Below are 144,179 nucleotides of genomic sequence, written 5' to 3'. Positions count from 1 at the left end.
CTGGTTTTGTGGGCAGAGAGAGTGACAGATTCTCTTGAGATTTCTTATTTCAAATATAATTACACTGTTGCAGTGACATGATGTAACCCAGGGACAGGGACCCTAGAAACAGTACAACAGTAAATCATTTCATTTTTCTTTTTAATGAAAATTATTAACCTATGCCCATAAATGTGAAAGAGAGATCTATATGTGCATGCAGCTAAATTTGTGCAGGTCCACCACGACAAACAGTCACGTGTTAGAGAGCACAGCTCATGCAGTGAGAACCTTGTGCGCTGTCCATGGTGCTGAAATTGTAACAGTTTAATAAATTTAATATTTCACTATTTCTGGACGTGTGCAATAAGATGTGTGTGCAAGATTTGATATTAATCTGATACCAAGTAAAATACAAGGCCTGTATCGCTGATACTGATACCAATACCAATACTTTTTAAGTATTAACTACATCATCAGATTGCTAATTCTGAATGAAGGAGTTTTCATGACCATTAAGTTTTTTTTTTTTGTCCTTTGGATTATTAATTAGTTAAAACCTGGGACCGAAATAAAAAACAATAATCTAGCACATCTAATAGTATTTTAACTACAGTAATCATACAGTATCTTTTTCACATTTAGCACAACAGAGTAATTATATTGAATTAAATCTGAGTCATACTATGTTTGTTATATTTGTTTAAATTCCTGTAATTGTTTTCATTTAAATGTTTCAGTCAGATAAATGTATTATATCAATGTTTTAGCATAAATGACACTTTATGAGTAAGAATCAGTCAGTTCCACTTTGAAAATTAAAGTAATATAACTGAAATATTACCATTACCACAGTTATCTACATAGATATTCTCTGCTTACTGCGTTGCTGGATGGTCCTGGTTAGCTGAGCACACTTGGTTACTTGTTTGCCTGGCACTGCTGAGTCAGTGACAGTAAAACATAAAACACAAGAGAGGAGAAGCAAACTGTGGCTGCTCTGTGACACCTGAAAGCAGCAGCATTTACACAGACAGCCAGGTTGCCTCTTTGATGAAACTTCAGCGGTGCATACAGGAGAACAGAAACTGAAGGATCCAGCTCATTACACTCGTATTGATCAACATTGATACAAATGCTGGTATCAAAATGATCAATATTTGGATCAATCCGCCCATGATTACTATTTATTTGAGTCCAATAAAACTTTATTAATGAAACTGTATTTTTAAAGTTTGTTAATGTAAATGCTTTGATCACTATGACATCCATCCAGGGCCTGATTATTTTCATGATAGGGTCCAAAGTCAATATCATTCCTCTGTTCTGTCTGTTCTTCGGTCATATCAACTCTTCTCACTCCTTACAATAAATTATAAATGGATTAATGTCTCCCTCTATTGGCCACCAGCTGTAAGCACAGTCCAGTGATTGGACTTGGAAGCTGTGTTCAGAGTTTGACATGGGAAATATGGGACAAGGAGCTATAACTTTATATCCACACTGACACTTAAAGCCCGTCACAGGACCAACCTTGAACATTGATGTCTCTCTGATGTGGAGAATAGATGACTTCAAATGTTCTGTTCGCAAGATTTCGGGGAGCAATGAAGTGAAAACAGAATAACTAAATGAACATATCATAAATAATGATAAGAACAGCTGTTAGGAAGCTGGAGTTCATGGAGGAAACCCACACAGATGCAAACTAAAATGAATGTGCATCTAAAAAGTAAAATATGAGAACTTACATTAAACAACGACTTGATGGTTCTTTGATAATAAATAAATAGCTTCAAATGTTCGAGTAACACATGTAGCAATAAAGTGAACACAGAAGCACTAAATGAACAGATCAAACAGCTGCTCATGAAACTCCCGCTGTGCTCTTTGTCTGAACTCCTTGTTTCCTCTCTGCTGTGTGAAGTTTGATGAGAACATGAATCAATCATAAATCTGCTAAAAGGAAGACTTGTGGCTCAAACCACAGGCTGTGTTTCCTCTTCTCTATGTGGCTCAGTCAGAAATCAGGAGCTCCTTTAATTTCAGTGCATAAAAAAGTCATGAAGCAGAAGAGAAAGTTAGAAACTATATTTTAAGTAGTTTAAAAGCGATTTGATTTATGTGTCACACACAGAGTTATCATGGTCTTGCTGAACATGTGATTGACACTGTCAAAATGAATCTGTATTACATGAAAGTGCAGGCCGGAGCACCTCGAGAAAACTGGAAAAACTGCTACACAGTAAAAAGGCTGCTGAGCATCATCAGAGCAGTTGTTACTTCCCATCATGTTGATAGCTTTCGTTCATTTTGGAGGGTTTGAAGCTGTTTTAAATGACAATGAGTGCTTTTAAATAAATGAAAGCTCTCTTTCAGTGGATTCATGCACAACACTGAACAGCTGTAACATGTACTCTCAGTCTGACACACAACAACAACACACTTTATTTATATCACACTTTTATTAACAAAGTTGCAAAGTGCTTCACAGAAAGACATTTATAATATATTACAAATAAAATAAATAATTAAAAAGATAAAAAAAAAAGATCTACAGTACATTAAAGTAAATAAAAATTATTATCTAAGGGGAGAGAAACAAGCAAAACACACTAAACGATTCTTTCTGAAGGAAATATAAACTCAGGCATCAGGATCATTGCTTTGAATTCAAAACCTTCTCCTTTTCACTCAAAGTGACTTCAAGTATTTAAGAGACTTTAAAGAGAAAAAACAGCTAAAGAGCTGCTGTTAAGACTTTAGAGCTGTGGCTGAATTTGGATTTTGTCACAATCTGTGGCTGCAGACTCTGTGGCTCTTTGTAAGGATCCAAATGCAGACAACGAGAGACAAAATCAAAATTTTAACAAAGAAACGTTTTTCATGGCCAACAAACATGAACCAAATCAGGTTAACCAAAAATAAATAAAGAAAAAAAAAAACTAAGCTGGGAAAGCTAAAACTTAAACTAACAGAAAATGTGGAACACTGGAAATACCTTGAAACACCTTGGAAGGATTGAGAGATGATCAGTGAAGTGGAAACACATTGGGAAAACAGCTCTGATGAATTGAATATAACGAGACAGGGAAGCCAAACCAAACACACTGAACACGGGATGAAATGCTGTCAAACTAAAACAGGAAGTGTCATGGTCCTGAGTCTGAGGACTCAGTGGTTTGTGTTTCCTTATGCTTTTGTTCATTCCGAGTATGTATTCTGTTGTGATTTTGCCATTTGTTGGGTTTCTGTTCTTTGCCTGCCTGCTCCCACTTCTCTGTGTTCCCTCTGTCTGTCCATGGTGTTATTGTGTCTACTTATGAGTCCGCCTGTCAAGTTCAGTGTCCTGTCTGGTTCTCTGTCTGTTAGTTTCCTGTTTTATTGTGAAGGTCTCTGTCTGATGTGAGTGTGTTCAGTTTACGTTTCCCCTGTCCCATCAGCTCTGATTCCTCCCAGCCGTGTTGCCCTCCTGTCTCTCATCCCCTGATTACTGGTGTGTGTATTTAAGCCCTGTGTGTTCTCCTGCCTGTTGCTGGTTCGTTTGTGTTACGCCGTGTCAGTCTGCGGTACCCTGTGGTCCACGGTGTCCTGTTCCTCGTCTGTGGCGCATCCCGTTGTCGTATGCTCCCAGGTCTGTTATTTTTTAGTTCTCCCTGTTTAGGTGTCTTCCGTTATTTGTCATGCCCCACTGCTTGTTTGCCACTACAACTTTGTAAATAAACCTCACTAGCATTTCATCCACTGCCTGCATCTTGGGTCCTTCTTCCAAATCCACACTGCTTGACTCGGCAGCCGTGACAGTAAGGACACGAACGCACGAGCTTGAAGCAGAAACGGGGATAAACAAACAGAGAGACAAAAGACGAAACACAAGGAGAAGACAAAACACACTGACACTACTAAGACACACGGAGGGCGAGTGAGCAGAGACATGGATGACACGACAGACTCTCACAAGCGACACAGGGATGAGACAAACACACAAGTGGAACCTCACAGACAACAAACCATAAACTGGAAATACAAGAAAACTCAGAAACATAGAAAGAACTAAACTTCTGCTTAAACTGTATAAACTTAAACTTAGACCATCTTCACACTTTCACAGAGAGACTCACAAAAGCAAAATAACCTCAGAATCTTTGGTCAACGACCCAGCACCCTGACAGATTGACATTATTGTAGTCAGAGCTCTCCTCTGCGTCACCACGTTGCCCTGTTGAGGTGATCAAATGAAAGCATTTCAAAACAAACACCCTCTGTTCTCTGCTTAAATACATTTATCAGTGAGAATAATTACCAATGTATATTTTGCATTTAAAATCTCACATTTTGTGCACTCACTTGTCTTGTTAATGACTTTGAGCTGAATCACAGATGCGACATTGGCAGCAATGAAATAATAATCTTACTGATGTTAATGTTCCCTTCCGTGAATCTCTAAATTATGTTGGAGGGGTTTGTGTGTCCCATGGATCCCAGGGGCTGTGTTGTTGTTGGAGGGGGGGCCTCCTGGTAGGGTCTCCCATGGCAAATTTTATCCGGTCCCTCACCCAGGACCAGACAAAGAATAATAAAAAAAACCCTGAATGAAAGGAACAGTTCACTCTGCCCTTGAAAGGGTTAATGGGGTCCCATGAAGCAAGGCCTGGGGAGGGTGCCTAAGAGCAAGCACCTGGTGGCCAGGCATTGGTCCATGGGGCCCGGCTGGGCATAGCCCAAAAAAAGGACATGGGTCCACCCTCCTATAGGCCCACCACTCGCAGGAGGAGAGGGGAGTAGATTGGTGCTACGTCCACTGTACCGGTACGTCAAGATGAAGAGAGAACTGACCGTAAAAGTGAAGCTCTCAGTTTACGTCTCTACCCTCACTTATGGTCACAAGCTCTGGGTTAGTGACCCCAAAGAACGAGATCGTGGATATAAGCAGTGGAAATCAATTTACTTCAAAGTTTGGCTTGCTTCTCCTTTAGAGATAGCGTTAGCTGTTTGCCCATGTGGGAGGGGCTCAGAGTAGAACCACATTTGAGGTGGTTCAGGCATCTGACAAGGATGCCTCATGTGTGATTTTTTCAGGCATGTCCCACTGTGAGGAGACCCTGGGGCAAAACAAGGAAATGCTGAAGAGATTATATCTCTCGGCTGGTGTGGGAAGCCTTGGTGTTCCCCCAGACAAGCTGGAGGATGTGGCCTCTCTGTTTAGGATGGTGCCCCCACAACCTGGTCCCAAGTGTAAGAAAATAGTTGGACGCATGGACTTCAATGTTAAACACAGTTATTATATAATCATCCAGCGTCCACAAGCTCAATATTAATGAAAGTTTATACTTTACCATTTTCAGAGTTTTCAGACCTTCTGATTATCTCATAGCCACAACGATCACCTGCAGGTCAGAGAAAATCAGTCACCTCATGTCTGTGATGTTATTTTAAAAAACAAATATTATTGAAAATAACATTTATATTAAAAGCTGCAGCAGATTTAATAAGTACAGTCTTGTTGCAAACAGCAGGATAATATTATAACTAGATGAAAAACTAACCAGCAAGAAGAGAGGAGTACACTTGTTGCTGATGGTGTTGATTGAAGGTCTGCTCATTAACAGCACCTTTATTAACCTTGTGATGTCCTCCCGATTTGCATACAATGTGAGCCATCAGGGGTCAAAAGTGTCCCCACTTCATTTGACTGTTTTTTAAAGTAAAAAGTATAAATTGTCAATCAATTCAGTGTTACACCTTAGTTTTACTTAAGACCAACACATTAAAACAAAATTTACTCAACATTTTACATTTTAGGGCCACCAGACCTTCTTTACAAAAAAATAAACCCTGTTTTTTAGCGAAAATAAAAAAAGAAAATTAAATATTTAATTGTTTAGATAATTTTGACTATCTGAATAACTAGAGAGTGCTGTATGTTGAACTTTAGTGAGAATTTTTTTTTTGAACCATTTAAATTTTTTTAATGGCAGCAAATAATCACACTGGTGGTCCTCAGGGGTCAAAAATGTCCCCACTTCATTTGACTGTTTTTTAAAGTAAAAAGTATAAATTGTCAATCAATTCAGTGTTACACCTTAGTTTTACTTAAGACCAACACATTAACACAAAATTTACTCAACATTTTACATTTTAGGGCCACCAGACCTTCTTTACAAAAAATAAACCCTGTTTTTTAGCGAAAACAAATTGAGAAAATTAAATATTTAATTGTTTAGATAATTTTGACTATCTGAATAACTAGAGAGTGCTGTATGTTGAACTTTAGTGAGAAAGTTTTTTTTCAAGCGTTTGAAAATTTTTAATGGCAGCAAATAATCACACTGGTGGTCCTCAGGGGTCAAAAATGTCCCCACTTCATTTGACTGTTTTTTTAAAGTATAAAGTATAAATTGTCAATCAATTCAGTGTTACACCTTAGTTTTACTTAAGACCAACACATTAACACATAATTTACCCAACATTTTACATTTTAGGGCCACCAGACCTTGTTTACAAAAAATACACCCTGTTTTTTAGCGAAAATAAAACAAGAAAATTAAATATTTAATAAAATTAAATATTTAAAAAAAAAATTTTTTTTAAAAAATTCTCACTAAAGTTCAACATACAGAGTGCTGTATGTTGAACTTTAGTGAGAATTCTTTTTTTGAACCATTTATAAATTTTAAATGGCAGCACATAATCACACCTGTGGTCCTCAGGGCTCAAAAATGACCCCGTTTGCTTTGAAGCAACAAGTATAAAATATCATCCATCTCTGTGTTTCAAGATTTTATTCAACTTTATTCCAACTCATTGCCTGACAGTTTTCTATATTTTGGCATGGTAGGAGGGCATGAGTCTGAGTGAAGGCAAACTTTCATGAGGACAAAGGCGTGTCCATATTTGACCCAAGTGCAGGAGGAAGCTCAGGTTTATTCCTCTGCACTGGTCCCATCATGGACAGCATTCTTTCTGCAGTTGCAGGCCAAGGGGCATATACAGTAAACAAGCTGTTACAGGTGATTGTTTTCTTTTGGAAACCTGCAATGTTAGGGACAACTCGTGTCCTGACTGCAGGACAGACGGTTTGCCATCGCACACGAGCATGTTCCATGTACAGCTGGACCTGCATCACATGCTGCCCATGTTTTTGTCTCAAAGTTCCCTGGTTTACTTGGATGTTCTGTTGGAGGGGACAGAGTCCTCTGAAGGGGACTTGGTGCTCATACAGTCACATCAGTACCAGGATCTTACATCACAGCAGGAGGAACACCCACTTGTGTTTCAAGTCAAGTCAACACCAACACACATCATACACCTCAAATGGGAGCACGTTTGTGTCATGAACGACGATCATCTATTGTGTCTTTATCAAGAAATTATGTCCTTTTTGTGCTTCTATGATTAATCTTGTGTCAGCATGAAAACTTCTCTACCAGACTCAGGATGTCATAAACTGGCCGTAGCGACTCTACTGGATGCACGGCAGTAAGAATCAACACACCCACATATGCCTACAGCTGCATTCGGTCCATTTTTCTTCCTCTCTTGTTGTCCCTCCTTGTTCATCATTGAGTTGGCTGTAGAGCAGGTCATCTGCTAATTGGATGGTTGTTGGTTCAATCTCTGTGTGCTCTAGTCTGGAGTTCTTACCAAGGTGTCCTTGGGCAAGTTACTGAACCCCAACTTGGTCTCTGATGCATCCATTGGCATGTGAACGTTAAAAAGCAGAATACAAGCAGAATACACTGTGTATAATGCTTTCAGTACTCGAGTAGAAAAGCCACTGAAGGAGTATGAGACCTGGCACATGTGCTTGGACTGTGGTAGATCATCTTTCTCTGAGGCACATGAGAGAGTCAGGCATCGTCTGTCACTGGGAAGGTTAGAAGACCAGATCAGTGTTTCCTCACGTTACTGCAAATATTCCTCTGTCTCAGCTGATTCCTCTTTCCTGCTTGATTCTTTGTCTTCATCATAATTGAAATGGATGATGTGTAGTCCTCTGACACATCTTCTATTTCAGTTTCACATTCTGAAAATTCAAGAAACTTCAAGAAGCCCAGTCACTTTCTCTCCAAGCTCCTCAGACTACCATGTCCTGGATGCCTGAGAACCTACTTGAACATAGTTCAGATTCTTCATCACTTTTCTTCACTTCATAGCCTTCTTCCACTTCTGCAGGTGGATGATGTGCTTTTTCAGAGAAAGGGTAGCATGTGCTCTAAATATTGACAATATTTTCTATATCTTCTAACCCTGGATCTTCCTGAACATTGATTCTCCCTCCTCATTATACTAGAGGACAATATGTGCTTTGTCCTACTGGTCATTGCTTTGCACAACATGGTAAAAAAAAGTATGCTCATCAAAGTATGCAAATCTCCAGTGCAATGGAGGCTTTTGAGGATACTTTCTGTGTATGTATTATTGTAGAGTCTACCTTACAATACGAAACACTTTGATGCGGCTGTTGTTGTGATTTGGCGCTGTATAGATAAAATTTCATTGAATATAGAGCACCTGCCTCCTCATTGTGCTGCCTGTTGTGGTTGTTATGACCAGTGCTTGACCCCACACATCAGTGATCCAAGATCAAAGATGTTTGAAAACAGTATGGTGTGAAAATACGGCTCTTTGCAACACTTTGTACTTTGGGGTCATTTTTGTCCACGAGGGCCAACAACGTTATAAAATTCAATAAAAACCACATAAATAAATCAAATTACTTGAAACTTATTCCAATCATTCATAGTATAGTAATGAATAACTTCTGTTATTTTCAGCCCATTTGATGAATAACAAATACATTTTTGATAGCAAAAGATTTCTTTAGAGGACAAAAATGACCCATGGACAACACAAGGGTTAAAAATGTAGAATAAGACTTTTGCTTTTAAATGAACCTCATGATGCATTTGTGTCTTTGACGGATAAAGAGTTTGTGTTAAGTAAAGGAAAAGGTCTCACTGTTGGTTGTTGTGCAGCGATACAACAAGAGCAGGAGAATAATAATGAGAGAGACTCCACAAACCAGTCGAACAATCAACCACACAGGGGATGAAGAGCTGTCAGCTCCTGACACAGTTACTGTGACAACAAACAATAAAGTTTAATTATACTTTATAATTCATAAAATCATTTTAGGAAAGTTCTCAGAAAATAAAGCGAGGTGACTTCAAGCCTTAAAACAAAACTCATTTATAAAAATCCATCACATGTTTTGATCCTGCTCACCTTTAACTGACATCCAGCTCTGTGCTGACTCTCTTCCTGAGTACTGACACTTGTAGAAACCTTCATCAGACTCTGACACTGCAGAGATCTTCAGCTCCCCTCGGGGATCATTTTGAATAAGTTTGTCATTGTGATAGAAAAACACATTGGAAAGTATTTTTTGTGTTCTCAAACTGCAGCTCAGACTAACAGAAGCTCCCTCAGTCACAGGATGAACAGGACTCACCAGGATAGGACCATTACCATCATCTGTGACACAATCACACACAATTGTTTCAGTCACATCAGCTGGTGCACACTTTGAGAAAAAGCTGACAAACAATAATAAGAACAGATTGTACAAATGTTCATCGTGAAGATCTGATCTTCCATGTTTAAAAACTGCTGTATGTGTTTTATTTTTCCCACATGAAATGACTTCACATACAGCAAAGCTGGGACAAATGTTCATGTGATGTTTAAATCATCCAAATCCAAGTAGTAAATGTATAATAACATACTCTGTACAGTGATGTTGACTGCACTGCTGAACTCTCCTGATCCAGACTCACACCAGTACACTGCAGTATCTGACTTTGATGTGTTGATGTCACATGTGGATCCAGTCATTCTCCTACAGACAGAGAGTCGGCCGTCCTCAGAGAACTTCCTCACTCTCCACTCAGTGAAGTTTCCCTCACAGGTCAGTGAGACAGAGTCAGAGGTGAAGTGTTGCACTCTGTCAGGACTCACTGTGAGAGACGCTGCTGAATGAACATCTGGAAACAACATGCAGTGAAGAGACAAAGCTCACAGATGTTAGCATTCAAAATATCACTGTGAACATCTACGTTTGACTTCTGTGTGGTTCACAGGAGTCCTGATAGTCATGCAGCCAGATTTACAGACTTTCAAATCATCAACATGAAGATTAAAAATCCTCAAACTGACCTGCAGACCAGACAAACTTTGGTTGACTGTGATCAGTGTGATACTCTGGGTCTCCTCTTCCAGCTCTGCACACATATCCTGCTGTGTGTGTCTGTCCATGAATGATGTAGGAGTCCTGTGCAGTCCCACTGCCATCAGGTAGCAGCTCATAACTGGAGGATTTCTCTGATAGATCAGGAACAGCTTTATACCAGTAGAAGCTCCATCCTGCAGACGGATGTTCAACCTCACAGTTCAGAGTTACTGAGGCTCCAGGACTCAGCCATGATGGAGACACAGTGAGGACAGGACGGGGTTCATCTGTTCAACAACGATTTTCTCTCAATGTTTCGTCTCTTAACTCTGAATTCAATGTCACTAAAATGTTGACTCACAAATATTTATGATGAACTTTAAGAGTGAGACTATCTAAACATGTCAAATATCTCAACATGTACTAATAAAAACACATTTTTACAAACTGTTTCTATTTCCAGGTTAAATGAACTATGACTCTACTTACTGTCAGAAACTGTCAGTGTGACTGAATCACTCCACTCTGTTGTTTCATGCTGTGAACGTTTCATTCTGCCCTTACAGCGATAGTTTCCACTGTTGGATGATGAAGCAGATCTAATCCTGTATTCATTTTGATTTGGAGCTTTTATCATGCTGTTTGTTTCCCACTCATAATCCCACTCAGTGTCTCCTCCATGGATCTCACATCTGACAGTGATCGTCTCTCCTCTGTATATCTCAGACCAGTTTGGATACAGAGTCACAACAGGCCTGTTTGAGGCTGTTACTGTTCAAGAAAGTACAATAAAAACACATGAATGTCAAAAATGTTAATGCCTTTTGTTCTTCATCTTCCTCCTTAATCAGGAATTTATCTGACTTCATGTTAAACTGACCAGTTTTCCCAATCCTGACTGACTGGCTGTCCTCTGTGTAGTAAACTGGGTTTCCTCTTCCTCCTCTGCACCTGTAGAGTCCTTCCTTTGAGACACTGATTTGTCCATTTGATTGGAAAACTGCATCTTGTGTGGTCAGGGCTTCAGAGGATTTCTCATCTCTGTACCAGTAGTATTTCCATCCAGATGATGATGATGGGTTCACAGAGCAGGTCAGGGTCACACTGCCCCCTACTGGAACAGCTGTGTTATCAGCTCTCAGTTTGGCCTTTGGTTTATCTGCAGTTCAGTTTAGAAAAAGAACAAAAGTCAACGACTGAATCAAACCAGTTGAAATAACTTGGTGGAAATATGTCAGTAATAAATATCACATAACTTTAATGGTGAAGCTGCAACAAACTGTACAACTATCACACAAACACGACACTAATCTTTCATATTTAACTGGCTGCATTTCTAAGTTAAAAACACACATGAGGAACAATCAGTGGATTTAATGTTTCTTAGTGGATGTGGTGGAGCAGCTGAGACAGATCCAGCATTTGTTCTGCATTTCATCTTTCATGTATTAGAGCTGCACAGCAGAGAAGTTACTCTCATATGTTTTGTTCTCTTCACTGTGAATAAAAAGCTGCTGTTCAGGTTTTTGTTGTTGGAATAAAAACTAAACATTTTACTGACCAACATGAAAGACAGTTATAAAGCTGTAAGAAAGAAGAAGTGCTTTTTCCTTATTTAGATACTCTGGATGAAAGATCTTACATGATACAGTCAGTGTGATGATATCACTCCACTCTGAGAAGAAATAGTCCCTCTTGCCCCGGCAGCTGTATCCTCCACTGTCAGACTCAGTAGCTCTGATGATTCTGTATTCATTGGATGTTGGAGGTGTGTTTAACTTGGCTGCTCTCCATTCATACGTCCACTGAGCTCCTTCACCTCCCTGAATCTCACATCTGACAGTGACTGTCTCACCGCTGTATATCTGAGTCCAGAATGGCTGCAGGGTCACAGTGGGCTTACTGGGAACTGTTCACAGGAAAATATCCAGTTAGAGACAAATAGAAACATAAAAATTCTGATGTTTAAAACATGAGAGTAACGTGAGTGAAAAAAATAAACCTCCAACAGGCTACAGGGTTAAACCACACCTCGGGCCAGTCTGACCACTGATAACTGTTTTTGATCACGGCCACATCCCACTTAGTAAAATAGCTACAATCAGCACAAAGACAGTCAAAACCAGGCCAGAGGCAGGATTGTTTCATCAGGATGCACTGAGATATTTTCAAACACCCTGACCTGTAGCTGGTTTTTGATAGCATACTGTGCTACATGAAGAACTGTATAGCACAGCTGCACAGTAGCACAGAGGAAATAGCTCCACAGGGTTATACAGGTCACCCAGAGGATAGTCGGCCATCCTTTGCCCTCACTTGAAGACCTGCACAGCTCCCGCAGTCTCAGGAACACAAAGAAAATCCTTCAGGATCCATCTCACCCAGGTCATGCAATGTGTGAACGTCTACCTTCAGGCAGACATTTCAGAGCCAGAAAGACAAAAACTAACAAACTAAGGAACAGCTTTGATCCCTCAGCCATCATCATGCTGAACACTGAACAATCAGATCCAACACAACTCTCATATACAGTGTTTACATTGTTACAGCACAGTCTCATGTTTACACCTGCAGGTATGGCTGGTGTTTACATCAACACTGTAACACAGAAACATTTGTTTTGTTGTTTGTTATTAAAACAAAATCTGAAACTTTTCACTGCAAGGTCTCATTTTTCTCCTCAATTTGAAGTTTTGTAGCTAAAACACATTTTTTAAAGGTCTGAATTGTTTTGTTGATGTTTTTTGGAGAGCACATTCTCTGTGAGGGTGAGTCCTTAATCTCACAATTTTGGACTTAAATCAAAAACAAAGTTGAATAAATGTTTCTATTTTCCCACCTCTCCAAGTAATCTTAATGAGCAGAAAACTTATCTGAGGGTTAATAAACTCACAGCTATTAGATAAAGTTGTTAGCACACATTACATAATGACCTCTTAGTGTTGTAGAAATAAAATAATTAAACTCACGAGTTTCTCTAACTGTGACGTCACTGCTGTCCTCTGTGTAGTAAACTGGATCTCCTCTCCCTCCTCTGCAGTGGTACAGACCTCCTTGTGGGACACTAATAACTCTGTTTGCTTCATTTCCTCTCATGAGCTGAGCTTTAGAAGAGACTGAATCACGTCCGAACCAGTCAAACTTCCAGCCAGCAGAGCCCTCCACAGAGCAGCTCAGTGTCACACTGCCCCCTGCTGGTATGACTGAACTTTGTGCTATCAGTGTGGCTCTGGGTTTACTTGCTGTTGAAGAAACAAAATAAGTAAAACATTAAAACACCCTCAAGAATAAACTTGTTACAGCACTGACCAAACTTTAAACATTCACTGATTAATTTATCTACAAACAGAAACAAAGTAGTTTTTGTTGGAGCTCTTTAAAGCACCTGCAAGGACAGCATGCTAATGCTAAGCTAGCCAAAAACCAAGAGTGATGAACTTCATCGTAACAAACTGATGAGCAGTCAGGCTGCAGCTCCATTTCTACCTGTTCATGTTTCTACTGTAGAATCACCATGACAACCGATGTAAGGTCTCTTTGTGCTGATTTTGTGTAAGAACTTTTTTGCTTTACTTTTTTCTAGTAATGATCCCAACAAAGAGGGGAAATACCTCCAACATGCACAAACATTTGACCTCACAGCCTCTAATCTGCATGAATGTCTTTGATATTCTGCTTAGAGATGGTGGCGACTCTCAAAGTGGAGCCAATGAGAATCAATCAATTCTTATCCATTCCCATCCCTACCTGCATGTGACACATTAGACTGTTTAACAAACTAAAAATTTCTCTGATTTATCATTCTCTTATCAAACTGTCATCTCTGTACATTCCTCTTTAAACTGCTGATATTTAAGAGCCTCCATGGTGTCTCTCCTTTCTGTTTGCACAGTGAGAAAAACTGTTGTCCTGAGCTGCCTGCAGACAGCTGGATCATTGTTGGAGTTTTCCTGTTAAGACAGATGTAAACATGAAAACATTAAATGTCAGCATGAATCATGGTCCAACTCACATGAAACTGTCAGTCTGAAGGCATCACTCCATCCTGTTAAGAGATAGTCACTGCTACCCCGACATCTGTAGTCTCCACTGTGGGACACTGAAACTCTGCTGATCCTGTATTCACTGGATGTTGGAGGGCTGTTTGTGTTGGGTGCTGTCCATTCATATTTCCACACCTTTCCTTCACCTCCCTGAATCTCACATCTGAGAGTGATTGTCTCACCAGTGAATATCTGAGACCAGCTGTGCTGCAGTTTCACAGCAGCCAAAACTGTTCAACAAACAAATAAACAGAAACAAATCATGTGGGAGCAAAAATACATTTAAATATATTGAGTCTTACTTTAATTTAAACATGAATTTGTTGCATTTCAGAAAAAAACTATAAACATTCACCTTGTTTCTGAATTGTAACTGCAGCACTGTCCTCTGTGGAGAAAACTGGATCTCCTCTCCCTCCTCTGCAGTAATAGATGCCTCCTTCTGAAATACTGATCGTGTGCTCTGATGTTCCAGCTCCTATTTTCTGAGCTCCAGAAAACTGTGAATCACGTCTGAACCAGTCAAACTTCCAGCCAGCAGAGCCCTCCACAGAGCAGCTCAGTGTCACACTGCCCCCTGCTGGTATGACTGAACTGTGTGCTGTCAGTGTGGCTCTGGGTTTACTTGCTGTTGAGGTTACAGGAAAGACAAACATCAGATTGTCAGTTGCTTCAGGAAAAACTTTGTTACAATAAATAAAGATTTTAAAGAGAAAGTAAAAAAATTCAAGAATCATTTTAGAAATATGCAATTTGTTGTTTTTTTCAGTAAGTGCTTAATAGTAATGATCAAACTTTACACATTCACTCAGTCATTTAGCTTCTAGCACCAAACAGAAAACATTTACCTGCATGTGACACATTAGACGGTCTTCATGCACAACTACACTACAGATTCCCTCTGACTTATTCTTCATCTATTCAAAGACAAATCTTAGAAATACAAAGTACTTCATCCATGTTTAATCCCTGGTCAGTGTGTTGTCTTCGTAGAGCTTTGAAAAATAACACAGCATCCACTTGTCTTTTGTGAGCTACTGCTCCAAACATTTTATTCACCATTCACAAACCAGTCTTCTTTTATGGAGGCAATGCCCCTGGAGGCATTCATGAGCCCTCTCACATACAGCGCTCCCTGCTGGCAAACCCTATCACCACATGAACACCCATACATCACCACAGTCAGTTTGTTTGTGTCCTCTCTACATTTCCCTTTAATAATAGTCTAAAATCACACTACACTGAATGGTGTCTGTTATTGTTCGAGCACCGTGACCATCACTGACATGGTTCCAACATCAAGTTCATGTAGTTTTCTATGATCTTAAATGTAATTTTGAATAATGTAAACACCTTATTTACAGAGAAAAACTGAACAATCAGAGAGGCTGACAGACTCCAATGAAGCCTCCAATAAAATAAAACCACACAGGAGTCCTTTGAGTTTAATTCAGCTAAAGATGGAGTTTGTGTTCCTCGTGAGACCAAACTTGCCAAAATGTGATCAACCTGTGGAGGGTCTTGTTTAACGCTGCCACTGCAGCTCGTCTAACATCTGATTGGTTACCATGTAGAGTAAGTCAGCACAGATCAATACTAGACAATCGACTGCGATGAAGTGGTGGTACTGTGGACGTGAGGCAGCCAGGTATCCCAGAATGCATTTCAATTCACAAGCAGCAACTATAGTGCTATCGAGTATAAGTAAAGTTGTAAAATACCCTGTTTGTCTGTCACTAAGTGTACTTTTTTAATCCATACTCAGTTTGTTGCTGACGGATTGTTCTGAGCTCTCGATGCCACAAAGCACGACTCCAGTCACACAGTTTTAACACCCACACTGAGTGAACACTGGACATAATTCACTGAGGTTGTATCTGTGGGGTGATGTTTATTTCATTGATTTATTTAATGCTGATTAAATCAGTTTGACTCAGATTAAAGTTTCATAACTGCACAGTGTTACTGAAGTTTAATGTCTGACTGGAGCGCTTGTTGAACTGAAACATTCACTTGCTTTTTCTTTGATGTTTATATGTGTTACATGTTAATTTTGAATTAAAACTAACATTAAAAATATTTTTATACAAGAAGAAAAGAAATAATTTCTACCCTGAGAAGAAACGTCTGAACCAGCATGTTGATGCTGTTCATGGACACTGAAGACTGCAGCCTGTCCACAAATGGTTAAATGATCAGTTTTGTAATATAAACACAAACTGTCTGTTATCATGTTTGAAAGTTACTAGAATAAAAAATAAATTAATTAACATCTGATTTGTGATTTTATTTAATAGGCAGATGACTCATTTTCCCAATTAAAGGTTAGATTAACACAATAAGTAATTTGAAATAATCTGGATGAAAGATCTTACATGATACAGTCAGTGTGATGATATCACTCCACTCTGAGAAGAAATAGTCCCTCCTGCCCCGGCAGCTGTATCCTCCACTGTCAGACTCAGTAGCTCTGATGATTCTGTATTCATTGGATGTTGGAGGTGTGTTTAACTTGGCTGCTCTCCATTCATACGTCCACTGAGCTCCTTCACCTCCCTGAATCTCACATCTGACAGTGACTGTCTCACCGCTGTATATCTGAGTCCAGGATGGCTGCAGGGTCACAGTGGGCTTACTGGGAACTGTTCACAGAAAAATATCCAGTTAGACACAAATAGAAACATGAAGTCATTTTGAAGCCTGATTTTCTTTTTGCTGTTGTTCAGAGGAGAAAGATTTACTGCATCCTGGTGACACTTTGACTTTAAATGAAGCTGGATTTGAAAATCAGTGTTTACATTTATTTACCGTGTGGTACACGTGTGTGGTGGCCCACTGGTGTATCTGACTCACACAGCCTGTTCTCCACACACTCCACATTTATAAAGTGATCTACAAATCCTAACATTACAGCAAACAGCTGCATTTTCCCTTTGAAGAACCACTTACTGCTACAGAGACAGGGAGTGAAGGTGGACAGTATATCCTTGTTTTTATGGCAACAAATTTACCTTGAAAGTGGTACAACTGTGTATAATATGATTCACAAGCAGAAAGTAAGATTTACAGATGTGTGCAGTGATTTGTGTGCAACTTTTCAGGTCTCCAGTTCACACAAACTATTGTACAAATGTGTCGACACAAACCTGAGTAACTGCTGATCATTGAGGCACAAATTTTAACGTCCGGATTGTTTTTCAGATTTCTTTCTTTAAAATTCATCGTCCATAATTCAGAGATGATAATAAATATACTTAATACAATACAAGATGTCTTAATAAGAAGAAGAGCTTTTTTACCTTTTAAGAACTTTTTAAAGAGGAGAAAAACAGCACAGGCCTGTGCAGGCCTACTTTAAATAAAGCATCATTCTGCAGGTCTGTTTGACTTCAGAATAAGTAAATAAAATGTAGCTGTGGTCCAATAATTGTAAAATAAGAAGAATAATCATGAAAACTATTTGTATATAATTATGTCTTCAGTCCATTTCAATGAGCGATCATCTTCTGTTGTTTTCATGCAGCCACGGGCAGCCCTGAGTATAAAATACATCAGCTCAGGGTCGAAAACATAAAGATATTTATTGCACAATAACAGCATATCTGGTGATAATACACAGCTCACAACAGCTTAAATACATGTGGACGAATCACCTGACACCACAGATCACGTCTCGTGCCCACGTGGGGTTTTGAGTCTAATTTAACTGCCAGCTTCACACAGATCCACAAATGTGAGCTGCTTTCAAGTCACAAATCATTGCTTGTTGATCATGTCGTGTGTGTTTGTAACACTTTCAACACAAATTTGTCTCCTTATGGAAAGCAGACTTTGTCGTGTTGACATGAGTGTCAGAACGGCAGGTTTATCTCCAGATCCACGGCTCTGACCCACGGAGACCTCTGGCTGATGCTCAGTGTTCTGAGTTTGGCTCGTAGCTGCTAACTAGCTTTCTGCTCTGGGTCAACTTATGGCAAAGTGCAGAGATGGAGAGAGGCGTGGGAAGGTCACAGCAGCACACTTTCTTCCTCTGGAGGCGGTGAACACAGTGAACAGCTGGATACTAACATGTGGCTCACAGCTGGGCCTGTCAGACTCTCTCTGGCTGCAGTAGCTGCTGCTATAAACACACTTTTCTTTTTCTCACTCTGTAAACTTCCTCCTGCAGATGTTGGGGATGTTGTGTGGGACTTTTATTTTTCATTTTTTCACCCAAAGCTTGCGGGAGCCACAGCTGAGGGGCGGAAGAGCCGCGGGTTACCGACCCTGATCTGACCTGATGCTAGCTGAGCTGTTAGCTTGGTGATGACCTCCGATAACAACATGTTCAGGATTAACCTTTATTTTTGTTTGTTTGTTTGTTTGTTTGTTTGTTTGTTTGTTTGTTTGTTTGTTTGTTTGTTTGTTTGTTTGTTTGTTTGTTTGTTTGTTTGTTTGTTTGTTTGTTTTTATGGCTCTGTGGCTTAATACATGTAGTCTTTCATGTCCACTTAAAGTCAGTTTAGGATAAAGAAGCATTTAGAAAGAGAGGCCAAAAATATTTAATAAAACACAATTTAAAGACTAACAGCAGCTAATGAGCGATAAATATGCAGGTTTTCTTTGGAGTTGATGCCACAATGTTTATTTCTACATTTGTATGAAACACATGAGAAACTTAAATAACAGAAAGTTTAAAACTCACAAGTCTCCACAACTGTGACGTCACTGCTGTCCTCTGTGTAGTAAACTGGATCTCCTCTCCCTCCTCTGCAGTGGTACAGACCTCCTTGTGAGACACTAATAACTCCGTTTGCTTCACTTCCTCTCATGAGCTGAGCTTTAGAAGAGACTGAATCACGTCTGAACCAGTCAAACTTCCAGCCAGCAGAGCCCTCCACAGAGCAGCTCAGTGTCACACTGCCCCCTGCTGGTATGACTGAACTGTGTGCTGTCAGTGTGGCTCTGGGTTTACTTGCTGTTGATGTTACAGGAAAGACAAACATCAGACTGTCAGTTGCTTCAGGAAAAACTTTGTTATATAACCAATAAAGATTTCAACATAAAAACTCAATAGTAATTTTAAAAAAATCCAATTTATTTTTATTAATTTACAATTTATGTATTTTTTTAATTCAGTAATTGCTTAATAGGTCACGACCCTGGATGATGGGTTAAGAATATGGATGGAGTTCAATAATAGATCTCAGGTTTCTCAGGTAGGTCGGTCCCTGATCTCAGTGTGATCATCACACTTGATGCAAACAGGCACAAACAGCACAAGAAAAAAAAGTGACTTCAAAGCAAATTTGATGAGAATCAACAACTGGCAGCAGCACACATGAGGACAGCACAGGTATCTCAGCTAACTGTTAGCCAGCTAGAGAGCCAGGAGCTAACGCTGGATGTATATAACATGATGAAAACTTTATCAGAGTGAATCAAGAATCAGGTGAGACTGTTTTTATGCTCTGTCACCAAACTGTACTCCTAAATGCAGAGACAGGCGAACTATACACTGTTAGCTGATCTGAGGCCAGTTGATTGTGGTCGCTCTTATTTTCAGATTTTTTAATCTGTTTTTTATTTAAATGTTTGTTTTAAGGATCATGATCACATAAATATATATGCATAAAGATGCATAACCAGTGCACAATCAGCAGCATTTATCAGTCATAATTTACACAGATGTTTTTCATACTGTATGCTATCCCCGACCCCAACCAGGGCTGTGATGTGATAACAGAACTCTTCTCTGTTGATGATCAGCCTTTTCTTTTTTCAGCATCTGTATTTTCCATCGTCAGACAGCAGCTCTGCTCATTCTGTATTTATTGATCATGTTTGTTCAACAACTTCAAATAAATTATAAAAACAAAATAATTGTGTCATAATTCTGAGCTGCAGTGGTGGAAACTACACATGTGCAGGTACTGAAGAAACTGAGATCATCACATCTGTGTTTAATGTTTGTCACGATTTTCTCTGATTTTGTTACTAAACTAAAACAAAGAACAATATGACTCAATGAAATGTGTCCAACTTACATGATACAGTCAGTGTGATGATGTCACTGCAGGCTGAAAGAGTCATGGTGCAGCATCTGTATCCTCCACTGTCAGACTCAGTAGCTCTGCTGATTCTGTATTCAGATGTTCGAGGTCTGATTAATGTGCCATCTCTCCATACAAACAGCGACTGACTTCCTTCACATCTGACAGCGACTGTCTCACTGCTGTATATCTGAGGCCAGGATGGTTCGAGGATCACGGTGGGCTTATTGGGAACTGTTCACATAAACACATCAAGTTAGAGATTGATGGAAGCATAAAGTCATTTTGAAGCTGAACTGATTTTTATTGCTGCTGTTAAGAGTCAAAAGATTTACTGCATCCTGGTGACATTTGGACTTGAAAACAATAAGATGTGTTTTTATGAAACAAATTAAAGCAGTTAATTAATATTCTGAGTAAAACCACAGAGTGACTGCACAGACCTGCAGGATTTAACTCACTCACTGTTTATAAACCCATTTAGTATCTTAACTAAAACGATGCACAAACAGAGAAACAGGGTGTGATTTAAAATGGTGCATGAAATACAAAATATCAGATTAAAATTATGCATATTATATGAATGTGAAGAAAACAAAGAAACATTTCTCACCTTCAGCATTAATGTAGAAGAGAGAACCGAGCACTAAAGTAAAGATTAAACATCATCAGGATCAAACTGACAGAAAATCAAACTCAAAATGAACAAAATTGTTTTTTAAAGATAAGTTTTCACATGACACAGTTACTGCTCATCAAAATATTTCTGTGCATAAAACACTATTAATATATGAACTTGTACACAACAATGAGTCAAGTGCAACAAGCAGCGATGTATCCAACACGATACTCAGACTAAACTGAACCAAGGAACCAGCCAACATTTGTCTGTAACTTTCATAAACATCACAAATATGCTTTGTTCAAACTCTCACATAAACACTTCAAACCAGTGATACACTCTAATTCTCACACATGAGAAACACTTTCATTAATCAGTGCCATTCAAACAATGTCACAAATGTACTTACACAATAACCCCGTCATGAAGAGCAAAGAGTGCCCCATCCTCACATCCAGCCCTGCTGCACTCTGATCCTCAGCTGATCTCAAACACTTTGACTTTACATCAATAATAAAACGAGACGCTGCATTTAATACAGATAAGACCAGAGTGTTTCTTCTGACTGTGGCCTCTCTGTGCTTCCTTTCCTTTTATACAAACCTCAAACAGCTCCTGTAGCTTTGACCACAGCAGTCGTGTGACGTGTTCACATTTCCTGTCCACTGCAAACATGCAGGCTTGCTTCTTGTGTTTGCTTCTTACCTTCTGTTGTTTCAGGTCAGGTGACATATTTTACCAGCTCATAATTATGTTTTATTCTCAGAGACTTTTATGTGATGTGTGCAGTGTGCTGTGGATCATCATAATGTTGGAATATTTTTTCTCGAGTCATCTTATCAGCCAGTGTTTCTGAACATCCACAGACATTTATTGTGCGATACATGAATGCTGTCTTCCCAAAATGTGTTGTTTTCAGTTTCTGGCCACCACACTCACTCACTCTCCAGGATTATGCACAGACAATGATCTTAAAATATTTAATTTGGTTTCATCTGCTTTCAATATCATATGAAATATCGCTCATTTGAAGGTGCCAGTGTTCACATTTTGAACAGACAAGAATAGTTTGAAAGAGGAGTGAAAGAGGCCGTCTATGCCCACTGTGAATGACGATCATTGACCAGAAGTGGTGGATTATGGCATCAGCTGTCAGTCACCTACTGTTGAAAGATTTTGAGTTTTGTGTTATGTTTATTTGTAGCTTCATTTAAAGGAAGAAGAGCTTGTGAGTTGGACAATTGAAGAAAGGGAGTGAGACACTGTGTGCAGAAAATATGTGCTATGTCAGCTAAACAGTTACCTCCTGTTTCAACAGATAAGCTCCTGTTTCAACAGATAAGTTAACGGTCTCTCCTTTTAGGGAGTTGTTGTTGAGTTCTGTACATGCCACACCTATTGCTGTGAAAGCTGTTTGAGTATAAATAAAGGCTGTACTGAGAGCCCCGCGCGATTCCTCTGTGACACACAAACAGTGCACACGTTGGTGCAGTGTCGGGGCATCGTCCATGCGCATGTAAAAAGATATCGGAGTCTGAGTTCCTTTGCCTTCTACAATTTCTCCTCACACCTACCTTCTTTCCTCAGGTGACCATAATATGTCACATGATAGGGTGAGGCAAGCTCTCACCCTGATCTCACCCAAAATCTCCAGTGGTAATCTCTGAATAAGTCAAAAAAATTTAAATTCTGAGTTCCCAGATGTCAGATGCTTTTTCAGTGAATGCCCCCTCAGCTCGGATTTTCCACTCGGAAAGTCTGAGCAGACAAACATACAGTGAGTTAGTCCAAAAACGTTTAGGTCCATAATGACGCACATCTTTTTTTCACACCTTGGCTCATGGGATGACACACATGATTAAAAATGGGTGTATAACCCTCTTAAGGGACAATCTCCCACTAAGATTAAACACTCTGGACTCTCCACCATTTGCTTTTAGAAGTGAAGAAGCCTCTTAGATGAGAGGTGAGACTAGGGTTGCCAACTCCCTGAAAAATAAATAAGGGACACCTCGTGGCCAGGGCCGGGCGACCCAGTTGTCTTCACCCTTCCCAGTGTGGTGAATTTTCTAGCTCTTTTTTTGTGTGTCAAATTATTTTTTTAACCATTTGACTTGAAGTTGATTTAAGCAGATGCATATTCTATTCTTTGTGATATGAACACATGTGAAACAAATGATCATTTAGCCATTTATTTTTAGCTCAAAATGACAACATTAACACAGTAAAACAGGTCTCCTTCTTAAACAGAAGCCTGTCATGCTTAACTTTTGAGAATATAAGTAAATCTTTCTTTAAAAGAACTCTGTCCTGCTTAACTTAAAATAATAGAAAACAATAGAAAGAAAAATATTCTTGTAACAGTGCACATTTAGTGCATTTAGTACAATTGGCTTCAGTTGAGGTATTATTTCAGCTTTTCTAATGGTAATCAGCTGATCCTGTTTGTAAACCCACTTGTTCCCATGATTACGCATCATTACTCATCTATGTATTACTTTTATGTATTAGTCATCAATTTGTTGTAATCATCTATCCTTGCAGTTATTTATTACACAAAATAAATTATATTATCACACTTCTGGCCACATAGCGCTGATATTCACTGCACATGCCCATATTAACGTTTTCCAGCCAGGTGTTTTCCTTTTCCCATTCTTCCCTTTCTCTGAGGGGAACAAACATTGCTGCTCTAATGCTGGGCTTACACTGTGTGGTTTTAGGCCCATTTTGAGACGATTTTTGAGTGATCGGACCGATTTTGGCCTTCATCGTGCGTCGTGTAGTATACGTGGGGTAACGAGAAGTGATTAACACCTCACGACCAGCTCCCGATCATCAATCGCTCGTGAGGGTGTCACCACAGGCGCTCACACTGCTCACGCGCAAACGTAAACGTCGGTGAAAAAGACGGAGCAGCACGGCTGTGCAGCGTGTGATCTGGACACAAGCGATGGAGGCACTACTTGTAGAACTTTGGAAAGCTCATCCGAGCCTTTTCGATGTGGCATCACAAAATGATCACGACCACAACAACCGTGAAAATAGTTGGATTTACATTGCTGCTCAATCACAGCTGCCTGATCATGTTTTTCATTAGCAATTTAGCAAAGTTGATGGTGGTGGTGTGTCTGTGTGAGTGAAAGACAGAGAGAGCGAGCGACAGATTTTCTGTTATAACCTTCATGTTATGGAGGCACAGTGTGAGCACTCAGGTCGCATCAGAGCATCGGGCGGTATAGTGTGAGACCTGCATCGTGACATACGAACTTCTAACCCCTGCGAGTCAATCGTGCAGTTTGAGCAGGAGCTGAATAACGTGACTGAAAAAAATCGCACAGTGTTTGCCCAGCTTTAGGTGTACTGTCGTCCGAGACTTGCACCGCAGAGTCGGCGTTTGTTCCCCTGTTGGCCATGCTTCTTGTTGTGGTCATCTGTTGTCTTCCGGTATTTTCTCCGCAAGCGACCTTTCCTCGACCAATGAGATGAGCGGTAATCTGAATTGCCATACTCGAATTGTCATAAGTGTGCTGTCAGCTCATTGGTCACAAAGCAGGAGAGGGGCTGGGAATTATGTTTTCAAACAAAGTGTTAATTCCATAAACATTTATAGACTACTTTTGATTCTCACTGTATTACGGGACAAAGTGCGTCCCTTATTAGCTCAATACGGGACGTGTACTTTTGTTTCGAAATACGGGACGATTCCGTATTTTAAGGGACGGTTGGCAACCCTAGGTGAGACGTCTTCAAGAAACTTAAGGAAGTTTAGTGACTTTCTTTCCAAACTCCTTAGACAACCATGACCTGGATGACTGAGAACCTACACAGATATTAAACAATAAGACAAATGGGTGGCACAGAGGTACAGTGGTTCATACTGTTACCTCACAGGAAGAAGTTTGTCGGTTTGAATCCACCAGCTGGGTGTTAGATTTGTATTGTTGATTGTCATTTATGCTTAGAAATATTTACTCATATATGCTTAGAAGTATATATAATCATTGGTGGATTGAAAGGATGTTTCATCCTAAAGTAACAGCTCTGTGTAGCATGAAGGGGGAGTGCGTTCACTCCCTCTACAGAGTGTTCCGGCATAGATTACACACCTCCTAGGAAAGGCCGTATCTTCTCTTGCTGATATATGGTATAGCAAACACACGTATATCTGTTTAAGTATAAGAGCCTTTTGTTCAGATGGACCGCTAGACTCCTGGCACCAGCTTTGGGGAGTCTTCACAGGGTCACATCTGGACCTCACACACACACACACACACACACACACACACACACACACACACACACACACACACACACACACACACACACACAGTATTCTTTGTTCACATGTATACCTATGTAAGATGTCATATGTTAATGACCCTATGCATATTCATGTAACCACAATAAAAGGAGTGCTATGGGGAGCCTGGCTGAGAGTCTGATGGAGGCTAGGTGGTGGGACGACACTTGACTCCAGCCAGATTTCCCTCATGCATGAGTAAACCAGCCTGCTTGTGTCTTGCTTTGCAGTGTAATTATATTGTCTTCAACGTTCCAGCGGATAGGTACAAGCTACAAACCTATCACTGGGCTTTTTGTGTGGAGATTGCATGTTCTCCCTCCACCTGTCTGGGTTCTCTCCAGCTACTCTGGCTACTCTGTTAGTCTCCTCTATATGAGCCTACAGTGTATCTCAGCTTTCACTCGATCAAAACACATGGCAATGGCCATTGTCAATATACAGTCTGTAGTATCAATCACAGGTAGAGCACACAAACACAGCCTCCATCCTTCATTCTCAAAAAGTTGATTCTGATCATCTGGATGTAGTTTTCAGTGAGAAATACTTTTCTTCACTCATCCAAGTGACTCCTTCAGTCTCAGCTGACTGCAGGTTTCCCAACATTATAAACAGTGCTGTTTATAATGCTTCACATAAAAGTACTGACCCTTGTATGTGAAGTAGGTGGAATGAAGACACGGTACCAAGAGCAAACACACTTGGTCGGTGCTGAGAGTGGTCCTGTTGCTGAGGTTGGGGTTATCCAGTAATCTCTTACAAACTACCTCCACTGCTCCAGTGACTGGAACACAAGTCCATTGTGTTATCTACCTTCATAATAACACCTCGTACCCTCTCAACAAAATCCAAGGTGTTCTGGATGTGGTGTTTAGACTGCCTATCAACGGGTTGAGGATTAAAGCCAGCTATAACTTTGAGATGTTATAGGTGACCAATTGGATCATACAGACAATTGGTCTTAAAGGCGCAGAGTTCATTAAAACATACAGACTTGGTGTGGCTTCCCCTGGGTATAGACTGTGGAATGAGGTCAGGTCAGTAGCTTTGTGCTCTTATAACTGCTTCAGACAATCGATCAGCCTCTTTGCTTAACCACAACCTGGGTCTCGTTTCAGGGCCTCAAAAGTATTTTGTCACTGACTAGTGCCAAACTCAATCCTTCATTCTGTCAAACACTTTCTTACAAAGGTTATGATTAAGGTTTGTTGCAGTATCATCTACACACACTCACGAACATGTTGATATCCAAGTGTTTTATATTGTTTAACAGCAGGTGTGTTTCTCCATCCCTCCACTTTTCTGTGGGAAAGGAAAAATAAATTAAGACTTAACATCCTGTTTTTCGCTTATTTGTAGCTTATACCTTGAAGTAAGTGCAGTGTTTCAGTACATATCAATATTTTAAGAGTTTATAATGCTTCAAGATATAACGTCTAATAAAGCCTAAAAACTTGGGGACTCTGTGATACTGCAGATTCCAGCAGGATAGGGCTGTTCAATATAACGATATGTATCGGATGACGATATAAAAACGTCTATCGTTTCCTATTACAGCAATATTTTTTTCATCATTTTAATGGCCACTATAGTGGCTTTATTCATTTCTTAAAGTTCTCTCTTTCTCTTATATTTAATATAACCACACTACACACGGACAAGCGCCTGTTTTTAAGTGTTGTTGTTACCAAAAATGATGTTAAAACCATTGCGTGGCTCCGCTGTCCGCCAGTTTGTTTTCCACGCGAACCTTTCACAATAAAGCTCAAGACTTTTCAAAATAAACTGATTCACGTGGAAAAAGTATGCAGAGAGTTTACGGATGAGAAGCAAAAAAGATCCGTCAGGTGCTAAAAAATAAATCTTGGCCGTTACAGCTTATGTCTAAAAATGTATAGTTTCATGCATCGGTTAAAACACTCATTCCAGGTAAAGGACGCCCAGCTGGAAACACTTCATGCAAGTTGAGTTGCCTGAGATTCATAGAATTTACAGAAAATGTTACATTTTTGGGATTTATATCGTCGTCAGGATGATAAATGTCTAATATCAAGATATGAGATTTTAGTCAAATAGCACAGCCCCACAGCAGACAGTTTGGAGGCAAACACTGACGTCATAATCACAGGTGTACGAACCATTTCTGTAACACCAGCCAAACAGACACATTAGTATCAGTAGGTTTAGATGAATTACTGGCTCCTCTGCTGGTTACAAAGCAGTGATTATACTTTGGAGTTTTGTGTTATACTGTGAGGAACTGGCCTGTTTGGAAGTTGCAGTAAGAAGAAAAACATGTCTGTATATGATGTTGTGGACAGAGAGAGTGATGGATGATTTTATTTATTTCAGAGATAAATGAACATTTACAGCACGTCCATGCAGAGACTCTTAAAGACATGAGCGTGAGAAACAAGCTTTTCACCGTTTCTCTTGATGCCCACATGCTTTATTTATCCTTTAGTCCAGCATGTGTCATCACCACAATAAAGCTGCTTTTAACCTGTTTTCACACATTGTCATACCTGCACATTTCCACTGTGCTGTGTTGAAAGATGAACGTTAGACTTCAGGCTGAAACCACAGGCTGCACTTCCTCTTTTCTTGGAGGCCCAGACAGAAATTTTGTGGTGTCTGATTTTCAGCAGATAAAAATAAACCAAAAACAGTCTTTTACACACATGCAGTCATCACAGTCTGTTCGGAGGGGGGTGGGGGATATTAAAGGGTGACCTGAACCACTAGACATGTCATATGTAGCCATTTGTCAATTACTATTATTCTGCAACATCATCACTCCCCTCTTTCTTCTTTGTGTGTGTGTGTGTGTGTGTGTGTGTGTGTGTGTGTGTGTGTGTGTGTGTGTATGAAGATTTGTGAAGTTGTGCCTTTAATCTTCATAATATCAAAACCCCTGAAACACCAGCAAAGTGCACCATGGTGAGACTCAGAATCGAAACATTACAGCAAAGCTGAATACACTAGTGTAGACAACACCTGTCAGTGTGGTAAATTGTGCTTAGAGAGTATCTGCATCCCATAAGTCCAAGAAGCCAAGAGCACCAGCATGCTGTGTGAGAAACATGGATGAAAGTCAGAACACCTCTGGCGTCTTGCCCACAGTCTTGTGTGTTCATGTGGCTAGTGGGTCCTCTCTGTGGCTGACTGGCTGTTAACCCAGTGAGTGAGATTCTCCTGCTGCTCCGACCATATCACTTTGCTGTACTGAAGGACAGTGCTGCAGCCATGTAGCTCTGCTTATCTCACATGTGGCCTTCTCAGGACTATGGAGGTTGTGGTGGGGCGTGGCTTGCAGTGCCGTGAAAGGGAAGGCGGATGCACCTACATGGCATCCACAATCATGCCCCGCTGACTAAAGTATTGCACTGGGTCCTGCACAGTCAGAAATAGGGGTACGGAAGGGGTACATTACTGTGCCCCAAGGTACAAAAATGACATTAATACAGTCTAAGGACAAATATTGGACCTCGGGGTAACTATCTGTACCTTTTTTAGCGTCTGAAAGGTACATACATGTTCCTTAATTGTGAAAAGTACTTATTTGTACCCATTCTTTCAAAAGATAAAGTACAGGTTGATTAAGCTCTTTTTGATTAGAGGTTGGTTTTTTTTTTATTCTTTTTGACAGTAATTTATTTGCAACTGTATTGATATAAGCATATATTTTAGTGTTTTTATTTTTTATTATTTTCATTGCTGTTGCTGTTTTTGTATTCCCTGAACCCCCCCCCCCCCCCCCCCTTATTTTTAAGCTGCTTTAAGAACAATGAATTTATTTGAAAGAAAAAAAAGTAAAAATGCATTTAAAAAATTTTTTAAGAGAGTGTTTTTTTTTAAGTATAACTATTTGGATGAATTACAAAAAAGCACCCTTATTGAACTCGGAGTGCGAGTTGAGCCCATCCTCACAACATCAAACAAAAGTAGAAGAAGAAACTCAACGAATAGCTGGTGGATTCTAGAATTTTCTGTAAATGCAGCGGGTGCCATTTTGTTTTATCAACGGAGGGAGATGGATTACGAACTTGCAAGTCCTGGTGTGCTCTGTTCACTTTCAACCGAGGAACTCTTAACAAAAATACAAGAGTGGGGCTTAGATGTCACCGAAGCTGAAGCTCAGCATTTCAGAGGTAAGTTTTATTTAAAGAAAAATGTAGCGTAATTACTAATTATTGGTTTAGCCTAGCTTAACGTATATTAGCAATTTAGCTAGTTTCGGCACTCTCTTAGCTCAAATTATGTCTTTTTACAAACGTTTTTACAAACGTTTCATGTGTAAAGTTGAGGTCACAGTTCTGAAAAATGTGTACACATAGTATTTGTATAAGTTTGAACTTATATATGTGGTTCGGCCACAGTCTATGGGTTCGGTAACCCCTGCGCAGCGGAACGGCGCGAAATTTGATTCCCTGGTAGCTGAATGCAGTTTACCTCAGTTTGTACTACCATTTATCTTGCAGACAATGAGGTTGATGGTGACACAGTTGACTGCGGTCTTACTGAGACTATGGTTGCATACCTTTTCCAAGGATCCTTCAAAAAGCAGGTTAAATTCAACCAATTTGTGTCAAGGATGAAGGAATCTCCAGTGACGCTGACTCTACAGACTGTCTCTCCAGAAGACTGGCAACCATCTACTTCGTCAACTTCAATAAGGTATTTTCTTATTTATAATGAAGTTAGTATGTCTGAAACATACATGTTGGCTGTTATACACTTTTAGGATTTAGTTAATATGATCATTGTTTCTACCATATGTATTGTTACTGTAGTGTTTTATACTTCAATTCATGCAATAAAAACAAACGCTTAACTGTTTTCACAGCAATGAAAATACTTTGAGACTACCAGCGTCTTTTGAAATTCCAAGATTTCCCAAAAATCTCCAACTAAAACTGGACAACAAAGAACCGTGCCATAAAAATCCAAGGGACAGACACACAATAATCAGAGTTCTATATGAAGCTGTGGCACAGTATACTATGTAAGTTAATCAGGGTAATGTTAGCTTGTTGCTTTAGAAAAAGCTGAATCTGTCATATTGAAAATAAACGCTACATTACTAAGAAACAATAACTGACACTTGATAAAGTTTGCTTGTCAGCAGTTGCTCTAACACTTATGTTTCTTCTGATATTACAGGTATCCCACAAATTCTGAATATGTGCAAGCTGTGAAGACGCTGGTAATGAAGTATCCTTTCCTCAAGGATCGTGAGGGAAATGGTTATGTAAGTTAAATTTAAAATTTGCATAAGGTTCCTTCAAGATTACAAAGTAAAAGTGAAGCTTTTTTCAATCTTGTTTTGTTAGTAAGACAATCTGTAGCCTCTCAGTAGGTTTGTATGAAGTATGTTTACTGATTCTTTGTTGGGTGTATTTTGTGTAGATTGTTTTTACAGTAACTTATGTTTCTGTTCAACAAGCACACATGGCATATGTCTTTGAGACGTAAATTCAAATCAGAGCGGGCACCACTAGTCGACAGTGAGGCAGTGAGGCGTTGTAAGGAGAAGTTTGGTTCTACGAGGAGAGGGCAGCCTAATAAATGTCAATGAACAAGTCAGAGAAATGTTTGTCAGGTTGGTGTGAGGGACATCTTGAGCTATAAAATGTTCTTGCCTCTGTTATTACATCTAAAACTAAGGATTAGGGATGCAACTGTACCCCTTTTTTTTTTTCAAACCGAAACAATACCAATACTTGGATTAGAGCACTTGCTAATACAAAGTACCAGTGCTAATACTTCTACCTCACAAAATATTATTAATTAGAAGGCGCTAAAAGAGGGTGAACTAGATTAAAAAAAAAAACAAAAAAAAAAACATTTTAAATATGACTCCAAAACTAAAATTTCAAGTTAACAATTAAGATTTTATGTGAAATTATTTCAGAGTTTCCATATTTTAAATATTGGTTCATGGTATCGGTTAACTTTAACCGATACGAGTTCTTTGTGATGCACAGATCGTGTCAGCTCTAATTGTATATTTAGTCTTATGTTGGGTTTCTAATCTGTTTTGACTTTCTCTTCTCACTCTTGCTTTCTTTCAAGGGACCATGCGTCCAAGGAGAGGATTTATTATCCATAGACGCCCACTTAAAGGTCTTACAGTGCCAATATCAGAAGATGCAACCAGATACGATGGTGGTTCATAACCGTGTGCAGCAAACGTTTGCTTGGCGGCAGAAAGAAATTGCAAATGGTATGCCTGTGGAGGATGTGTTGAAGAAGTACCCCTTCTTAGGGATGCCTACTGGTGTAAGTCAGAAAGCTGAATTGAACTTGGAAATAGCTGTCACATTTAACATGTTTATAGTAGTAAATTTTATTTGCCCTTGACCTTGTTTTCTTCATCTGTCCCTCTTTCCTTTTTTCGTATGTTCATGTAACTTCTTACAGTATTGTTGTTAAATTCTATAAAAAAAATAATTATGCAGCACCATACATAATTAATATCAACTTTAGATTATTTCATTTTCATACACTGTTATTTTGTACTGAAAATGAATTTTTTTACTTGTAGCTGTGCAACGAACTCGGGTGGATCCAACCAACAACGGGTAATGTAAGCCAGCGATTTCGTGAAGGGCTCTCATGTGTTGCAGCAAAGGTGATTGACCTTACACAAGGGAAAACCCCACTCTACCAGCTCTACCTTGATGCAAGAGAGGAGCTCTCACTGATGACCTACCGGGTATTCGCTTTTTTTTTTTTTTTTTTACTTCAAGGCTTCCATTTTATATAATTTTTATAGGTAACTGGAAATGCCAGATAAAATGCATGGGTGATCTTGTGTTTTGTTGTTCTTTTGGCAGATCTTGACACAAGGGCTGCACTTTTATTCCTGCCATACGTCTTCAAGGAGAAACTGGATCTCTTTGTCATACTTGGAGAGGTGTGTGTATTAAAATATTTAGTCTATATAAAAGGAAAACAAATGTATCTTTTGTTAAGAGACTAATATATTGCTTTCCTCTACCTTCTCTTTTGACTTCAAAGGTTCATCCTAAAACCCCCTATCCAACTGTTCAGCTACTTCATGAAGACTGGAAACCAGTGTTCTCCAGAAGCGCTCCAAACATTGTGAAGTTGGATGGCAGTGAAGTGTGCAGAAGCTCGTGTATTTTTGAAGGAATCATCTCTTCTTTCTGCTTGTATTTTGTCTTCAACCTTGCTTATCCAAAACATCTGAAGAACACCCTGATTTTTCTCCAAAAGTACATTGTGAAAATAGATGAGGGTGAGGACCGGCCTCTGCCAATTACAGTCACCAGACAAATAAATCTTCTGTATTGACCACCATGCCTCAGCCATATCAGTGCTCCAAATGTGGCAGAAGAACCTTTAGTTTGACAAAGCTTATTCAGCACATAGGACTTATTCATTCCCATGATGCCAATTTTGATATAACCTGTGGACTCAGTGACTGCTGTTCTTCCTTCAAAAAATATGAATCTTTCAGACGACATGTGTATAGGAAACACAGAGAACAGGTGTTGTGTTAATATTGACACAATGTGGGTCTTTTGTGGAAAAATTCTCATTCCTCTGTTATATGACAACCATTTTCATTCATACAGTGTTAGAGTTGATAGTGAATGGACGTTGCTAAAACCTGGACAGGAAATTGATGTTGCAGCTTATGACACATACTCTGTTGATAACAGTTTGTATGTAACAGTTAAGCAATGTATTTAAGAAGGTAATAAATGTGACAAGTATTTTTGACTTTATCTTCAATTTTTCAAATCTTGAGAGGAAAAATATAGGAAATCTGTGTGTAGATACTGAACCTTTAGAAAGACATTTTTGTACTCCTTTTAAGGGTTCTTTTTTGTACTTTATACTAAGGGTACAATTTTGCCCTTTAAAGTACAGGTTTGACGTGTAAAAGGTACAAATTACAAGGGTACAAATCAGTACCCACAGTTTAGGGTACAGAACGGTACCTTAGAGGGTACCACCCCAGTGACAAGCCATTGTACCCCTATAGGTACATTTCTGTACTTTAATTTCTGAGTGTGTGTGATTGGGGTTGTTGTTGATATGTGTGCTAAATTTGTCCACCCCTACAAACAGTCACGTGTTAGAGAGCACAGCTCATGCAGTGAAAACCTTGTGTGCTGTCCATGGTGCTGAAATAATAACAGTATAATGAATTTAACATTACTATTTGTTATGTTGTGTTCAATAATACAAGATTTGGTATCAATCTGATACCAAGTAAATACAGGGCCTGTATCGCTGATACTGATATTAGTACCAATACTTTTTAATAATTAAGGTACATGATCATTGTCACTATAGTTCTGAATGAATTTTCATCACCTTTAAGACAGCCAGGTTGCCTCTTTGGTGAAATTGCAGCAGTGCATAAAGGAGAGAAACACAAAGTAAAGTATTAAGTTCATTATACTTGTAAGGAGAAACAACGTGTTGATTGACCAGGTGGACTGGGAGACCACGACAGATACAATACATTCTACGTGGATCAATGTCTCCCTCTATTGGCCACCAGCTGTAAACACAGTCCTGTGATTGTACTTGGAAGCTGTTCAGAGTCTGACATGGGAAATATGGGACAAGGAACTATATCTGTATATCCACACTGACACTTAACTTTATTTACCATGAGCCCACCCGCTGGTGGGCCCATGGTAAATAAAGTTAAAGTTTTTTTTTCTTCAAACCTCTTCCACCCACTTAATTAGCAGTGGTTGATGAAAGCTGAAAATTACGGAGCCCCGCAAGGGACAAAAAGAGAAAAAAAATGAAAATGACCTAAGATGAACCTTCGTGAGCGCTCGCAGAACTTTTGCGAGACCCCGTGCTTACTAACTGACATCACACTCATTCATAGCATGCATAGATGCATCAGAGAGCAACTTAGAGGTTAGTATCTTGCCCAAGGATACTTGGCATGCACACTGGAGGAGCCAAGGATCGAACTGATCAGTAGATGACCTGCTCTTCCTCCTGAGCTACAGCCACCCCCCTGTTCTTCTGAGGAAAGAAATGCTGGCAGCTCTGCTCTGTGTGGCAGGTTAAATATATTGGCAATGCTGAGGTCTTATTGAGTCAGTAGAGGGCGCTCTGGTGAATTGTTGTGAATTCAACAGACAGCCTGCAGAAAGCCCTGCGCATGTGCAGCTCAGCAGTAAATAAAACAGCCTCCCAGAATTGGCTACATCTGTGACTTCAGTAACACTTTAACATAAATACTAGTGAGCATTAGTGATGTATAAGCAAATATTGACTTAATCTCTCATAAAGCTTTTCTCCTGCATTACTACACTTTAGTGTGTAATTTATAAACACAGGCAACCACATTATTCTTTATTAAAAATATGTTATATGCTTAAGTAATGTCTGATGTTATAAATGATGATGTAATGATTTTTAAATAATGTATTACATGAAGTACAAACCTATTAATGTGGTTCATGGGGTCATTTTGAATTAACATTTGGACAACAGAAAATGTTGTCCAATGTTGCAGCACGGTGGCACGGTGGTTAGCACTGTTGCCGCACAGCAAGAAGGTCCTGAGTTCAATTCCAACATCAGGCCGGGGTCTTTCTGTGTGGAGTTTGCATGTTCTCCCCGTGTCTGCGTGGGTTCCCTCCGGGTACTCAGGCTTCCTCCCACCGTCCAAAGACATGCAGCTTGTGGGGATAGGTTAATTGGATAACCCAAATTGTCACTAGGTGTGAATGTGTGAATGAATGTGAGTGCGAATGGTTGTTTGTCCCTGTGTGTTAGCCTTGCGACAGACTGGCGACCTGTCCAGGGTGTACCCCGCCTCTCGCCCTATGACAGCTGGGATAGGCTCCAGCGCCCCTCGCGACCCTGAAAAGGATAAGCGGAAGCGAATGGATGGATGGAAAATGTTATAGACTAAATTTAACATTACAGTCTCCTGTAGTGGAAGCTGCTGTTAACCTCTTGTTGTGTTGTTAGTGTGGAAATAATCTTACACACTGAACCAAAATCAACATAAAACATTCAAATGTAAAAATACTTTACTCTCTACCTTCTAACTATACACGTAGAAAATTATAAATTAGGAAAAAAAAAAATACATGAAACATATTTATTGCATTTAAATTCATACAGTACCGATCATATCATTTGTATCAATTTAGACCAATAAAGATATTTGTTGTTGCCCATACCATTACGTCCTAATGTGAGTCGTCCTATCAGATACTAAAGATCACGTTTCAAACTTTCTTCTCACTGCTCTTTAACAAAAGTTTTAAGAATGAATATAAGAAATACCTGACTATAACGCACAAAACTCAAATCTGAATATACCTCCATTTACTTTTTGCTATAAGTAAGTATATGATATTATGATGTAATATTGTAACTGTACATAAAGCTGAGCATGTCTGATATTTGGGCAGCAGAGGAGCAAGAGTGGCTTCATAAAAAGCTTCTTCTTGGCTTTGCTGCTACAGCTCTCCTCACTGACCTGTAAGACAAGCACAAAAAGACAAAGTGATTTCCAACATGTAAAGATATTATGAGCTGAAGACATTTAATAATGTGAAGAATAAATCAGCCTGCATGGCAGCAGAATTACTGAGAGAGCTTCCTGATGTGACTTCAGAATAAACTCCTGCATCAGCTGCAGGACTTGATTTTCCTGTGAATGAAGAGAAGATCATTGAAAACAATAATATCATTAACCAGGAGGAAACTGGATGTCTCCACTAATGCAAAGACAATTGAGTATGATAGATTTTAATCAGCTGATGAATTGTGAATACATAAATACAAATATTAATATAAACAGATTTACATTTTAAGAGCAGATAAACATGATGAACAATATTCAGTGGAGATGATGGCAGACTTTGCTCACCTTTGTTTTTCTTGGCTTTTTCTTTTTTGGGCTGTTTGACCTCAGCATACATCAGACTGTCTAAAAGAGACGTCAGAGCTCAGGACACATTTGTTCAGCACAGATATGATGACAAGAACATTACAGAGTAAAAACATGAGAGAAACAGTTTAGTTCGGGGACATATAGATGGACAATACCATACTGTACAATAACAATATCATTCTGTATATGAAGCAGACAAACTTACACTAAACTCTGAACGGCCCTCGATGTGTATAAGATTCAACTCTGGTGATGTGTAGTGTGTAGAAGCTAAGCTTGGTAAGTGTGTTGGAGTCAAATTGTTAAATGTTGTCATTGTGTTACTTAAATTTGTAAGTCTTAGTTCAAGCAGCATGATCAAAGACATTCCTTTACCTCTGACCAGTTTGTTGGTGGGGGAGACTGTCAGGTTTATATAGTGGATTGTCATTTATGCTTAGAAATATTTACTCATATATGCTTAGAGTTGTATAATCAATATCATGTTGGTAGAGGTTTCATCCTTAGCAGTCTGCAAAGACATTGTGTGCATTCCAGTGTTCTGGCATTCACACCCACACCCTGGGAGCATAGGAGAGGTCGTACCTTGTCTTATTGTTTTATGGTAGGATAAACGTAGCTATGTCAGTTTTAGTCTAAGTGCCTGGACTTCCAGGCCAGCAGGTTTAGGGAAGTCTTTATGGGGTCACACTCTGACCACACACACACACACACACACACACACACACACACACACACACACACACACACACACACACACACACACACACACACACACACACAAGGTACTCTTTGTTTGTATGTAGACATCATAGGTTAAATGAAGCTATGTATATTCCTGTAACCTCAATAAAAGAGCAGTGTTACGGGGGAGCAGACGACAGTCTGACGGAGGTCAAGTGGGCGGAACGACATCTGGCTCCGGCTCGGTCTCCCTCATGCATGAGTAACACAACGAACTTTGCCTACTCGTGTCTTGTTTTTGCTGTGTAGTAAATTGTCTTGAACGTTCCACCGAATAGGTTTATGCTACAAACCTATCAGAGACTGTAGTGTTTTATTGTAGTGACATCTATGTGAGGATTCTGTTTGTTGTTTAGTAGATTTCCTGCTTTTATGATCCTTTTGTGAGCAGGAGGTCACACAAACGCACACACTCAAACACATACACACACCCACACACAAACACACACACACACACACATTCTCGCACATGCATACACGTGCACATATAGTGCCTTGTCTGTTGTAACTATAGGGGGGGTTTACAATAGGAGGTGCTTGTGTGTACTGTAACTGTTTTCAATAAAAAAGCGGCAAGCGGAGGCCTAAGTTGGGGTCATTTTGCGGTTGGATTGAGAGTGCTTTCTGAGACACCGACCAGGGCCTCTCTTGCGCAAGTAAAATAGATCGATCTCTGATTGTCTTCTTTCTTTCATTAACGAGAATATGTTTCTAAACTAGCGGGGCCTGTGGAAGCGCAGACCCAACAAGTGAATAACTAAACTCCATGTTGACCTATAATTACCTGCAATATAATGATGTGATGACACGTTCAAGTACAAACACTGAATGAGACTGTTGTGACTGTACCTGCAGCTCCCATCTTCACCTCAGAGTAAACAGCACTCTGCTCTGCTTTATGATGCTTCCCTGTGAAGATGATCAGATTAATGAAAATAATTATTTTTAAATATTGTAAAAACTTTCTAAATGATTTTTTTTTTCATTTATACTGTCCTGTGTACTCACTCTTCTTTCCGACATTTGTAATATCAATACAAGAGTATGTGACATGGGTGACATCTTGGGGTTCATTTGTAACTAAAATGTAAAAAAAAATGTAGTTACTTGTAAATATGTTGCACTCAGTCTCCTCAAATCCAAAATTTGTTTTATTTGTTTACTATGTCTCTTTCCAATATTAAAAAATGTATTTAATCATTTTCAGTGTCATTTTCAGTGTTTCCTACTTGTGTGACCAATTCACTGAGTTTACCAAACAGAAACATTAACATATTAATCATTTAATAAAATATTAATATGCATATTTCAAAGATAAGTGCAAAAACAGAAGAACCTTCTGTGGTACTGTCTGAGTCAAATCCAGGACTGTCAGATATTTTCAGAGCATGAACCCATCACGGTGTTACTGTTTGTGTTGGTCTGATATGAAACAACAACATTTGTGGATTCTTTCAGTCGAGTTAAAGATACAATCAGGTTGTAAAATCCTGTTTGTTTCTGATCGTTTGTGCATGTAGTCAGTTGGTTATTTGGATGTTTGTCCAACTGGATTTTGATAAATGTTCTTTGAAAAGCTGCTGAGCACAAACTGAACCTAAGAAATGTTCCTGTTAATGGAGACTGAATGAAAAGTCAATATTAATAATGATAATAAAGATCGGTTTAAGTGCTGACCAGGATGAACAGAGTTGTGTTCATGAGTTTCATTCTGGTTGACTCCATGATTTGTGGAGGAGCCCGGACTGTGACTCTCAGACTGGATCCACCTGAAACAGGAAATAAACACAATGAACTCAAAAGTAACTGATGTTTGTTTAAAATGATAATTAAAAGTATTTTACCAACCTGGTGAAGCAGGAATCTGTGAAAGAGACAAATGTTATTACACATGTTTGTCGTGTAAATTGCTCCACATTTATTTTGTGTCATGAGATCAGAAAACATGTATATGTGTGAATAATTAAAGTGTGTATAGTAAATAAACTCTCTAATACAGCATGAAAAGAAGAGGCTCTTACACTTGGACTGTCTGCAGCGATACAACAAGAGCAGGAGAATAATAATGAGAGAGACTCCACAAAGAAACAGAAAAGAAGACCAGACACCAGCGAGGGAGGATAAGAAGGACAGACGCAACAACATTGTCATCCCCTATGTAGCCGGTGTATCAGAGAAACTCAGGAGAGTTTTCTCCAAGCATGACATCCCAGTGTATTTCAGACCCAGCAACACGCTCAGACAGAAACTGGTTCACCCGAAAGACAAAACGCCAAAACACAAACTTAACAATGTGGTGTATGCTGTACAGTGCAGCGAGGAATGCCCAGACCTCTACATTGGAGAGACCAAACAGCCACTTCACAAGCGCATGGCACAACACAGAAGAGCCACCTCCACAGGACAAGACTCAGCAGTCCATCTGCATCTTAAGGATAAAGGACACTCTTTCGAGGATGCCAATGTTCACATTTTGGACAGAGAGGACAGATGGTTCGAAAGAGGAGTGAAAGAAGCCATCTATGTCCACTGTGAGCGACCATCTTTGAACAGAGGCGGGGGTTTACGACACCAACTCTCTGCCATCTATAATCCAGTTTTGAGATCCCTTCCCAGACGCCTTAACGCCCACTCACATCCTGGGCCATCTGATCTCAGGAATTCGCATGATAAGGTGGGGCCAGGTTTCACAATGAACACATCCGAAACTCTGGCTGATTGGGACCCACACCCAGTTTCCCACCTTGGCTCAGGCGATTAGAGGATCATCAGGGGGTCCTTTTGTCCCTCTGTGGGGGGTCACTCCCACTAGGTTTATATCTGGGACTCTCCACCATTTGACCTTAGAACTGAAGAAACTTCTCGGATGAGAGGTGAAACGTCTTCAAGCAACTTAAAGAAGTCCAGACGCTTTTCTTTCCAAGCTCCTTTGACTACGATGACCTGGATGACTGAGAACCTTCACAGACATACTGCCCCCTACTGGTATGATTGAAATTTGTCCTATCAGTGTGGTTCTGGGTTTACTTGCTTTTGAGGTTACAGAAAAAAGTAAATTAGATTGTCATTTGCTTCAGAAATAACTTTGTTATAGAAACAATCACACTTTACATATTCACTCAGTCATTTAGCTTCAAGCAATCCTTGTTGGGACAAAATAAGACTGACAGCTTTTTAAATTGCTTTTAATTATTTATTCATTCTTTTGGAATTATGAGATACTTAGTTCAGTTTTATTACTTTGTTCATGGTCCTTTTTGTTTTCAGTTTGTCTTTGTTTCGTATCTTTGTTCTGTCTTCACCGTATCCTGTTCAAAAAAGGGTTAATATTGGGTGAAATGGAAAATGGATCTTGGCCTTCTCCAGTCTGAATTTGTCATCCTTTTGGTTCTGAATGAAGTCTGATGAAGACCTATTGGCTGTTTTGCTGAACTTATGATACCTTTGGATAGATCCACATTGCCGGCAGGGTAAATCCAGGTTCACCCACTGAGACTCGTGTAGGTTATTTTCAGTGAAATTATGTTCAGATTCTGAATTTCAGACTTTGTATCTGTCATGGCTGTGTGCAGGCAGGCAGGAAAAAGGACCTAAAATGCAGGACTCACGGAGGCAAAGGTGAACTCAAAATATACAGTTCTATTGCAGGTTGCAGACTGGACAGAAAACTAGCTATACTGGGGAGAAATAAACTAACAGACAGGCAAGCAGGTAAACAGAACACGCAGGGCGTATATACACAGAGACCTAATCAGGGAATGGGAAACAGGAGGGAGACACAGCTGGGAGAATAAAACAGGAAACAAATCACAAAGACGTAAACTTGATGCTGAACTAAACCTAGAATAATAATCAAAATAGCACAACTTAAAGAACCAGAACATAAATCCTAATACAGAAATATACCAAAATATAAAAAACTGAAAAAGCTGGGTCAAAATGACCCAGAACCGTGACAGTATCTTTAAAATTTTCTTTAACAGCTTTTAATGACTGAATCTGAGTCTCCGAACAAATTCATCATGAAATGTTCAGAACACAGGCTGTCATTTAAAATAAACATTTAAAAACTCACTTAAAATAGATTTATTTCAGTTTTAGAGACTTAAAATAATTTGAGCCAATATTTATATCTTCAAGATAAAACTGTAACAGACATTCTTCCATCAGCGTAACGGTTTGTAACACAACAAATAATTTATCATTGATCAGCTGGTTCAAATTTAGCAAGGGAAATAGTGTTAAAGAAGAATTAAACTCACCAGTTTCTGTAATGGTGACTTCATTCACTGTAATGGTGACTGGATCTCCTCTCCCTCCTCTGCAGTGGTACAGACCTCCTTGTGAGACATTAATTGTTTCATTTTCTTTCATGAATTGAATTTCAGAAGAGACTGAATCACGTCTGAACCAGTCAAACTTCCAGCCAGCAGAGCCCTCCACAGAGCAGCTCAGTGTCACACTGCCCCCTGCTGGTATGATTGAACTTTGTGCCGTCAGTGTGGCTCTGGGTTTACTTGCTGTTGAAGCTGCAGGAAAAAGTACATTAGATTGTCACTTGCTTCTGGAAGAATCTATCTCTATATCTCTCTCTATCTCTCTCTATATCTCTATCTCTATATGTAGAGAGAGAGAGAAAAAATATTATACATATTTGTGTAATATTGACATACATGTGAAGCAAAGAACTAAATATTTCTCACCATCAGCATTTTCACAGAGGAGTGTACTAAGCACTAAGATAAAGATTAAAACTTTATCAGGATCAAACTGACAGATAAATCAAACATGATGAGGCATTTATTTAATAAATTGTCACATGGTATAGTAAATCATTGTCAAAAATTTAGACAGGCTAAAAACTTGACAACAAAACAACAACTACAAAAAGTTGTTAGTAGAAAATGTTATTGCAATGAGTCCAAAATGCAGCAGTGTATCCGACATAAGGCCCAAGGGACCAGCAACATTTTGCTTTTAGAATCATAGAATTAAAAAGTTTTAAACAGTGACAGACTCTAATGCTCACAGATTGGAAACATTTCATTACATTTCATTGGTGCCAGTGACATAATATCAGAAATATACTTACAGAATAATCCTGCCATGCAAAACAAGGTGTACCCCATCATCACATCCACACATGCCCCACTCAAATCCTCACCAAACTCCATCTAATTATTTTTCCTTTGAATAATTAATAAATGCAGAAGAAAGAGATGCTACATTTAATGCAGATAAGATCAGACTTTTTCTCCAGCTTCTTCTGACTGTGGCCTCTGTGCTTCCTTTTTATACAAACCTCAGACAGCTCCTGTAGCTTTGACCACAGCAGCTGTGTGACGTGTTTAGATTTCCTGTGTATTGCAAATCTTTTTCTTTTTTTTCCTTGTGATGTTAACTTTCTCTGTAATATAAAAATGTGTTGTGTTGTCAGGTGACATATTTTGCCAGGTCATAATTTTTCTCAGTATTCTTCTTTAGAAACTCTTGTGTGATTTTTGAAGTGGGAGTCATCAGTCAGTATTTTGGTAGATCCAAAGACAATAATGGTGCCATCTATAAATGTCATCTATCCGACAGCTCCTTGTTATTACACTCACACACGCACAACGATTCCTGTTCTGTACCCCATCTGTACAAAGTGTGTCTGGGTGTGATCTGCAACAGCTTCATTCTTTTCATCTTCTTCACTGATAGCCAATTCTGAAGTTGTCTCTCTCTTTTTTAGATCTGGATCGATTTTATATTTACATTGTCTTTGGCTTCATTTTATGAGGATGGCTTATTAGTGATATACAACCTGATTTGCTTTTAGCTGGTCACAGATGCTTCTTCTTTTTTTTTTAACTTTCTGAAATGTGTCAATCAGATAATTCAGTCATTTCGGAAATTCTTTTCCAAGAGGACTCCTTATGCAGGTATGAAGTCAGACAGAGCCAAGAGATACAAAATCATAACTTTTGTTAGACTTTGAAGGCTGTATTTTCAGTGCAGGAGTTTAACCCTTGTGTCACGTTCATTTCCCGCCCCTTACTTTAGTGTTCCTGATCAAAATTGACTGGTCTGTTTTAACAGCTCTTAAATTAGCATAACAAACATTTATCACCACCAAAACATTTTTCAGTGGGTCGGTCAATGGGTCGTTTAGTAGGTCGTTCAGTGGTTGCTCAGTGCCATTCAGTTGGCCGTTCAGTGGGTCTTTCATTTGGTCATTCAGTGGGCCATTCAGTGGCGACATGACAGGAGAATTAAAAATATGGGAACATTGTTTTTTAAAAAGTATGTAGTAGTGATGGTAAATTTGATTCTTTTTACTGAATCGAGTGTTAATGAGTCACTCACCAAAGTGAATCGGGTTTTTTGAGTCATTTGATTCACTGAGTCAGTTGATCAGAGTGCAAAAATTTTACATTTTCACTCAAACTTAATTTGTTTCCCTTTTCATGTAAATCCCACTGCTAAGATGAATGATAAAAAAAACCCCAAAAAACAACTATTTTATAGAGAAAAAAGAGCAAAAACATTTCTAAAATTAAGCAATTTCCTATCAAAATTGCTTAATAAACATTTATTTTGTTTATTTGTATTTTATTAGTATTTTCCTTAAGTGTGTCAAATATATATTTTCTCATCTAAATGTCCACTGCACTGTGAGCCAGGGGGCGGTAATGCGCCTTAACATTGGTTGCCAACCAAGAAGAAGAAGAAGCTGTGAGCCAGGAGGGAGGGGGTGAGTGAGTGATTTGTTCGCTCGCTCTATGATTCAGCACAGGAGGGAGGGGGTTAGTGAGTCCTGAGTGATTCGTTCGCTCTATGATTCAGCACAGGAGGGAGGGGGTTAGTGAGTGAGTGAGTGATTCGTTCGCTTGCTCTTTGATTCAGCACAGGAGGGAGGGGGTTAGTGAGTCCTGAGTGATTCATTCGCTCTTTGATTCAGCACAGGAGGGAGGGGGTTAGTGAGTCCTGAGTGATTCGTTCGCTCTATGATTCAGCACAGGAGGGAGGGGGCAGAGGTGTGGACTCGAGTCACATGACTTGGACTCGAGTCAGACTCGAGTCATTAATTTTATGACTTTAGACTTGACTTGAAAAAATGTTCTAAGACTTGTGACTTGACTTGGACTTTTACACCAATGACTTGGGACTTGAATTGGACTTGAACCGGTTTACTTGAAAAGACTTGATATTTTACCCCAAATATAAAATTTAACATGCATATTATATAGAGATTGAAAATGTGACGTCATTCATGGGTAGAACCGCAAAGGATTCTGGGAACTCGTGGCAAGCGGTACTAGCGCACGCAGGCTTTCAATTAAAATCAGTTATACAGCGATAAAAAGAAACACAAAAATGTCAAGAAGCTGTTGTATTATTAACTGCAATAGCCGGTCGCATGACAGCCACGGGAAGCCGACGGGTAAAGAGATCGGTTGTTATCGGATTACGTCATTGAAGAGAAATTGTTAGAGCCATGTTTCCGAAGTAACAAAGAGGCGACTGGATTGCAGCCATTCAAAGACCAAATATAACGTCCCAGAACACTCCAGCTCACAGGTTAGTCTGCTCCAAGCATTCCCACAAAGGTCAGTCTGCTGTTGTAGTTAATGCGTCATTTTTCTTAACATAATTGGTGATATAGGTTACAAGCAAGTCTGGCGCTGAACAGAAATTGTCGTGCTATGCTCCTTTGTTTATTGTGCATAAATAGTGAATTGTCCTGACACAATATTGCGTTTCGCTTCTGTTATTATGGTACATTGACAAAAACACATACTTTTATTCACAGGATAAAACAGGTTTTTTGTATCACTAATTGCCCAGTGCGATTACAGCATACAGTATTATTGTCACTGCTACATTTCTGTGATGCTACCAGAAATTATTTCCACGGCTAATTAATTACCATTGAGCTCAAAGGTCCTATTAATAAACGGTTAACGAATGTGTATTTATGACGACGATTTGTGAGACTGGTAAATTTATGATACGTACGATGGTCTTTACTTTCTACACGATGCATTTCAAGGTCCTGTACCCATCCGTCGGTAAACTGTACCTGGGCTTGTTGCAGTGACCGGAAGTTACTAAACTTCATGAGTGTATGCACTCACTCCAAGAACCGTATAATTATAAATATGCATATAAATATGCTACGATGAGATAGCTGACTTCATCTAACTAGCAAATGTTTTCCAGGCTACGTTGGTGATGCAGTTTTTTTTTTAAATGATATTTTAAAAAAAATATCATTTATTTATGTATGATATTTTTGTCATGCGATTTTAAAGCCGGTCCTACAACCGCATCCAAGAATAACATGCAGCGTATCTCAGAACTGTCGGTGAAAATTATTCTTGGAGCTAGGTTTAATTGAGCTGCATTTTAAAGAGGTGCAATTTCACAATTTGTGTATATTTTCTAAGTTCACTATTTTGTCATGTGTTGAGAAAAACACAGATTTAAAAATTAAATGGTCTAATATTTACATTTGGCATATAACTGCAAGATTATTTTTTTCGTTTTTTTTTTTTAAAGACTCGAAATTCAAAATTTCAGACTTGTGACTTTACTTGGACTTTTACTTGAGACTTGCATATATATATATATATATATATATATATGCAAGTAAGTATATATATATATATATATATATATATATATGTGTACAAGTTATATCACATGTACAAGTTATCTTTTCCTTTAACTGCATCCTGTGACAGCAGCACACAGAGAGCTTCTCTCTGTAAATGTTCTACTTCACAGTCGTCTGTGTCAGATACATGCAGACTTCTGTCATGCTCTGTACTGTTAGTGACCGCTTTGCAGATAATACTCACACCTGTTTATTTCAGGTTTCCATGACAATGTTGATACAAATTGTTTAAGTGGTTGTGTTATTAGTTTGTGGATAATCTCATACAGGAAACGAAAATCAAACAAAATGTTTCAATGTAAAAAGATTTTATTTCTACCTTATTAATGATCAGAAACACAAAAATATACATGAAATACATTCAAATGTATTCACTGCCTATGATATAATTCTTATTTATATAATGTACGAGATCTTTGGACAAACACAGTTAAAGTATTTGTTGGTGCCCATATCAGTATTTACTTGTGAAACACTGCAAACACTGACTTTAAGTTGTGCTGTCAGATACTAAAGATCACATATTTCACACTTTGTTCTCACTGCTGTTGGAACATGTTAGATACATTCAAGGTTTATTACAAAATCTTTAATAAAAAACTGAATATAAAAAGCATGAATATTAATACCTAATACACCTGCATTTGTTTGATACTAAAAGAGAGCAATATGTCTATATGATATTATGATTGAATATTGTAACTGTACATAAAGCTGAGCATGTCTGATATTTGGGCAGCAGAGGAGCAAGAGTGGCTTCATAAAAAGCTTCTTCTTGGCTTTGCTGCTACAGCTCTCCTCACTGACCTGTAAGACAAGCACAAAGAGACAAAGTGATTTCCAACATGTAAAGATATTATGAAGACATTTAATAATGTGAAGAATAAATCAGCCTGCATGGCAGCAGAATTACTGAGAGAGCTTCCTGATGTGACTTCAGAATAAACTGCTGCATCAGCTGCAGGACTTGATTTTCCTGTGAATGAAGAGAAGATCATTGAGAACAATAATATCATTAACCAGGAGGATACTTGATGTCTCCACTAGTGCAAAGATAAAAAGTATGATAGATTTTATTAACCATGTAATGAGTACTTACGCATACATAAATATAAACTGTAAAATAAACAGATTTACATTTTAAGAGCAGATAAACATGTTGAACAATATTCAGTGGAGATGATGGCAGACTTTGCTCACCTTTGATTTTCTTGGGGTTATGGAAAAATTCTAGTTTATCCTCACATTTGGATTTATGTGTTTAGAATCTCACTGTAGGATTTGGTATAACCTTTTTGTATGCTTAGATAAAGTGTGTGTGTGTGTGTGTGTGTGTGTGTGTGTGTGTGTGTGTGTGTGTGTGTCAGTATGACCTCGTAAAAAAACTGCTTAGCTTTGCTTAATGATGTTTCACTATGTTATCTGCTAACTGTCTATAACTGTCAGATGTCTATTCATTTCACTGTGTGTTATACTTGTATAACTATGCATGTGACAAATAAAGAACCTTGAACCTTGAACCTTGAACTGTTAGGGCGTAGAAGGATGAAACTCCCAAGATGACAGGTTCCAGGAGCTTCCTGGGAAAAGACAGTGGGAGTTGCTATCTGCCCAGCAACAGCCCGTGGGACAGAAACCTGTTGTAACTAAAAGATACAGAGAGTTGTGTGTGTGTGTGTGGGGGGGGTTATAAAAGAGGAGCTGAGACGTCCCAGGGGCAGAGCTGGGATGACTGTGAACTGTAATGTTTGACGTGTGTGTTGGCTCTCCTGCGCGCAGTAATAAATAGTTTGACCACAGCTCTTTCCGTGTTGCAGACTTTATTTACAAAATTCCACAACAAGCTTGGCATCATGAACAGGATGCTCCGAGTGTGGGCGCTGAGGAACGACCCCAAAGACGGCTGATCACGCCGAGGGAAAGAGTCAATCCTCGGTCCCACCAAAGCTTCAAAAAGGGGGAGCTGTGGGGCGAGTCCTCAGCGACACACCGAGATCATCCAAAAGAATCTGCACCGGTGAGCTGTGTCCAGCCTATAGTATTTTGTGTATATATATATACAGTGGGGCAAAAAAGTATTTAGTCAGCCACCGATTGTGCAAGTTCCCCCACTTAAAATGATGACAGAGGTCAGTAATTTGCACCAGAGGTACACTTCAACTGTGAGAGACAGAATGTGAAAAAAAATCCATGAATTCACATGGTAGGATTTGTAAAGAATTTATTCGTAAATCAGGGTGGAAAATAAGTATTTGGTCAATAACAAAAATACAACTCAATACTTTGTAACATAACCTTTGTTGGCAATAACAGAGGTCAAATGTTTACTATAGGTCTTTACCAGGTTTGCACACACAGTAGCTGGTATTTTGGCCCATTCCTCCATGCAGATCTTCTCGAGAGCAGTGATGTTTTGGGGCTGTCGCCGAGCAACACGGACTTTCAACTCCCGCCACAGATTTTCTATGGGGTTGAGGTCTGGAGACTGGCTAGGCCACTTCAGGGCTTTAGAATGCTTCTTACGGAGCCACTCCTTTGTTGCCCGGGCGGTGTGTTTTGGATCATTGTCATGTTGGAAGACCCAGCCTCGTTTCATCTTCAAAGTTCTCACTGATGGAAGGAGGTTTTGGCTCAAAATCTCACGATACATGGCCCCATTCATTCTGTCCTTAACACGGATCAGTCGTCCTGTCCCCTTGGCAGAAAAACAGCCCCATAGCATGATGTTTCCACCCCCATGCTTCACAGTAGGTATGGTGTTCTTGGGATGCAACTCAGTATTCTTCTTCCTCCAAACACCACGAGTTGAGTTTATACCAAAAAGTTCTACTTTGGTTTCATCTGACCACATGACATTCTCCCAATCCTCTGCTGTATCATCCATGTGCTCTCTGGCAAACTTCAGATGGGCCTGGACATGCACTGGCTTCAGCAGCGGAACACGTCTGGCACTGCGGGATTTGATTCCCTGCCGTTGTAGTGTGTTACTGATGGTGACCTTTGTTACTTTGGTCCCAGCTCTCTGCAGGTCATTCACCAGGTCCCCCCGTGTGGTTCTGGGATCTTTGCTCACCGTTCTCATGATCATTTTGACCCCACGGGATGAGATCTTGTGTGGAGCCCCAGATCGAGGGAGATTATCAGTGGTCGTGTATGTCTTCCATTTTCTGATGATTGCTCCCACAGTTGATTTTTTCACACCAAGCTGCTTGCCTATTGTAGATTCACTCTTCCCAGTCTGGTGCAGGTCTACAATACTTTTCCTGGTGTCCTTCGAAAGCTCTTTGGTCTTGGCCATGGCGGAGTTTGGAGTCTGACTGTTTGAGGCTGTGGACAGGTGTCTTTTATACAGATGATGGGTTCAAACAGGTGCCATTCATACAGGTAACGAGTGGGGGACAGAAAAGCTTCTTAGAGAAGACGTTACAGGTCTGTGAGAGCCAGAGATTTTCCTTGTTTGAGGTGACCAAATACTTATTTTCCACCCTGATTTACGAATAAATGCTTTACAAATCCTACCATGTGAATTCATGGATTTTTTTTTTCACATTCTGTCTCTCACAGTTGAAGTGTACCTCTGGTGCAAATTACTGACCTCTGTCATCATTTTAAGTGGGGGAACTTGCACAATCGGTGGCTGACTAAATACTTTTTTGCCCCACTGTAAGTCACTTAAGTTCTCTGTTTGGTCAGGCCCAAGGATGGGTGAGACGGGGTGCTCCTCCGTGATATTTCACGGGGAAGTTCTAGGCCTAGCCTCGCTAAGGACGCTTAAGCCAGTAACATGGGATCCGGATCCTCCGAGACAGTCGGCACAGCTGAGTTAAGGGCCGGGGCGTGGACTGTCACACACGCTCCACCGGGTGGCCAAGGAAAGAACTCAATCTTTGACTCGATGATAAATAAAATGTAGAAGGCATGAAGTAAGTTGTGAGAAAGAAAAAGGAATGTTGAAAAAGAAAGGGGCTAAATTGGCTGGTGTGCTAAGGATGAATGATGAAAAGAGATGTGTTATGGAGGAAGCAGAGAGACGCGAGAGAAAAGCAGCTTTTAAGGAGATGCCTTTTTGGGGAGAAAAAGGAAATGGATAGGAGACAGGCCCTGTTAAGTCTGCAGCTCCACTACACACACATACAAGCCATGATTCACTACCTTGTTTTTTTTAATGTCATTTTGCAGAAGCAGCAATGATAGCCACTCCGATCTGGAGTCCCGTCCTCCCCGGCAACCAAAACCACCGCGGCAAGAATAACAGCTCCAGAACTGAGCGTGGTCCCTCCAAAAACAAGCCCAACTGCTGTTGTGTAACCACCAAAGACCCCCACCTCAACCTCACCCCAAGGAGGAGAACACATATGCCATGAAAATGCTGAACAACCGTCTCTGGCCAGCTTTATACGCCTGCAAACAGCGCAGAGGTGAACCAGCTGATGCCAATAGATTTTACAGCCAGAGAGGGGAGGCGCAAAGAAAACAAAAAAAGGGAAAACAAAGTGCTGACCCCCACCACGTGCTGAGAGGAAGCACAGGCCAACGAGAGAGGAGGGGAAGAGGCAGAGGACGGCGAGGTGGGGTCAGGGCCAGGGTGTGGGTGCCTGAAGGTGGCCGAGGAAAGTGCTACAGCTGTGGAAAGGAGGGACATTTTAGGAGAGACTGTCCTCATCACAAACCCCTAGCCAAAGGACTGAAGGTGGAAGGGAGGAAGGGACTCTGGATTGAGCTGTAGGCTGTGGTTTGCCCACGTCACCATTAAAAAACAGCAAGGTGAAACAATGCGCACACACAAATAAGCAGAGAGTGTATTAACCTACAAATGCAGTTTTGAAAAAAAAGGTGAGAAAGGAGGAGAGAGGGAGAAAGCTGACACAGAACCCGTGTCAGCGCCCCTCCCGCCTCTGTATAACACAGAGGCACACAACACATCATTTTCCTGTTCACGCACCTCTACCCTTTTTTTCTGTGCTCATGCCCCATCACAGAAAGCCGAAGCTGACCTCGACTCCTGCTCTCCCCTCGACCCCCTTTGACGTGACCCTGACCCACCGCTGCAGCAGCTGGACCCACCACAACAACCCGAAAACCCCAACAGAGCTGCAGGAGGGGCACCTCACCCAGCGGAGACGGAGGGCGCTGAACCCAAGGCCTCCTCTCACTACACGGGAGGAGATCCCCAGACAGGCCTCAGCTGAAAGAGCTGTGACGTCAAGCCCAAAAGAGAGGCAGAGCATCAGAATGCTGACCTCTGCAACGCTGCATTAACACTATACAAGGCCGTGGCAAACCAGCACGGGGTGGCGTGGCAGGAGCAGAAGGAGCAATCGAGGTCAAAAGCCACTGCAGAAGAGACAAAACGCAGATCAAGATGCATGTTTCACCTGCAGCCAGAATGGACACTGGAGAAAGGACTGCCCCAATCTGGGTCAGAACCAGGGTGGACGGTGCAGTGACCAGCAGCAGCAGTGGTCGTAAGCAAACTGAAAGGAGGAGGGCAGGACCCCAGGGGGCGCTTCAGGCCGTGGTTTGCCCAAGACATCAGAACAGGGAAGTGATGCAAAAACACGAACACACACACACACTGACTCAGGATGAAGTGATGCGCACACACACACACACATGCTGATGCAATGAAGAATGCTTTGCTAACAAGTACTCATGCTGATACGCAAAATGCTCCACACATACACATTGAACGCATTTCATGCAATCCAAAGGGCGCATATGTACATTTAAGCTTATAAATCTCTGCCTATGCATGGAATGTCTGTGTGTGGTGAGAAGGTGGAATTTCTTGTAGACTCCGGAGCCACTCTGTGTTATGTTCTCACCCTCCCTGAAATTCCAGCCAACGTTAGAAGGTACTCCCACTCTGTCTCTGCAACAGGGCATGTTCAAAGGGAAAATTTCACCATTCCCCTGTCCTGTATTGACGGACAGGGCCAAAAGTTAAAACAGTTTTCCATGGTCAGACTCATGTCCAGTAAATTTACTTAATGTGTAAATTAAACATAAATTTGATCTCCTGCCATGATGGCATTACAATCACACAGTCAGAATGTGACTATGCAATGGTTAAATACAGCCCTGTGACCCCTGCCTTCGTGTATGCATGGAAGCTGGGGGCAGGGCCACTCACTGAAAGTTTTTTTTTGTTTGTTTGTTTGTTGTTTTTGTTTTTGCTTTTTTATAAACAGCACGTGACTGCATGCCTCCAGATGCCTGTTTTGGCTGCTGACAGCCTGCACTGCACTTCTCACTGTGCTTCGCAGGGCCCTGATGTGAGACATGAGAAGGAGTGGTACAGAGTTGAAAATGATAAACTAACAGTGAAATGCTTATTTTAGAGCTTTACATTTGCTGCGCTTGCGATTTCACTCACTAAAGAACAAAAGGTTGTTTATAATGGATGCATCCACCCCACACATTTCCCCTGCTAGGTCCACTGACTACAGGTGGGAAGACCTGGGCAGATCTGTACACAATTGTAACAGATCTTGCGATTGGCAGGTCAGGGAGGACCCAAAAGTGTTGTTCTCCCTAAAAATTGAATGCTTATAAAAAAGTTATGTCTATTGTTATACTGTTCACTATGTTCACTCAGTTGAACTGGTGGATCCCACTGTTGATCCTTATTTAGTGCAGGCCACCCCGTGCAGACTCCTCTTATCCACTGCTCACAGAGGTGCCCGATGGCCTGTCAAGTCTAAATATGATGTGGGACTGATTAAAGATTGCAGACCAGCTATTATCATCTTGTCCTGTCAACTTAGTGGGATGAGAATTGATATGTAAATTAGTTGATTGTTATTAGATCAGGGAAAGATCATTTGATTGTAACACAAGTGAGTAGAATGTTGCAAAGGGTTAAATGTGTTTCCTGTTTCTGATGTATGTGAAGCTTGCACCTAGACATAAACACACACCTGAACTTGCTTTGTCAAGTCAAATACGTGACAGCATCTCACATATTTTTATTTTAAAAGCTAAATAACATGATTGGGTCTGTGACTAAACTGAGTGCAACAGTACAGACCTGGGGAAGAAACTCACATTCCAGTGATGAAACATTGCAATGAGGTGTTTAGTAAGCATCTGACACTAAACATTAGTGTTTTGTGAACTGTGCAGCTGCTAACAAAAAAAAAATCCTCTCTGTATTTAGCAGGTGGAACCCAGACTCTCCAGAACTGCTGGATATCTCGGAGCACTTGTGGGCAACCAGTGAATATGATGTGGGGGAAATGAATGGGGGTAGTGACTCTTAAGTCTGAGACAGAGTGATATTATACCCCTTATGTCAAACCGAGTGATTTATGGTCCCAATAAATTATCCGTGAGCTCAGGGGTAATAAAGGAAGTAATAAAAATATGATATTCATAAAAATATTATATAAATAAAATTATGATATTAACAGACGTGGGTCGAGTATCCAAAAATTGTACTCAAGTAAGAGTAGCATTACTTTAAAATATTATTATTCAAGTAAAAGTGAAAAGTAGTCTTCAAAAATGTTACTCAAGTAAGAGTAAAAAAGTACTTGGTGAAAAGACTACTCAAGTAGCGAGTAACTGTTTGAAATGTCTGATTTATTTTATAAATAAATGCTATCAGACAAACAAAAATAAATAAATATACAAATTTTAGTATTTTTAAAAGGAATATATGTAAAAAGATCAAGAAAATTTTTTCCAGATTTCAGTTTTTCACAACATCAAGCTTTTTTCACCAATACCTACAGTAAATAATATAAATATATAAACAGTGCAAACAATTTCCAGTGACAAGATATGCTGTAAACTTTATATTCATTTTTGCTCCAAATGACACAGCAGCCTCAGAGAAAACATTACAACGAGGCAACTTTAACATATGTACATACAAGGCAGCTCAGTTTACCATAAATTGTATGGGTGTACATTTATTTCTGCATATTTAGCAAAAATGTGCCATTTCTTCACTTAGTGAAGTGATGGTTAAGCTTCAGCAGCAGTTTGCTCTCAAGGTTCTTGCTGTGAAGCTGTAACTGTTCAGCAGTGAACAGGAGTCCTGCATGACTGAGAAGTCCTTCACAAGCTACAGATGCAGGAAGAGCTGTATTGATTTTGATCAACAGCTTCTTGATGTGAGGAACGCCATGCAATAGATCCACACCTCCAGTGAATGGACATGAAAGTTACCTCTCCAGTTCCCCTGCTTCTGGCTTTCCTGACCCCATGGATCCATCATCTTAGTCGGTTAGGCTGCTGTTTGTGCTGGCATCATCCAGCTCTGAGTCTAGGTAATGTCTGATGAAGTTGAGACCTGTGGAAAGATGTATGGTTTTCAAAAGAATTAGGTCTGGTCATTATAGTGCTGTATACACTGCTAAGCTGCAGATGTTTAGCAAGAAGATTTGATCACACTGGAGATGTTTTTTACTAACTCTTGTAGAAAAACAAAATCCTGTCATTCATATCCCGCACAAACAGTTTGCAATGAATTCCAGATTAAGTTCAAAATAAGAATGCATGCAAGGCTAAGCAGTGCTAGCCAATAGATCCTCCTGTTTGGCTGTTACTCTGGGAAAAGATGAGAAAGACATTGATGGAAGCCGTGACTGGAGCTGCGATGTAGCCTATATAATATTTATATTGTACGAACATGATAATTATGTATATTGTAATAACGTGATATTATATTGTTCAAACGTGAAAGGTATATTGTACTAACATGATAGTATATTGTACAAACATGAAAAGTATATTGTTAGAACTTTTCACTTTTCTATTTTTCTTTTGGCTGGGTGGCAGCTCTACGCTTCTGTATCCGAGGCTTTGCAATGTGGCCTCACAAAATTGTGACGACTACAACAACCATGAAAAGAGTTGGATGGACATTGCTGCTCAATTGCAGCTGCCTGGTCAATGTTTTCCATTAGTAATTTAGCAAAGTTGATGGTGTGTGTGTGTGTGTCTGTAAGACAGAGAGAGGGAGAGCGAGAGACAGATTTTGTATGATAAGCTTCATGTTATGGACGCACAGTTTGAGCACTCAGGTCGCATCAGAGCATCAGGCCGTATAGTGTGAGACCCTGCATCGTGACCTATGAATTTCTAACCCCTGCGATTCAATTGTACAGTTTGAGCAGGAGCTGAATAACGTGACTGAAAAAAATCGCACAGTGTTTGCCCAGCTTAATGCAGACTGTTTAAACTAAACAAGCTGCTTTTTCACATAATAAATCCTGCTAGCCGCAGTATTGCCTTCTGTTTTAACAGTTAAAGCAGTAGAGACGAGCTGTTTGCATGCGCGTGGAACTCCAGCGTCATTAACTAGGCGAGCTGTTAGCTTATAGCTCACGCTAGCTAACCAGCGAGCAGTTAAAAGGACAGCCGAAGCTGCACAAAAACCCCACAAATTTGTCTCACTACAACGTAGCGCCGAAAATATGACTCGCAGCTCGAGCTCAACACAGCTGCTGTAACATAAGACTGACATCCAGCTAACTACAGCTAAAAAGATATTTAGAGAAAACTTACCGCTTCCTCAGGTTACATGAGTTGAGTTGTTTCACGCTGAAAAGTTGTTGTTTTGGCTCTCACTGAAGACACCGACACTGAAGACATAGCTGTTCTTTTGTACTGCTTTTATGCGAAACATTCTTTGTATATGAGGCCAAGGGTGTTCATCCTTTTCAGCTCTAGCGTAGACAATTGGCTCTGCCATGTTTTCATGTTTCTTCTTTGAAACGTTTGGGCTGCTCTGCCCGGCACAGTTTCAAACTGGTCATGTGACTGCATAGCCACATCTGATTGGTAAAAAAGTTACCGGAAACTCCACTGGCGGCATGTTATCTAATGTGTTAAACTAATCATTTTTTTAAAAGTAACGAGTCGAATTTTGCAAATGTAGCGGAGTAAAAGTACCGTTTCTTCTTCACAAATGTACTCAAGTAAAAGTAAAAAGTATCGTGCAAAAAAGGTACTTTAAAAGTAAATTTTTTTCAAAAACGTACTCAAGTAAATGTAACGGAGTAAATGTAACTCGTTACTACCCACCTCTGGATATTAATATAATTATGATATTCAGCAAATTATGATATTCAGCAAATTATGGTAGTTCATAACTCATTATTTCCAAAAAAATAAAAAAAATAATTTGATTATTAAAAAATAAAGCTTTTATATCAAATAGCATTCTTTAATTTTAAGCCATTAAAAAGTTTTTTACTTTTTATGCTTAAAAAACGCCATCTGGTGGTGGGTCAGTGCATGTGCACGCGCGTGCGTGCCCCGCGCCTGTGTGTCTGTGCGCGCCCATGCGCGCGCCTGTGTCAGGGTCTGTGCTTGTGTGTGTGTGTGTGAAAATGTCTTAAACCAGAGTAAAAGTGCTTAGTTAAACTTGTGCTTTTGTAACGTTCAGTATAGGGCTGCCAAGATTAGTCGACTAGTCACAATTACGTCGACTATCAAAATCGCCGACGACTGATTTAATAGTCGACGCGTCGTTTGAAGCTTTGTAAGATCACAAAAGACGCAGGAATAAGTAGTAGGATTTAAGAGTATAATAACGGACTGAAACAGAAGATGGCAGCACTGTATGTACAAGGATGCCAGCTGCCGTTAAACCCAGAAGAAGAAGAAGCTGTGTCCCAGAATTCATAGCGCAGCCCAGCTCAGTTTCCAACAATGGCGGCAGCTAGTTAGTTTTAATATTACTCTTATTATTCTTTCTGGGTCACAAAATAAACATTTAACATATTTTCAGGCAAGAATGTAACTGTGTAAACCTCAAATATCTGCTCAGTTTATCAAGACACCACATATTTTCAAAAGCGCTCCGACGTCTGTTACCCGCTAGCTCAATAGCTAGCCGGGGGCAAAGCTCACTAGAGCTGGTGAGAACCCCGGACTCCGGGCAAATCGTTTTCAAACCTACCGCCGTCTTTCGCTACTCAGGTTAAACATATTTAAGTCACTTAGATAACTTAAAATGTTATTGTTTGGCTTTTTTTTTAGGATTTTATTTATTCCTGAGTAAATCGGTTTGGCTGAGATTAAAGTTATAGTTTTTACACAGCTGAATAAACGTCAAGCAGACAACTGATTATCAGAAGTGTGAGATGCTCGAGAATATACTCCGGTGTCCCGTTATATTTTAGATAGCAAGGAGTTTATTAAACTCACCGAAACAATCTGCAAATTTCATTAAAATTTAATAAACTATCATCTTGTCTTTATTTTTAGTTAGCACATACCTTAAACACTTAAAGCTGTAAGCTAATGATAGTTATATAAGAGCAGATGTATGCCGGTGCAATAAGCTGTACATTTTACGTCCAATGGATGCATGATCTGATTAGTCGACTAATTGCAAAAATAATCGGTGACTATCAAAACAATCGTTTGTGGCAGCCCTAGTTCAGTATGCCGGGAGATACAGGTTGCATGCCTTGTTGGAAAACTTTATTTCAATTTATTTGCATTTGTTTAATCCGAACAAGGAGATTTAGAATCAAAGTCCGAGTGGCAAAAAACTCTCACGATCCCCGAAAAACTACCCCAAGCATAAGCGCACTGCGGCTCCCAGCAAAAACCTCCTGAAAAATCCTCCGTCTTTCTCCAAAAAATGTACAACAACAAAAAAAACCTAGAATAACTCGATAGGCACTCCCACTCTATTCCCCAAACCCTTAAAAAATCCTTAGTCTTTTTTCTCAAATTCAGCGCACCGCGGCTCCCACCCAACCCTTAGGCAAACAAGCAGGAAACCTGAAAAAAACCTCCGTGTTTTTATCCAAATACGCGCAACAAAAAACTCCTAGAATAACTTGTTAGGGAACCCTCTATTCCCAAAACCTTATATTCGATAACAGGCAATACTCCTGAAAAAAATCCTTAGTCTTTTTTCTTCAAACCAGCCCTCTTACTAGCTCCGTCCCAAATTCAGCGCACAGCCTAAGTTCTCCGTCCCTCTTACTCGCACCAAGCCACAGCCAGCGCACAATTTTTTCCCCTTGTTACTCGCTCTGTATCTGCTCCTTAATGATTCTGGCTCTTCGTTCAAAGAGGGAGACCAACTCCGCCTCCGAGGCGTGCCTAACTTCGCCCCGCTGCCAATCACATAACAAGTGGGCAGCTACCGCCGCACCCTGGTTAGCCAATCGGATACAGGTCTGATTTACCTTATCTGCGATAGGTGCAATCTCTTGCTCTCGTTCAGGATAAATAATCTTAAATTTAACTCTTTTTTTTCTCCCAGAAAAAAAAGACTTTTCTCTCTTTTTCTTAAAACAACATGGACACCAGACCTGCCAACCTCACTGTGGTCTCTCAGACCCCAGTAACTAGCTACAGAGCCTCCGCCATGCCAACAGAACTCACACAATTGCATCTTTGTAGGGTTCAGCCAGCCCATGCTAATCCAATGGAGGAGAGATTCCATCTCAGCTCCGGCGGGTTTTGGGGCTACGCCTTTAGCCTTAGAGAGCTAAAAGCAGGTGAAAGTTTTGGCCCGCTAACACCACGGATCGCCTTTACTTCCTCTGACTGGGCTGTTTTGACCCTCATCGTCACCCCTGAAGTTCAGAAGAGCCTGCGGCAAACGAGTTCGCAGCAACCGCGAACCAGGGACCAGCAGACGCAGACGCATCCGGCTTTCAAAGAGGCCCACGCATTTCCGACATTCAACCAGCAACACCATCAGCACCGACCTTTAAACATGGTGAGAAAAACAGTCACATACACGCAGTGGGAGACTAAAAGCACGCCATTTTGTCGGTGGTTTTGTAGAGCCAGTCGGCATCATCATACAACCGATGATGCTCACACGGAAGAGTTTGTGTTGGACTTTTCAAACACCCAGTCTGGTGTTTTCAACACCATGCTTCGAATTCCCACTCAGGACTGGTTGAAGATGGTGGGCGAAAAGAGTGGGAAAATATTAGAGCTTTTTAAGCTGAGTAAAACTACAATTGAACTGGTCCTAGTTGGAAAAACGCCGCCACGTTCTACATAGCACCGCCCCTCATCCGGCCCCTTTACCCCTCCCCCACCCCCGCCTCCTCCTCTCCCAGTCCTTTTAAAAACCACAACGTTCGTTTCTTCTCCACATCATCTAAACAATCATGACTCACCATAGCTTCGGAGCCCCCTCTGCTGCATCTCCAGCTGATTCTACTCCACCACCGAGTCCACTGATGGCTCTGGCTACCCCACCTCAGAGCCTCAACGTCTCCGGCCACTATGCTTCCAGATACTCCGCCGCCGCCCTCATCCCCTCAAGGCTGGAACTCACCCAGCCATCTGCAACTCGCCGCTCTCGGTTGGCAATCCCCAGACCAGACCCCCCGGCAACACTTCAGTCTCCGGTGCCTCGCTCTGGGCTTTGGGCGACCCTGTATGCCGGGCCCTTTTCCGAGAGCCTGAAGACATCGATCCCCACCCCGGCAAGACAGCCTTCGGCCATGGACAACGACAAGGCGGCGAGTCTGCTCCCCACCACTGTTTTTTAACTTACAAAATTAACTGTCAAGTACCTTATTAACTCGCTAATCCAGAAACACTGGCAAGAAGTCTGTCAAGGATGTGAGGTCTCCCACCCCTCACAGAGACGACATTCTTGCCTTTTCCCGCTGGAAAAATATTACTTTTTCAGGTACTATGATGAACTCTGCAAAAGATTATGGAATGGGCATTTCACCAACACATTATTGCAAAGTTTGCGGTTAGAGGGTTTTTCACCACCAGCGGCTCAAGTCAGAGGCGTTGCCCAGGCATATCTGTTTGAACTCAGAGACGCCCGCGACATTGAGGCCACGCTGCAAGAAACTGACGCCTGCGTCACTGAGGTGACCAGGACTGTAATTCATAAAGTGCTCGACGAGAATTACACATTGTGGCTCTCCTAGTAATTGTTTTTCCTCCCTTCCCTATTATTTTCTCAATGTTTTTTTTTTCTTACTTTTTAGCTTTGTTGTTGTTTTTTTATTGTTTGTTTGTTTTCTTACTTTTCAGCTTTGTTTTTACCCGTTCAAATGCATTGTTTTTTTTTTCATTACATCAAAATAAAAAACTGTTTTGGAAAACCGTTACATCAAATAAAACCTATCAGTGAGAATAATTACCAATGTATATTTTGCATTTAAATTTTAAATTTTGTGCACTCACTTGTCTTCCTAATGACTTTGAGCTGAATCACGGATGTGACATTGGTGAAATCACCTTCTGCTGGACCTGAAATAATAATCTTACTGACTTTCATGTTAAACACAGTTATTGTATAATCATTCAGCTTCCACAAGCTTTATATTAATGAAAGTGTATACTTTACCATTTTCAGTGTTTTCACATCTTCTGACTGTCTCATAGACACAAAGATCACCTGCAGGTCAGAGAAAATCAGTCAGCTCATGTCTGTGAACCTAATTTAAAAACAAATATTATTGAATAACATTTATATGAAAAGCTGCAGCAGATTTACTAAGTATAGTCTTGTTGCAAATAGCATCAGAATATTTGAAACTACATGAAAAACTAACCATGAAGAAGAGGGGAGTACACTTGCTGCTGAACTTCATCCTGATTTAGAGTCTGCTCATTAGCAGCACCTTTATTAAAAATGTAATATAAGACTGATGGAAGTGGGCCAGGTGTTCCACGTCGCCGGGGCTCTGGCACCCGCCCCCGGTCCAGGAGGGACGTACCACATCCCGGTAAGATGTCAAGGGGGTATACGCCACACTTTGGTGGACACGGGCTGCATGCAGACCCTGGTTCACCAAATTCTGGTTCGGCCAGGGCATTGCTGGAGGCAGAGTGGGTGGAGGTGAAATGTGTGCACGGGGATATTCACAAGTATCCGGTAGTGTCGCTGCTCTTAAAATTTAGGGGCAAAACACTTAGAGTAAAGGCGGCGGTCAGTCCGCGCCTGTCACATCCCCTAATTTTGGGCACAAATTGGCCGGGGTTTCACAGATTCCTGGGGCAATACGTGGAGATGCAATCGCAACCTATAAATTGATGTAATGTCTGCAGTGACGCGGGGTCGACCGACACTGACTCTGGGGGGAAGGAGGCGGCGGGGACCTCTACAGAGGCCCAACTGCCTCCCGTTATAGACTCCATGGAAGATTTTCCACTATAGCAGTCTTGGGACGACACCCTAGGCTCAGCCTACGACCAGGTGATAGATATTGATGGCCCCACTTCCGATTACGGAATGATCGGCTTTATTGAGTGAGTCACAACACTCGCACGAATGAAATCCCTACCCAGTTGTTGGTGTCGCAAAGCTGCCAGGAAACGATTTTCCAGGAGGCTCATTCAAACCCCATGGCAAGGCATTTAGGATGCGAGAACACTCTGGAGCGTATAATGGCCCGATTCTATTGACCGGGCATTTGGGGTGGTGTGCGCCACAGGTGCGTGTTGTGCCCAGAATGCCAGCTGGTTAACCAGCCAGCCATCCCAAATGCGCCATTCCGCCCATTGCCATTGATGGAGATCCCATTTGAAGGCATTGGTATGAATCTCATCGGGCCATTCCACCGGCGTGCACGCGGCTATCGCCTTGTGTTGGTCCTGGTGGATTATGCAATACAATACCTGGAAGCAGTGCTGCTGCGCACCATTTTGGCGAAAAGTGTGGCGCAGGCACTGTTTCAGGTTCAAGGTTCAAGGTTCTTTATTTGTCACATGCCTAGTTATACAAGTATAACACACAGTGAAATGTAGCCTGACACGCTCCTCGACATGTGCAAAAATGGGGGGGGGGGGGTAGAGGAAGAACATATATATATATATATATATATGTAGTATATAGCACGGAGGGAGGTTAGCCAACTAACGGAGTTGCAGAAAGGTGCGACAAAGAAGGTGCATAAGAAATACAGCAAGCTGTCCATACCTGAGGCCTTGGAAACTGCCAAGCAAAGACTCACAGCCTTGGCCAGCCGCTTGAGGAGGTACACCAGAGAGATAGAAGGCAGGAGAATAAACCAGCTGTTCTCCACAGAACCAGCAAAGGTGTACTCTCAGTGGCAAGGGAACAATAATAATAAGAGAACAGCACCACCCAGGCTGGAGACCGAGCAATACTGGAAGAGCATATGGGAGAAGGACGCAACCCATAACGGCAATGCTCAGTGGCTAGTGGATCTGAGGGCAGACCACAGCGACCTCCCTGAACAGGGTCCAGTAACCATCACAGTGGCAGATATCCAAGAAAGGGTCTCCAGTATGAAGAGTTAGACAGCACCAGGGCCCGACATGGTTCACGCCTACTGGCTAAAGAAGCTGACTGCACTCCACGAGCGTCTGGCAGCACAAATGAACCAGCTGCTAGTTAACGAGAGACACCCGGAATGGCTAACCGAAGGTCGGACGGTCCTGATCCCCAAGGACCCCAAGAAGGGACCGGTCCCCTCCAACTACCGACCAATAACCTGCCTCAGTACTACATGGAAGCTCCTGTCAGGCATCATATCGGCTAAGATGAACAGGCACATGGGTCAATACATGAGCGGGACACAGAAAGGAATTGGCAAGAATACCAGAGGCGCAAAACACCAGCTACTGGTAGACAGAACAGTCAGCCGAGACTGCAAGACCAGACTGACCAACCTGTGCACTGCCTGGATTGATTACAAGAAGGCCTATGACTCAATGCCCCACAGCTGGATACTGGAATGCCTAGAATTGTACAAGATCAATGGGACCCTAAGAGCCTTCATCAGGAACTCAATGGGGATGTGGTACACAACACTAGAGGCCAACTCCAAGCCCATAGCACAAGTCACCATCAAGTGCGGGATCTACCAAGGAGATGCTCTGTCCCCACTGCTGTTCTGCATAGGCCTGAACCCCCTCAGTGAGATCATTAACAAGACTGGCTACGGATACCGACTACGGAACGGAGCAGTTGTCAGCCACCTCCTGTACATGGATGACATCAAGCTGTATGCCAAGAGTGAACGAGACATCGATTCACTGATCCACACTACCAGGCTATATAGCAATGACATTGGAATGTCGTTCGGACTGGAGAAGTGTAGTCGGATGGTAACAAAGAGAGGGAAGGTAGTCAGAACTGAGGGGATTGAACTACCAGAAGGCAACATTGCAGACATAGAGGACAGTTACAAGTACCTGGGGATCCCGCAGGCAAATGGGAACCATGAAAAGGCCGCTAGAAAAGCTGCAACCACCAAGTACCTGCAGAGGGTCAGGCAAGTCCTGAGGAGTCAGCTGAATGGTAAGAACAAGATCCGGGCCATCAACACGTACGCCCTGCCCGTGATCAGGTACCCTGCTGGGGTAATAGGCTGGCCAAAGGAGGAGATAGAAGCCACTGACATAAAGACAAGAAAGCTCCTTACCATGCATGGAGGGTTTCACCCAAGTCCAGCACCCTGAGGCTGTACGCTAAGCGGAAGGAAGGGGGCCGGGGACTGGTGAGTGTCAGCACCACAGTCCAGGATGAGACAACGAACATCCAAGAATACATTGGGAAGATGGCCCCAACTGACCGAGTGCTCAGTGAATACCTCAGGCAGCAGAAACCCAAGAAAGAGGAGGGAGACGAGGAACCATCATGGAAGGACAGGCCCCTTCACGGTATACCACCGGCAGATAGAGGAGGTGGCTGATATCCAGAAATCCTACCAGTGGCTGGACAAAGCTGGACTGAAAGACAGCACAGAGGCACTAATCATGGCAGCACAAGAACAAGCTCTGAGTACAAGATCCATAGAGGCTGGGGTCTATCACACCAGGCAAGACCCAAGGTGCAGGCTGTGTAAAGATGCCCCAGAGACAATCCAGCACATAACAGCAGGGTGCAAGATGCTAGCAGGCAAGACATACATGGAACGCCATAACCAAGTGGCCGGCATAGTGTACAGGAACATCTGTGCTGAGTATAACCTGGAAGTCCCGAGGTCAAAATGGGAGATGCCCCCAAGGGTGGTGGAGAATGACCGAGCTAAGATCCTGTGGGACTTCCAGATACAGACGGACAAAATGGTGGTGGCTAACCAACCGGACATAGTGGTGGTAGATAAACAGAAGAAGACGGCTGTAGTGATCGATGTAGCGGTTCCGAATGACAGCAATATCAGGAAGAAGGAACACGAGAAGCTGGAGAAATACCAAGGGCTCAGAGAAGAGCTTGAGAGGATGTGGAGGGTGAAGGTAACGGTGGTCCCCGTGGTAATCGGAGCACTAGGTGCGGTGACTCCCAAGCTAGGCGAGTGGCTCCAGCAGATCCCGGGAATAACATCGGAGATCTCTGTCCAGAAGAGCGCAGTCCTGGGAACAGCTAAGATACTGCGCAGGACCCTCAAGCTCCCAGGCCTCTGGTAGAGGACCCGAGCTTGAGGGATAAACCGCCCGCAGGGGCGTGCTGGGTGTTATATATATAAATATATATATATATATATATATATATATATATATATATATATATATATATATATATATATATATACACACACATTGGGTGAATGTGCAGTAGTAGCAGCAAGCAGGTGAATTCTGTACATTAATATGAATAGACATCTGACTATTTTACAGGATAGACAATATAAGCATATTTAAAATTAAAGGAATTTGGAATGTACATTGTGCCTTGGTTTAGAGTGTCTGGAAGAGAGTCCTGTCTCAGTCAATTATAGTGATGTGAGAGGGCGGGTGTGTGTGTTTAGGGCCCGGATGGCTTGGGGATAGAAGCTCCTCTTGAGTCTCTCTGTCTTTGCCCGGATGATGCGGAACCTTCTACCAGATTGCAGAAGTTGGAACAGTTTGTTGCCAGGATGGGACGGGTCCTTCAGTATCTGCGCTGCTCTAGTCCGGCATCTCCTGGTGTAGGTGTCCTGAAGCAGGGGGAGAGCAATCCTGCAGCAGCGTTCTGCTGTACGGATCACTCTCTGGAGAGCTTTTTGGTCCTTCACACAGCTGTTCCCAAACCACGATGTCATGTTCTGTGTGAGGATGCTCTCCACAGCGCCTGTATAGAAAATCCTGAGGATCTTTGGAGAGACCCTGAACTTCCTCAGTTGTCGTAGGTGATACAGGCACTGCCTAGCCTTTTTGGTCTGGACCTGAATGTGGGCAGCCCATATCAGGTCTGAGGAGATGTGGACACCAAGATACTTGAAGGACTGCACCCTCTCCACTGGAGCTCCATTGATGATAATGGGCTTGTAGTCTCTGTGCTGACTCCTTCTGAAGTCCACCGCCAGCTCCTTGGTCTTGCCAACGTTCAGCTGGAGGTGGTTGTCCTGGCACCATGATGCCAGATTCTTCACTTCATCCATGTAGGCCGCCTCATCGTTGTTGGAGATAGCACCCAACACCACTGTGTCGTCAGCAAACTTCACAATGGTGTTGGAGCCGTGGGTGGCCACACAGTCTGAAGTATAGAGGGAGTAGAGGAGTGGCGAGAGGACACATCCCTGAGGTGCTCCTGTGTTCTCTCGCCATGTTATCTCCCATGTCGGTATTCTGAAAGAAATACTGACATGGGCACGTCGTTCATGTCTCACACACTGAAGGAATTGGGGGGGTGCTCGACCTGATTAAGGAAAACTGGGAGGAAGGGTCGAGCCCCGCGAAGAATGAGATTCAATACGTGCTGGACCTGAGAGCAAAACTGCACAGGTTGGGGAGGTTGTCACGGGAAAATCTGCTCCAGGCCCAGCAGCATCAGCAAAGCCTGTACAACAGAGGGACTAGGCTCAGGCAATTTTCACCAGGAGACAAAGTGCTTGTATTGCTCCCTTCCTCCAGCTCCAAATTACTTGCCAAGTGGCGAGGGTCCTTTGTGGTCACACGGCGAGTGGGGGATGTTGACTATGAGGTAGCACGGTTGGACAGGGGAGGAGCTACACAGATTTACCACCTCAACCTCCTTAAAGCATGGAAAGAGGCTGAAACCGCTGCTCTTCCCACCTCCCTCCATTGTGATGACCATCTCATACAGGCCCAGAGAGCGGATGTTGCTGCACTGCAACAGTGCATTGCTGATGTGTTCTCCCCCCTACCCGGCCGTACTTCTCTCATAGAGCAGCTTGGCGTGACGGTGCATTCACGTAATGCCTTTTGTGCATAATTTTATATTGTTGTTAATAATAAATTAATTAAAGCAACAAAACAACCTCAAGAGCCGGTTCGGAGCCGAAAGAGCCGGCTCTTTTTAGTGAGCCGAGCTGAAAGAGCCGGTTCTCTAAAAAGAGCCGGAAATCCCATCACTAGTACCCAATGCCCCGGGTCGACGAGCTCCTGGAAAGGTTAGGCACTGCTCGTTGTTTAACGACGCTGGATTTGGCCAAGGGCTACTGGCAGATTCCCTTGTCTGTGGAGTCTAAGGAAAAACAGCCTTCTCCACACCGTACAGGTTGTACCAATTTGTCACACTTCGGTTGGCTTTTTCGGAGCCCCCGCCGCCTTTCAGCACCTTATGGAGTGGGTGCTGTGGCTGCACGCTGCATATGCTGCCGCCTACCTGGATGGTGTTATCATCTACAGCAACACCTGGGCGGAGCATGTGCAGCGGGTGTCCTTTTATTCTGCAGACAGATGCCTCGAACAGAGGGCTGGGGGCCATTTTGTCCCAGCAGGTAAGGGGAGTCGACCGTCCCACTCTCTACATCAGCCAGAAGCTCACGGACTGGGAGACCCGCTACAGCACAGTGGAGGAGTGCCTGGCAATCTGGTGGGTGGTCGACTCCCTTCGTTACTACCTCCTGGGACGGCCATTCACCCTCTGCTCAGGCCATGCCCTGCGGCAGTGGCTCCACCGCATGAAGCAGGTCTCTGGCCTGCTGCATAGGAGGGGTGACGCAGTGTGCTCGCGGGGCAGGGCAAGGAACAGGTGTGCCTGGCCAGGTAATTGACTTTGGGTTCTGTTTTATGTTGTTGACAGTGACGAGCAAGGAGGGAAGTGAGCAGCAAGCCACCAAGGAGTGTCTGCTTCCTGTGCCTCGGTAGCTGAAACAACAATGTGTGTGGCTAATAAAAGGGCTGCTGCTCAGCTGCAACCTTGTGGCTGTGTGTGTTTTCAGGGTCGTAGTTGACAAAGACTTTTGCTTAAACATGGTTATGGCTTTTATACTAATGTAATTAATTTCTAATTTTATTTATTTTAATTTTTAAAAACATAAAAAAACAAAAAAAGGTCTCACCTTTGGACCGTCTGCAGCAAAACAACAGTGGAAGGAAAATAAACATGAATCCAAGAATTAGTCTAAAGATCATCAGAAGAGGAAATGAAGAGCTCTCAGGTGTGGACACAGCTACTGTAAAGGAGAATGTCTAATTTTTAATAAATTATTTAACTTAATAAAATAAGATGAACGAAGTTTACAAAGTACTTCAATAAAGAAATAAAACTGATGCTAAACATTACTGATGAAACAATGTACATGTACCTCGTATTTGCAGTACATGAGGTACGTGAATATAAATAATTCATCTGTTATAAATCACAGAAAAAAATAAAAGATTTTTTGATCCTGCTCACCTTTAACTGACATCCAGCTCTGTGCTGACTCTCTTCCTGAGTACTGACACTTGTAGAAACCTTCATCAGACTTTGACACTGCAGAGATCTTCAGCTCCCCTCGGGGATCATTTTGAATAAGTTTGTCATTGTAATAGAAAAACACATTGGAAAGTATTTTTTGTGTTCTCAAACTGCAGGTCAGACTAACAGAAGCTCCCTCAGTCACAGGATGAACAGGACTCACCAGGATAGGACCATTACCATCATCTGTGACACAATCACACACAATTGTTTCAGTCACATCAGCTGGTGAACACTTTTAGAAAAAGCTGACAAACAATAATAAGAACAGATTGTACAAATGCTCATCATGAAGATCTGATCTTGTGTATTTAAAAACCGCTATTTCTCCAGATAAATTACACACATACAGCAAAGCTGGGACAAATGTTCATGTGACATCTAAATCATTCAAATCCAAGAAGTAAATGTATAATAACATACTCTGTACAGTGATGTTGACTGCACTGCTGAACTCTCCTGATCCAGACTCACACCAGTACACTGCAGTATCTGACTTTGATGTGTTGATGTCACATGTGGATCCAGTCATTCTCCTACAGTCAGAGAGTCGGCCGTCCTCAGAGAACTTCCTCACTCTCCACTCAGGGAAGTTTCCCTCACAGGTCAGTGAGACAGAGTCAGAGGTGAAGTGTTGCACTCTGTCAGGACTCACTGTGAGAGACGCTGCTGAATGAACATCTGGAAACAACATGCAGTGAAGACACAAAGCTCACAGATGTTAGGATTCAAAATATCAAATTAATATTAGAAAAAAAAATGATGAGCTGAATCTTGGTGGTTTACAGTGATGGGACAACTTATTAGACAGAATCACACTGACCTGCAGACCAGACAAACTTTGGTTGACTGTGATCAGTGTGATACTCTGGGTCTCCTCTTCCAGCTCTGCACACATATCCTGCTGTGTGTGTCTGTCCATGAATGATGTAGGAGTCCTGTGCAGTCCCACTGCCATCAGGTAGCAGCTCATAACTGGAGGATTTCTCTGATAGATCAGGAACAGCTTTATACCAGTAGAAGCTCCATCCTGCAGACGGATGTTCAACCTCACAGTTCAGAGTTACTGAGGCTCCAGGACTCAGCCATGATGGAGACACAGTGAGGACAGGACGGGGTTCATCTGTTCAACAAAGATTTTCTCTCAATCTTTCGTCTCTTAACTCTGAATTCAATGTCACTAAAATGTTGACTCACAATATTTATGATGAACTTTAAGAGTGAGACTATCTAAACATGTCAAATATCTCAACATGTACTAATAAAAACACATTTTTACAAACTGTTTCTATTTCCAGGTTAAATGAACTATGACTCTACTTACTGTCAGAAACTGTCAGTGTGACTGAATCACTCCACTCTGTTGTTTCATGCTGTGAACTTTTCATTCTGCCCTTACAGCGATAGTTTCCACTGTTGGATGATGAAGCAGATCTAATCCTGTATTCATTTTGATTTGGAGCTTTTATCATGCTGTTTGTTTCCCACTCATAATCCCACTCAGTGTCTCCTCCATGGATCTCACATCTGACAGTGATCGTCTCTCCTCTGTATATCTCAGACCAGTTTGGATACAGAGTCACAACAGGTCTGATTGGGACTGTATTCAGGAAATGAACAAATGAATGACAAAATGGGTCAATTTCCATCAAATGTAGTGATTTTTGGTTAGTTAACTTTGAACTCACCATTTTTCCAAATCCTGACTGACTGGCTGTCCTCTGTGTAGTAAACTGGGTTTCCTCTTCCTCCTCTGCACCTGTAGAGTCCTTCCTGTGAGACACGGATTTGTCCATTTGAGTGGAAAACTGCATCTTGTGTGGTCAGGGCTTCAGAGGATTTCTCATCTCTGTACCAGTAGTATTTCCATCCAGATGATGATGATGGGTTCACAGAGCAGGTCAGGGTCACACTGCCCCCTACTGGAACAGCTGTGTTATCAGCTCTCAGTTTGGCCTTTGGTTTATCTGCAGTTCAGTTTAGAAAAAGAACAAAAGTCAATGACTGAATCAAACCAGTTGAAATAACTTGGTGGAAATATGGAAATAATAAATATCACATAACTTTAATGGTGAAGCTGCAACAAACTGTACAACTATCACACAAACACAACACTAATCTTTCATATTTAATTTGCTGCATTTCTAAGTTAAAAACACACATGAGGAACAATCAGTGGATTTAATGTTTCTTAGTGGATGTGGTGGAGCAGCTGAGACAGATTCAGCATTTGTTCTGCATTTCATCTTTCATGTATTAGAGCTGCACAGCAGAGAAGTTACTCTCATATGTTTTGTTCTCTTCACTGTGAATAAAAAGCTGCTGTTCAGGTTTTTGTTGTTGGAATAAAAACTAAACATTTTACTGACCAACATGAAAGACAGTTATAAAGCTGTAAGAAAGAAGAAGTGCTTTTTCCTTATTTAGATACTCTGGATGAAAGATCTTACATGATACAGTCAGTGTGATGATATCACTCCACCCTGAGAAGAAATAGTCCCTCCTGCCCCGGCAGCTGTATCCTCCACTGTCAGACTCAGTAGCTCTGATGATTCTGTATTCATTGGATGTTGGAGGTGTGTTTAACTTGGCTGCTCTCCATTCATACGTCCACTGAGCTCCTTCACCTCCCTGAATCTCACATCTGACAGTGACTGTCTCACCGCTGTATATCTGAGTCCAGGATGGCTGCAGGGTCACAGTGGGCTTACTGGGAACTGTTCACAGAAAAATATCCAGTTAAATTCAAATTCAAATTCAAATTTTATTTGTCACGTACACAGTCATACACAGTACGATATGCAGTGAAATGCTTGGACAACTGCTCGTGACCTAAAGAACACAAAAAAGGAAAAAGCTATGAATAAGATAGGAAATAAATATGAAAAATTAAAAAGGGTAAATTTTACTAGGAAGGAATAAGATATAAATTAAGGTTAAAAAGGAGATAACTGTACAACACAAATTAGAATGAAGGGTAAATTTAACTGGGAAAGAATAAGATAAAATATATAAATTAAAGTTGAAAATAAAATAACTGTACAACAAAATACACAATATAGAACTATATAAGAATGTATGAAGAAATATAAATAAATATATACACAATAACAGCAGCGTGATTTAAGTAATGAAGTGAAAAAGTTAGAGACAAAAAGAAACATAAAGATCAAAAATAAGGCCGAGAAATGTTTTCTATTTTTCCATTTCTCGCCTCTCCAAGTAATCTTAATGAACGGAAAACTAAAGACTTTCCCTATTTAAGGGTTAATAAACTTGCAGTTGTTGAATAAAGTTCTTAGCACAGAACATATTATGACCTCTTAGTCTGGTAGAAATAAAATAATTAATCTCACAAGTTTCTGTAACTGTGACATCACTGCTGTCCTCTGTGTAGTAAACTGGATCTCCTCTCCCTCCTCTGCAGTGGTACAGACCTCCTTGTGAGACACTAATAACTCTGTTTGCTTCATTTCCTCTCATGAGCTGAGCTTTAGAAGAGACTGAATCACGTCTGAACCAGTCAAACTTCCAGCCAGCAGAGCCCTCCACAGAGCAGCTCAGTGTCACACTGCCCCCTGCTGGCATGACTGAACTTTGTGCTGTCAGTGTGGCTCTGGGTTTACTTGCTGTTGATGTTACAGGAAAGACAAACATCAGACTGTCAGTTGCTTCAGGAAAAACTTTGTTACAATAAATAAAGATTTTAAAGAGAAAGTAAAAAAATTCAAGAATCATTTTAGAAATATGCAATTTGTTGTTTTTTCAGTAAGTGCTTAATAGTAATGATCAAACTTTACACATTCACTCAGTCATTAAGCTTCTAGCACCAAACAGAAAACATTTACCTGCATGTGACACATTAGACTGTCTTCATGCACAACTACACTACAGATTCCCTCTGATTTATTCTTCATCTATTCAAAGACAAATGTCACAAATACAAAGTACTTTATCCATGTTTAATCCATGGTCAGTTTGTTTGTGTCCTCTCTACTTTTCCCTTTAATAATAGTCTAAAGTCACACTACACTGAATGGTGTCTGTTATTGTTCGAGCACCGTGACCATCGCTGACATGGTTCCAACATCAAGTTCATGTAGTTTTCTATGATGTAATTTTGAATAATGTAAACACCTTATTTACAGAGGAAAACTCAACAATCAGAGAGGCTGACAGACTCCAATGAAGTCTCCAATAAAATAAAACCACACAGGAGTCCTTTGAGTTTAATTCAGCTAAAGATGGAGTTTGTGTTCCTCATGAGACCAAACTTGCCAAAATGTGATCAACCTGTGGAGGGTCTTGTTTAACGCTGCCACTGCAGCTTGTCTAACATCTGATTGGTTACCATGTAGAGTAAGTCAGCACAGATCAATACTAGAAAATTGACTGCGATGAACTGGTGGTACTGTGGACGTGCGGCAGCCAGGTATCCCAGAATGCATTTCAATTCACAAGCAGTAATTATAGTGCTATCGAGTATAAGTAAAGTTTTAAAATACCCTGTTTGTCTCTCACCAAGTGTACTTTTTTAATCCATACTCAGTTTGTTGCTGACGGAGTGTTTTGAGCTCTCGATGCCACAAAGCACGACTCCAGTCACACAGTTTAACACCCACACTGAGTGAACACTGGACATAATTCACTGAGGTTGTATCTGTGGGGTGATGTTTATTTCATTGATTTATTTAATGCTGATTAAATCAGTTTGACTCAGATTAAAGTTTCATAACTGCACAGTGTTACTGAAGTTTAATGTCTGACTGGAGCGCTTGTTGAACTGAAACATTCACTTGCTTTTTCTATGATGTTCACATGTGTTACATGTTTTTAACCATTAATTTTGAATTAAAACTAACATTAAAAATATTTTTATACAAGAAGAAAATAAATAATTTCGACCCTGAGAAGAAACGTCTGAACCAGCATGTTGATGCTGTTCATGGACACTGAAGACTGCAGCCTGTCCACAAATGGTTAAATGATCAGTTTTGTAATATAAACACAAACTGTCTGTTATCATGTTTGAAAGTTACTAGAATAAAAAATTAATAAATTAACATCTGATTTGTGATTTTATTTAATAGGCAGATGACTCATTTTCCCAATTAAAGGTTAGATTAACACAATAAGTAATTTGAAATAATCTGGATGAAAGATCTTACATGATACAGTCAGTGTGATGATATCACTCCACCCTGAGAAGAAATAGTCCCTCCTGCCCCGGCAGCTGTATCCTCCACTGTCAGACTCAGTAGCTCTGATGATTCTGTATTCATTGGATGTTGGAGGTGTGTTTAACTTGGCTGCTCTCCATTCATACGTCCACTGAGCTCCTTCACCTCCCTGAATCTCACATCTGACAGTGACTGTCTCACCGCTGTATATCTGAGGCCAGGATGGCTGCAGGGTCACAGTGGGCTTACTGGGAACTGTTCACAGAAAATTATCCAGTTAGACACAAATAGAAACATGAAGTCATTTTGAAGCCTGATTTTCTTTTTGCTGTTGTTCAGAGGAGAAAGATTTACTGCATCCTGGTGACACTTTGACTGTAAATGAAGTTGGATTTAAAAATCAGTGTTTACATTTATTTACCGTGTGGTACACGTGTGTGGTGGCCCACTGGTGTATCTGACTCACACAGCTTGTTCTCCACACACTCCACATTTATAAAGTGATCTACAAATCCTAACATTACAGCTAACAGCTGCATTTTCCCTTTGAAGAACCACTTACAGCTACAGAGACAGGGAGTGAAGGTGGACAGTATATCCTTGTTTTTATGGCAACAAATTTACCTTGAAAGTGGTGCAACTGTGTATAACATGATTCACAAGCAGAAAGTAAGATTTACAGATGTGTGCAGTGATTTGTGTGCAACTTTTCAGGTCTCCAGTTCACACAAACTATTGTACAAATGTGTCGACACAAACCTGAGTAACTGCTGATCATTGAGGGACAAATTTTAACGTCTGGATTGTTTTTCAGATTTCTTTCTTTAAAATTCATCGTCCATAATTCAGAGATGATAATAAATATACTTAATACAATACAAGATGTCTTAATAATAAGAAGAGCTTTTTACCTTTTAAGAACTTTTTAACAAAAACTTTAAAGAGAAGAAAAACAGCACAGGCCTGTGCAGGCCTACTTTAAATAAAGCATCATTCTGCAGGTCTGTTTGACTTCAGAATAAGTAAATAAAATGTAGCTGTGGTCCAATAATTGTAAAATAAGAAGAATAATCATGAAAACTATTTGTATATAATTATGTCTTCAGTCCGTTTCAATGAGCGATCATCTTCTGTTGTTTTCATGCAGCCACGGGCAGCCCTGAGTATAAAATACATCAGCTCAGGGTTGAAAACATAAAGATATTTATTGCACAATAACAGCAGATCTGATGATAATACACAGCTCACAACACCTTAAATACATGTGGACGAATCACCTGACACGCACAGATCACGTCTCGTGCCCACGTGGGGTTTTGAGTCTAATTTAACTGCCAGCTTCACACAGATCCACAAATGTGAGCTGCTTTCAAGTCCCGGTGTGAAACAAATGTGTACAAATCATTGCTTGTTGATAATATTGTGCACATTTGTAACACTTTCAACACAAATTTGTCTCCTTATGGAAAGCAGACTTTGTCATGTTGACATGAGTGTCAGAACGACAGGTTTATCTCCAGATCCACGGCTCTGACCCACGGAGACCTCTGGCTGATGCTCAGTGTTCTGAGTTTGGCTCGTAGCTGCTAACTAGCTTTCTGCTCTGGGTCAACTTATGGCAAAGTGCAGAGATGGAGAGAGGCGAGGGAAGGTTACAGCAGCACACTTTCTTCCTCTGGAGGCGGTGAACACAGTGAACAGCTGGATACTAACATGTGGCTCACAGCTGGGCCTGTCAGACTCTCTCTGGCTGCAGTAGCTGCTGCTATAAACACACTTTTCTTTTTCTCACTCTGTAAACTTCCTCCTGCAGATGTTACTCTCACTCGCTGCTTCGCACACACCGCAGAGAGAGGCGGTCCCTGTCTTCACCACAACATTAAACCTGTGGCACGGAATACACGGAATACATTACCCATCAGGCCACCTTCTTAAAGGAAGTTTGGGACTTTTATTTTTAATTGTTTCACCCAAAGTTTGCGGGAGCCACAGCTGAGGGGCGGAAGAGCCGCAGGTTACCGACCCTGATCTGACCTGATGTTAGCTGAGCTGTTAGCTTGGTGATGACCTCGGATAACAACATGTTCAGGATTAACCTTTATTTTTGTTTGTTTGTTTGTTTTTAGGGCTCTGTGGCTTAATACATGTAGTCTTTCATGTCCACTTAAAGTCAGTTTAAGGTGAAGAAGCATTTAGAAAGAGAGGCCAAAAATATTTAACACAAATATTAAACACAATTTAAAGACTAACAGCTGATAATGACCTAAAAATATGCAGTTTTTCTAGTCTTTTCTGGAGTTGATGCCACAATGTTTATTTCTACATTTGTATGAAACACATGAGAAACTTAAATAACAGAAAGTTTAAAACTCACAAGTCTCCACAACTGTGACGTCACTGCTGTCCTCTGTGTAGTAAACTGGATCTCCTCTCCCTCCTCTGCAGTGGTACAGACCTCCTTGTGAGACACTAATAACTCTGTTTGCTTCATTTCCTCTCATGAGCTGAGCTTTAGAAGAGACTGAATCACGTCTGAACCAGTCAAACTTCCAGCCAGCAGAGCCCTCCACAGAGCAGCTCAGTGTCACACTGCCCCTTGCTGGTATGACTGAACTTTGTGCTGTCAGTGTGGCTCTGGGTTTACTTGCTGTTGTAGTTACAGGAAAACATACATCATATTATCCTTTAGTTCAGGGAAAATAACAATAACAAAATAAATATTCAAACTTCAAATACCAGTTCAGTTTTGAATGAACTCCAAAGAGTAGTAGACAGATGTAAACATGAAAACATGAAATGTCAGCATGAATCATGGTCCAACTCACATGAAACTGTCAGTCTGAAGGCATCACTCCATCCTGTTAAGAGATAGTCACTGCTACCCCGACATCTGTAGTCTCCACTGTGGGACACTGAAACTCTGCTGATCCTGTATTCACTGGATGTTGGAGGGCTGTTTGTGTTGGGTGCTGTCCATTCATATTTCCACACCTTTCCTTCACCTCCCTGAATCTCACATCTGACAGTGATTGTCTCACCAGTGAATATCTGAGACCAGCTGTGCTGCAGTTTCACTGTGATCCTGTTACGAACTGAGAAAAACAAAGACATCACTGTTTCCAGCAGCAGCTTATTATCATAATTATTTGAATGATTAGTGTTAGAATTAATTTCAGTGTGCAGACTACGTGTTGGTTGCAATGATAAAAAGTCAGCGTAATGAGGTTTACTCTGTCCTTTCAGGCAAATTCTTGCATTGATGTAAACGAGGTTCTGCTGATGCAGATGTTAATAATAATTCAGTTTCCAACCTAACAGCCCCAGGTCAGTGTCTGAGTTTTACTGCAAAAAACCTTTATATTTATAATTGTAAATATTAAAGCATTTGTATTAATATTTTGTATTACTTTATTTTAAATTGGAAAAATAATGTAATGAAAGCCTTGGAATAAATATGGTCATGGTACACCCCACGCCCCCCTTTAGACTCCTCCCTTCTTGCTGCAGTTATCACTGGTATAAAATGTTGGAGAGCTGCTGTGAGCCTTCTGTGAGCTGCCTGATTTAAACATGACACCGGGCAAGTTAACAGTTCATCTGCATATTTTAATGTGACTTCTGCATCTTTAATGCAGAATTTTTTTCCTGTGTAAAACAAACAGCCGTGGATGGAGCAGCTAAAAAGTTCACTTTTCCTCAAGTCAGAGTTCATTGATCAGGTGATGAAGGACTTCTGAGCTTTTTCCCAGGAAAGGTTTTAATGGTGAAGACAGGAACAGCGCTCCTGTTTTACACACTAGAAACACATTTTCTTTCACTCAGCTTGAGCTCACCGTCTCTGTAACAGCTCCACCTCTTTGCTACATGTGTGCAGACTGACTGCATGTTAAACTGTGTCAGCATCATCATCACTGCTGCTGTTTTTTATGAGTGTTTTTGTAGGAAAACTGGGGGCTGCATGCGTTCAGTGTTGTCATACTTTTTATCCACAGGCGTGCTTCTTAATATGTTTCTATTGCAGGTCTATTTATAGATGCAAATGTGGGTGAAACACTCGAGTTCACATGGTGACGACTGAACTCTACAGAGCTGTTTGTTAAACGAAGCATCAAAGCAAAAAAAAAGGGGAAAGATTTTTTTATAATCGTTTTATGAGAATTACTCGATGAACAGTTGCAGCCGTAGTGCTCGAGTACTTTGACATTTTGATAAGCTGTAGTTGACTGTGTGTGTGTTGGTTTCTCTGTGAGCTGATTGGAAATGTCAAAGCAAAATGACTTCTATAAAAACATGTCAACGTCAAAGCTTAAACTATATTACATTTTAAATCCTAAAGAAAGCAGATTTGGCAACCTGAAATGAATGTGCTGTTGTCACAGTCCTGGCTCTGGTGACCCACTGTTTGTGTTTTGGTTTAAGTTATATTCTTTGAATTATTGTTTTCTGGGGGTTTCTGTGTTGATATTTTCTGGTTTCCTGTTCTGTTCTGTGCCTTTCGCTGTGTTCTTGCCGTCATGTCTCTAGTGAAGGTTTTGTTCTGTATCCTTGTTTTCCTTTTTGTCTCCATGTGTCAAATGCTTGTCTTGTTTCTCTGTCTCTACGTCTTCCCTGTGTTTCATGTCTCAGTGTCTATTCTGCATCTTTATGAATGTCATGCTTCCTTTTTATTTATTTATTTTTTTAAAAAAACATTTTTGATAGCCCATCCTGTGTGCAGTGTGTCTAGTTTTGCTTTCCTCTTGCTTCATCTCTAATTATACCCAGCTGTGCTTCCTTCCTGTTTCTCACTCCCTCATTACTGCCTGTGTATTTAAGATCAGTGTTGTCCTGTTTCTTGCTGGTTTGTGTGCCTGTTATCCCCCCTGTCCTTCTGCATTCCAGGCTCCATGTTCCATATCTCAGGTCTTTATGTGTCATGTACTGGGTTTGTCCCAGGTTTTTTGTTCCTTTGTATGATTTTTAGTTTTCCCAGTTTAGGTATTTCTTTTGTCCCTGCACTGCTTCTGTTTGTATCTCACGACTGTAAATACAGCTCTCTCCCAATAAGTCATTAGTCAGTGCCTGCTCTTCAGCCCTTTCTCTCACCTTCCACACCACTGCTGTTGCAGCCTTGAGAGTTATATAAAATTTCCTGTTCAGATCAATAACGTTAGACATCATTATCATCACTGATTACTCTGCAGGACACTTCATTTGTCATGGTTCGTTGTGTGGCAGGCAGGAGAAGGACCCAAGATGCAGACTCACAGACACGGGGATAAACTTAAAGATCACGGTTTTGATGCTGGCTTAAAGGTGAAACACAAAACAGTACTGAACTAAACTGGAAAAACTAAACATGAGATGTACCAGGAACCACGGGGAGAATAACACACAACATGAGGGAGAACGCGACGCCGAACAGAGGGAGACGCAGACAGAAATACACAGAGGGTAAACGAGGAAAGTGGGAACACACGGGGAACACAGCTGACACAGATAACCATAACGAGACAGGGCGGGGTGAACATAACACTGACGGGAGACGGGCAGAGTCAAACAGGAAGTACACAGAGGTTCAGACAGGAGGAGAGAGCACGGGGAGAACACAGACATAACAGGCTGGGGAAAACATGGAATAAAACACGAAAGGGGACAAGGGCTCATGAATACATAGAGGGGCACACAGGGGGTGAGATTCACAAAGGGAAAGCACACAGGGAACAACATAACAGGGCAACTCAGGAAACAGAACCTAAACAGGGAACTGAATACAAAAATACAAGAGAACTAAGAATACTGGGCCAACACGGCCCAGGACCATGAGATCATTTGTTTTCAGTAACAGGGATTTCTGAGTATTTTATTTTAAAAATAATTATTTTGCATTAAAAACCTGCGATGAGGATGAACTATCTCATAATGTGGTTTTTAAACTTTAGACTTCATTTTTTTTACTCTAAATGGGGTGCTTAAACTCACGAGTTTCTTTAACTGTGACGTCACTGCTGTCCTCTGTGTAGTAAACTGGATCTCCTCTCCCTCCTCTGCAGTGGTACAGACCTCCTTGTGAGACACTAATAACTCTGTTTGCTTCATTTCCTCTCATGAGCTGAGCTTTAGAAGAGACTGAATCACGTCTGAACCAGTCAAACTTCCAGCCAGCAGAGCCCTCCACAGAGCAGCTCAGTGTCACACTGCCCCCTGCTGGCATGACTGAACTTTGTGCTGTCAGTGTGGCTCTGGGTTTACTTGCTGTTGATGTTACAGGAAAGACAAACATCAGACTGTCAGTTGCTTCAGGAAAAACTTTGTTACAATAAATAAAGATTTTAAAGAGAAAGTAAAAAAATTCAAGAATCATTTTAGAAATATGCAATTTGTTGTTTTTTCAGTAAGTGCTTAATAGTAATGATCAAACGTTACACATTCACTCAGTCATTTAGCTTCTAGCACCAAACAGAAAACATTTACCTGCATGTGACACATTAGACTGTCTTCATGCACAACTACACTACAGATTCCCTCTGATTTATTCTTCATCTATTCAAAGACAAATGTCACAAATACAAAGTACTTTATCCATGTTTAATCCATGGTCAGTTTGTTTGTGTCCTCTCTACTTTTCCCTTTAATAATAGTCTAAAGTCACACTACACTGAATGGTGTCTGTTATTGTTCGAGCACCGTGACCATCGCTGACATGGTTCCAACATCAAGTTCATGTAGTTTTCTATGATGTAATTTTGAATAATGTAAACACCTTATTTACAGAGGAAAACTCAACAATCAGAGAGGCTGACAGACTCCAATGAAGTCTCCAATAAAATAAAACCACACAGGAGTCCTTTGAGTTTAATTCAGCTAAAGATGGAGTTTGTGTTCCTCATGAGACCAAACTTGCCAAAATGTGATCAACCTGTGGAGGGTCTTGTTTAACGCTGCCACTGCAGCTTGTCTAACATCTGATTGGTTACCATGTAGAGTAAGTCAGCACAGATCAATACTAGAAAATCGACTGCGATGAACTGGTGGTACTGTGGACGTGAGGCAGCCAGGTATCCCAGAATGCATTTCAATTCACAAGCAGTAATTATAGTGCTATCGAGTATAAGTAAAGTTTTAAAATACCCTGTTTGTCTGTCACTAAGTGTACTTTTTTAATCCATGGTCAGTTTGTTGCTGACGGAGTGTTTTGAGCTCTCGATGCCACAAAGCATGAGTCCAGTCACACAGTTTAACACCCACACTGAGTGAACACTGGACATAATTCACTGAGGTTGTATCTGTGGGGTGATGTTTATTTCATTGATTTATTTAATGCTGATTAAATCAGTTTGACTCAGATTAAAGTTTCATAACTGCACAGTGTTACTGAAGTTTAATGTCTGACTGGAGCGCTTGTTGAACTGAAACATTCACTTGCTTTTTCTATGATGTTCACATGTGTTACATGTTTTTAACCATTAATTTTGAATTAAAACTAACATTAAAAATATTTTTATACAAGAAGAAAAGAAAGAATTTCTACCCTGAGAAGAAACGTCTGAACCAGCATGTTGATGCTGTTCATGGACACTGAAGACTGCAGCCTGTCCACAAATGGTTAAATGATCAGTTTTGTAATATAAACACAAACTGTCTGTTATCATGTTTGAAAGTTACTAGAATAAAAAATAAATAAATTAACATCTGATTTGTGATTTTATTTAATAGGCAGATGACTCATTTTCCCAATTAAAGGTTAGATTAACACAATAAGTAATTTGAAATAATCTGAATGAAAGATCTTACATGATACAGTCAGTGTGATGATATCACTCCACTCTGAGAAGAAATAGTCCCTCCTGCCCCGGCAGCTGTATCCTCCACTGTCAGACTCAGTAGCTCTGATGATTCTGTATTCATTGGATGTTGGAGGTGTGTTTAACTTGGCTGCTCTCCATTCATACGTCCACTGAGCTCCTTCACCTCCCTGAATCTCACATCTGACAGTGACTGTCTCACCGCTGTATATCTGAGGCCAGGATGGCTGCAGGGTCACAGTGGGCTTACTGGGAACTGTTCACAGACAAATATCCAGTTAGACACAAATAGAAACATGAAGTCATTTTGAAGCCTGACTTTCTTTTTGCTGTTGTTCAGAGGAGAAAGATTTACTGCATCCTGGTGACACTTTGACTGTAAATGAAGCTGGATTTAAAAATCAGTGTTTACATTTATTTACCATGTGGTACACGTGTGTGGTGGCCCACTGGTGTATCTGACTCACACAGCTTGTTCTCCACACACTCCACATTTATAAAGTGATCTACAAATCCTAACATTACAGCTAACAGCTGCATTTTCCCTTTGAAGAACCACTTACAGCTACAGAGACAGGGAGTGAAGGTGGACAGTATATCCTTGTTTTTATGGCAACAAATTTACCTTGAAAGTGGTACAACTGTGTATAATATGATTCACAAGCAGAAAGTAAGATTTACAGATGTGTGCAGTGATTTGTGTGCAACTTTTCAGGTCTCCAGTTCACACAAACTATTGTACAAATGTGTCGACACAAACCTGAGTAACTGCTGATCATTGAGGGACAAATTTTAACGTCTGGATTGTTTTTCAGATTTCTTTCTTTAAAATTCATCGTCCATAATTCAGAGATGATAATAAATATACTTAATACAATACAAGATGTCTTAACAAGAAGAAGAGCTTTTTTACCTTTTAAGAACTTTTTAACAAAAACTTTAAAGAGGAGAAAAACAGCACAGGCCTGTGCAGGCCTACTTTAAATAAAGCATCATTCTGCAGGTCTGTTTGAGTTCAGAATAAGTAAATAAAATGTAGCTGTGGTCCAATAATTGTAAAATAAGAAGAATAATCATGAAAACTATTTGTATATAATTATGTCTTCAGTCCGTTTCAATGAGCGATCATCTTCTGTTGTTTTCATGCAGCCACGGGCAGCCCTGAGTATAAAATACATCAGCTCAGGGTTGAAAACATAAAGATATTTATTGCACAATAACAGCAGATCTGATGATAATACACAGCTCACAACACGTTAAATACATGTGGACGAATCACCTGACACGCACAGATCACGTCTCGTGCCCACGTGGGGTTTTGAGTCTAATTTAACTGCCAGCTTCACACAGATCCACAAATGTGAGCTGCTTTCAAGTCCCGGTGTGAAACAAATGTGTACAAATCATTGCTTGTTGATCATATTGTGCACATTTGTAACACTTTCAACACAAATTTGTCTCCTTATGGAAAGCAGACTTTGTCATGTTGACATGAGTGTCAGAACGGCAGGTTTATCTCCAGATCCACGGCTCTGACCCACGGAGACCTCTGGCTGATGCTCAGTGTTCTGAGTTTGGCTCGTAGCTGCTAACTAGCTTTCTGCTCTGGGTCAACTTATGGCAAAGTGCAGAGATGGAGAGAGGCGAGGGAAGGTCACAGCAGCACACTTTCTTCCTCTGGAGGCGGTGAACACAGTGAACAGCTGGATACTAACATGTGGCTCACAGCTGGGCCTGTCAGACTCTCTCTGGCTGCAGTAGCTGCTGCTATAAACACACTTTTCTTTTTCTCACTCTGTAAACTTCCTCCTGCAGATGTTACTCTCACTCGCTGCTTCGCACACACCGCAGAGAGAGGCGGTCCCTGTCTTCACCACAACATTAAACCTGTGGCACGGAATACACGGAATACATTACCCATCAGGCCACCTTCTTAAAGGAAGTTTGGGACTTTTATTTTTAATTGTTTCACCCAAAGTTTGCGGGAGCCACAGCTGAGGGGCGGAAGAGCCGCAGGTTACCGACCCTGATCTGACCTGATGTTAGCTGAGCTGTTAGCTTGGTGATGACCTCGGATAACAACATGTTCAGGATTAACCTTTATTTTTGTTTGTTTGTTTGTTTTTAGGGCTCTGTGGCTTAATACATGTAGTCTTTCATGTCCACTTAAAGTCAGTTTAAGGTGAAGAAGCATTTAGAAAGAGAGGCCAAAAATATTTAACACAAATATTAAACACAATTTAAAGACTAACAGCTGATAATGACCTAAAAATATGCAGGTTTTCTAGTCTTTTTTGGAGTTGATGCCACAATGTTTATTTCTACATTTGTATGAAACACATGAGAAACTTAAATAACAGAAAGTTTAAAACTCACAAGTCTCCACAACTGTGACGTCACTGCTGTCCTCTGTGTAGTAAACTGGATCTCCTCTCCCTCCTCTGCAGTGGTACAGACCTCCTTGTGAGACACTAATAACTCCGTTTGCTTCATTTCCTCTCATGAGCTGAGCTTTAGAAGAGACTGAATCACGTCTGAACCAGTCAAACTTCCAGCCAGCAGAGCCCTCCACAGAGCAGCTCAGTGTCACACTGCCCCCTGCTGGTATGACTGAACTTTGTGCTGTCAGTGTGGCTCTGGGTTTACTTGCTGTTGAAGAAACAAAACCATTAAAAAAAATTAAATCATCATAAAGAATACATTTCTTACAGCATTAATCACACTTTAAACATTCACAGAGTAATTTATCTACAAACACAAAAATTAATTAGTTTCCCTGCATGTGACACATTAGACTGTTTAACAAACTAAAGATTTCACTGATTTATCATCCTCTTATCAAACTGTCATCTCTGTACATTCCTCTTTACATTGCTGATATTTTAAGAGCCTCCATGGTGTCTCTCCTTTCTGTTTGTACAGTGAGAAAAACTGTTGTCCTGAGCTGCCTGCAGACAGCTGGATCATTGTTGGAGTTTTCCTGTTAAGACAGATGTAAACATGAAAACATGAAATGTCAGCATGAATCATGGTCCAACTCACATGAAACTGTCAGTCTGAAGGCATCACTCCATCCTGTTAAGAGATAGTCACTGCTACCCCGACATCTGTAGTCTCCACTGTGGGACACTGAAACTCTGCTGATCCTGTATTCACTGGATGTTGGAGGGCTGTTTGTGTTGGGTGCTGTCCATTCATATTTCCACACCTTTCCTTCACCTCCCTGAATCTCACATCTGACAGTGATTGTCTCACCAGTGAATATCTGAGACCAGCTGTGCTGCAGTTTCACTGTGATCCTGTTACGAACTGAGAAAAACAAAGACATCACTGTTTCCAGCAGCAGCTTATTATCATAATTATTTGAATGATTAGTGTTAGAATTAATTTCAGTGTGCAGACTACGTGTTGGTTGCAATGATAAAAAGTCAGCGTAATGAGGTTTACTCTGTCCTTTCAGGCAAATTCTTGCATTGATGTAAACGAGGTTCTGCTGATGCAGATGTTAATAATAATTCAGTTTCCAACCTAACAGCCCCAGGTCAGTGTCTGAGTTTTACTGCAAAAAACCTTTATATTTATAATTGTAAATATTAAAGCATTTGTATTAATATTTTGTATTACTTTATTTTAAATTGGAAAAATAATGTAATGAAAGCCTTGGAATAAATATGGTCATGGTACACCCCACGCCCCCCTTTAGACTCCTCCCTTCTTGCTGCAGTTATCACTGGTATAAAATGTTGGAGAGCTGCTGTGAGCCTTCTGTGAGCTGCCTGATTTAAACATGACACCGGGCAAGTTAACAGTTCATCTGCATATTTTAATGTGACTTCTGCATCTTTAATGCAGAATTTTTTTCCTGTGTAAAACAAACAGCCGTGGATGGAGCAGCTAAAAAGTTCACTTTTCCTCAAGTCAGAGTTCATTGATCAGGTGATGAAGGACTTCTGAGCTTTTTCCCAGGAAAGGTTTTAATGGTGAAGACAGGAACAGCGCTCCTGTTTTACACACTAGAAACAGATTTTCTTTCACTCAGCTTGAGCTCACCGTCTCTGTAACAGCTCCACCTCTTTGCTACATGTGTGCAGACTGACTGCATGTTAAACTGTGTCAGCATCATCATCACTGCTGCTGTTTTTTATGAGTGTTTTTGTAGGAAAACTGGGGGCTGCATGCGTTCAGTGTTGTCATACTTTTTATCCACAGGCGTGCTTCTTAATATGTTTCTATTGCAGGTCTATTTATAGATGCAAATGTGGGTGAAACACTCGAGTTCACATGGTGACGACTGAACTCTACAGAGCTGTTTGTTAAACGAAGCATCAAAGCAAAAAAAAAGGGGAAAGATTTTTTTATAATCGTTTTATGAGAATTACTCGATGAACAGTTGCAGCCGTAGTGCTCGAGTACTTTGACATTTTGATAAGCTGTAGTTGACTGTGTGTGTGTTGGTTTCTCTGTGAGCTGATTGGAAATGTCAAAGCAAAATGACTTCTATAAAAACATGTCAACGTCAAAGCTTAAACTATATTACATTTTAAATCCTAAAGAAAGCAGATTTGGCAACCTGAAATGAATGTGCTGTTGTCACAGTCCTGGCTCTGGTGACCCACTGTTTGTGTTTTGGTTTAAGTTATATTCTTTGAATTATTGTTTTCTGGGGGTTTCTGTGTTGATATTTTCTGGTTTCCTGTTCTGTTCTGTGCCTTTCGCTATGTTCTTGCCGTCATGTCTCTAGTGAAGGTTTTGTTCTGTATCCTTGTTTTCCTTTTTGTCTCCATGTGTCAAATGCTTGTCTTGTTTCTCTGTCTCTACGTCTTCCCTGTGTTTCATGTCTCAGTGTCTATTCTGCATCTTTATGAATGTCATGCTTCCTTTTTATTTATTTATTTATTTATTTAAAAAAAAAAAAATTTTGATAGCCCATCCTGTGTGCAGTGTTTTGCTTTCCTCTTGCTTCATCTCTAATTATACCCAGCTGTGCTTCATTCCTGTTTCTCACTCCCTCATTACTGCCTGTGTATTTAAGATCAGTGTTGTCCTGTTTCTTGCTGGTTTGTGTGCCTGTTATCCCCCCTGTCCTTCTGCATTCCAGGCTCCATGTTCCATATCTCAGGTCTTTATGTGTCATGTACTGGGTTTGTCCCAGGTTTTTTGTTCCTTTGTATGATTTTTAGTTTTCCCAGTTTAGGCATTTCTTTTGTCCCTGCACTGCTTCTGTTTGTATCTCACGACTGTAAATACAGCTCTCTCCCAATAAGTCATTAGTCAGTGCCTGCTCTTCAGCCCTTTCTCTCACCTTCCACACCACTGCTGTTGCAGCCTTGAGAGTTATATAAAATTTCCTGTTCAGATCAATAACGTTAGACATCATTATCATCACTGATTACTCTGCAGGACACTTCATTTGTCATGGTTCGTTGTGTGGCAGGCAGGAGAAGGACCCAAGATGCAGACTCACAGACACGGGGATAAACTTAAAGATCACGGTTTTGATGCTGGCTTAAAGGTGAAACACAAAACAGTACTGAACTAAACTGGAAAAACTAAACATGAGATGTACCAGGAACCACGGGGAGAATAACACACAACATGAGGGAGAACGCGACGCCGAACAGAGGGAGACGCAGACAGAAATACACAGAGGGTAAACGAGGAAAGTGGGAACACACGGGGAACACAGCTGACACAGATAACCATAACGAGACAGGGCGGGGTGAACATAACACTGACGGGAGACGGGCAGAGTCAAACAGGAAGTACACAGAGGTTCAGACAGGAGGAGAGAGCACGGGGAGAACACAGACATAACAGGCTGGGGAAAACATGGAATAAAACACGAAAGGGGACAAGGGCTCATGAATACATAGAGGGGCACACAGGGGGTGAGATTCACAAAGGGAAAGCACACAGGGAACAACATAACAGGGCAACTCAGGAAACAGAACCTAAACAGGGAACTGAATACAAAAATACAAGAGAACTAAGAATACTGGGCCAACACGGCCCAGGACCATGAGATCATTTGTTTTCAGTAACAGGGATTTCTGAGTATTTTATTTTAAAAATAATTATTTTGCATTAAAAACCTGCGATGAGGATGAACTATCTCATAATGTGGTTTTTAAACTTTAGACTTCATTTTTTTTACTCTAAATGGGGTGCTTAAACTCACGAGTTTCTTTAACTGTGACGTCACTGCTGTCCTCTGTGTAGTAAACTGGATCTCCTCTCCCTCCTCTGCAGTGGTACAGACCTCCTTGTGAGACACTAATAACTCTGTTTGCTTCATTTCCTCTCATGAGCTGAGCTTTAGAAGAGACTGAATCACGTCTGAACCAGTCAAACTTCCAGCCAGCAGAGCCCTCCACAGAGCAGCTCAGTGTCACACTGCCCCCTGCTGGCATGACTGAACTGTGTGCTGTCAGTGTGGCTCTGGGTTTACTTGCTGTTGATGTTACAGGAAAGACAAACATCAGACTGTCAGTTGCTTCAGGAAAAACTTTGTTACAATAAATAAAGATTTTAAAGAGAAAGTAAAAAAATTCAAGAATCATTTTAGAAATATGCAATTTGTTGTTTTTTCAGTAAGTGCTTAATAGTAATGATCAAACTTTACACATTCACTCAGTCATTAAGCTTCTAGCACCAAACAGAAAACATTTACCTGCATGTGACACATTAGACTGTCTTCATGCACAACTACACTACAGATTCCCTCTGATTTATTCTTCATCTATTCAAAGACAAATGTCACAAATACAAAGTACTTTATCCATGTTTAATCCATGGTCAGTTTGTTTGTGTCCTCTCTACTTTTCCCTTTAATAATAGTCTAAAATCACACTACACTGAATGGTGTCTGTTATTGTTCGAGCACCGTGACCATCGCTGACATGGTTCCAACATCAAGTTCATGTAGTTTTCTATGATGTAATTTTGAATAATGTAAACACCTTATTTACAGAGGAAAACTCAACAATCAGAGAGGCTGACAGACTCCAATGAAGTCTCCAATAAAATAAAACCACACAGGAGTCCTTTGAGTTTAATTCAGCTAAAGATGGAGTTTGTGTTCCTCATGAGACCAAACTTGCCAAAATGTGATCAACCTGTGGAGGGTCTTGTTTAACGCTGCCACTGCAGCTTGTCTAACATCTGATTGGTTACCATGTAGAGTAAGTCAGCACAGATCGATACTAGAAAATTGACTGCGATGAACTGGTGGTACTGTGGACGTGAGGCAGCCAGGTATCCCAGAATGCATTTCAATTCACAAGCAGTAATTATAGTGCTATCGAGTATAAGTAAAGTTTTAAAATACCCTGTTTGTCTGTCACTAAGTGTACTTTTTTAATCCATGGTCAGTTTGTTGCTGACGGAGTGTTTTGAGCTCTCGATGCCACAAAGCATGACTCCAGTCACACAGTTTAACACCCACACTGAGTGAACACTGGACATAATTCACTGGGGTTGTATCTGTGGGGTGATGTTTATTTCATTGATTTATTTAATGCTGATTAAATCAGTTTGACTCAGATTAAAGTTTCATAACTGCACAGTGTTACTGAAGTTTAATGTCTGACTGGAGCGCTTGTTGAACTGAAACATTCACTTGCTTTTTCTATAATGTTTATATGTGTTACATGTTTTTAACCATTAATTTTGGATTAAAACTAACATTAAAAATATTTTTATACAAGAAGAAAATAAATAATTTCGACCCTGAGAAGAAACGTCTGAACCAGCATGTTGATGCTGTTCATGGACACTGAAGACTGCAGCCTGTCCACAAATGGTTAAATGATCAGTTTTGTAATATAAACACAAACTGTCTGTTATCATGTTTGAAAGTTACTAGAATAAAAAATTAATAAATTAACATCTGATTTGTGATTTTATTTAATAGGCAGATGACTCATTTTCCCAATTAAAGGTTAGATTAACACAATAAGTAATTTGAAATAATCTGGATGAAAGATCTTACATGATACAGTCAGTGTGATGATATCACTCCACCCTGAGAAGAAATAGTCCCTCCTGCCCCGGCAGCTGTATCCTCCACTGTCAGACTCAGTAGCTCTGATGATTCTGTATTCATTGGATGTTGGAGGTGTGTTTAACTTGGCTGCTCTCCATTCATACGTCCACTGAGCTCCTTCACCTCCCTGAATCTCACATCTGACAGTGACTGTCTCACCGCTGTATATCTGAGGCCAGGATGGCTGCAGGGTCACAGTGGGCTTACTGGGAACTGTTCACAGAAAATTATCCAGTTAGACACAAATAGAAACATGAAGTCATTTTGAAGCCTGATTTTCTTTTTGCTGTTGTTCAGAGGAGAAAGATTTACTGCATCCTGGTGACACTTTGACTGTAAATGAAGTTGGATTTAAAAATCAGTGTTTACATTTATTTACCGTGTGGTACACGTGTGTGGTGGCCCACTGGTGTATCTGACTCACACAGCCTGTTCTCCACACACTCCACATTTATAAAGTGATCTACAAATCCTAACATTACAGCTAACAGCTGCATTTTCCCTTTGAAGAACCACTTACAGCTACAGAGACAGGGAGTGAAGGTGGACAGTATATCCTTGTTTTTATGGCAACAAATTTACCTTGAAAGTGGTGCAACTGTGTATAACATGATTCACAAGCAGAAAGTAAGATTTACAGATGTGTGCAGTGATTTGTGTGCAACTTTTCAGGTCTCCAGTTCACACAAACTATTGTACAAATGTGTCGACACAAACCTGAGTAACTGCTGATCATTGAGGCACAAATTTTAACGTCTGGATTGTTTTTCAGATTTCTTTCTTTAAAATTCATCGTCCATAATTCAGAGATGATAATAAATATACTTAATACAATACAAGATGTCTTAATAATAAGAAGAGCTTTTTTACCTTTTAAGAACTTTTTAACAAAAACTTTAAAGAGGAGAAAAACAGCACAGGCCTGTGCAGGCCTACTTTAAATAAAGCATCATTCTGCAGGTCTGTTTGAGTTCAGAATAAGAAAATAAAATGTAGCTGTGGTCCAATAATTGTAAAATAAGAAGAATAATCATGAAAACTATTTGTATATAATTATGTCTTCAGTCCGTTTCAATGAGCGATCATCTTCTGTTGTTTTCATGCAGCCACGGGCAGCCCTGAGTATAAAATACATCAGCTCAGGGTTGAAAACATAAAGATATTTATTGCACAATAACAGCAGATCTGATGATAATACACAGCTCACAACACGTTAAATACATGTGGACGAATCACCTGACACGCACAGATCACGTCTCGTGCCCACGTGGGGTTTTGAGTCTAATTTAACTGCCAGCTTCACACAGATCCACAAATGTGAGCTGCTTTCAAGTCACAGTGTGAAACAAATGTGTACAAATCATTGCTTGTTGATAATATTGTGCACATTTGTAACACTTTCAACACAAATTTGTCTCCTTATGGAAAGCAGACTTTGTCGTGTTGACATGAGTGTCAGAACGGCAGGTTTATCTCCAGATCCACGGCTCTGACCCACGGAGACCTCTGGCTGATGCTCCGTGTTCTGAGTTTGGCTCGTAGCTGCTAACTAGCTTTCTGCTCTGGGTCAACTTATGGCAAAGTGCAGAGATGGAGAGAGGCGTGGGAAGGTCACAGCAGCACACTTTCTTCCTCTGGAGGCGGTGAACACAGTGAACAGCTGGATACTAACATGTGGCTCACAGCTGGGCCTGTCAGACTCTCTCTGGCTGCAGTAGCTGCTGCTATAAACACACTTTTCTTTTTCTCACTCTGTAAACTTCCTCCTGCAGATGTTACTCTCACTCGCTGCTTCGCACACACCGCAGAGAGAGGCGGTCCCTGTCTTCACCACAACATTAAACCTGTGGCACGGAATACACGGAATACATTACCCATCAGGCCACCTTCTTAAAGGAAGTTTGGGACTTTTATTTTTAATTGTTTCACCCAAAGTTTGCGGGAGCCACAGCTGAGGGGCGGAAGAGCCGCAGGTTACCGACCCTGATCTGACCTGATGTTAGCTGAGCTGTTAGCTTGGTGATGACCTCCGTTAACAACATGTTCAGGATTAACCTTTATTTTTGTTTGTTTGTTTGTTTTTATGGCTCTGTGGCTTAATACATGTAGTCTTTCATGTCCACTTAAAGTCAGTTTAAGGTGAAGAAGCATTTAGAAAGAGAGGCCAAAAATATTTAACACAAATATTAAACACAATTTAAAGACTAACAGCTGATAATGACCTAAAAATATGCAGTTTTTCTAGTCTTTTCTGGAGTTGATGCCACAATGTTTATTTCTACATTTGTATGAAACACATGAGAAACTTAAATAACAGAAAGTTTAAAACTCACAAGTCTCCACAACTGTGACGTCACTGCTGTCCTCTGTGTAGTAAACTGGATCTCCTCTCCCTCCTCTGCAGTGGTACAGACCTCCTTGTGAGACACTAATAACTCTGTTTGCTTCATTTCCTCTCATGAGCTGAGCTTTAGAAGAGACTGAATCACGTCTGAACCAATCAAACTTCCAGCCAGCAGAGCCCTCCACAGAGCAGCTCAGTGTCACACTGCCCCCTGCTGGTATGACTGAACTTTGTGCTGTCAGTGTGGCTCTGGGTTTACTTGCTGTTGAAGAAACAAAACCATTAAAAAAAATTAAATCATCATAAAGAATACATTTCTTACAGCACTAATCACACTTTAAACATTCACAGAGTAATTTATCTACAAACACAAAAATTAATTAGTTTCCCTGCATGTGACACATTAGACTGTTTAACAAACTAAAGATTTCACTGATTTATCATCCTCTTATCAAACTGTCATCTCTGTACATTCCTCTTTACATTGCTGATATTTTAAGAGCCTCCATGGTGTCTCTCCTTTCTGTTTGTACAGTGAGAAAAACTGTTGTCCTGAGCTGCCTGCAGACAGCTGGATCATTGTTGGAGTTTTCCTGTTAAGACAGATGTAAACATGAAAACATGAAATGTCAGCATGAATCATGGTCCAACTCACATGAAACTGTCAGTCTGAAGGCATCACTCCATCCTGTTAAGAGATAGTCACTGCTACCCCGACATCTGTAGTCTCCACTGTGGGACACTGAAACTCTGCTGATCCTGTATTCACTGGATGTTGGAGGGCTGTTTGTGTTGGGTGCTGTCCATTCATATTTCCACACCTTTCCTTCACCTCCCTGAATCTCACATCTGAGAGTGATTGTCTCACCAGTGAATATCTGAGACCAGCTGTGCTGCAGATTCACAGCAGCCAGAACTATTCAACAAACAAATAAAAACAAATTACACTGAAAATAATCAACAGGGAACAAAATTTAAAAAAATATACTTACTTTAATATCATCATGAATTTGTGTTTTATCTCACAACAAAATTTCACCCTCACCTTGTTTCTGAATTGTAACTGCAGCACTGTCCTCTGTGTAGTAAACTGGATCTCCTCTCCCTCCTCTGCAGTGGTACAGACCTCCTTGTGAGACACTAATACCTCTGTTTGCTTCATTTCCTCTCATGAGCTGAGCTTTAGAAGAGACTGAATCACGTCTGAACCAGTCAAACTTCCAGCCAGCAGAGCCCTCCACAGAGCAGCTCAGTGTCACACTGCCCCCTGCTGGTATGATTGATCTTTGTGCTCTCAGTGTGGCTCTGGGTTTACTTGCTGTTGAAGTTACAGGAAAAAATTCATCAGATTGTCACTTGCTTCATGAAGAACTTTGTTATATAACAAATGAAGATTTTGTAGAAATAAAGAAAAATTCTATCAATATGCAATTTCCAATATTTTGAATTCAGTAAGTGCTAATTAGCTCACATATAATACATATAATGGGTTAAGAAGATGGATGGAGTTCAATAATAGATCTCAGGTTTCTCAGGTAGGTCGGTCCCTGATCTCAGTGTGATCATCACACTTGTTACAAACAGGCACCAACAGCACAAGAACAAAAAAGTGTCTGTAAAACAAATTTGATGAGAATCAACAACTGGCAGCAGCACACATGAGGACAGCACAGGTATCTCAGCTAACTGTTAGCCAGCTAGAGAGCCAGGAGCTAACGCTGGATGTATATAACATGATGAAAACTTTATCAGAGTGAATCAAGAATCAGGTGAGACTGTTTTTATGCTCTGTCACCAAACTGTACTCCTAAATGCAGAAACAGGTGAACTATTAACTGTTAGTTGATCTGAGACCAGCTGTAAAACCGGGACATCTGGGCTTCCACTGTTTACCTGAGTTTTTTTTTTTAGTTAAAGTGAGTAAAAAAAAAATCAGACAACTACAGCTCATTCAGAACTCTGCTGCTCGAGTCCTCACTAAGACCAAAAAAGTGGACCACATCAGTCCAGCTCTGAGGTCTTTACACTGGCTGCCTGTCCATCAGAGGATAGACTTTAAAGTTCTGATGCTGGTTTATAAAGCTCTGAATGGTTTAGGACCAAAATACATCAGTGACCTCCTGACCCAGTATGAACCATCCAGATCCCTCAGGTCATCTGGATCCGGTCTTTTATCAGTTCCCAGAGTCAGAACCAGACACGGAGAACCTGCATTCAGCTTTTATGCTCCATATATCTGGAACAAACTCCCAGAAAGCCTCAGATCAGCTGAAACACTCAGTTTATTTAAATCCAGGTTGAAGACTCACCTGTTCTCAGCTGCATTTGAATAAAGCACCAAATCCACACTTTTATGCTTAAATTTCAAAACTAACATTTTAACTACTGATTTTATCTACTGTTCTGATTTGATCTGTTTTGAATTTATATACTGTTTTGTTTGTTTGTTTGTTTGTTTGTTAATTAGTTTGTTTGTTTGTTTGATTGTTTTAATCAATTTTAAATCATGCTTTTTATTTGTTTTTGTTTCTAATGTCTCTGTAAAGCACTTTGAATCACCTTGTTGTTGAATTGTGCTATACAAATAAACTTGCCTTGCCTTGCCTTGAAAAACAGCTGATTCACAGAAAGAAATTTAGTTTAAAGGAATGAAAATTACATACAAAGTCATAATACAATATAAGACCTTAAAATATCAGCTTTAAGTAAAATGTTCTAGCATTTCTGTTGTTTAGTTATTTGAAATAAAGCGGAATGAGTATGATTTGCTTTCATAAACTGAACTTGAGGCGAACAAGCAAATCAATGAATTTAATAGAAATAATATCAAAAACTTTAGATTGTAAAAACTTTTTTTCTTTTTTGTATTAAACCCAGTCATGTGTGTGTTTTAAATCAATTGTAACAAACAGCAGTATTTGATGAGATCATAAGCCAAAATGATTTTTATAAAAATTGTAGATTTGTTGTTGTTTCTTGAGGACGTTTGAAGAACACAATATTTTTATACTGTTTATTTCTGTCATTATTGTCCTCAGGTGATGGAGCAGCAGGTCAGCATTGGCGTCTCTATACCAGCTGAAAGTTCATGACACAAAGTGGTGACAAACTGTCTACAATGAGGCTACTATCAGCTGCAGCTCTTTGTCTGACTAACAATGTAACATGCTTTGTAGACCATTGAATTCATCCTGTTCTGACCAGTATGACATTTGTCAAATGGAGATCACACAACAAACATGACTTACTTGATGCTGACAATGTGAAGGCTTCACTCCACTCTGTTGAAGAATATGAGTCATCTCTGCGTCGACTCTTACACATGTAGTCTCCACTGCTGGACTCAGAAACTCTGAATGTCACATCATTATTGTGTGTCCACTGTGTGGGTGTCCTGGGTCCTCTCCATTCATACTCCCACTCAGTGGTTTCACCTCCTTCCTCCACCTCACATGTCAGAGTGATCGTCTCACCTCTGAATATCTGAGGCCAGTTGGGTTGTTGTTTTACAACAACTTTATTGGAAACTGTTTACACATATTAACAGTTGAGATACAAACAGAAACATGAAATCAACACAGAAAACTTTACATTGTATGTTTGATAATCATGAGTGAATGTATATTTCAAACTAAATGACTGAACTCACAGGTTTTCTCAATGTTGACATCATCACTTCTATCAGTGTAGTAAACTGGGTTTCCTCTTGTTCCTCTGCAGCTGTAGATTCCTCCTTCAGATACTCTGATATCTCTGTTTTGTTGATCTCTGATTTGAACTTCAGAGGTTGTTTGGGTTCGTCTGAACCACTCATATTTCCATCCATCAGAGCTCTGCACAGAGCAGGTCAGTGTCACACTGCCCCCTACTGGTATGATTGTAGTTCTTGCTGTGAGTGTGGCCCTGGGTTTAATTGGTTTATCTTCTATTATGACTGGAGCTATAAAAAAAATGGAAGGAAATGTACACCTGATCCATTATGAAGGTAAAATAAATAAAAACAAATCCTACATTTTAAAAGATTTTTTCATGTGATTTAAAGTCCCACAAAATAAAATCTACAAATTTCATCACTATAGTTTTTTCTTTTTTCTGCAGTTTAAGATGCTTCAAATTTTTTGCCATTTTTCTGTCTCAACATGGTGACAGAGCTGCAGTAATTCAGGTTGTAGATCTCTAAATAAACACAGTATACATGTTTGTCCAATCTCAGGCCTGAAGAAGTCACACTGAATATAAACTACTGCAGTTCACTCTTGAAGGAAACACAATGATGGGTTCAGAGGGATCTGCCTAGTTTCAGGTTTAGATAACAGAAACATCATCACCTTAATTTTTTTTAAGCTTTTGACGTTTCTTCTTCTCCTTATTTAAAATTTATTTCATCCACAGTTATTTTATTTATACAATAAAATACACACATACAGTAATAATAAATGACAGTCTGTGGGTATTGCTGTACTGTGTATACTGTGAGCAAAGTAACCAGTAAAATACAGTAGTTCTTCTTAAAGTTTCAAGTTTTAATGCACCAGAAAAAAATAGTTTCAATGACAACATTAATTAAATGTATTCAGAATTTTATAATTCAGATGATTTTCAACACAAATAATCATATTATTAGTCATTGAGGACTTACCTAATACAGTTATAGAGACAGTATTACTGATCTTTGTATAACGTGAGCTCTTCCTGCGACCAAAGCACTGATATTCACCACCCTGACTTGTAGAATTAATTTCTAATCTGTAGTCCATGTAGAAGTTGTAGGCAAGAAATTCTCGACCATCCTTGTTGATTTTGTATTTCCAGTCAGTGTCTTTTCCTTCATTCATGTCACATTTAAAGGTAACAAACTCTATAACAGTATGCTCATACACTGTTCATATATTGAATAATAAATAAATATAAAAAGGTAAGTGAACTGTAATTAAAAAATAGCCAAACACAACTGAAAGTTAGTGAAGTTACATATTAGAGAGCTTCTAATTTCAATTTTTACCATCAAAACATCAAATGAATATTTGATGAAAATAAAGAGGATGCAGAAATCTGGAGTGTGTCAGATTCAAGGTCTGATTTTGTTTTCTGGGTTTTTTTTTTTTAGGTTGAATTTGTTGTTTGTTCATGTTTGTAGTGTTGTTTATAGAGATGGACCGATCCGATATTACATATCGGTATTGGTCCGATACTGACGTAAATTACTGGATCGGATATTGGAGAGAAATTAAAAATGCAATCCGATCCATTAAATATCAAAAAAGCACCTCACAAAACTTGCGACATGGCGTAACTCGGCTCATAACCGTAGCAGTCGGAGCAGTGTGCTCACATGATAGAGCGGCTGTGTGTATTTGTAGCCTCACTACCAAACCAGCATTTCATCTCCGAGGAAGTTATCCCAGAGAGAAGTAAAGCAAGTGTGGAAGTTCATCTCTGAATGTTTGTAAAGCATTCCCGCGTTAAGCTTAACAACCGATATATGGAGCGAGTGCCTCTTCTTGCTGCTACTTCAATCGTGAACCTGATTAATGATCAGCTGATCGGCTTTTCTGTCACGAGTCTGTCTCTCTTCTTTGTTTTTGGCCCACTTTGCACCAGAAAGAGAAAACCAGCGGCTAATCTTATCTTTTCTCTTTTACCACGTCTCTCTAATATTTTGCTCTTTACTATTTTCCTATTTTATTTTATTTTATTATATTTTATTATATTTTCATCTACTGTATCCTGACTGACACCCCCATCACATCTGTGGACTCATTCCGCTTCCTGGGTACCACCATCACCCAGGACCTGAAGTGGGAGCCCACCATCACCTCCGTCATCAAGAAAGCCCAGCAGAGGATGTACTTCCTGAGGCAGCTGAAGAAATTCAACCTGCCAACACGGACGATGATGCAGTTCTACACTGCAATCATCGAGTCCATCCTCACCTCCTCCATCACCGTGTGGTACGCTGGAGCCACTATCAGGGACAAACAGAGACTGCAGCATGTTGTGCGCTCTGCTGAGAAGGTGATTGGCTGCAGACTCCCATCTTTGCAGGACCTGTACACCTCCAGGACATTGCGGCGTGCAGCTCGGATCTCAGCTGACCCTTCTCACCCTGGACACAGTCTGTTTGACCTGCTACCCTCAGGCAGGAGGCTCCGGTCCATTCGCACCAGAACCTCTCGCCATAAGAACAGTTTCTTCCCCTCTGCTGTTGGACACATGAACAATAACCGTATGACTGTCCCCGCCACTAACACATGACCCTACGCTGTGTCACTGCATCATTCCATGTTTGGCACTGATCACCACCTGCACTCATGTATATATCTTTCTACGTAGCACTCTTAATTCTTATTCTCATGTATATATCTCATGTATATCTCATGCACATATCTTTCTACGTAGCACTTTTAATTCTTATTCCTACTTTTATTTTTTCATGTCTATTTAAGTGCTATCTATGACACTATGTTTGCACTGAAGCACCGCAGCAATTTCCTAATGTTGTAAACCTGCTCAACATTTGGCAATAAACCCCTTTCCGATTCTGATTCTGATTCTAAACAACAGCAGCACGTTTAAGCTTGATAAGCTGTTGTTAGAATTTATTTAATATTACTTTGTACACCACACTGTAAAAAAATATTCCGTAAAAAAACGGAAAATGTCCTGGTAATTTTCTGCCAGTATATTTTCTGTTTTTTGACGGAAGTTTGACGGACTTTTCTGTAAATGATAAAATGGAAAATTCAGTAGATTTACAGTATACTCTCTATACTATTTAAGGACATTTCCTTCAGCTATAAAACGGAAAATTCTGTTTATTCACAGTATATTTTCTGTATCATTAACTGATATTTTCCATTAATAGAAAAATTGAAATTTCTGTTTATATTACTATTTCCAAGCACTTCTTTTCACTGTAACTCATTAAATATAGTTCTTTATATCCTTAAACGTACATTTCTATGCAATTACAACCTAGTACACCACGTGCTCAAAAATTCATAAATTAAAACTTAAATTAATTTGTGCTTTATACACAACAACATTGGTAAAATTAATGTTAAATATTCTTTTATTCTCCTCAACTCTAAAACTATACTAAAATATAATGACAGCATCCATCTTGTCATAAAACTACTAAGCAGCTGATACATGAACAAAATAACTCACAAGCTTTCAAATTTGAGCATTTTTATTTCCTTGAAATCAGGTTGCCCTCATGTAAATGTGTTTATTTACATTCATTCAAGTGGCTACCAAGTGTTTTCTTCAAACAGGACACCTGACAAACAAAAAATGTCATATTTAACGATATGTTCACATTTAATAATATCCAGAGTAGCTTTTAGTTAGAATCACTGCCTTGTGGTAGTTTTGCCTCAGCCAAATGGTTAAGGTGTGGTTTACATCCATGTCTGTCCACTTATGATACAGTATACACATGTAGTCAGTTATAGCCAAACACCTTTGATTACTGAATCGCATTACAATTACATTCACTTCATTAATGAAGTGAATGTAATTCACATTTGTCTGAGATTAACTCTTTGGGCTCTTTACCTTACAATATAACATACTTGAGTCAAAATTTGTTGACTGTTTAAGTGGTACCACATGAATAAAACTGAACAGATCTAAAGAAGATGTTCCTGAACTTTGGGTTTATTCGAACAGGACAGGTGGATAACCACAGGACTTTTCCCCATATGATAACTACAACACAAAATAAATTAAGACAGATCCCAAACCTAAAGATAAAAGTGTATTTACTGGACTTGTTTTGTCAGTGAGGAGCAAAGTACAATTAGAAGTGCTTGTTCTGATGAAAAGTTAAACTGTAAACAGCAGCGTAGTGAATAAGGATCTGTGTCCACGAATCCTCAGCAGTGACAACACTTAAACATCATAGTTCAAAATCCTTAATGCACACCTTTCTCTCCACGGTGTTCAAGTGCTCTTAGCTGTTTAAGTAGAGGAAAAAGTCTGACATATTTCATGACCATTAAATGTTAGACAAGGCTCTGAAAACGAGGTTACACACAAAAACCTCTGCTTGTGCGCACAGACCCTAAATCACAACAAATAAGACAATAGTAAGACAAATTACTACAAAGTCTTGTTACCACTCTTCATATACCAGTGTGACAAAGTCCTGAATGCAGCCTGCATGTTAGTACATCAAGGTCCATCTGAGCTTTAAGTAAAATACACTCAGCTTTTCCTTGGATTTCCAGAGTTGCTCAGTTCATACAGGAACTGCAGCAGTCGGGGTTAACGTGTCGCTGTGTTGCTCCCAGTGTTGGGTAAGTTACTTTAAAATAGTAACTTAGTTACATTACTAGTTACTTCTCTCAAAAGTAACTCAGTTACTTCAAGTTACTCGTTACTTTCAAAGTAACTAGTTACTAGGGAAAGTAACTTTGGTTTTACTCAGAATTCTCTTGTTAATGTGTTTCTTCCATAACTTTGCCAGTCTTCTAGCTTGCTTACTTGCCACAAGTGCACTGTGCCACCTACCAATAGAAAGGATATGATAACTTGCATATTTCCACGAGAGAAATCCCACGCCTGGACCGTCATTGACTGCTGCCATGATTCTAGCCTACGTCACAGAGTCATGTGCGCCTTTTACATCCAACACAAAAACTGCAGTCGTGGTGCTTTCGATTGTACTCAGAACTCAGAAATTCTGCCTTCTGAATAGGAAGATGTAGGTAACACCAGACTGCAGATGAGCTGCATACAGGGCTGGACTGGGACAGAAAATTGGCCCGGGCATTTTGACTAGAAACTGGCCCACCATTATAGGAAAAATCATAAAGCCTTTGAATGAAAACAAACACTGTTGTGACAGTGATGTTCACTGTTTTGATGGTATATATGCATCAATCTATCAATCGTTTGTTGTAAGATTCAGATAATTATTTTTTAAAAGCTAGACATTTTAAATGAGAATAAGAAAGAAAAGTATTTCTTTGTGCCCCCCATTCCCTGTTAATGCCCTACATGCCCCCTTGGCCACACTTTGCTAGATCCGCACCTGCACAGTTACCAGCTGTCAGCTACCTAAAAAAGGATCCTGGGGTTATTTGTCTCTCAGAAACAGTTCATAACTTCCCTTCAACTCATTCATGTCACCTAAAAGGTAAACCTGTTTCTCCATCACCTGCTCAGCTCTGATGATCCAGTAAGGACATCTCCTGGTTTCATCTTCATGTTTCCCTCTCACCAGATAACCAAACCATATCATGACCAGCAGCTTTTTTTTACAGCTGTGGCTCCAGCAAACATCAGCTGATACTTAAAATTAATATTAAATAAATTCTAACAACAGCTGATCAAGCTTAAACGTGCTGCTGTTGTTTAGCGCAACATCCGCTGGTTTCCTCTTTCGGCGCAAAGTGGGCGATAAACAAACAAGAGAGCCGATCAGCTGATCATTGATCAGTTTCATGATTGAAGTAGAAACGGGAGAGGGAGGGGGGAGAATGAGAGAAGAAGAGGCAGCTGTGCAGCGTAAACACAGAATAACTCCAGCTTTGTGCCTTTTTCATTGTAGCTGAATTACGGGACAAACTGTTCCTTTTCACCTCAATAAGAAATAAGTAATATTTTCTCTGAATACCAGACGGGACGGCTGGCAACTCTAATAACTTATGAACAAAATAAGGTTCAACATCATTAACTTCATAGCACCACCCAGCTGTGTAGAAACTCCGTCATGCTAGCTAGCACGCAGTACGGAAAAAGTCAGAATAACGAAAATAAACTCCACCTAAACTTGGTTCATATCTGACCCAGAGAGACTGCAGGTCATAACTTCTTACCTGAAGTTCAGTTCACACTTGGACCGGCGGCCGCCTCGGGTCTCTTTTCCTTCTGCGTCCCTTTTCCTTCATCCACCTGCTGCCTCCACCACTTGCTAATGTTACTGAATCTGTGGAAACTCCGCGATGCCACCACACGAAGTAACGAGTAACGACCCTATCTAAATCCCAGTAACGAGTAACGCGTTCCTGATTTTGGCATAATAACTAGTTACCGTGCTCGTTACCACAATAATAACGTAGTTACTGTAACGCGTTACTTAATAACGCGTTAGTCCCAACACTGGTTGCTCCTCCATCTCAGCCATTGAGACTAGTCGCAATTTATTCTAAGGAAAAAAAGAGAAACAACAAGACATTTTTAAAAAGTTTGTATTTTTATAATTTTTTTTACCTAGAACATAAACAACATAAGCAAAAAAAAGGATTAGGGCTGTGCGATATGACGATATATATCAGATGACGATATAAAAATGTCTATTGTTTCATATTATACACTATTGTTTGTTTTGTGGTGTTGCAAAATAAACTGTTTACGGCAATATTTTTTTCATGATTTTGATGGTCACTGTAGTGGCTATATTATTTCTTAAAGTTCTCTCTTTCTCTTATACTTACAATAACCACACTATGGACGGACAAGTGACTGTTTTTACGCGTACTTTCGTTACCAACAATGACGGTAAAACCAGTGCGTGGCTCTGCTGTCCGCTTGTTTATTTTCCACATAAACCTTTCACAATAAAGCTCAAGTGTCTGTTGAGACTTTTCAAAATAAACTGAAATGATATACATTATTCTCAAACATAAAATTTCAGAATATGCATCAAACAAATTACCTCAAATAAAAACATCAAGTAACTATAAATGGCACTTACAGTCACCACGCAGATGAAGGCACAGAGAATACCAGCATGGCCAGCAAGGATGAGGCAGAACCAGCTAGCTCCAAACAGAAGGACCAGTCAAAAGAAATCGAGGACCTTATTGTTAAACGAGGGGCTACCTCTGTAGCATGGACATGGTTTGGTTATGAAAAATCTGACACGCCCCAGAAAACTGTACTATGCAAATTATGCCACAAATTGGTCCCCACCACCACTCAAACACGACAAACCTCTTTAACCACCTACACAAGAATCACATGAAAGAGTATGGAGAGAGTTTACGAATGAAAAGCAAAAAAGAGCTGTCAGGTGCTCAAAATAATCCGTAGACTCAAACGTTAGAAAAGGGTTTTCCTCGCAGCACGCCATGTAATAAATACTCAGAAAGAAAATGGCGGCCGTTTAAACTCATGTCTAAAAATGTATAGTTTCACGCATCGGTCAAAACACTCGACTCCAAGTACACAACGCCCAACTGAAAACATTTCACATAAGTTGAGTTGCCCGAGAATCACAGAATTAACAGAAAATGCACTATTTTGTGATATATATCGTTATCAGGAGAGATATGTCTTACATTGGGATGTGAGATTTTGGTCATATCACACAGCCCTACATAGGATTATAATTCACGTAGAGTTGCATACACATAACACCATTCTGTTGCAACAAAAGCAGTTTATAATTAAAGTAACATACATACCTTGAAAAACTAAATCAACCACAACATTAAACTCACCTTGTTTCTGTAGAGAAGGTGATCAGGGTTTTTCTTCATTTCCTGAGACCAGCTGCTCTGGATCATCACCAGCTTGTATCTTCATCTTTTTTTTCCACTCGGGGAAGTCTGTCCTTTTCTTGGCCATTGCTCTGCACTGGAAAACCAAAGTGTGTGATCAAAGGTGAAATAAGGGATATTTTTCCATTGCAGGACTTGCAGAGTGCTTCAAGTAGTGATAGCTGTTGATCCATTTCTCAAATAATCTGTAAGGATCTGGATTTTTAAGAAAGATACAAATATCTCTGCTTATATTTGGCTAAAAGCTTGATATAGATAAGGCATATAAAGCCCCTGCACACCAGAACTGCGCTTACATTATAGTTCAATCAAGAAATAGTTATTATTGATTTATTATTGATTTTTTTTTAGTAATCATTATTAGTATTTAATCACATTAGCACAGTGGGGTGACAAAAATATTCCACATACTAGAAATGCTGCTCAGCATTTCATAAAATACATTTTCAATAAATGTTGGAGTAACAACACAGTTACAGGGAAAATGTGTGTCTGTAAATATTAACTAAACATTTCTATGTGCTACAAAATAGACATAATTGTAAATGTGCTGAGGTGAAACTATACTTTCCATAATATTACCACTGCAGTCTGTTAACCACCGAAATAATCTATGCTGGTCAGCTAGCTAAAAGTATTTACTTTAGCAGCCCAAATCAGAGGCTAACATTAGCATTTGCTAGCGACAGCCAGGAAGGTCTGAGGCTTAAACTAGGGTTAGTGTAACTTTTCCTGAAACCCTTTTAAGTGTACAGTAGAGCCAACTGTAAAACACAGGTATTGATACAGTACTTATTAGAGTCCTAGAATAATTTCTAGGACCATGAAGTTCTCACTTTTCCCAGTTATCCACATCGCTGACTTTTGCTAATTAGCTAGTTAGCAGTCACAGCTGTGTAATATCCAGAGAGACACAGAGAGCTAACTATAATATTTAGGAAAACTGGTTCAGCCACTGAAGGGCAAAACTGGTGGTATCACAGTAAAAGTTATTTTAACATTAACTAAAATAAAGCTTAAGTCATGTTAAACCTAAATAACAATTATTTTAAAAAATGAGTCAGCAAAATATTCCTGACTTGTCTGGAGACAGCCGAAACCAGTTAACAAATACATTAACAATTCTTTCTAAATAAAAATGCGGAGTCTTTTGAAAAACATTATTCTAATAAAAGGAAACATGAGTTTTAATACTTACCACAGAAATTTGAAGGCAGTTTCTCCAACTTCAGAGTCCAAAATCCAGATGAAGCCTGAAAGAAGCCTAATGGTTGCTCTTGCGCTTACTTTTCCCTCCTTTTCAGGTTTTTTTTCCCACAATGCATTGCAGTAGTTGAGAAATACAGAAAAATACTTGTAAACTAATACGGGAAATTCCTTCACGTTTATACAGTAGATTGTACTGTATTTTTACAGAATTTTTTTACAGTGCAGGATCCTTTTCTAAGTAGCTGGTGGCTGGTAACTGTGCAGGGGCGGATCTAGCAAAGTTTAGCCAGGGGGGCCGATAGGGCATTAACAGGGAAAAGGGGGACAAAGACATACTTTTCTTTCTTATTCTCATTTAAAATGTCTAGATTTTAATAAATAATTATCTGAATCTTACACCCAAAGTTTTAATCTGATGTAAAATATATAGAAGTCCATTACTGTATATAGTAACTATTAAGTCTAATATACCCTAGTTAGCTATACTACTTTTTCCTTTGGGAAGATACCATCTGTGCAGTCTGCAATTCTGTTGAAGAAAGATGTTGAATCTATTTAATTATTCTTGAAAAATAATTTATTTCTGTGCATTTTTTTTCCACACTGCATCAAATTAAAGTTGATTACGTCGATTTAGCACCATGAGGTGGAGGGTGGGTGGTTCCCTATTTTTTTATTTTTTTTTTTGCTGGGAGTTTGCAACCCTATTAGTTAGGTTGCTTAATATTTCTGCTAAGTACTCTTTAAAATACCAGAATAGGGAGGTTTGAGTAGGTTTAAGTTTATTAGATTGATCAGTTTTGCTGAACTATGAATTATTTTGGGTGCAGTGTATTTTTTACATACAGGGATAACAGAATAGCTTTAGTGTTGTTGTTTATTTAAACTTGAGTATGAGCTTATACAAAATGCAGCAATATATTAAAAAACAGTTTTATTGATTAAAAAACACACTATATCGGATTCATATCGGTATCGGCAGATATCCAAATTTATGATATCGTATCGGACATAAAAAAGTGGTATCGTGCCATCTCTAGTTGTTTATTGAGCTTCATTTATTTTTGAGCATTTATGGAGCTTTAGTTCTTCTTGTAATTTAGTCTTAGAGTTTAATTTGTTTCCTCGGTGTTTTCCTGTCTCATCCTCCTGTGTCAGTTCCCCTGTGTTAACTGTTACCCTGTTTCTTGTGTCTTATGTTGAGTTTTACTTCCCTCTCAGTGTGTTTGTTTGTGTGTGTGTGTGTGTGTGTGTGTGTGTGTGTGTGTGTGTGTGTGTGTGTGTGTGTTGTTCACTTCAAGTTTCACTTTTTCTTATTCAGTCTGTCTCAAAGTGCATTTAGGTCCTCATCTATCATCACATGACAGGATGAAGAAGTTTGATGTTTCTGCACAGTTCAGATCAATAATTTTATTCAGCTCTGTGGGGCCAGGCGGCGCTGCTGCACTGGGCCCCGGTCCGGATGGGCCTGGGCCCCGTTTCCCTGGCGGGTCGCGGAGTACGGGGGTGCCTACTGGGGTCAGCGGGGGAGCTGGCCCCAGGGAGGGGTCACTTGCCCCTCCCTTCCTTCCCTCCCCATCTCCAGCTGCCTCCCTCTTCCCGCTCCACCACAACCACCCACACATGCAGGGCCTTGGAGTAGGGGTGTGTCACCAGGGTGCAGAGGAGGCTACCCCCCCCCCCCCCTGTCCCCTTCTGGCTGCCCCTGCCTCAATTTTATCCCACAACTTAGACATTCACATTACTCACACTCTCATTACACATACATATAGGATCTTGGGGGTGGGCACGCTACACGGAATCCAAATTACCATCAGGGTGTACACCTCACCCCTGGCGTTGTTGCCCACCTCTCAATTTTAAATACACGTAGACATTGAGGGCTAGCAGGAGGGGCTATGTGCTTACCTGCTGCTCTCTGGCAGGTAGCTCCAAGCCCTCCTGGGTTTTAAATGCACCTTAGAACACACATGCATCAACACTACAATGAGCGGGTGGAGGGAGGTTTGGAGTCTTCTCTCACCCCCGTTCTCTGCGGCCTGCTGGAGTGGGGGGCTAGGAGGAGGAGTTGGACGTCCGACTGGGGTCTGGAATGCGGGCCCTCCCTGCTGCTGCGGAGTCGGGGCGGTCTGCTTCTCCCCACTGCAGGGAAAAGGGTAACACCACCTGGGTCTGGGTGCAGTTCCCCCCTCCAGGGACAAGGGTACCTAGACCCGGTTCTTAGAGTACGCTTGGGGAGTGTGATTGTGTGAACAGCGTCTCTTTATGTCTGTCTCCACGTTGGTTGAGTGTGGAGTAAGTGCATATGAGAGCATGAGGGTGGTAATGGATGTTTGTATCTGTGTGTGCCTGTATTTCTGTGTCTATATGTCAGGTTGGGTGTCAGGCGCCACTTCTCTGGGGACATCTTAGGCCCTCCAAGGTTTGGAGGCCTATCTCCCCCTACCACCACTTCCCCTGCCGGTGGCGGACTCCCTCAGGTGTCGGTGCATTGGTGGTTCTTTGTGTCCGGGGATGGGCGTCCAGGTACACACCGGCTCACTCCTTGGCGGCCGCTTATCAGGGCCTGGAGCCTGGGGCTCGCTCGGGCCACTTCGGAGGTGGGGTGCCCCCGGCCTCTCGGCCTGGGGCTCGGTCACTCAGGCATGGCTGGCTGCCGGCGGAGCTCACGGGCGCGTCACTGCAACTCCCCCTGGCTTCTGCTCCGCGGCTGCTGAGTGACCCCTCATCTGGGACTCTCCTCAGCTCTTTCTGGGACAGTGGCGCGGCTGCCCCTCTGTTGGTCTTCCTTGGTCTCTTGTGTTCTGGGGGCCTCTGGATGTCTGGAGTTTTGATCTCCTCCATACCTCCAAACAAGTATACTTCACAAGTATGTATCCACCTGCCACTCCGATGTTTTTGTCAGAGAAATTAAATCTATTTTTGTTTCACATTTTAAGCTGACTGATAGGTTCTCCTCTAACACTGCTGCCCTGACTTGTGGTGTCCCACAGGGCTCAGTTTTAGGTCCATTACTATTTTCTTTTTATATGCTTCCTTCCTTCCTTCCTTTAGCTAGTATCATTCAATCTTTTAGCAACCTGTCTTATCATTTTTATGCTGTTGACATTCAGCTCCATATGTCCTTTAAGCCTCATCAGCTGGATAGGCTGTCCACCCTAGTCCAGTGCTTAACCCAGGTTTCTGATTGGCTTTCAAGCAACCTTGTTCTAAATACACATATATATATATATATATATATATATATATATATCTTTGCTCTCTACTTTCTAACCTTGACTCTCCTAAATAAAAGCTCAAGTTAAACAGGTCTTATATGTTGTACCGTGACTGAAATGTTTCATATTTCATATCCATATTGAGTTCCATAACATTCTAATCAGACTGTCTGCATCACAAATGACTCCATCCTGTGAAATCTTTGACTCACCTCTCCAGCAGAGGTCTCTCCCCTCTCCCTCTCTGTGATCCTCTGTCCAGACTCCTACGGGTTAATGGGGATGGAGGAGTGATTATTATTGTTTTCACTGATGCTAACCATACCTGAATGAGCTCAGCTCGATTTTTCAGAGCTAAAACGAGTGACAGAAATGAACATTATGCTAACAATTTAACTTAGTGCGCTAGCCAGGTTTTTATTTATCAAAATGGGGAGCACCTGGTTCATTAATTACATGGGACTCTCTGTTGTTAGCTGGAGCTAACTAATTGTTACTATCAGCCAGTGATGAAGACTTACTTTCTTGAAAAACTTGCGTATATCCATGATTTCTTGCTGTTTGCCGCATGTATGCTAGTGTGTCCGCAGGTATATACGAGCGGAGTGTAAAGTAGCAGTGAAAACGAGGACTGGATTTTCAGTAATGTGGATGTCCCCTGTGAACAACTGGAACGGATTGGATAACGAATGGTATGACTGAACTTTGTGCTGTCAGTGTGGCTCTGGGTTTACTTGCTGTTAAAGTTACAGGAAAGACAAACATCAGACTGTCAGTTGCTTCAGGAAAAACTTTGTTATATAACAAATAAAGATTTCAACATAAAAACTCAATAGCATTTTTTAATTTTATTAATTTATAATTCATGTATTTTTTTAATTCAATAAGTGCTTAATATGTCACAACCCTTGGTAACCTTCCGATTACTCCCAACTCTTGAGCCACGATCGCCTAACGTGCATAACCAACGGACAGTCAGCAGCATTTATCAGTCATCATAATTCACACAGATGTTTTTCATACTGTATGCTATCCCCGACCCCAACCAGGGCTGTGATGTGATAACAGAACTCTTCTCTGTTGATGATCAGCCTTTTCTTTTTTCAGCATCTGTATTTCCATCGTCAGACAGCAGCTCTGCTCATTCTGTATTTATTGATCATGTTTGTTCAACAACTTCAAATAAATTATAAAAACAAAATAATTGTGTCATAATTCTGAGTTGCAGTGGTGGAAACTACACATGTGCAGGTACTGAAGAAACTGAGATCATCACATCTGTGTTTAATATTTGTTACGATTTTCTCTGATTTTGTTACTAAACTAAAACAAAGAACGATATGACTCAATGAAATGTGTCCAACTTACACGATACAGTCAGTGTGATGATGTCACTGCAGACTGAAAGACTCATGGTGCAGCAGCTGTATCCTCCACTGTCAGACTCAGTAGCTCTGCTGATTCTGTATTCAGATGTTTTAGGTCTGATTAACTTGTCATCTGTCCATACAAACAGCGACTGACTTCCTTCACATCTGACAGTGACTGTCTCACTGCTGTATATCTGAGGCCAGGATGGTTCGAGGATCACGGTGGGCTTATTGGGAACTGTTCACATAAACACATCAAGTTAGAGATTGATGGAAGCATCAAGTCATTTTGAAGCTGAACTGATTTTTATTGCTGCTGTTAAGAGTCAAAAGATTTACTGCATCCTGGTGACATTTGGACTTGAAAATAATAAGATGTGTTTTTATGAAACAAATTAAAGCAGTTAATTAATATTCTGAGTAAAACCACAGAGTGACTGCACAGACCTGCAGGATTTAACTCACTCACTGTGTCAGGGTTCCTGGGTCGTTGACCCAGTGATTTCAGTTTGTTCATGTTCAGTTTAGTTCGCCACATTAATATTCTCACTTCCTGTTTTTCCCCGTGTCAGCTTGTCTTCCATGTCATTAGTCAGATTATGTTGAGCTCTGTACTCACCTGTTTCCAATCATTGTCATCATTCAACCTGTGTATTTAAGTTCCTCGGTTTCACCAGTTCTCTGTCGTGTCATTGATGTTATGTCGTCGTCTCCGTCTGTATGTTCAGCTAGTCAGCCAGCCATCCTTCCAGTCTTTCAGCCAGCCAGTCACTCCATCGTTCCTGCTTTGTTCATTCACCCTCCAATAAATCCTCTTCATTTCTGCACCGTGAGTCCAGCGTTTGGGTCATCTCTTCCACGCCTCCACACACAACCTCTGACAGAATGACACGACCCGTGCCAAGAAGACACGCTTTTGACCCAGCGGACTCGGACCTTTACGAGCGGCAGGACGCAGCGCTCTCCATTTGGGCGGAGAAGCTCAGGTGGAAACAGCGGCTCTTCTCAGAGAGGGAGCACGTCTTTGAGGGGACTCGTCGGGCTCTGGGCGGACCTCGGAGACGCCCGCGGTCCTCCACCTGCTGCCTCACCTGCATCGGAGCATTCGCCGCGGAGAGTGGGCGTCGCAGGCCAAGCTTCGGCCGCTCGCTCTCCCGCTGCTCCGCTCCTCGCTCGCCCGCCAGCCGTTTTACTCACCGGACCTTCAACTTCGCCATGGCACAGCGGCTCCGCCTACCACCGCGGCTCAATGGAGGCTCCCGTGCCAGAGGCTCGGCTGTGTACCCCGCCTGCTGCCTCTTCCCGGAGAAAGCGGCGCACACGTCGCCATAAAACGGACTACTTTCAGCCACTCCCGATGGTGAGCTCCAGTGACTGTTTTTCGCACTCACCATCTGACTACTCACTTGAAACGCACCATAGACTCACTTCTGATTCATGGGGAGTCTCCCTCCTAGACGAGGACGTGGACTGGGAAGAGTTTTTCTGCTCTTCTCCAAAGCCTGTAAATAGTGGTGGCAGGAAAACCAGAACAATCGCCAATAAACCTGCCAGTAACACACACACCGTCACTATTTCCACACCCAGTGTTCAGCCATTTCCCACCAGCACGGGGGCCCAGTCTACGCCCACACCAGTGCCAGCTCCCAGGAGGAGGGCAGCTGCGACCCGGTCTACCTCCACACCTGCTTCTGTTTCTCAGGTGGGGTGACTGGTGTCCAGCCACCTTCCGTGCCCGTCCCAGCGCCCAGGTTGAGGGCAACCCGAACCCAGCCTGACCTCCCTGGAGGCCTGGAAGAGCTAACCGGTCCACCGGCTACCTCACCACTTCATCCACCTCCTGACCCAGCCTTTCACGCCCTCGCACTATCCCTAGTTAGATTAGCTGAACTGTCCCCTGCTCAGGCCCCAGCTTTATTAGCCCAGGCTGCAGTTTTGTCCCCTTCGGTAACCCAGTCATCAGCTCAGCCACCAACCTCAGCTCCGTCGTCAGCCTCGCCTACCTCTGTTCCTCCTTTAGCACCTGCTGTTCAGCTTTCAATTCAGTCAGTTCCCTCACCTGCTGTTCAGCTTTCACTCCAGTCAGTTCCCTCACCTGCTGTTCAGCTTTCACTCCAGTCAGTTCCCTCACCTGCTGTTCAGCTTTCACTCCAGTCAGTTCCCTCACCTGCTGCTCAGCTTTCACTCCAGTCAGTTCCCTCACCTGCTGCTCAGCTTTCACTCCAGTCAGTTCCCTCACCTGCTGCTCAGCTTTCACTCCAGTCAGTTCAGTCACCTGTAGCTCAGTCTGCTCCTGTCCTCCAGTCACCTGTAGCTCAGTCTGCTCCTGTCCTCCAGTCTCCCGTAGCTCAGTCTGCTCCTGTCCTCCAGTCTCCTGTAGCTCAGTCTGCTCCTGTCCTCCAGTCTCCTGTAGCTCAGTCCCCTGTCCAGTCAGTCCGGTCTGTTCCTGTCCCCCAGTCGCCCGTCCTCCAGCCTGTCCAGTCTGTCGTTCACTCTTCTGTAGTCCAGTCTGCCGCCCAGTGCCCTGTAGTCCAGTCGCCTCCTGTTTCCCAGTCGCCTGTCCACCATCCCGTTCAGTTCCCGGACCTGCAGCCACAGCACCCAGAGCCAGCTGTGAGCCTTCCTGCTTCTCTGCCAGGGGTTTCTGCACCCGCTGGCCCGGCCGCTCCTCGGCCAGAGGCCTCCGCGCCTACTGGCCCTGCCGCTCTCCGGCCAGAGGCCTCCGCGCCTACTGGCCCTGCCTGTCTCCGGCCAGAGGCCTCCGCGCCTACTGGCCCTGCCTGTCTCCGGCCAGAGGCCTCCGCGCCTGCATCGCCTGGTCAGGCCTCTGCATCGCCCGGCCACTGACGCTACCTTAACAGTGTAAAGTGAAAGGAACCAACCGAGTTATGATCATATTTATGTGAATAGCGACAGGTTTATATTATTATTTCTTTAAACTCATATTCCTGCATCTTTATATTGAATTTGTCTGCAAGTTCTGTAAAAAAAATCGAATAAAAAAAACAACAAAAAACTAAACACCAAATTATTTAGGGGGGCTTAAGAATATTTTAGGGAGGCTTAAGCACCCCTAAAATAGGCCTAACGACGCCACTGCCCACCCCTACTTCACATCACAGGTCAGTGTCACACTGCCCCCTGCTGGTATGGTTAATCTGTCTGCTGTCAGAGTGGCCTTCACTCCAAGTTCTGTAATTTAGAAAAAGATCAAAACTATAAAATTGTTGCTCTGAATGCTTAAATAAAGTGAATCATTAGTTTGAGTTTTTGCAGATACACAATTCAACACACTGAACATCTACAGAGACTTTGGAGTGACGTGTTAGACAGCTTCCAATCAAAACACCAAATGAGGGAGTATGAAGGTAACAAACTCTATGCTGAGCTCAGAGCAGCATTTGGTTACCATATTTCATCTTGGTTTTACTTTAATATGCCACCTATGTGTAGATTTTCATTATTAGCATTGTTACAACTCCAAGAGGTAATCCAAAATATCCCACTATATAATCCAGCATACATGCCAACAGCATAACTCAGTGACATAATCTTCACTACACACACTGTTGATGTTTTCAGATCAGATAAACATGCATGAAAAGAAAATCCACATGTATGAAACCACAGCTGTTCAGTAAATATACAGTTTGTATCGTGGGTGTGTGCTTGAGTGCTCACACACTTAACATGGTTATATTAGCATTTTAACCAATAATCTCAATGAAATGTTTGGTTTATGATACAAAATATAACACAGAGGACGTCATTTAGAGCAACAGAGGAAGAAAAAAACTATTTCTCACCTTCAGTGTTTCCATGGTTGACTGTACTGAGCACTAAAATAATGAATGAAACATCATCAGACATTATGCAACTGACAAAATCACAATAAATATATAAACTGAGGCTTTTTAAAGGTAAGTTTTCAGATGGCACAGTTATTGCTCATCACCTAATTTATGTGTTTCTATTAGCTGTCAAACAGGCTGAAAACATGAAAAAAAAATCTAGTCTGCTGTGTTGAAGCCAGTGGCGGAGCGGGGGGGTGGCTTACTGGGCTTAAGCCCGGGTTGTTTTTTCAGAAGCCCCAGAAGTTTTTGTTTTATACAACTGTATAAAACAAAAACTACACACAATATTCGAAGCACATAGCGCACACTGTGGGAATTTACAACTGTGCGTAAATCCCACCTAATATTGGTATGATCCGAGCTCAGACACAAAGTGACTGAGCGAGGGGGCGGGGGGAGCTGCTGCCTGCGAGTGTGCTGTTGGAGAAGCGCAGCCAGGCAGACAGAGGAGAACTGAAGTTTGACCAGGTACCAAAGCAAATCATTCATACTGTGCAAATAATGTAAATATGACGGTGCATCACGATAGATTGATGTCAAACGGATCACTTGACCCATATTACGTTACTTGCTCTTCAAGCGAATCAACAAATGGCGAAATGAAAAGCCGAACAACAACAATGCTGTTTCTTTAGAGAGTCTTAGCTTACATGTGTGTTTATTTCATATTTTCAGTTGTTTCCCTCCACGGCTAAATAAATCGGTTTCAGTAATGCACTGATATACAAGAATGGACATAAGGGGCTTCTTTCAAAGAAAAAACTCTGGTAGATGTTATTTTGTATATTATGCTTTGTGTGTTGTTCAGTATATTTCTATGCAAAACAAGAAGAATTTCAACACACAGCAGTATATTCACAGTTGAAACCAGATATTTACATACACTTTATGGAAAACACAAGAACATTTTTTTTACTGTACAACATCAATTTAGAGTAAACTTGTTTTGTTTTGGATGAATAAATATTGAAATATCTTTTGAATTAGTTAAATGTCAGAATAAAGAGACAGAGCTTCTATTTTTATCACTTTCATCAAATTTAGGAGTACATGTACACTAAGTTTATTGTTCATTAATAAGAAAACTCCAGACGATTCCATTCTGAGCTGAAGAAGCTTCTGATAGGTTCGTAGAGTCCATGTGAGTAAACTGGTGGCACACCTGTGGATGCATATAAGGCAAAACACAGAGCCTGTTTCTTCAACATGGGAAAATCAAGAGATGTAAACCAAAACACCAGGAAAAGAATTGTGGAGCTCCATAAGTGTGGCTCAAGTTTGAATACAATTTGGTGCCATTTGCAATTAAGAAATACAGATAGTTTCTCTCTTTACTCTTAAAGTTAACAAATATGTTTTTATATTTATCAATCTAAAAAAAATAAACATTTAGTCTGATTTGATGTTACAATTTAAAAAGTGTTTTTATCTGAAGAGTTTGTAAATATCTGGTTACAACTGTATATTTGATGATGTTGGTGTTTGGTTTGATTGTCAGCACAGAGAGGGAGAGAGAGGAGCAGAGAGGGAGAGAGAGGAGAATGAGGACAGAACAGAGATGGAACAAGAGCAGGTGAGACACACATGTTAGTCAAATGGTTGTTTACCAAAAGTATCACCGTATCATAGGTCCTCATGTATCTCGTACCTAGTGTTTCTTTTTAGGTTTGTTATTTTTCAAATTCTATATTTATTAAGTTATGCAGGCTTGTTTGCACAACAAGGCTAAATAATTATATAAACTTTTCTCAATCTAAATAGTGTTCTTTGGTAGAATTAAAAAATAAGTGTAGTGCAGGTCTATGAAGATTTTTAGTGCTACTATCATCTAGTTCTGGTTCTGTTTTGGTTAAATCCTAAGTAGTCCTGATTTTGAACTGTTGTAGTCCTGTTTTAATTCTGGATCAGTTCTGGGTCTGGTTGAATTGGGGTTTAGTCCCTGTGTCTTGATACAGGCCCGACTCTGTTCTGCCTTGCTGCTTAATTAAAAAACTAGTTTAAGGTGTCCTGCACATGTGATATATATTTTTCCCTATATGAAGTCATTCTTTTTTTAACAAAACTCAAAACAGAGCCTATTAATCTTTCAGTCATTTCTAACCCCCCCCCCCCCCCCCCCCCAATCCCACATGCATCATACTACCCTTTAGGGCTAAGCCCCGGGTGTATCAAATGTCTGCCTCCGCCTCTGGTTGAAGCTGTCAGGTAAACAGGTTAAAGCAGTGATACACTGTAATTGTCACCAGTGAGAAACATTTTCCTTCATCGCTGCCATTCAAACAGTAAAGGTGTGTATTGTACTCACAGAATAACCCCAGCAAACAGAGCAAAGAGTGCCCCATCCTCACGTCCAGCCCCGCACGCTGATCTGCATCTAATCTCAACGTGTTCGACTTTGCATTGATAATAAATGCAGAACAAAGAGAAGCTGCACTTAATGTAGATAAGACCAGAGTTTATATTCAGCGCCTCCTTCTATCACCTCTCTGTGCTTCCTTCCTTTTACACAAACCTCAAACAGCTCCTGTAGCTTTGACTGCAGCAGTTGTGTGACGTGTTCATGTTCAAACTTTTTCTTGTTTTGTGATACACAAGTGTCTTTCAATCCTCTGAAACAAAGTTTTAATTTTGTCGTTTTTTTCTTAGCTAGCTTCTGTATAAATTCATTTTATATATTTTCCTTTTCGTATCCAAGAAATTCTTTTTTCTTTTTTTTTCCAATGAAAAAACAAGTACTGAAGTACCTGACTTGTACTTACAGAAAAACATACAGAAATGTAAGCTTGTTGTTAAAACTTCTTAATTTTTTGTTTTCAGTTATTAGTTTTGAATAATTTAACTTTGGTTTGATTTACAGATCTATTACATTGTTTAATGAAGAACGATAATATTGATTTTACTGAAAGGCTCAGCTTCTCCATCACAGACCAAACTCCTCCTGGATGGAGCAGCTTAATGTAACTGCAGAGTCCAGCAGACAGATAAATATGAGTGAAGTATTAATGTTTGTTTACAAACCCATCATATGTTACAAGTTAAGATTTTGTGGGTAGAAATAGAAATTATTTTATTTAATTCACAGATAGATGAACTTTTACAGCACGTCCATACAGAGACTTAAAGGCAGCTGCTTTTCAGCGTGAGAAACAAGCTGTTCACATTTTCTCATGATGCCCACAAAGATTTCTTTTTCCTTTACTGTCTTATCACCACAATGATGCTATTTTTGTCTGTTTTCACACACTGCCATGCATACTTTAATGTAGCAGTGGAAATTATTGCTATTATTTCAGTACAGGCAGGTCATATAAACATGTGTCATGCACACAAAGGTAAAAGTGAAATTTCCACTGTGCTCTTTGTCTGAATTCCTTGTTAACTTTCTGCTGTGAGCTGATAACATAAAACAGCACATCTGCTAAGCTGAAGACTTTAGGCTGAAACCACAGGCTGCATTTCCTCCTTTCATGGTGAAACAAACCACAAGGTCTGCCAGTAGATAAATATAAGCATGTAGCAGAATAGACAAGGACCAAAAACTGTCTTTCACACACAGATGCATTGTAGCTGCTCGGAAGGACTAAAATGTTCTTCTGTATTGTCACTTTTGCAGTTTGATGTTTTATTATTGTTTGATGTTGCTGCTTGAATAAAAAAATGACTTCATGTGTGCATTTATTGGAGTTTTATTTCAATGTTTTAAAAGTTTTACATAAATTAAAAACATAAAACATTCCCAATGTGGAAAACCTTTCAAAAGATGAATTCAGAGACACAAACATGGATCAAAAACAACTTGCACTGGTGCTCAACAGCTCAAAAGGTTTTCACGTCTTTAACTGAGGTTAAGCAGCACAATAAATAACACACTAAGGGAAAACACATTTCAGCAGTTATATATTTAATTAGCAAAAATTAGAGAACACTGGAAAACAATAAGAATAATATACTGTACACAACTGTACAGAATAGAATAGAATAGAATAAAATAAAATATACAATAGGATAAAAATAGAATACAAATGCTATATACAACTGAGTAAAAATATAACTTTGTCAGAAAACAGTATTGCACTTAGTCTTATTGCACATGTGTGTGTTTGATCAGCTGCAAAAGTCTTTGTTGTGGAGTCTGACAGCAGTGGGGAGGAAAGACCTGCGAAATCTCTCCGTCCCACTCAGTGGGTGCTGCAGCCTGCCACTGAAGGAGCTGCTCAGTGCTGTCAGAGTCTCCTGCATGGGGTGTTGGGTAGCAATGAATTGAAAATAGAATAACTAGGCTTTCTGATGTGGAGAATAGAATAGACAATGCAGAGCATATTCAGGTAATGCCACCAGGCGGCACCCTGGTAACTGTTATTGATGCATTTACATACACATGTATAATAACTTGCATCTTGACAGTTACAGGATAGAAATACAGATACTCAGAGTTGCACTGATGACCTCTTTGTTTTCTCTTTCAGACAAAAAGAAAATAGAAGAAATAAAAACAGTCACCAGTGTAGTTATAGTTGTTCACCTACTTTATAGGACAAGGTCATGATTGCTAGTGAAGAGAGAAAACCATCCACAGCACATACTGAGGTGTTAGAGCATATGACCAGCAGTGTTTATCACCATCATGCTGACTTCAGGGGAAAACACTGAGCTAGCTCAACCCAGCTGGTTTAGTTTACCTGACTGAGCAGGAGCCTGACCTGTACCTCCACCTTACTGTGACTAAATGTTTGTGTTTGTGTCATATTTTTAAATTCTTGTGCGATCAGTTAATGATCAAAAGGGAGCGTAATGGAAAGGTTTAATCCTTCTACTTCTTTCAGTCATGCTGACCACGATTGATGCAGAGCTTTAGTTCTCTGTGATGTTCTGTCTCCATCTTTCATATGAGATTCATCACATGTACAAGTTATCTTTTCCTTTAACTGCATCCTGTGACAGCAGCACACAGAGAGCTTCTCTCTGTAAATGTTCTACTTCAGTCCTCTGTGTCAGATACATGCAGACTGCTGTCATGCTCTGAACTGTTAGTGACCGCTTTGCAGATAATGCATCTGTTTATTTCAGGTTTCCATGACAACACCATTACAAACTGTTTAAGTGGTTGTTTTGTTACTTTGTGAATAATCTCATACAGGAAACAAAAATCTAAGATAAAATGTTCAAATGTGAAAAGATTTTATTTCTCCTTCAAACTACAAAAGCACAGAATGATCAGAAACAAAAATATACATATATGCACGTTTAAGAAATAATTCTTATTTATATAATGTACGAGATCTTTGGACAAACACAGTTAAAGTATTTGTTGGTGCCCATATCAGTATTTACTTGTGAAACACTGCAAACACTGACTTTAAGTTGTGCTGTCAGATACTAAAGATCACATATTTCACACTTTGTTCTCACTGCTGTTGGAACATGTTAGATACATTCAAGGTTTATTACAAAATCTTTATACAAATAACTGAATATAAAGAGCACGAATACTCCTGCATTTGTTTTATGCTATAAGAGAGCAATATGTCTGATATTATGATGTAATATTGTAACTGTACATAAAGCTGAGCATGTCTGATATTTGGGCAGCAGAGGAGCAAGAGTGGCTTCATAAAAAGCTTCTTCTTGGCTTTGCTGCTACAGCTCTCCTCACTGACCTGTAAGACAAGGACAAAAAGACAAAGTGATTTCCAACATGTAAAGATATTATGAGCTGAAGACATTTAATAATGTGAAGAATAAATCAGCCTGCATGGCAGCAGAATTACTGAGAGAGCTTCCTGATGTGACTTCAGAATAAACTGCTGCATCAGCTGCAGGACTTGATGTTCCTGTGAATGAAGAGAAGATCATTGAAAACAATAATATCATTAACCAGGAGGAAACTGGATGTCTGCAATAATGCAAAGATAGAACTAGATTTTATTAACCAAGTAATTAGTACGCATGAAGACCTAAATACAAATATTAATATAAACAGATTTACATTTTAGGAGCAGATAAACATGTTGAACAATATTCAGTGGAGATGATGGCAGACTTTGCTCACCTTTGTTTTTCTTGGCTTTTTCTTTTTTGGGCTGTTTGACCTCAGCATACATCAGACTGTCCTCTAAAAGAGACGTCAGAGCTCAGCACACATTTGTTCAGCACAGATATGATACAAACATGTTGGATACATATGAACTTTAAACTTTTTACAACTACAGGGAAAGAAATCTAAGTAAAAATCATTTGTTGCCTGTGACACTTCAGCTTTGCATGTGTGTGTTTTGTGATTGAGGTCTGGGTCAGAATCTGTGGATGCTGTGATTCAGTAAAGCTGAAACACTGATTAGTAAGTGAATAACTAAACTCCATGTTGACCTATAATTACCTGCAATATAATGATGTGATGACACATTCAAGTACAAACACTGAATGAGACTGTTGTGACTGTACCTGCAGCTGCTGTCTTCACATTAGTGTAAACAGCACTCTGCTCTGGTTTATGATGCCTCCCTGTTAAGATGATCGAATCCACAAAAGAAAAACATTTAATACATTTTTGGTAAATGGCCTGTATCTGTATAGCACTTTACTAGTCCCTAAGGACCCCGAAGCGCTTTACACATTCAGTCTTCCACCCATTCACACACACATTCACACACTGGTGATGGCAAGCTACGTTGTAGCCACAGCCACCCTGGGGCGCACTGACAGAGGCGAGGCTGCCGAACACTGGCGCCACCGGGCCCTCTGACCACCACCAGTAGGCAACGGGTGAAGTGTCTTGCGCAAGGACACAACGACTGAGACTGTCCAAGCCGGGGCTCGAACTGGCAACCTTCCAATTACAAGGCAAACTCCCAACTCTTGAGCCACATTTTTAAATATTTCAAAAACTTTCCAGGCTTTTTTTCTACATTGTATGTTTTGTGTACTCACACTTATTTCCAAAGTTTTCCAGTTCAATATTAGAGTAAATGACATCTGGAGGTTTATCTGCACCTGAAATGTTCATATTTTAGTTACACAATTGTAAACCAATGACATGGTGCCAGTTTCCTTAAATTAAAAGGCTGTTTCATCTCTAGCTGCTCTGTGCTTTTCACATGATGTACTGCACCAGTGTTTCAGTGCCTCACACATGAAAACCAACATGACAGATCTTTCAAAGATAAATGAAAAAACAGAAAAACCTTTTACAGAGTTTCATTAGTTGTGTTTAAATCAACAACAGGACTGTCAGATATTTTCAGAGCATGAACCCATCATGGTGTTACTTTTTGTGTTGTTCTGATATGAAACAACAACATTTGTGGATTCTTTCAGTCGAGTTAAAGATACAATCAGGTTGTAAAATCCTGTTTGTTTCTGATCTTTTGTGCATGTAGTCAGTTGGTTATTTGGATGTTTGTCCAACTGAATTTTAATAAAAAACTGAGCACAAACTGAATCTAAGACATGTAAAAGTTAATGGAGATCTGGAAAGACCACATGTGGGGGAGACAAGCGTCCTAGGGTCAGCTGCAGGGACAGTAGGGAGACAGGCAACAGTGTCTAGCAGGTGTCTTCCTGCCTGTGCTTCCTTTAAGGTCCTTGAATGGTTGACCCGGGTTTTGGTGTTTTGGTTTCTCTGGTTTAATATTTTTTTTATTGTTGACATTAGGGCTTTCTCTTATAATGTTATGTTTACATTGTAGTTATCTTTTTATTTTTTAGTTAATGAGAGGTTGTTTATCTCCTTGTGTATTCTCACTCTGTTCTTTATCTCTTTCCATGATTTGTCTACGGTCTCATGTGTCTTAGTCCAGGTCTCAGTGTCAGTCATTTCCTGTTTTATTCTCCCCTGTATCTTGTGTCATTCTGTTACCTCTTTTCCATTAGTAACTAAAACACAGTTTTCAGGGTTTTCCATCAGATCCAGTAGTACTATTTTAGTATTTACTCAGCCGGAGTTCCAAGTGATCCGAGGTGATCCCAAAATGTGACGTCAATAGAGTACATGCCACCGATTGACTGGTCAGTGGCATCACTCGATGAGTTATGAGAGCGTCTTGTTGATAAAAAACAAAAAGGACATTTTTGAAACCCGGCAACCCGGAAATGGCTACACAAGCAACACCGTGGCCCCCGAGTCTATAGAAAGCCACAGACCGAGCAGCAGGTATACAGTGTTGGAAAGGTTAATTTTAAAATGTATTCCATTACAGATTACAGATTACATGCCCCAAAATGTATTCTGTAACGTATTCCGTTACGTTACTCGATGACAGTAACGTATTCTGAATACTTTGGATTACTTAATATATTATCATGCTGTTTACAACTACCTGGCTCCCAGTTGCTTTTAGGATTGATTTTAAAATTTTACTGCTGGTTTTTAAGGTTCTTAACGGTACTGCACCTCCTTACCTGGCAGAGCTTCTTAGCATTTACCGCCCCAGGAGATCTTTGAGGTCAGCAGACCTGATGCTTTTAGATGTTCCCAGGTACATGTAAGGACAAGAAAGACATTGTGGACAAAACAAGACACCCCCCATAATCTTTAGTGACAATATTGTAGTTAGTTAAATGGTCTGATTGTTCACATCTGTATTTTCTTTGATTGTGGTAAAATAATGTGTGCCCCAGTCTCCAAAAATGACATAGTGCAGGAAGCGTAGTTATTCCTCCGTTACACCACAAGAGGGAGTATCCCCTAAAATGAGCAGCTCTAGCGGGAGTAAAGAAGCCAGCCACTACCCATAAGGCAGTGCGCCTATAAGCGTTATGTGAGACTGCAAAAGTGTGTAACGCTGTGCTATGTCCATGTATATATTTGCAGGTAAGCAGATACAAGATGGTAAATAACTTAAAATGTGTCTACAGATGAGTCCACGGGGTTGCAGAGAATGTGGGAAAGTTGGCCGTTAATCCCCACTATGTGTCATTAGTGTATAAGTTATTGGTAGCGATGTGAATTAGCTGTGATGCTAACGATTAGCAGCTAGATCTGATTCATTAGTTTGTGTGGAAACCTCGTGGCACTTTGTGGATTTATACCTGTACCGGGCTGTAATCACAGCAGATGTAGACTGGTGGATCACACTACCTTGTGTTTATGTTTATTTCATTGTTCCACTGTAAGAAATATTAGTGATTTGAGTTTAAACACTACCCATAAGGCAGTGCGCCTATAAGCGTTATGTGAGACTGCAAAAGTGTGTAACGCTGTGCTATGTCCATGTATATATTTGCAGATGCAGTAAAGGCGAACTCACAAAGCCACACTGGTTTCAATTCATTTTAATTCAAGTGTGCAACAAAATTTGGTGGCAGCGGTGGGATCAGCGGTGCTACTGAGAAGCAGTGTGAGATTACAGAATCGTCACCCACAGTATGGAGTTGGAGCAACTGCAAGACCAGCTAAGTGAGAGCTTGCTACAGTTAAGGTCAGATCAACTACAAGAAGTGTGTTTACAAGCTAAAATCTCAATCGGAAAACAGACAAAGAAGCACACGCTGATCAGAACAATAAGTGAAGCAGTTGAAACAATTATTGTAGTGGAGGAAGAGGAAGTAGCACACACATTCCTGGACAGATTAATTAAAACTGTTAAAGAATTAAAGGAAAGAGATGACCCTACACAGGAACGTGAAGAGAGTGTCAGTAGGGATGCGGTTGCATTGGCCAGTCTACAAGAACAATATGCAGCATTGCAACTAAGTTTTCAAACCTCAACAAAAAGGTTAGAGGAAGAAATGGCAAGATTGACAGACAGAATGGCCTCCCAAGAAACTAGTCAGGGTCTGGCTGCACAGTTACCTACTCGTCCATCACCGTTACCTGCTTCACCAGCAACACAGCCCCCTGAAGTGACTATACGCAGGGAATTTAGAATCAGTGGCCAAATTGGGGAACGGGGTCAGAAAGACAAACTGTCATACTCCAACCTGATTCATCAAATCGAAATGGGACTTAAAAAGAATCACAGCGAAGCTGAAATTATTGAAGCTGTTGTTAGGGCCATAAGCCCAGGCCTAAGTCTCCGTGATATGTTGGAGATTAAAACAGACCTCACCCTCATGCAGCTTCGTACCATACTGAGGGGACACTACAAGGAGGATAGCTCTACTGACCTCTATCATCGGCTGATAAATATCACTCAAGGAAGTAATGAGTCCCCACAGAACTTTCTATTTAGGGCAATCGAGCTGAAAGAAAGACTCCTAGCATCATCAAGGGAGCCAGGGACAGATGAACAATACAGTGTCGAACTGATTCAGAAAAAGTTTCTGCGAGCCGTTGGCACAGGTCTGATTAGCGACAATGTGAAATACCAGATCAAACCCTACCTGGATGATCCAGCAGTCACTGACGATGTGCTGATTGCAAAGACAAATGAAGCGGCCAGCCTTGAGTGGGAGAGGCAACAAAAATTCAGAAAGACCACCCGAGAAATGAAAGTAAGAGAGATAAAAGCAGAGGCACAGTCAGTGCAAGAGGCAGCAGTTGGTGCAGTGGGTGGGCAAGACCAGCAATTCTCCACCTCGACAAAAGGTAAAGCTGCTAAAGCACCAGCAACAGTGACACGCAAGGAAACTGAGCTGTTTGATATCATCAATCAACTAAAAGGGGAAATAGCTGAAATAAAAGGAGTGATTCGTGAGTCGCACCGACCTTCTCCCTTACACCGCCCAAGCCTCAAACGTGGCTGCAGGGATTGTCAGGACAGCAATAGAGGAGAAAACTGCGACCACTGCTTCAAATGTGGACAAAGTGGGCATTTGTCTAGGGGATGCCGCACCCGGAGAAAACTTCCAGACAGGGCAGAGCAGATTGGTATGTCAGCTAGCACAGTGAACCCACGCCCGTCACCCTCTTTTCAGCTACTAAACCAAGGTGAGCAACAACAAGATGTTCACAAACTCTTGACGGACAGTATAAAACATTTGGAGACAAAAGCAGCAGCCGCCACACCAGATAAGAGGAATGAAGCGGTCTCCGTCAGCCTCCTCTCCCCAAAACGAAGAGCCCAGCTCCTCAATCTTATAGGGAGGAAGCACCTGATCACCTGCCTGCTTGAGGGAGTAAAAACCGCAGCGTTGTGGGACACGGGATCACAGGTTTGTCTCATAAATGAAAAATGGAGACAACAGAACATCCCACACCTCAAAGTTAGGAGTTTAACTGAAATCATTGGGCCTGGTATATTAGATGGGAGGGCAGTAAACCAGACGCCAATCCCATTTTCCGGGTGGGTTGAAATCAAATTCAGGTTGCCCACAGAAGAGGCTGCACAGTTAGAACTTCTCGTGCCAGTATTAGTAGCTCAGGAAGACGGGGTGGCGGAGGAGCCAATAATTGGCTTCAACGTGATTGAATACATGCTAGAGAGGGGAATAGAGCCACCTCATGCTGTAACAGAAGCTGTTAGCACAGCATTCTCCATTGACTGTAAGAAAGCTGAGGTCTTTATAAAGGTGATGAAGAGTGGAGACGACGGGCTAGGTGAGGGCAGAGTGAAAACTGGGAGAGAATTAATGAGTATCCCACCTGGTCAGACAAGAGTGGTCAAGTGTAGTGTGAGAGCAGGCCCACTCCCAGCAGGTCAGGATGTACTGTTCGAGCCCAGCCCCTACCCTCAGACGTCAGAGGGATTGGAGGTGCAAGAGGGCGTTGTCCATTTACAGCAAGGCAGCTGGTCCCGTATGAGCCTCCCAGTCACTAATACCAAAGCTTATGAGATCATACTGCCTCCGAGAACTGTTTTGGGACAAACTCAGAGGGTTCGAACTATTTACCCAGCAAACACAGTGACAGTGGAAATAGAACAAATGGGAACAACAAGATCTACTGTAGAAGCAACAGCTACACCTCCAGCTAGCCAAATTGGGGAACAGGAAAACAGAACAAGAAGCAACAGTGAAGGTGTTTGAGACCCCCCAGTTCCCCTCGACCATCTCTCTCCGGCACAGCAGCTGAAGATCAGGCAGCTATTAAGGGAGGAGAGTAATGCCTTTGCTCGTGATGAACACGATGTTGGCAATATCCCCTCACTGCAGCTTAAGATCCGCCTCAGCGACCCCACACCTGTTCGCCGAACATATACACAGTGGCCTAACCACTTCATCTCTCTCGCCTCAGAGCCTTCGTCTGCGGCAGCCTCAGAGCCTTCGTCTGCGGCAGCCTCAGAGCCTTCGTCTGCGGCAGCCTCAGAGCCTTCGTCTGCGGCAGCCTCAGAGCCTTCGTCTGCTGCAGCCTCAGAGCCTTCAGCCTCGCCTGGTCCAGCAGCTAAACGGCCGTTTTCTAGACCGCTGGCTGAGCCACTGGCCGGGCGCCATCGCCGTCGTGGGCGGCCCCCGGACCCTCTTCGCCTGAGTGGCCGCCGTCGCCTTCCGCGCGGCCGGCCCCCGGACCGCCTTCGCCTGAGTGGCCGCCGTCGCCTTCCGCGCGGTCGGCCCCCCGAACTATGTCCACGTCGCCGCCGTCGCCTTCCGCGCGGTCGGCCCCCTGAACTGTCTCGTCTCAGCCACGGGCCGCGTGGACGCCCACCTGAACTGTCTCGTCTCGGCCACGGGGGCGCCCACCTGAACTGTCTTGGTGTGGACTCCGTCCCTCCGTCCTGGGCCCCCTCCGCCCGCCCTGTTCTGGTTTTTTTTTTTTTTTTCTTTCTCTTTTGGCCGTCGGGTGCCGGCCTTTGCGGGGGGGGTACTGTCAGGTTTCCTGGGTCGTTGACCCAGTGATTTCAGTTTGTTCATGTTCAGTTTAGTTCGCCACATTAATATTCTCACTTCCTGTTTTTCCCCGTGTCAGCTTGTCTTCCATGTCATTAGTCAGATTATGTTCAGCTCTGTACTCACCTGTTTCCAATCATTGTCATCATTCAACCTGTGTATTTAAGTTCCTCGGTTTCACCAGTTCTCTGTCGTGTCATTGATGTTATGTCGTCGTCTCCGTCTGTATGTTCAGCTAGTCAGCCAGCCATCCTTCCAGTCTTTCAGCCAGCCAGTCACTCCATCGTTCCTGCTTTGTTCATTCACCCTCCAATAAATCCTCTTCATTTCTGCACCGTGAGTCCAGCGTTTGGGTCATCTCTTCCACGCCTCCACACACAACCTCTGACACACTGTTTATAAACCCATTTAGTATCTTAAATAAAACAATGCACAAACAGAGAAACAGGATGTGATTTAAAATGGTTCATGAAATATGAAATATCAGATTAAAATTATACATATTTGATAAATGTGAAGAAAAGAAAGAAACATTTCTCACCTTCAGCATTAACGTAGAAGAGAGAACCGAGCACTAAAGTAAAGATTAAACATCATCAGGATCAAACTGACAGAAAATCAAACTCAAAATGAACAAAAGTGTTTTTTAAAGATTAATTTTCACATGACGCAGTTACTGCTCATCAAAATATTTCTGTGCATAAAACACTATTAATACAGGGAGTGCAGAATTATTAGGCAAATGAGTATTTTGTCCACATCATCCTCTTCATGCATGTTGTCTTACTCCAAGCTGTATAGGCTCGAAAGCCTACTACCAATTAAGCATATTAGGTGATGTGCATCTCTGTAATGAGAAGGGGTGTGGTCTAATGACATCAACACCCTATATCAGGTGTGCATAATTATTAGGCAACGTCCTTTCCTTTGGCAAAATGGGTCAAAAGAAGGACTTGACAGGCTCAGAAAAGTCAAAAATAGTGAGATATCTTGCAGAGGGATGCAGCAGTCTCAAAATTGCAAAGCTCCTGAAGCGTGATCATCGAACAATCAAGCGTTTCATTCAAAATAGTCAACAGGGTCGCAAGAAGCGTGTGGAAAAACCAAGGCGCCAAATAACTGAGAAAAGTCAAGCGTGCAGCTGCCAAGATGCCACTTGCCACCAGTTTGGCCATATTTCAGAGCTGCAACATCACTGGAGTGCCCAAAAGCACAAGGTGTGCAATACTCAGAGACATGGCCAAGGTAAGAAAGGCTGAAAGACGACCACCACTGAACAAGACACACAAGCTGAAACGTCAAGACTGGGCCAAGAAATATCTCAGGACTGGTTTTTCCAAGGTTTTATGGACTGATGAAATGAGAGTGAGTCTTGATGGGCCAGATGGATGGGCCCGTGGCTGGATTGGTAAAGGGCAGAGAGCTCCAGTCCGACTCAGACGCCAGCAAGGTGGAGGTGGAGTACTGGTTTGGGCTGGTATCATCAAAGATGAGCTTGTGGGGCCTTTTCGGGTTGAGGATGGAGTCAAGCTCAACTCCCAGTCCTACTGCCAGTTTCTGGAAGACACCTTCTTCAAGCAGTGGTACAGGAAGAAGTCTGCATCCTTCAAGAAAGACATGATTTTCATGCAGGACAATGCTCCATCACACACGTCCAAGTACGCCACAGCGTGGCTGGCAAGAAAGGGTATAAAAGAAGAAAAACTAATGACATGGCCTCCTTGTTCACCTGATCTGAACCCCATTGAGAACCTGTGGTCCATCATCAAATGTGAGATTTACAAGGAGGGAAAACAGTACACCTCTCTGAACAGTGTCTGGGAGGCTGTGGTTGCTGCTGCACGCAATGTTGATGGTGAACAGATCAAAACACTGACAGAATCCATGGATGGCAGGCTTTTGAGTGTCCTTGCAAAGAAAGGTGGCTATATTGGTCGCTGATTTGTTTTTGTTTTGCTTTTGAATGTCAGAAATGTATATTTGTGAATGTGGAGATGTTATATTGGTTTCACTGGTAAAAAATATATAATTGAAATGGGTATATATTTGTTTTTTGTTAAGTTGCCTAATAATTATGCACAGTAATAGTCACCTGCACACACAGATATCCCCCTAAAATAGCTAAAACTAAAAACAAACTAGAAACTACTTCCAAAAACATTCAGCTTTGATATTAATGAGTTTTTTGGGTTCATTGAGAACATGGTTGTTGTTCAATAATAAAATTATTCCTCAAAAATACAACTTGCCTAATAATTCTGCACTCCCTGTATATGAACTTGTACACAACAATGAGTCAAGTGCAACAAGCAGCGATGTATCCAACACGATACTCAGACTAAACTGAACCAAGGAACCAGCCAACATTTGTCTGTAACTTTCATAAACATCACAAATATTCTTTGTTCAAACTCTCACATAAACACTTCAAACCAGTGATACACTCTAATTCTCACACATGAGAAACACTTTCATTAATCAGTGCCATTCAAACAATGTCACAAATGTACTTACACAATAACCCCGTCATGCAGAGCAAAGAGTGCCCCATCCTCACATCCAGCCCTGCTGCACTCTGATCCTCAGCTGATCTCAAACACTTTGACTTTACATCAATAATAAAAAGAGAAGCTGCATTTAATACAGATAAGACCAGAGTGTTTCTTCTGACTGTGGCCTCTCTGTGCTTCCTTTCCTTTTATACAAACCTCAAACAGCTCCTGTAGCTTTGACCACAGCAGTTGTGTGACGTGTTCACATTTCCTGTCCACTGCAAACATGCAGGCTTGCTTCTTGTGTTTGCTTCTTACCTCCTGTTGTTTCAGGTCAGGTGACATATTTTACCAGCTCATAATTATGCTTTATTATTATTCATTTTTATTCTTTTATGTGATTTGTGCAGTGTCCTGTGTGGTCATCATAAAGCTGAAATATTTTATCTCGAGTCATCTTATCAGTCAATGTTTGTGTAGATCCACAGACATTTATTGTGCGATACATGAATGCTGTCTTCCCAAAATGTGTTGTTTTCAGTTTCTGGCCACCACACTCACTCACTCTCCATGATTATGCACAGACAATGATCTCAAAATATTTATTTGGTTTCATCTGCTTCCAATATCATATCAAATATCACTCATACGAAGGTGCCAGTGTTCACATTTTGAACAGAAAATACTGACGGTTTGAAAGAGGAGTGAGAAAGTACATCTATGTCCACTGTGGATGACCAGAGGTGGTGCCTTATGGCATCAGCTGTCAGTCACCTACAATGTAGTTTTGAGATCCCTTCCTTGTACCACAACCCCTCCATGGTACTTTCCTCAGGTGACCTCAGTAGGTTACATGATGGGGGGAGGAAAGCTCTCAAAGTGTTCTCATCCCAAATCTCTGGTGATAGTTTTTGAATAAGACAGAAGTTGGAAATTCTGAGTTACCAGTCGAAAAGTTTTTTTGTGGAACACAACTCACATTTACCGCTTGGAAAGTCTGAGCAGACACACAGACTGTGAGTTAGCAATCCAAGATGGCAGCACTGAACCTAAAACAACAGTCAAACTGTAAACTTTTATTTGTGCTGCCACTCTTTTGTATTTTTGAATCACTAAATAAGCCAAACACAGAGCACTGATTAGGTTTGATTCATGAATGTGTTTTTTAACTCCAAAAACTTATAGGTCTATAATGACCCACACCTTTTTTCACAGCTTGGCTCATGTGATGTCGTGATTAATTGTGGGTCTTTGACCCACTTGAAGTAAAACCCTCACTGAGGTTAAAATACCTGAGACTCTCTACTGTTTGCTTTTAGAAATGAAAAAGCCTCTTAGATGAGAGGTGACACGTCTTCAAGAAAGTTAAAGAAGTTTAGTCACTTTCCTTCCAAACTTCTTAGACCACCATGAGCTGGATGACTGTGGTTCATACTGTTGCCTCACAGGAAGAAAGTTGTTGGTTTGAATCCACCAGCTGGGCTGTTTGTGTGAAGTTTGCATCTTCTCCCTCCACCTATCTGACTTCTCCCCAGAGTCCAAAGTCATATATTATTATGTTAACTGGTGATTCCAATGATTGCCTGCAGGTGTGAATGTGAACATGAATGGTTGTCTGTCTCTCCATAACCTGTCTAGGTGATCTTTTACACAATGAAAGCTACTATAGGCTCCGCCCACATTAGAGTCCAAAAGGAAAACACAGCAGTGAAAGCTTTAAGGTGTGGTAACTTTGTGATTGGCTAATCCCCTCCATATGAGAATAAGGTGTACCTCAGTTTCTCACTTTTCATTCTCAAAATACAGTCTATAATATTAATAATAGTTAAAGCATGTAAACACAGCATCTATCCTTCATTCTGTCAAACACTTTCTTACAAAGGTTACAGTTAAGGTTTGCTGCAGTATCCTCTACACACACTCACAAACATGTCGATATCGAAGTGTTTTAGATTGTTGAACAGCAGGTGTGTTTCTCCTTCCCTCCACTTTTCTGTGGGAAAGGTAAAATACATTAAGATGTTACTTCATGTTTTTATGTTATTTGCAGTTTATATGTTAACATAAGTGCAAAAGTTTCAGTACATATCAATATGTTATGAGGCTTGAAGACAGCAAGTCTCTGTGATACTGCAGAGTCCAGCAGACAGTTTGGAGTCAAACACTGACGTCATCATCACAGGTGTAGGAACCATTTCTGTAACAGCAGCCAAACAGACACATTAGTATCAGTAGGTTTAGATGATTTACTGGCTCCTCTGCTGGTTACAAAGCAGTGATTATACTTTGGAGTTTTGTGTTATACTGTGAGGAACTGGCCTGTTTGGAAGTTGCAGTAAGAAGAAAAACATGTCTGTATATGATGTTGTGGACAGAGAGAGTGATGGATGATTTTATTTATTTCAGAGATAAATGAACATTTACAGCACGTCCATGCAGAGACTCTTAAAGACATGAGCGTGAGAAACAAGCTTTTCACCGTTTCTCTTGATGCCCACATGCTTTATTTATCCTTTAGTCCAGCATGTGTCATCACCACAATAAAGCTACTTTTAACCTGTTTTCACACATTGTCATACCTGCACATTTCCACTGTGCTGTGTTGAGATTAAAGAAGACAAACGTTAGACTTCAGGCTGAAACCACAGGCTGCATTTCCTCTTTTCTTGGAGGCCCAGACAGAAATTTTGTGGTGTCTGATTTTCAACAGATAAAAATAAACCAACAACAGTCTTTTACACACATGCAGTCATCACAGTCTGCTCAGAGAAACAAAGGGGGGTCAGAAAAGAATTAAAGGGTGACCTGAACCAGTAGACTCACATGTCATATGTACTCTTGTCTACACGCAGAGGCATCTGTCAATTAATATTAATCTGAAACATCATCACCCTCCTTTTTTCTTCTTTGTGTGTGTGTTTGTATTCAGATTTGTGAAGTTGTGCCCTTAATCTTCATAACATCAAAATCTTTTTTTTTTTTTTTGTCCCGTTTGGATCTATAGCCATCAGAATTGTTGTCTTGAGGCCAAGAAAGATGCCAAGCGGATTTATTTTACCAAGTTGATCATCATGGCCTTGCCATATTGGTCCATTTGATTGACCTTTATTATAATTATGAATTTATTTTATTTTCAGTTGCAAACGGGACAGACATAACTGTGGGATAGGACAGGGGGAAAGAATGAAAGAAAGAGGGGGAGAGAAAGAAAGAAAACCAAAGGGGAGAAGAGACGGTGAGAAGGGGGGGAAGAGAGAAAAACAAACAAACAAAAAAAACAAATCTCCTGGGTCACCTGTATGGAGAAAAAAAACAGAGGAGAAAGCAAACAACAAAGAGCAACATAATAAGAAAAAAAAAGCACCATCACAATAAACTAGCTAGCCATAGATATCAATAGTTACTAAATAATAAACGATATTGTGCAACACTCAAGATAGACAGCGCACAGTGTGCTTTGACGCAGCAGCCAAGAAAGCTTTAGTCCGCGTCTGTGAATACCCATGTGTACACCTGTGTGCATACCTGTGTGGATCAGCATGCTTGCATTCCAAAGGTTTCTCCATGTAATGATCTGTTAGGGAGTGTGGGGAGCCACAGCCCTGTCCTTTATGGTATCAAGCAGGTATGGAGGAGATCAAAACTCCAGACATCCAGAGGCCCCCAGAACACAAGAGACCAAGGAAGACCCACAGAGGGGCAGCTGCGCCACTGTTCTAGTAAGAGCTGTGGAGAGTCCCAGATGAGGGGTCACTCAGCAGCCGCGGAGCAGAAGCCAGGGGGAGTTGCAGTGACGCGCCCGTGAGCTCCGCCGGCAGCCAGTTGTGCCTGAGTGACCGAGCCCCAGGCCGAGAGGCCGGGGGCACCCCACCTCCGAAATGGCCCGAGCGAGCCCCAATAAGTGGCCGCCAAGGAGTGAGCTGGTGTGTACCCGGACGCCCACCCCCAGATACAAAGAACCACCAACGCACCGACACCTGAGGGAGTCCGCCACCGGCAGGGGAAGTGGTGGTGGGTGGAGATAGGCCTCCAAACCTTGGAAGGCCCGAGATGTCCCCAGAGAGGTGGCGTCTGATACCCAACCTGACATATAGACACAAACATACAGGCACACACAGACACAAACATCCATTCCCACCCTCATGCTCTCATGTGCACTTCACACTCAACCGACGTGGAGACAGACATAAAGAGACGCTGTATACACGATCACACTCCCCAAGCGTACTCTACAAACCGGGTCTAGGTACCCTTGCCCCTGGAGGGGGGACATAACATCAAAATCAATAATCAAAAACACCAGCAAAGTGCATCATGATGAGACCCAGAATCAAAACATTACAGCAAACCTGAATACACTAGTGTATATAACACCCAGCAGTGTGGTAAATTGTGCTGAGAGAGTATCTGCAACCCATAAGACCAAGAAGCCAAGAGCACCAGCATGCTGTGTGAGAAACATGCATGAAAGTCAGAACACCTCTGTCAGTGCATTCACGTGGCTAGTGGGTCGTCTCTGTGGCTGACTGGCTGTTAACCCAGTGAGTGAGAGTTTCTCCCACTGCATTGGGCCGTATCCTTCTGCTGCACTAAAGGACAGTTTTGCAGCCATGTAGCTCTGCTCATGTCATGTGCAGCCTTCCCACATCACATAATTTCTGGGCATGACTGTGGAGTCCATCAGAGCCTCCCTGTCCCTCACCCCGAATTGACAGCAGACCTTCGGGGTGTGCCTAGACCAGGGGTGGGCAATCTCAGTCCACGAGGGCCGGTGTCCCTGCAGGTTTTAGATGTGTCCTCGAACCAACACAGCTGATTTAAACGGCTAAATTACCTCCTCAACATGTCCTGAAGTTCTCCAGAGGCCTGGTAGCGAACTCATCATGTGATTCAGGTGTGTTGACCCAGGGTGAGATCTAAAACCTGCAGGGACACCGGCCCTCGTGGACTGAGATTGCCCACCCCTGGCCTAGACCCATTTGGGCTTCACTCGTGGGATCAGCGCCTGAGGCTGAGGGCTCTACAGTCTACAGCTGTTATATCAGTCATTGGGCATCTCTTTTTTTTTTTTTTTTTTTTTTTAGCAGTTATGAAAAGTTTATATCCTTTTTCCTCACTTCTTTTAACCTGATGTGTACACGTTTTTTTTTTTTTGGTATGACCACCTTTATTCTTCAAAGCTGTCTGAATTTTCAAGCTTTCTCAAAATTTCTACAAGTAGTCTTCTCGAATAGTTCTCCAAGCTTCCTGAACTACATTCAAAGCTTTTCTTTGGATGTCAGCTGCCTTTTATTCTGTTCGTTGTTAAGATGATCCCACACCGCTTCAATAATGTTGAGGTCCAGGATCTCAGGAGGCCAGTCCATGACTGATAGCTCTCCACTGTGTATTTTCTATACAAATATACTGTGCTGCATTGGCCTTGAGTTTGGGATCATCACACTGCTGAAAAATTAAGCTGTTGCCAATCAGATGCTTTCCAGATGGTATTACATGGTGGATCAAAATCTGATGGTATTTTTCTGCATTTACAATTCCAATAATTTGAAAAGATAGGGTTAAGTAGAGACCCACTCTTGTATCCCTCTTCTAAACTCCTCCATACGTATTGATGAAACTTTGAATTTGTATTCATCACTCTATTAGACCTGTTGTCACTTATTTTCAGCTCAATTCTTGTATAATTGGCATACCTCAGCTTTGTCTCTCATGTTATCCTCCCTAAGCATTGCTTCTTGACGCCACTATTCTGTTAAGATCATTTATTTCGCTTCAGCAAATAGTGTGGTGGAATAACTCTGAGGCATTGGGCCTCTCTGACATAAATATCCTGGAGCTGCAAGCTGTCATCCTGGCACTCAAGCAGTTTCTGTCGTGACTGTTAGGGTACCATGTTATCATCAAGACAGAAAGCATGGTCACAGTAGCCTACATTAACAGGTAAGGGGGCCGAGGGTCTCCCCTCCTCTGCATGATAGCTACCAGACTGTGACAGTGGGATCACCCCGTTCTACTCACTGAAAGCAGTTTATTTGCCAGGACCATTGAACGTGACAGTGGACATTACAATATGTTGAGGGGGAGCCCGATCCAAGAGGAGTGGAGACTCCATCCAGAGGTGGTCCACCAGATCTGGAGTCGCTTCAGAGGGGCAGAAGTTTTTTTCCCCCAGAGAATCGACACATTGCCATCTGTTCTTCTCCCTGCAGACAACTTGGTGCACTCCTCACCACAGGCTCTTCTCTGTGCCTTCCCTCCATACCCCTCCTCCAGTTATTCCTTCACCAGGTCCAGACCGAGGAGTTGATCCTGGTGACCCCTCTTTGGCCACACATGCTAGTTTTCAGCTATCCTGCCAGTCATGACCAGGACACCCCCGGAGCTCCCTGTTCTGAGGGACCTCCTGTTCCAGGTGAGGGGGTCACTGTTCCATCTTTTCCCAGTAGGGCTCAGGGTGACAGCCTGTACCCTGAGAGGGAGAGGCTCCATGCCTGGCCTGATCTAAAAGTGAGAATGCTGCAGGAGTTTTGTGCGCCATCCACCAGGACTGCCTACTGCTTCCTTCGGGGGCTGTTTGCCTCCTAGTGTGCGGCCCACCAGCTGGACCCCCACCAGACCACAGTTAACATGATTCTTTGTGAGCTGCACACTCTGTCGGTCCAAAGGCAATGATGAAGGTGACACAGGGGTTATCCTCCGGCCTAACCCTGGGTTGCTGCTGACGACCCCATCTGAATTTCACCTGTCCAAGTCAGTTGAGTTATGAATATTCCTCACAGGGGACCTGCACAAGGAGGCAGCTGGGAGCCAGGTTGCCCTGTGGTATCTCTGAGCTTTGGCACAGAACTTCTTGCTTATCCGGCCGTTCAGGAAGTCAGACCAGCCGTTTGTGAGCTTCCACTATGGAATTCTGGTCAGACCCTTGTCTGAGTCTCGATTGTCCCACAGGGTTGTGGAGGCCATCCAGCAGGCTTATGCCTCTTCGGATGTTCCCCTCCCTTCCAGAGTGCCGACCCACTGTGTCACAATATTAAAAATTTTAATCACTTTCAGCCAATAATCAATATACATATATTTTTTAATTAAAATTATTAACCTATCACAGAGAGAGCTATGTGTGCATGCAGCTAAATTTGTCCACCACTACAAACAGTCACGTGTTAGAGAGCACAGCTCATGCAGTGAAAACCTTGTGTGCTGTCCATGGTGCTGAAATTATATCAGTTTAATGAATTTAATATCACTACTTATTAGTCGTGTGCAATACTGCAAGATTTTGTATCAATCTAATACCAAGTAAATACCAGGCCTATATCGCTGATACTGATACCAGTACCAATACTTTTTAATAATTACCATCATCAGTGTTGCTAATTCTGAATGAATTTTCATCACCTTTAAGACAGCCAGGTTGCTTCTTAGATGAAACTGCAGCAGTGCGTACAGGAAAGAAACAGAAAGTAAAGTATCGAGTTCATTACACTCGTAAGGAAAAAGAACGTGTTGGTTGACCAGGAGGACTGGGAGACTATGACAGATACAATAAATTATAAATGGATTATGTCTCCCTCTATTGGCCACCAGCTGTAAACACAGTCCAGTGATTGTACTTGGAAGCTGTGTTCAGAGTCTGACATGAGAAATATGGGAGAGGAACTATATCTGTATGTCCACACTGACACTTACCCTTATTTACCATGGGCCCACCAGCGGAGAATGCGCTTTAGAAAAGAAGAGAAGCTGAGATTTACAGGGATATTTGGTGTATTACGGTACAATCACTATAGTGTAAGCATAGTTTGATTTCCAAAAATGATAACACTTCGCCCAGTCATGAAGAATTTTCTTAATACTGTTTGTTTAAAGAAATTTTTAACATATTTAAACGATGCCTTCTCTGTGCGATTAATGAATGGTGAAATAAAAAAATGTGATATAGGCTTTTAGGCAAGAAGTGCAAAACAAAAAATAACTTAAAAACCTCTGGAATTAAAAAATGGTACAGAAAGAAGGCCTTATCTGTATAAGAAAAATTACCAGTACCGCGATGGTACGAGGGAAATTTCTTTTGCAGTTCACCTGAAAAGCTGCACTTGCGCTTTGGCATCTTTTAAAGATCATCTGTTCCAACTGTGAGGCAGAACAACCACTCACAAAGCAGCAGCTCAGCGTGTGACATCACACATATGACCCATATGTGTGATGTCACACCTGTAGGCCTATAGAAAAACCCGGACATTTTCATCAGTCTCGAAAATCCCCTCGGACAGAACGTGAAAAGAGGACATGTCCGGGGAAAAGAGGACGGTTGGTTACCCTAGATCACACGCTATCGCTGTCTTAACACAGAAAAGTCAACTCCGGCTGGTTTTACCAGGGTGACTCGCACTACTGTATCTCTCCACCAGTTGGGCTAGAGAGAAACGGTTACTGAAAGATGAGAAGAAAAACATTACGAAACTTTACGGTGCATCATTAGAATGCACGGTCCAATCACAGGTAAGTAATGATGGCACATGGAGCACTTGGCTCTCCACAATAGAGAGAGATTTGCAATATAAAAAGAAGGATATACAAAAAATTGAGTGGGCTAGGCTCAAATACTTTTTTGTATTAGTATAGTTCATATTTAAAGTTGATGTTGTATTACATTTCATTTATGTTAAATCTGTTTCCACTTCACTATAAATCTGAAAAAACAGTCTGTTTTTTCTCCACTGTTGTTCCACTGTCATACGAATACAATAAAGTATAACGACTGCCAGGTATTGAAAGCTGAGGATTTTCTGGGGGAAAAAGGGCAAAAGCTGTCACTTACAGTATGATTTCTGACACTTTTACAGCCAAGATTATGACACCTGGTAAAGGGTCTTTTAAAGGACCTTTGAACAATGATATCTGCTGTTTTCTGTCTGTACCGTTCGGCACTGTATTTTTGTCTGACATTTTTCTAAATGAGAGTTTTCATCAGTTGTCACAGTGTGGTATTTTTCCTAGTACAGGTAGATCATATAAAATGTGCAATCCACACAGAGAACAAGTGCAGTGCTACAGGGGCACACCTGACACTTTTGTATCCCTTAAACTAACGAAATACTTTATATTTATATCTGACAATATCAGCATGTAGCTGTCAAGAGAACAACACTGTGCTGTTATTGTCTGCATTTCTTGTTGCCTGTTTGCTAAAACAAGTCATTTACTTTTTCTCTTCAACCACAGGCTGCTTTTCCTCTTTTCTGGGGGCTCAGGCAGAAATCATGAGTCATTTTCAGCAGATTAATAAATAGGATATAGCAGACAGTTAGAAAATACATTTTTATCCACATATAAGCATCACGGGTCACTCAGAAGAACAAAGACGTTTTGTCGTGATATTATTTGATTATTTTTAAAAGCACCACAATTATTTTACACACATCAAACTGTACACAGCATGAAAGACACAAACATCACCTACAGAAAACAATTTGATCGCACACAAAATGTTCTCTGTCATGGCCTCAGTGATGAATAACATTGTAAAATCTGAACATCGACAATAAGTTTTTGTGCATCACAATTTGGAAACATGTATATTAACATAATTCTTATTATTTATTGTTACTTATATGAAAAATATGCAATAAACATCTCCATACAGCAAGCTTTTGTTAAATCCCTCAATTCTTTGATCTTTGCGCTGAAGGAAGAACAACACTCGGTGTATAAATGCTCAATCAACAATCTCTTTAATCGATACAATTCTCTTTATTCCATACAACACTTTGAGCATTACAAACAGCCAGACGGGAGATGTGGACAGGAGGGTGTCTGGCAAAATCTCGACGTGTCTGACCGTTTCTCACACTCTTGTAGCTTCAGCCTCCCTCCAAACTAAGCATTTACATTTTTTCTCTCTCTCAGTCAGTGTAAGTTATGACCTTGGCTTCCTGTGCAGTATGTTTTGTTCTTTCTAATCAGACAAATAAGGCTATGATTCTCTGCAAACAGCATTTCTTATAAATCAGCACTATAATGCATCATAAGACAGTGTAATATTTCATTCCTGTTTTTTCTCAGAACAAATAATCAACTAATTTTATTACATGTACATGGGGATTTTCACAGTTCAGCATCAATCATCAAAATCTGCTGGGGCAGTCCCAACAGCACACAGAGGTCAACAACCTTTGTCTTCTCGAAACTAGGCGCCTGCTAATGTCTGGAGTTTTGATCTCCTCCATACCTGCTTGATACCATAAAGGACAGGGCTGTGGCTCCCCACACTCCCTAGCAGATCATTACATGGAGAAACCTTTGGAATGCAAGCATGCTGATCCACACAGGTATGCACACAGGTGTACACATGGGTATTCACAGACGCGGACTAAAGCTTTCTTGGCTGCTGCCTCAAAGCACACTGTGCGCTGTCTATCTTGCGTAGTAACTATTGATATTTATGACTAGGTAGTTTATTGTGATAGTGCTTTTTTTTTCTTCTATGTATTATGTTGCTCTTTGTTGTTTGCTGTCTCCTCTGTTTGTTTGTTTGTTTTTTCTCCATACAGGTGACCCAGGAGTTTGGTTTTTTTTTGTTGTTTGTTGTTTTTTTTCTCTCTTCCCCCCCTTCTCACCGTCTCTTCTCCCCTTTAGTTTTCTTTCTTTCTCTCCCTCTCTTTCTTTCATTCTTTCCCCCTGTCCTATTAAAAAAAAAAAAAAAAAAAAAAAAAAAAGATGACAAAGGATGAACTGAAGATCCGCCATCACGTGATGTCACATGCTGCTGTTTCTGATGTCACTTATAAAAAAACAACCTTTGTCTTCTCGAAACTAGGCGCCTGCTAGTGTCTCTCTATCTGCTGTCTCCCTTTCTCGTGTCCTTGCTGCCCATTTCTTCGCACACTGTGTTCTCCTTTCTGTCGCCTCTGCTTCTCACATACACCTCTGACTTATTCTCCCAATTCTGTGTGTCTGCTCTATGTGTGAGTGTTTAGCAGCTTGACCTATGGCCTACGTAAATGAATAAAGATATAATGCTTTACTATCGTTAATACAACTAAATCCCTAATACTAAAATAATCTGTTCTTACACTTTAAAGATAACATGTAAAACTCAGCAGGAAGTGAGTGAACATCTTATAGAAATAAAACAAAGAGACTGAAACAAACTCACAGAACCAAATCATGAAATTGTGTCTTGACGGAAACAATGTCCCACACCATCCACCCTCCACTTATTACAACAGAAATAAACACAATAGGATTTTAATACAAAGATGAACCATATAATCAGTCTTCCAGTGTTGACATTAAACCAAGAGCATGTCATTGTTTACACTGACGTTGCTCATGTTGTTCGTGTGTCTTGAGTTTTGTTGAAATAATCTTTTTATGGACCTGAAACAAAATCAGAACAAATACGAGTTTGAAAGTGAAAAACAAAGAAATAATGTTGCCAAAGATGTGATGATGCTTTCTGACACGTTCATGCTTTAATCACACAGAACTGATCTCATCTATTTTATTCAGACATCACAACAGCAGCAGAACACAACTAAAGCCAATCGTATAAAAAGTGATTCAGCTCATCAGCTCCACAAACTTTAGCAATGATGTCACACATTTAACTGCACATGTAATCTGATTACTAATGATTCAGTGTGTGTAGAGTTCACATTTGTACGTGAGGCTGATTCAGGATTCACATTATTGTAGTCAGAGCTCTCCTCTGTGCCATCATGTCTGCCTGTTGTGATGATGGATTATTGTGTTTAATAACATGGAGACTGTCTTCCTCTAAAATGACACAAGTTACAAAAACATTCGACCAATTATTACATTTCATGTTTCTTGTACTCACTCCTTTTATCAAGACCTTCAAGCTGAAATCCAGATGTGACGTTGTTGTATTCATCTGCTGAAATAATGAAGTTTGATCAGTCAGAATAAATATTTACATTTCTTACAGCTCTGCTATTATCAAAGTTTATACTGTTTGTACCACTTCCAGTGTTTCCAGAGCCTCTGATTGATTCATAGACTGAAAGATCACCTACAAGTCATTGAAAATAAGAAAGAAGGAAGAAAAATATTATTTCTTTTTGTTTTTGTCACTGTTTGCTGGAAAACTGAGTGTTGAAAACTGGATTAAAGAGAAAAGTAATAATTTCTGGTCTCACCATGAAGAAGAGAGGAGTAAACCTGAGTTTCATTCTGGTTGGATGCTTGTTGTGAAGCAGAGCTTTGATTGGTGCTCTGAGACTGAGTGAGACTGAAACAAAAAAATGTAAGTTTAATGAGGAATAATTCAAAGTTAGTTTCATTTGAAGTTATATAAATGAAACTAAACTGCTGCACCAACCTGTTACAACAGGGATCTGTAAAAAGCACAAAGATTATTACATCAGTTTGTTTAAAAGTGTCACAGCATTAAAATAAATTATTTTTCCTTTAAAAAGTCAAACAGAAAGTCTCTCACCCTTTATCTGTTTATAGCAACACATCAGCAGCAGCACGACAATAATTCCACTAACAAGTCCGATGATGAACGGAACGATAAATGAACTTCTTTCACATCCAAAACCTGAAACTAGAAAATGTCAGATTTTGGATCTGAAATCTTAATATAAAGAAACAAAAACTGATGTTTACATTGAGATTTTCTGTTTCCTGTCAGAAACTGTCAGCATGACTCTGCTCTGTGGTTTCATGTTGTGACTCCTGTTCTACACTACTTGCAGTCTTACTTGTAGAATTGTTACAGAACTAATTGTGAATTTATGTTGATTTGGAGATTTGCTGAAAATGATTGTTTCACATTCACAATCCCACCTAGACTCCCCTCCTTGGATTGCATTCCTGACACTGATTCTCTAGATTCCACATTTTACATGACTATTCATGTTCAACCATTTCCAATAAGAACATTTTTACAATGCCAAAGAGGTTACCATGAGATATAATGCTGTTTGACCTTCATAGTAATCCTCAATCATCAATCTATTCAACATTGCTGAATCTAAACTAACCAGCTGTGTTAATCTGAACTTCTTGGCTGTCCTCTGTGTAGTAAACTGGGTTTCCTCTTCCTCCTCTGCACCTGTAGAGTCCTTCCTGTGAGACACTGATTTGTCCATTTGATGTGGGGACAACATCCACTGTGGTATCATCTCTGTACCAGTAGTATTTCCATCCAGATGATGATGATGGGTTCACAGAGCAGGTCAGGGTCACACTGCCCCCTACTGGAACAGTTGTGTTATCAGCTCTCAGTTTGGCCTTTGGTTTATCTGCAGTTCAGTTTAGAAAAAGAACAAACAAACAAATAAATCACGGAATCTAAATAATTTAAAAAACTAGATGGAAATGGTGAACATGACCAAATCTTGATGACAAGATAAAATAAACTTTAAACTCATTTTTATCAACACTGTGAAAGTTTTATATTTTCTTTGCAGTATTTAAAAAGTAATTTGTCATGGTCTGGTGACTCCGTGTTTATAAATGAACAAATGAATGAAGCCCATATTTGTCACTTCCAGTTGCCTGCAGTGAAAATGGACCCTTCCCACCTTACATATATTATACAAACATCACATTACATGTCAGAATAGGTAGCATTTAAGAAAGGCAATGAAAATACACAATATTGGAGACAGAAGGAGAAAAAAAGGACTCGACTCAGACTGCGTTCCACTAGGAGAGCAGTTTGTGTGTGTCTGTGTCAGTTACACGCTTAAGTCAAGAATCAAGAATCAAGAAAACCTTTATTCGTCACATGCAAGTTGCCCTGCAGTGAAATGGACAGCATTATGGATAAAACACTGAAATGTACAACACAATGGGCAAGTCGAGGAGGGGAAAAAAGAGACCTCTACTCATGCTGGGCTCCTATGGGGGGACAGCATGAGAACAGAAAACAAAAAACCTCCTCTGCACAAAGAGCACATAAATGTCCACAGCACGACATCATGAAGCACGCGACAAGCAACAGGGGTGGGTAAGGAGTGAGAAGTAAGCCAATGCAGACGCAGCGATCCTGCCCTGCAGCTATTCATCCAGCGCTGGGCCCAGACCCGCCATCTGACTCGGCCTTGGAGATAAGCGTATGAGGGCGTTTGGAACAAAGAGTCTAAACACAGTTTGTCATCAGGGGAGAAATTGTTTGTTATGTTCAGCTCCAGCCTTGAGACCACAGCTGGGACCGATGTGGTAGCAGCATGAAATAATGGTGGTGTTCTTGCTTTAGTATGAACCACTGCATGTCAATTTTACAGTCAATCTAATGTCCATCACTGGTTCCTCACCATTCTCGTTGGAGAGCCCTGAGCCTCTCCACGATGTTATCAAGCTACACCGAGAAGTTATCCAGTTTGCTCATAGAGCATAAGTGTTCACGACAGCTGTGAGCCTCTCCAAGATGTTGTCAGATGTTGTCAGAGTCTCAGCACTCACAGCAGCTGCAAGCTTCTCCAAGATGTCATCCGTGCTGCGTCTAATGAGCCCATTCTCGCTCCATCGTTCCAATCAACATATCGGGAAGCCTTGTTGGGATTTGAACAGCTGTTCCCGCTTTCTTTATTCTTCGATAAGCCAGGGCCAAGCCAGCGCCGATCAGCAAGAAGCCTGTTATCATGGTTCCAAAAAGATAGATGTCTTCAATGGGCTCTCCGGAACCCAGGCTTCTCGTCGAGAAGAGGGTGTCAATTGCATTCAGGGACCAGTTGATCAAATCCATAGTTCCTCTTTTAGGTTTTAGAGAACAGACTGTGAGACTCTCCGACAGAGCCAAACGAGAAATATTTTTGATTCTTTAAGGTTCTGTTATTTATTGTTTTTTCATGGTTTCACCTTTTGTATTTCTAGTTCCTTTTGTTATTCGTTAGGACTTTTGTATTAAATCCAGTCATGTTTGTGTGTTTTATTTTAACAAATGGCAGTGTTTTAAAAGATGAGAGTCCACAATGACTTATTCTTTCTTATAAAATTGTAGATTTGCTGCTGTTTATTATTATTATTGTTGTTGTTGTTGTTGTTGTTGTTGTTGTTGTTGTTGTAGACTCCTCCCCTTTTGTGAGTGTGGACGCTTCATCTCTTTGCTCTTTGCTTCTTTTATTGATTTTTATTGATTTTTATGCTGATTTTTTCCCTTTTTTCCTTATGAGCTTACCTGCGATAGCTTCTAGACACTTATAGATCATTAGGACTAAAGTGTTCTTAACAGAAGCAGCAACATTTTTATAGTTACCTTATCCTCAGCGCTCTGTGTGTCTGTGGCCTAGACACAGCTGAAGCCTGATTACAGCATCTGGGCACCGAACAGCCTCAATAGCCTGGAAAGGGGCTAACCGCTAGGCTAACTAGCAACAAGATGCCTTCCCTCTCCACAGATAACTACTACAGCCTCCTGCAGAAGATTGCAGTACTGGAGACAAAAATTAATCGCTTAGAAGTAAACGTGGAGGTAAATGGACTGTGTGGAAATGAAACAACCTTGCCTTTGATTCAAAACAATGGCGATGAGCAAGCTAGTACACAGCTAAGGAGCACAGATAACATGACCAAGAAAGTAGACTCTGTGCATTATTATAAATCCTCAAGTGATAATCCCCCCTTGGACTGTTCTGGTGCAAAACCAAGACATAAATCATGTCTCCTCGAAGGGGGAGGACGTATCACAGGCAGGGCACAGCGAGCTGAAATCTCTGAAACCGACTGGCCTTCACTTCCTACGAGACAGAGAAGCTCTTCTACCCCTGTATACGGGAGGAAACAGGACTGGACAACCGTGAATAGGAAGGATAACATCAAACCTCCAAAACAACTGAATGTGAAACTGCAGAACAGATTTGCTCCACTATCAAAGGACCCTGGATCTATATCGGACAACCATCCATCTAAAAGCAGCGAAGTAAGGTCTGAAAATCTGTTGAAAAGTGAAAGGCCACAGGGAAAGCTAAAGGCTAGGCCTGAAACTCTGATTGTGGGTGACTCTGCCGTAAAGGATGTACAAAGGATGTGCGGTAAGAACACTAAAGTCCTCTGCTTTCCTAAGGATATGGTCAACAACCTGAAGGAGAGAATTCTTCAAATTGCAGATGAATATCCAACTGTGACAAACATTGTTCTGCATACAGGGTCAAACGATGTGTCCGAACAACAGTCGGAGGTTCTGAAACGGGACTTTACTGGATTATTAAATACTGTAAACTCTCTGAATGCAGCTGTATTCATCAGTGGACCTGTACCGCCGGTCAGAGGAGGAGACGAAAGATTCAGCAGGTTGTTTACACTGAATAAATGGCTTATATCAGCATGTGCCGACCACTCAGTGGATTTTATCGACAACTTTAATATTTTTTGGGAACGCAGGCATCTGTTTAAAGCAAATGGATTTAATTTTAACAAGTCAGGGGTGAAACTGTTCACCTCCAACTTGTTTTATTCCATACGTCATCCATCTGTGCTTGGTGCCAAGGCTGAGATAAACGAGGAGTTATCTCATAAAGAGGAACAAACAGTACTCCAAGAACAGACAAAGCCCAGCAGAAACCTTGAGGAGGAGCTCCATTTGCCCCCACCTGGGAAGAGCCTCAGAAAGGAGAGACACCTAAGGCATCTGAGGAAGAGCCTCAGAAAGGAGAGACATCTAAGGCAAGAAGAGGGGTCCCTATTTTCCTCCAACTCTCTCAACAACACCAACGACCAGGACAAGGGGCCACGACCTTCCCCAGTCCCCAAAACCCCTGACAGACCATCACCCTCCTCCCCCTCCCTTTCTCCCTCCTCCCCACACCTGAAATTCACTGAGGAGATGATGGAGCGGGTCAATGCTGGGCTCAGATCTACCCCCCGTCCCAATCCCTTTTTGTCCCCCATAAACCCCCCACCAGAGCGGCCAAAGGTTCGCCATCGAGCCCCACCCTCAACAGAGCAATCGAAGTCACATTGCCCAGCCTTGCCCCCCTTAGTTCCTCCTTACCACCTTCATGCTCTGTCTCCACAGTCTGATGTGTGATGTGTGAAGGGTCCGGGCTGTGAGGATTATGGCAGTGGTGACTTTTCCCAGGAGAAGCTGGGACCCTGTTTACTAGAAGGTTTTAAAATCTCTGTACTTTTAGGTGACAGGAGACATGTGGCCTGGTCAAAACACAGAGAGCTGCACTCTAAAAGATCTTTAAACATAGTAAACATACCTTGTGTGCCACAGACTGCTCCCAAACACGAGGGGACAAGTAATACCTCTAAAAGACTTAAGTTGGCTTTATTAAACGTTAGATCTTTAGCTGGGAAAACATTTTTAATTAATGATTTAATCACTGAGCACAGCCTTGATTTTATGTTTTTAACTGAAACTTGGTTGGACCAAAGTAACAGTGGAGCTGTTCTCATCGAGACGACCCCTCCTAACTACAGTTTTATCAGTGAGGCCAGGGTGAGCAGGAGAGGAGGGGGGTT

At 41.0% G+C, this 144,179-nt stretch overlaps 6 protein-coding genes, 5 long non-coding RNA genes and 1 pseudogene across 12 annotated transcripts in view; 2 read left to right on the top strand and 10 right to left on the bottom strand.

The window, feature by feature from the left end:
* Window positions 1-3,370: 3,370 nt before the first annotated feature.
* LOC113018964 (uncharacterized) lies at window positions 3,371-5,565 on the bottom strand. The gene is made up of 3 exons (XR_003271888.1): window positions 5,526-5,565; window positions 5,316-5,366; window positions 3,371-4,198 (listed from the first exon to the last, which is right to left on the bottom strand). It is a non-coding gene; the product is annotated as an uncharacterized LOC113018964 (long non-coding RNA).
* A 3,560-nt stretch (window positions 5,566-9,125) lies between these two features.
* Window positions 9,126-14,788, bottom strand: LOC113013657 (immunoglobulin superfamily member 1-like). Its single transcript, XM_026154740.1, has 10 exons — window positions 14,549-14,788; window positions 14,163-14,423; window positions 13,120-13,392; window positions 11,793-12,059; window positions 11,031-11,309; window positions 10,640-10,921; window positions 10,138-10,437; window positions 9,708-9,965; window positions 9,343-9,456; window positions 9,126-9,154 (listed from the first exon to the last, which is right to left on the bottom strand). The coding sequence occupies exons 3-10, from the start codon at window positions 13,244-13,246 to the stop codon at window positions 9,126-9,128; spliced, it is 1,656 nt and encodes a 551-aa protein (XP_026010525.1). The 5' UTR covers window positions 13,247-13,392; window positions 14,163-14,423; window positions 14,549-14,788.
* A 2,026-nt stretch (window positions 14,789-16,814) lies between these two features.
* On the bottom strand, window positions 16,815-21,630 carry LOC113013650 (low affinity immunoglobulin gamma Fc region receptor III-like). The gene is made up of 5 exons (XM_026154728.1): window positions 21,257-21,630; window positions 20,839-20,871; window positions 20,220-20,459; window positions 19,125-19,150; window positions 16,815-16,835 (listed from the first exon to the last, which is right to left on the bottom strand). The coding sequence occupies exons 1-5, from the start codon at window positions 21,291-21,293 to the stop codon at window positions 16,815-16,817; spliced, it is 357 nt and encodes a 118-aa protein (XP_026010513.1). The 5' UTR covers window positions 21,294-21,630.
* A 7,515-nt stretch (window positions 21,631-29,145) lies between these two features.
* On the top strand, window positions 29,146-32,902 carry LOC113018961 (sterile alpha motif domain-containing protein 3-like; annotated as a pseudogene).
* Window positions 32,903-35,262: 2,360 nt separating this feature from the next.
* Window positions 35,263-36,102, bottom strand: LOC113018966 (uncharacterized). Its single transcript, XR_003271890.1, has 3 exons — window positions 36,045-36,102; window positions 35,763-35,825; window positions 35,263-35,651 (listed from the first exon to the last, which is right to left on the bottom strand). It is a non-coding gene; the product is annotated as an uncharacterized LOC113018966 (long non-coding RNA).
* Window positions 36,103-38,495: 2,393 nt separating this feature from the next.
* LOC113018967 (uncharacterized) lies at window positions 38,496-38,896 on the bottom strand. The gene is made up of 3 exons (XR_003271891.1): window positions 38,834-38,896; window positions 38,661-38,676; window positions 38,496-38,581 (listed from the first exon to the last, which is right to left on the bottom strand). It is a non-coding gene; the product is annotated as an uncharacterized LOC113018967 (long non-coding RNA).
* Window positions 38,897-46,405: 7,509 nt separating this feature from the next.
* LOC113018957 (Fc receptor-like protein 5) lies at window positions 46,406-68,947 on the bottom strand (the record flags this gene model as incomplete). The annotated part of the gene is made up of 9 exons (XM_026162419.1): window positions 46,406-46,447; window positions 59,617-59,682; window positions 59,780-59,830; window positions 66,630-66,640; window positions 66,968-67,216; window positions 67,454-67,711; window positions 67,854-68,153; window positions 68,355-68,630; window positions 68,719-68,947. Coding segments are annotated over 8 exons (1,413 nt in total), but the record flags the coding sequence as incomplete, so codon positions are not given.
* Window positions 68,948-69,737: 790 nt separating this feature from the next.
* Window positions 69,738-95,217, bottom strand: LOC113013645 (basement membrane-specific heparan sulfate proteoglycan core protein-like). The gene is made up of 14 exons (XM_026154714.1): window positions 95,022-95,217; window positions 94,032-94,322; window positions 93,631-93,909; window positions 90,372-90,644; window positions 87,985-88,251; window positions 86,173-86,445; window positions 83,037-83,303; window positions 82,371-82,643; window positions 79,984-80,250; window positions 78,172-78,444; window positions 75,036-75,302; window positions 74,585-74,857; window positions 72,441-72,465; window positions 69,738-69,747 (listed from the first exon to the last, which is right to left on the bottom strand). The coding sequence occupies exons 1-14, from the start codon at window positions 95,215-95,217 to the stop codon at window positions 69,738-69,740; spliced, it is 3,234 nt and encodes a 1,077-aa protein (XP_026010499.1).
* Window positions 95,218-100,499: 5,282 nt separating this feature from the next.
* Window positions 100,500-103,158, bottom strand: LOC113018963 (uncharacterized). The gene is made up of 3 exons (XR_003271887.1): window positions 103,094-103,158; window positions 101,836-101,971; window positions 100,500-100,538 (listed from the first exon to the last, which is right to left on the bottom strand). It is a non-coding gene; the product is annotated as an uncharacterized LOC113018963 (long non-coding RNA).
* A 13,622-nt stretch (window positions 103,159-116,780) lies between these two features.
* The window catches only part of LOC113018950 (sialoadhesin-like), a 105,292-nt gene continuing 77,893 nt past the window's right edge, over window positions 116,781-144,179 (bottom strand). Inside the window, exons 11-15 of the mRNA XM_026162411.1 lie at window positions 118,474-118,536; window positions 117,988-118,047; window positions 117,596-117,658; window positions 117,315-117,377; window positions 116,781-117,203 (exon numbers count right to left, since the gene is read on the bottom strand). Coding sequence (XP_026018196.1) covers window positions 117,196-117,203; window positions 117,315-117,377; window positions 117,596-117,658; window positions 117,988-118,047; window positions 118,474-118,536 — 257 coding nt within the window. The 3' untranslated portion in view covers window positions 116,781-117,195. The remainder of the gene's footprint in view (window positions 117,204-117,314; window positions 117,378-117,595; window positions 117,659-117,987; window positions 118,048-118,473; window positions 118,537-144,179) is intronic.
* On the top strand, window positions 119,856-123,615 carry LOC113018949 (uncharacterized). Its single transcript, XM_026162406.1, has 2 exons — window positions 119,856-120,355; window positions 120,771-123,615. The coding sequence occupies exon 2, from the start codon at window positions 120,910-120,912 to the stop codon at window positions 123,448-123,450; it is 2,541 nt and encodes an 846-aa protein (XP_026018191.1). The 5' UTR covers window positions 119,856-120,355; window positions 120,771-120,909; the 3' UTR covers window positions 123,451-123,615.
* Window positions 138,003-138,972, bottom strand: LOC113018962 (uncharacterized). 2 transcript variants are annotated; one of them, XR_003271885.1, is made up of 4 exons: window positions 138,902-138,971; window positions 138,724-138,774; window positions 138,583-138,639; window positions 138,003-138,119 (listed from the first exon to the last, which is right to left on the bottom strand). It is a non-coding gene; the product is annotated as an uncharacterized LOC113018962 (long non-coding RNA). The 2 variants fall into 2 exon arrangements; XR_003271886.1 differs by lacking the exon at window positions 138,003-138,119 and adding an exon at window positions 138,407-138,468 and having other exon boundaries at window positions 138,902-138,972.

The sequence above is a fragment of the Astatotilapia calliptera genome, chromosome 3 (assembly GCF_900246225.1).
Source record: "Astatotilapia calliptera chromosome 3, fAstCal1.2, whole genome shotgun sequence".
NCBI lineage: Eukaryota > Metazoa > Chordata > Actinopteri > Cichliformes > Cichlidae > Astatotilapia > Astatotilapia calliptera.
Note: the sequence above shows the minus strand (reverse complement) of the source record. Positions and strands in the feature narration are given on the sequence as shown.

Bases quoted from the DNA above. Each gene is read 5' to 3' on its own strand.
- LOC113013657 (XM_026154740.1), bottom strand. From the start codon at position 13,246: ATGAGAGGAAATGAAGCAAACAGAGTTATTAGTGTCCCACAAGGAGGT. The intron at 12,060-13,119 runs GTGAGTTTAATT...TCCTGTGAACAG, and splicing joins CGTCACAGTTAGAGAAACTC to TTCCCAGTAAGCCCACTGTG. The intron at 10,438-10,639 runs GTAAGTAGAGTC...GTTGTTGAACAG, and splicing joins CACACTGACAGTTTCTGACA to ATGAACCCCGTCCTGTCCTC.
- LOC113013650 (XM_026154728.1), bottom strand. From the start codon at position 21,293: ATGGGGCACTCTTTGCTCTTCATGACGGGGTTATTGT. The intron at 19,151-20,219 runs GTAAGTTGGACA...TAACATCAACAG, and splicing joins CATCACACTGACTGTATCAT to CAAGTAAACCCAGAGCCACA. The intron at 16,836-19,124 runs GCACACAGTTCA...TTCTGTGAACAG, and splicing joins AACCCAGAGCCACACTGACA to TTCCCAGTAAGCCCACTGTG.
- LOC113013645 (XM_026154714.1), bottom strand. From the start codon at position 95,217: ATGAATGAAGGAAAAGACACTGACTGGAAATACAAAATCAACAAGGAT. The intron at 94,323-95,021 runs GTAAGTCCTCAA...TTTTTTTTATAG, and splicing joins TGTCTCTATAACTGTATTAG to CTCCAGTCATAATAGAAGAT. The intron at 93,910-94,031 runs GTGAGTTCAGTC...ATGTGTAAACAG, and splicing joins TGTCAACATTGAGAAAACCT to TTTCCAATAAAGTTGTTGTA.
- LOC113018949 (XM_026162406.1), top strand. From the start codon at position 120,910: ATGGAGTTGGAGCAACTGCAAGACCAGCTAAGTGAGAGCTTGCTACAG.